The 143,312-nt window shown below is 45.6% G+C and overlaps 3 protein-coding genes across 12 annotated transcripts in view; 2 read left to right on the top strand and 1 right to left on the bottom strand.

Moving 5' to 3' along the window:
- LOC142053157 (aromatic-L-amino-acid decarboxylase-like) overlaps window positions 1–50,961 on the bottom strand; it is a 60,992-nt gene extending 10,031 nt beyond the window's left edge. For 2 of the 6 annotated variants that reach the window (XM_075084346.1, XM_075084350.1), the window contains exons 1-12: window positions 50,900–50,961; window positions 45,144–45,380; window positions 34,726–34,839; window positions 33,910–34,029; window positions 28,561–28,695; window positions 23,855–23,998; window positions 15,760–15,826; window positions 13,560–13,654; window positions 12,734–12,801; window positions 9,114–9,190; window positions 7,787–7,920; window positions 3,585–3,683 (exon numbers count right to left, since the gene is read on the bottom strand). In XM_075084346.1, the coding sequence (XP_074940447.1) occupies window positions 3,585–3,683; window positions 7,787–7,920; window positions 9,114–9,190; window positions 12,734–12,801; window positions 13,560–13,654; window positions 15,760–15,826; window positions 23,855–23,998; window positions 28,561–28,695; window positions 33,910–34,029; window positions 34,726–34,839; window positions 45,144–45,344 (1,254 nt within the window). In that variant the 5' untranslated portion in view covers window positions 45,345–45,380; window positions 50,900–50,961. Of the gene's footprint in view, window positions 1–3,584; window positions 3,684–5,382; window positions 5,403–7,786; window positions 7,921–9,113; window positions 9,191–12,733; window positions 12,802–13,559; window positions 13,655–15,759; window positions 15,827–23,854; window positions 23,999–28,560; window positions 28,696–33,909; window positions 34,030–34,725; window positions 34,840–45,143; window positions 45,381–50,899 lie in introns of those variants that run through there. The other 4 variants (XM_075084352.1, XM_075084348.1, XM_075084349.1 and 1 more) reach the window with 4 other exon arrangements.
- A 40,538-nt stretch (window positions 50,962–91,499) lies between these two features.
- LOC142053156 (aromatic-L-amino-acid decarboxylase-like) lies at window positions 91,500–127,486 on the top strand. Of its 2 annotated transcripts, none has more exons than XM_075084345.1 (12): window positions 91,500–91,614; window positions 92,311–92,430; window positions 94,974–95,108; window positions 99,074–99,217; window positions 102,224–102,290; window positions 103,802–103,896; window positions 104,655–104,722; window positions 108,266–108,342; window positions 112,055–112,074; window positions 113,774–113,872; window positions 120,649–120,750; window positions 124,094–127,486. In XM_075084345.1, the coding sequence occupies exons 1-12, from the start codon at window positions 91,576–91,578 to the stop codon at window positions 124,307–124,309; spliced, it is 1,182 nt and encodes a 393-aa protein (XP_074940446.1). In that variant the 5' UTR covers window positions 91,500–91,575; the 3' UTR covers window positions 124,310–127,486. The 2 variants fall into 2 exon arrangements, with proteins under 2 accessions (XP_074940446.1, XP_074940445.1); XM_075084344.1 differs by lacking the exon at window positions 112,055–112,074 and adding an exon at window positions 109,536–109,669.
- A 3,707-nt stretch (window positions 127,487–131,193) lies between these two features.
- Window positions 131,194–138,786, top strand: FIGNL1 (fidgetin like 1). 4 transcript variants are annotated; one of them, XM_075084341.1, is made up of 3 exons: window positions 131,194–131,268; window positions 132,626–132,921; window positions 133,749–138,786. In XM_075084341.1, the coding sequence occupies exon 3, from the start codon at window positions 133,757–133,759 to the stop codon at window positions 135,866–135,868; it is 2,112 nt and encodes a 703-aa protein (XP_074940442.1). In that variant the 5' UTR covers window positions 131,194–131,268; window positions 132,626–132,921; window positions 133,749–133,756; the 3' UTR covers window positions 135,869–138,786. The 4 variants fall into 4 exon arrangements, 3 of the variants coding, with proteins under 3 accessions (XP_074940442.1, XP_074940443.1, XP_074940444.1); XM_075084343.1 differs by having other exon boundaries at window positions 131,217–131,268; window positions 132,829–132,921; XR_012659101.1 differs by lacking the exon at window positions 131,194–131,268 and having other exon boundaries at window positions 131,306–132,921; window positions 133,749–138,105; window positions 138,272–138,784.
- The last annotated feature ends 4,526 nt before the right edge of the window (window positions 138,787–143,312 follow it).

Here is a 143,312-nt window from a genome sequence, read left to right as displayed (position 1 = left end):
GGTCTTCTCTGAAGCACCAGAGCACATTAATGGCTATAAGTAAATAAGCATAGCTGCCTAGCCTTGATCACTTCATACTTCTCCTATAGATTTCGCCTCTCTGCCTGCCTTAGCTCGCATCCCACTACCCTGTGAAGGAAAATGCCATCCAAAGAGTCTTCTCAACAGCCCTGGGACTGTGCCACTCCCCAGCTGAAATGCCGTCACTGGCATTGCTGTTCCACGCAGTTCCTGTTTCTTGGTCTCTGCTGTTAGTTTTTAATGGAATTCCTTACCCTGGGCAAAGAAAGGCGTATGCGGTGCACTGATTTCTTCTGGTTCTGTGAGGATTCATCTAAGTGCAAATACTCGCGGGGATCACATACAAAAACATGAACTGCTAAATTTCTCGAATTGTTTCTGAGCTCTTTGAGAGCAGGAGCTCTTTGAGAACCGACAAAAGAGTAATATATGGTCAAGCGGTTGGCAAATTGTCCTTTTACAAATGGGTCATTTGGGTTTTGCATGTATACTGTCTCCGAGAGTTTGGACTCAGTCCAGAAGATGGTTAATGTTGCTGGTTTGCCCTCTTTGTACATCTCCTCTGCGGCTTTAGGACTTACCTCCAAAATTTGTATTTTTCTCTCTTGAAAATCTCAAGGCACTTCACCTGGCTGTGCAAAAGAAGCCTAACGAGAAGTCTAGAAACACTGGATAAATCTTCTTACAATTTTCTATGACTTGGGAGCTGAAGTGTCTGGGTTTTTTTTCTAGTTGATGACAGCATCTGTACTGGGATTTGCATGAACTCAGGAAGGAATTGAAACCCTGCGTCCCCAATCTTGCAGTGAGGCCCAGCCCTGCACGCGAACAGGCGTGCCTTAGCTGCTATTGTATAGCGTGAACAGGAATGACATGCCCTACACACAGGTACGTCGGCGTATGAAAAGTACGTGGTGTACGACTGCACGCTACATCCCAAATGCAGGCATCCCCTTCGCCAGGTTCCAGCCCAAGGAGCTCTTTCAAACCTCTGCTCTTCTGCCTGGCTCTGTGTGCCTGGCCCTTTCCTTCCCTGGGGCAACTCCTTATAGCACACGAGAGGGTGGGGGGGCGCGGGGAGAGAGAGAGAGAGACCTTCTTCCCGCTTCCCCAGCTCCAGCCACTCTGCTCTCCACCTGAAGGCTCTGTGTGCCTGCCTCTGCCGCTGTTCCCAGGTCCCTTCTCGTTCTACCTGTGTCCACTCTACGACCCACTGTAATAAAGGCAGCTTCAGAAATATCTCTGGCAACTCCAGGGCTTCACCTAAAACACAGCTACCAGTCCCAAGTACACAAGGTACAGTGCCCGCTCTTCTCTTCAAGGGCTGCCTTTGCCAGCACTGGGAACATAAAAGCTGTTATCTGCAAGATGCTACAACACAGTTAAAAGGAAGCAACTGTTCACAGACTCACAGAATCACAGAATCATAGGTTGGAAGGGACCTCAGGGATCATCTAGTCCAACCTTTCTAGGAAGAGCAGAGTCTAATGAAGATGGCCCAGCACCCTGTCCAGACTTTTCAAGGCCAAGCCCTGGGACAAGCGATTAGCTAAAGTGAAGTTAACACGTGAAGTTAAGTTCCAAATTACTTTTTGTGCTGAAACCTCTCTGTAGGTCTGGAAATACAAACCAGTGTCAGGCTGGTTTGCTACTTCATTGCTACACTAGCAAAAGCAAAGTCATTGCAATAGATCTGGAACCAAGAATAATTCCTGAGAAGAGAGGAAAATGGGGAAGAGATGAAACACATTTGAAAATGCGGTTTTGCAGCTGCTGATACAAGCTGACCAACGTCTGCAAACTCGCAAGAGGTATCTTCAACTACTGCTAGAGGAGGGAGCAAACAAAATGCAGTTATTTCTTGAAATGTAAGTTCGACAGAGAAGTGCTGGAGATAGAATTGCCTTCTTTTCATAGCTGCTTTGGAACCCACTGAATTTCATCATCACTTGTCTCGTGTTGGCGGGGTGGGGTGGGGTGGGCCGGGGTGGGGGTGAGGAGAAACTAACTTAGTGGTTCCCATCTGACAGATGTATACAGTGACCCAAATTCTGCACTCAAAGTTGCAAACGTGAGGTTGTAACTTATTTTTCTCTGCACACCAGGCAACATTTTAGTCCTTAATGGAATATGAAACATGCACACTCAGTTCAAGAAGCCCTGCGAAATCTAGCTGTCTGCACCGCCTTTACGAACAAGGGAACGTATTAGAGTTGTACTTTGGAGTCGGTATCTTGAAGGAAAGAGTGATTTGCTTAGCCTTCCTGAACTGTGTGATCACAGAAAGCATAAAAAGGAAAGGTCTTCAGCTATGACTGTAGGAAGACGAGCGCTTTTTGGCTGGACGGTCAGGGAGATGCCTGGGAGTCAGGGAAAGCGGGAACTTGTTGAATGTAAATACTGACCCATGGAAATCAGCCTGATAAAAGGCCATGTAATTAATATGGGGTTTCCATCAGGAGGGCATGATTCAGGTTGCCGCAAGGATGACAGAGCATCAGGATCGCCACTCTTGTCAAAAGTTTACTTCTGAAAGCCTCAATAAGGATAAAAACACAATTCAGGTATCTGTATAGTGAGTTGAAACTTACAGAGCGATAAAAATGAGAAGCAAAGAGGGTACCCTCCATCCCAGAACCTTTTCACGTCGGAAGAGACTTATTCACGCAGCGGTTTTACAACAGTGGAAAAAGCCTTTCTTAGGAAGTGATCTGTTTAGCACCACAACAGGAAGGAATGTGTGCCTGCCGAGGGTTTGGTATACTAGCCCATGCTCCTAGCTAATGGATATTCTTGTAAATATTTAGAGCCAAGTCATGGATCTCCCCTCACTAGAAGTTTCCCTAAACTTCATAAAGATGAAAGGTGTGCTTGAGTTTGACTGTACTGCTGCAGAGGAGGTATGTATGTAATTCAGAGTGGTGCCAGGTGTGGTTTTTAGAGATAAAAACCCCTCTTCTTTTTACACCAAGAGTAAACTTAGTACTTATTCATAACAATGTCAACAAACTGTAAATTGTACATGTCCTTTTTTTGAAAAAAAAAAAAAAAAAAAGAAAAAAGGTGGATTTTAAACAGAAAACAAAGAAACCACAGAGGTAGACATGCCCAGTAGGTAACTGTATCATAAATGCAGCCCAGTGACCTTAATCATAATCTAAACATGCTATCAATGCATGCACATTAATAAAAAAAAAACCATTCATGAATAAGCATGTCTTTGCCCAATAAAACCTCCCACCAATAAACCAGTAAGCCCCCAATAAAAGGGCTCTGGCTTGGCTTAATTTCAGAGGGAACTATGGTCCCACACTGCAGAAATTCCAAACTCCTGGACTCGTCTTCCCTGAAGATTAACACAAAGCAGATGACAGTTTTGATCCTGCCGTGATCTGAAATTGTGATACGATGTGAGGCAAACAAGCAGCACCCCTACTGAGGCCAACTATCCAAAACGTGTTGTCTGTGCTGTCTGTTGTGTGCAGAATCACGGAGGGGTAGCAAGCTCATCGCCCCCCTTGCCCTCCCACCACAGGTTCCCCAAGAAAGCAAATTCCAGTCACCTTGCGGATGTGCTCCTGCAGTCCCGTGACCCCGTACATCCTCAGCACGAACCAGAGCTTCAGGGAGCGGAACCTCCTTCCCAGGGGGATTTGCCAGTGCTGCAGGCCAGGGAGAAGGCCCATGTTAGAAGTCACCGTTGCAGTGGTACTGCAGATATTGTACATTCTGCAATGATGTGGTTCAGTCTGCAATGAGTGTGTTCAACCCAGCCAGCGTGGGTTCATGAAAGGCAGGTCCTGCCTGACGAGCCTGATCTCCTTCTACGACCAGGTGACCTGCCTAGTGGATGAGGGAAAGGCTGTGGTTGTTGTCTATCTGGACTCCAGCAAAGCCTTTGTACTGTCTCCCACAGCATCCTCCTAGAAAAGCTGGTGGCTCCTGGCTTGGACAAGTGTGCTCTTTGCCTGGTAAAAAACTGGCTGGATGGGTGAGCCCAGAGCGTGGTGGTGAATGGAGCTAAATTTAGTTAGTGGCCAGTCACGAGCAGCGTTCTCCAGGGCTCAGTGCTGGGGCAAGTCTTGTTTGAACCCTTTACCAATGATCTGGATGAGGGGACTGAGTGTGCCCTCAGTAAGTCTGCAGATGACACCAAGCTGGGTGGGAGTGTTGATCTGCCTGAGGGTAGGAAGGCTCTGCAGAGGGTTCTGGACAGGCTGGATTGATGGACCAAGGCCAACAGTATGAGGTTTAACAAGGCCAAGTGCCGAGTCCTACGCTTGGGTGACAACAACCCCATGCAACTAGTCTTATGACTAGTGGCTGAGGGAACTGGGATTGTTTTATTCTGGAGAAGAGGAGGCTGAGGGGAGACCTTGTCGTTCTCTACAACTACCTGAAAGGAGGCTGTAGCGAGGCGGGGGCTGGTCTCTTTTCCCAAGTAGCAAGGGACAGGAAGAGAGGAAATGGCCTCAAGCTGTGTCAGGGGAGGTTTAGACTGGAGATTAGGAAAACTGTTTTACTGAAGGAGTGGTCAGGCACTGGAACAGGCTGCCCAGAGAGGTGGTGGAGTCACCATCCCAGGAGGTATTCAAGAAACGTGTAGATGTGGCACTTTGGGGCATGGCTTAGGATTCTTGGGCGTGTTGGGTTGACAGTTGGACTTGATGATCCTAGAGGTCTTTCCATCCTTAATGATTCTATCATTCTATGATCTTGAAGCATACACATTGCCCCATCCTACAGGCTGTTGCTAGAGGTGGGTCTAATGGTAACAGAAATGTCTACTTGCAGTTAATGCCCTGGTGTGATTGTTTAATACTCAACATTTTCAAATGAAAATTGGAAAAGGAGATCGGCGTCAGAATGGAAGGGTCACAAGGCAAATCAAATATTCTTTGTGCTTCCTGAATTCTCCCTGAAGGCTTTGGAACAATAAGTATCTTAGAAGCTGACGTACACTGGGTTGCTTACAGTTGTGGGGCTAGCATCTACAATGACAGGCCCGTCATCCATTTCAAAACTACAGTGTTTCTATTGGTTCCAGGTTAAAACACAAGTGCATTTCAGAAAATATGTTATTCACTCTGTGAAGGAAAAAGATCTTTAGGACGATCCTTTCTACTGCTTAAACCTTGAGTTATTACACATGCAAGACGATGTCTGCTTTTAAAGGACTTTTTTCAAAAAACCAGAGTTGAAAGTTTCAGCTTGAGGAATGTTAAAGATTTAGCAAGCTGCATCCTTCCTGGGAAGAAGCATAAGGTTTTGGGGTTTATGATAGCAAGAGAAAATAAAAGCCCTGGAAATACCAGTGTGTACAAGTTATGGTATTAATTACTACAGTGATGCTGTACTTACCCGGTAATCTGTTACGAGGCCTGGAAGTTAAAGAAAAAATGTTCACATTGCTTCATCACAACAGCCAAAGCCTACAATCACGCAAACGCTATTGGAAAAGCTCTGTCTTAGCTGTCCTTCCTGTTTGCTACAAACTTCAGCATCATCAGTGTCACAGGACCACTGAATACCTAGTAGGATACTTGGCAGCATGCTAAATGAAGGTGCTTGTAGTAAGCTTCATTCCTTGGCTAGTCCGAATATACCACTAACAAATTAAAGAGTTTTCAGGAGGAGAAACACAGTTTTCCTTTCTGCTATACTTCAGATCCTGTGGAGATGATGGACTAAATACTGTGTTCGTTGTCCTCTTGTAAGGAAAAGAAGGGGTTGATAACATGGCAGTCATTAATTTTGTTGAAACAGTGTGCAGAATCCCCAAGCTCACTTCATCCCTCATTCTCCGCTTCTAACAACCTTTTATACTCGGTCATATATTTGTTGCTAAACCTTCAGCATCTCTGACAAGTAACTTGAAAACTCGATTCAGAGTTGACCTCTTCCTGCTTGGAGAATCGTATTCTGCGGTTTTTTGTGGCTTTTCGTTTGATGTAGCGAAAGCCCCTGACTAAGCCAGACTGACCCAGCCACAAAGCAAGCAGTCCAGGGAGGCAAGCAGAGGGCGTTTTTAGTTACCTTTTAGGTGAGCAGGCAGAGGCAAGATGCACCTCCCTTTTCTTTGAACGAGGTAATTACACTGATTTCACAGTACAGGAAATTGCAACATCAGGCTGGATTGCTTGCAGTAAGCCAGTGACAGAAAATAAACTGACCTAAAGTCTAAAGCACTTCTTTAGGAAGAGGCGGAAGAGGCTCCTGCGTGGAGCGTGAGCTTCACAGGAAGGTGTGTACTTGACTGGCAAGGGAAAGTGCTGCCTAAGTGCTCCTGGAATTCGGATCCGCAAGGTAGAACCGTAGCTTCTGGATTGACCGCTTTACGTCACTTAGGTAATTCTCAGCCTTTGTATTTTCTGGGGGTGAAAAGGCTGTATTGCCTGTGTTACAAGCTCTGTTTCATTGTTCTCTCATCTATGCAGCCAAAAGATAAGAAAAGCCACGGTCCTTCCTCCCTGCAACATATAGCCCCTTGGCCCTTGGCTCTTTAAGCTGTTACTCGGTTATTCTCCAGATGAACCCCCCGCCACAACAACCAACAGTCATTAACCTGTTCCTGGGCTTCAGGAAACGAACGTGGCTGTCTCAGCTCGGTAACGAGGCAATTTGATATCATTCATACTCTTCTGCATTGTAGCAGCCATTGCTGTTTGAGAGCTGCAAGGCTGGTAGCAAAGACAGTAAAGCAACTAACTGGTGCTAGATAAATAATCCCACGCTCCTGTAAGGGGCTACGCCTAATGATCCACAACAACGCCTTTCACAAGCTGTGAAGCAGAATGCGATCAATGACGAGTCCTTGCTTACAAGCCTTAGCCTTACATCTGTATTTAACCAGGAGGAACTGCATTGTGGGAGCATATGTGGCGTTCACAGTAGAGTGTAAAGCTGCCTTCTTCTAACACTGCCCTTAGGATTTGACCTATATCCTGGGCTGCCAGGCAAGCTAGTGTAATCTTCCTGGTGTAATGATGCAAATCACATAAAATCATAATTAATGACAAAATAAAGACTTTCCCCTTGGGGCACACGTAATTGCCATATGGGTATTAAGAGCAATTGCTCAGATAGATACATTTTTCTGCTCGCTTAAATTCCTGAATGAGAGATGAGCAAATGCTACTTCATTTGCCTCGTAAACCATGAGGGGAATTCTCAGACCTGAGTCGTACTCAGAAAATAGAGCCCTCTGTTAGGCAAGGCCTGTTCCAGGAGTGCTGACATCCCATAAATCACACAGGGGTCAACAGGGACTGTGACAGCCTCACACCTTTGCAAATTTAACTATTTGTATTGAAGGCATAAATCTGGATTGGGATTAACAGTTTAACTGGAGGCATTTGCATTTGACAAGCATTGCCCAGCTCTTGGAAAACTGATATCAAATGGCAATAGAACACAAAAATTTAGCCTCGCTAGACTGCTAGTAACCAGCTGATCTCTTTGGAATCCTTATGTCCAGACCACATAACATACCATCACAGCTTCTGAAGGCAAGACTGCACAACCTACTCTTCAGCTGCAGAGATAAGGCTTTCAGGTCAGCTAGGTGGCCTCACTGAAAGCATCCAGTTTTAAGAAAGGTTTTATTTTCTTCTGGTGTTATTTAACTTGGGGGAAACTATCAGCACTGTCAGTTGTCGCAAGGATGTATTTTCACTTTAGTAAAGGTTGTGTTATTTCTCCTCAAGATACTTATTTTTCAGGTATGTTTCAGTAAAAGCTAGTGATGTCAATATATTTGCCATACCTTGTATTTTTCCTTTAAAAAGGCAAAAGAACAGTATATTTTTTTTCTTAGCAAGTCTAGCCTTTGGAGGGTGAACCTCAGCTCCAGAGTTACTGCATTTTCCTGTTTATTGCACTGTTCTCTATTTGCATCGCCTGGAAATGTAGAAAAGGAATACAATGCAAACTTTCTGACAGCAAAGGATGGAGGCACAGGATTCTATTTTTCCTAGGGCTTTTTAGTGAATGGTGGAATTCTGGGTGGTATTAATTTAAATGTCAGTGAGTTGATAGCCATAACAGAGAAAAGAGAACAGTACCCAGGAAATGCTTCTGAACAGAGAGCAGCACCAGCAGTTCCAGGAAAGACACAAGACAGAGTACATGGTAAGAACATCCACATGTGATTCACTGATGAGAAAGTTATGAGGGAACTTGCACCACATGTTGACACTGCACTGCTGTGACCTTCACAATTAATCTCTTATTAACCGAATGTGTAAAAACAGGCTTTGGGGTGGCAAATGGCACCGTGCAGGTGCTAGGTATGTGCAAGGAGCAGCACTAATCTATTAAGGAGCTTTGTACGGGGCCTAAGATATGTAAGTTCTTTGCGAGCATTTTGTGAAGGGCTTTCATGAGCATTTGGTATAAGACAGACAGACAGCCTGCACTTACCTCCTTCTCTACGATCAATGTAAGAACATGAGAGCACCAGAATAATGTCCCAGAGAGCTGTCATTCAAAACAGTGCACAGATATCACACACAGCTCACCCTCTTCTTTGTGGTTTCAGGGAATGTTTGCTTCTGACATGGGCCTTTGAAAATTTGAATCAGAGCTTGCATGCATAGCTAAGCACAAAGGTCACAACCTTTAGAAACCCTGAAAAACAATCAGGTCTTGAAACAATCCTGGCGAAAGATATGCTGGGGAAGGCAGTTGAGGGACTGAGATACACAGCACCCAGTAATACAATTATCTAACTACCAAAAGATCATTAAGGATTTTCTCAACACTTTGACAAAGAGCTAGTGGTAAATCTGGAGCTGGGGAAATCCCAGTACAAAAAGGTTGATACAATGCTTTACAAACGGCTTTCCGTCAACTGCTTTTTATGCTAACTAAAATCTCACTAGATATGTGTTTGCACTTTAATGAGCTTAACTCCCTGGGGCACTTTGAACATGGAAATAGGCTCCTAAACAACTCTAGGTAGGTTTACGAGTTTCAGTTCTAACCTTAACTCCTTCTTTCCATTAAATATCAGTGTGCAGGTAAAGTACGAACAACAACAACAACAATAACAACAGTAATAATAAAATAATCGCAATAAATTATACAATTACCAGACTCCTGATAATGATGCTGCAGGTAAAGCGGTTCTAATTTAAAGGCACCTGTTAAATCTGATCTTTTTTTCACCCTGCATAAAAACAGAAAGAAATCCAGTTGAGAAATTTAAGAATTAAGATTTAAGGGATTAGATTTCCACGAGAAGTGAAGACAAATTGCATGTGTTTAAACAGGCGTATTTCCTGAGCAGAGCCTGTGCCATTTTGGGTGCTTTTTCACAGCCGTATCAGTACTGTGCTTACAAGCAGGGGGGTGTAAGGCTCAGCGGGAACGGGCAGCGTGACTGCACGACTGCGTATTTAACAACAGACAAGAAACAGACACAGGGATCTTTTTATGGTGACAGACACTCACACCAGAAAGCGAGACTAGCTAAAGCAACGTTAATGTTTGCAGTCAACAGAAGTTGCCTTGAAATTACTGCAGTACAAAGCGGTGTGGGAAGAGCTGTGGCTTCCTAGACACTGAGCACAGCCGCGCTGAGGCTCGGTGGATGCTGGCCACTGCCTGTCCGTGCTGCGGTGGTGGCAGCGGCAGCCACGGGGAGGGCCAAGCTCCCCGGCCCAGACGCAGGCTTCCCACTTGTACCAGCCTGCCCTTGCCTGGATCCAGCGTGCAATTACGGACAGAGGTACTGCAGCACAATACAACAGTGAGAAGCATACTTTGCTGTTGCCAGAGTGGGTGGCGTAACTGGACGGAGCTTCAAAAGCCAATGTGTCCCTTTAGAAAGAGGCAGCTGCATTTTGCCAGTGGGTAATAATGAGATTTTGCTGGTTTTTGCTTCACTCGGTGGGTAAGATTGACTCACCTTTACAAATGACAGAGTTTATAGAGACAGAAATGGAAGAGACCAGAAATCGAAAAGGGAGAGACTGCTACCTAATTCTATTAGGCCTATAGATACTTCACACAGTAAGCAATAGTTACGTCAACATGGGGACACTCAAAATGACAAAAGTCCAAACATCTACGATTTTCTGTGCATCCATTTTCAAATGCTTTAAATATTTTAATGTAAACTCGAAAGTAGAAGTCTGACCTCCAATATTTTAGTGTGTATGTATAAATGCACAGGCCAGTACCTACTCCCAGTCTCACCCACATCTGGACTATGCTCATAAAACATCTTATTCAAACAAACAAGAAGCCTTCCCCTCACTTCAAAGGTCAGGAGAGTACCAAGGTTAACAAAGTACTTGCCTGCAGGTATGGAAAGTACATAGCTGAAGATAAGCAAGCTTATGCACGTGAAAAAGAGTGAAAGACATTTGGAATACTCTCAGTAAAAACAATAACTACTCTATCTGTGAGCTGAAAATACCTGGTGGACAGAAGGAAGGAGGTTTACTTAGGGTAGATATTGTGAACAAACCCTAAGTTGTTGTGCCATAGTCTATTTGATATATTTCATTATTTTGATACATTCATGCTTCGGTAGCTCAGTCCATATGCAGCCAACCCAAGCTGCAAGCAACATCATCAATTGTCTTGTGAGAGTTTCATTCCTTCTCTTAGAAGCTGTAGGAATGCCGTCCTCTTGCACTTCCTTGGTGATGTGAGTGCTTTTTTCAAAGATGGTGCCTGTTCCATCTGGGGACTTCACAGGCCTTAATCTGGCAGCCATGAAAAACTATCTAAAAGGATTACTCAAATAAATCCAAAGCCTGGACGTCAACGTATATGAACCAGCTGAGCTGCACCTTTATACCCCATGCCTAGATTTCACCCCACGTATTTAAACTTCTTTGCAGGAGGTGCTTGTGTGGCCTGGTGTCGGATAGAAGTGGTGGGGTTAACTTTCTTTGCAGATACCCCTGGTTGACTGAGGGCTCCTGAATATATATTTCAAAACTGTCATGGAGAAACTAGAATCTTTTTAAGGCTTCATGTCATGCTAGTAGACCAAGTAAGACCTAGCTCGAGTGGCACAGGTCCACGTATTAAGTCCTCGTAATACAAAATGCACAATAAAAGTCCTGGTGAATGAAGCAATGAAAACTTGTGAAAAGCGACTTCCTTGCATTGCACATCTGCAGCTTTTAACAGCCTCCCTCTATTCTGTCCATTTTAACTGACAGATACAATAACCAAAAGGGTGACTCTGTATTATAAACCAACTGGAAAATTTCACTTCTGTCTACAGATAGCCACTCCCCATAAGCACCTTCCTTTCAAAGACTAAAACAACCTTCCCAACCACAAGTTAATGCTTAAACCCTGAAAAGAGTCACAGAAAAGCAAAAATACCAAGACTTTGCAAGGTGATTAGTTTCACTCGCTCTGAAAGAAGACACTTCTTCCTATGTTGTCATGTTGCAGAGCACCAGTTCAACAAGTCAGGCAAAACCGAGTGGTAGTTTCAAGGCAGAGTCTCTAAAGGACACCAGCGTTTGAATACGGAAAATATACCCCTCTCGCAGTGGCTATATTAAATTCCTTTTTATGGGAAGCTGACTGCTCTCTTCTGTACGTCGAGAAGTCTGAGAACATTTTACAAAAGGTTTATACCGAAATTGCCTCCAAATCCCAAAAGGCATCGATGCTGTGCTACACATCGCACTGGGCTGTTAAGAGAAAAATTTCATTATGGCTTGGAATATTTGAAGCGCCTACATTGGGAAAACTCTTACAATTCAAAAGCGTCCTCTGTTCTCTGGATCATACCCATAGTTGTGCAAAAGACAACGTTGCAGAGAAGAGCTGAAGGTTAACCCAAGGCAGCTGAGTGATCGCTGTCTCACGTTTATTCTTCTTTTAATTAAGGTGACCTGTTTCGGGATGATGTTTTCGAGTCTTCTTTTTATCATTCTGTTTTTTGTCTGTTTCCATTTTTGCCAGTTTTGTTCTATCATAACTGAAACTAATGTTTTCCTTTACCTTGGTAAACGGTCTGCATTTACTGAAGAGCTGTTTTGCTAAGAAGTGTCATCAGCCGTGATGCTGGAAGACACTAGCTTCTGGAGATTCCAGTTTGGGACGCAACAGGACCATCTATTATGGGATGTTATTATGACCGCTGCTATTACTACTACGATACTTTGCTCTGCTTCGAAGTATGTCTACTGGTTTCTACTTTGGCATGTTTTTATATCAAAATGTCATCTCTGCTGTCATCTGGGGAAACTGAAAATCAGTACAAAATTGCACAAATAGTCCTTTTTGAAAGCAATCGCTTGTCATCAGCCAAATCCCAAGCATTTTTGGAAAGGCTTTTGAAAGAATCAAGGCTCAAACAAAAATACATTTGATGGAAAAGGAGAAAAAGCCCTGTTGAGCTTGCTGCTCACTGCATTAACTTCCTTCGATGAAGCTTTTTTCATTTATGTTTTCAACAGTCCCAAAACAGAGCAAGTATGAATCCGCAGACTTCTCAGGATTTCCCTCTCTCTGGAACATAACTCAGAGCTCAGGCCTATTTCTAAATTTTACTTCTAGAATCTTGGATCAAATGAAAGAGTGAATTTTGTAAATAATTTGCAAAGAGTTAAATCCATCCAGAACTCCTCATTTCAACAGAGAAACGTAAATAAGAGCCTACTGCTAGAAAGGCAGACTAATTTAACCTGTGATTTTTGCCTCTTGTAATGTTTTCTTTTATTGCAATACTTACCACATAGCAGAGCAGTCAAAATTCACTAGGAGCCATTTGTGAGGATTAAAGTTAAATGAGTCTGCAAACTGAGAATGGATAAAGAAAAAACAGAGTTATGAAGGAGAAAAGGGTCCGCGTGCTGATGACACAACTTTGTCAAATTGTCTGAGTGCACCTTGACTACGAATGAATTCCTGAACTGGGGCTTTATAGATAATGTTCGTGCTGGCGTCACCTTACTTAAATACTGCTGTAGTCCAGTCTTCACTTATCTGGGAGGTGGGATTCAGGTTAGGCGGGCAGCTGGGCTATTGGCGTTACCAACATTCTGAGCAATTGCTAGCAATTGTACTTTTTAGGTAGGCATGTTATGGAAAAGCAGATCTCTCAGGGTAAACAAAAAAACCATCTGCACACTCAGGGACATCCACTGCGGTTCCTATCCCAGTTTCAAAAACAATTCACTAAGCTTTCTACTTCCAAGCATATTAAACATACACACACAAAATTGATACATAGAGACAAATGCTATGTTTAGTTTAGCATCTGCACATCACGTTCATCCATAAAATTACAACTGACCAGGAAATTACTTTTTTTTTACTGCCAGGGTATTTTCTTTTTTACGTTTTTTTTCATCTAAGTCAGAAGGAAAACCAATGCAGAATAAGCATTTACAGCCTCTGTAATGTAATAGAGTACAGAGGGATTTGTAGTGTAAACTGCAGTGCAGCGGACTCAGAGGTTCTAGAAGCGCCATTAATGCTGGATGCATAAGAAACACACAGATTCGATGGCAGAGCAAGGTTTTAGCAGGCTGCTACAGAAGAAACACTTGATTCACCTCTACGCCGTTTAAAAGGTGCCTGAATTCAGGGCAGATGAATGCACTCCCAGCATAGGCTGCATCAATATGCATCCAGATATTTTCCTTATTACCTAAAAATAAAAAGTAATTGAAGGGGAAGAAAATTAAACAGCAGATTAAAAAGCCCTATTAATTTGCATGATGCCAAGTGCCTGAGAGGTTTTTCTTTGATGTTGTTGTTTTCCCAATTTAAAATTAAATTAAGGGATTAAATGTTGCTTCCATCTGGCTTTCCGTTAATGCGTAAAGATGTCTACACAACACACTCTTCTGCCTCCCCACTTCTACTGGAACAGAGTCCTTACATGGCTAGCTTTATCCTACCAATATTAAGCAGCATAAAATATGAACTTATTTTCATTTAAGAACCATTATAAAATACACTCTAAAAAGATGTATCTAGAGAGGTAGTTATCATTTCTATGGTCATAAAACTATCTACGTGAGCAAGAGGGGCTAGGGTTTCAGCTGTGCTCCCCACTGCTAACTCACAAATCACAAACACACCTTTCCTAACAGTATTTTTTACAGATTGATATATGTGCACGCGCACGCTCTTGAACTATGGGCGGCAAACTATTTATTTCAAGGACGGAGACTCTTATGCAAAGGCGAGCACTGAAAGGTTAAGAAAGTGCTGGGTTTGATTAGTCACTGGACGGTTTCTGCAGCAATATGTAGCGTATGAGCCTCTCGTGTAATCTCTGTAATTTCGTATTCACACCCTGCTATAGATCACCTGTATTAATGCACAGTGTTGGTAACAATTCTGGCCTGTGAGTTGATGACTGAAGCCCACATAACATCTTTACTCTGGTCACCAAATAACTCGGGTGGGTACTTCCACCTACAGAGGTATATCCGTTCAGATCGGCAACTGGGCACCAAGTTCACGCCGGAATTTGCATTCTTGTGAGCTACACTTTCTTTTTGCACAGATGTCTGGAAAAAGCTTATAAAATATTATTCATAGCAGCCATGACTTGGGCTTATTTGGAAGCATGTTCAGAGTTCAACTGATTAGGTATGCTTGGTTTGAGACACTGCCTTTATTCCGTGGGACTACTGCTCACGTGTGTCAAGAAGAAAATTCACCTGCACGCAGAAAAGCCAGCACGAGACTTATGATTTGAGTAGTGCGCAGTCCTTCTGCTGGTCTCTGCTGCACAAGCAGGAGATCATTGAGAGCAACTGGTGAAACACACGATTAGTTGCTACACCTACAAGTGCTGGTGTCACCAGTTTACTAGGTCAGGTCTGTCGGAATAACCTGAGCAGCAAAATAATCTCTCGCTGCTAAGCAGACTACTAGAAACGTTTTTAGAAAGGAGGATTGGGAGAATCTGAGTCTCTGGGGCTTGTGTGGGAGGACACCACACAACAGGACACAGGACACCTCACAGAGCAAGTCACCACCTTACAAACCCCAAATGTTTTAGGCTCCCCCGAACACGTTAACAGAACATCAAACCTAGCGGTTTTTCTATGAGGCTGCTTCCAATTCTTATAGCTATACATTTCCTGTTCTAAATGTACACCTGAAGAGATATGGTGTGCTTCTGCTGCTTTTTCATTAGCCAGCAAGTGTATGTGCTTTTGACCAAGGCTTGCTGCAGAGCAAAGCTTGACACAACACACTGTAACACAGAAATACTTATGAAGAGTCCATGGCTCGGTCACTGTATTAAACACCATGGCACTTGTCCTGTTTTCTTGCAAGAGGGAGAAATAGGGGAAGGGAGAGGGAGGATTAAGGAGAATACACAGTGATTATTGGTGTGTATTTCCCTGCTTTTTATAGTCATTAAAACCCAGACAGAAACACACCACTTGGTGCAGAGGACAATTTGAGTTCAGCTTTTCCCTGGTCTTCACCATTACCCCAGATACGATTGCAGGTGAAAGGGCTTGAAGAAAAATGTTAAAAATGAAGCACTTAGAATAATTTTTAACTGCCTGTGTTCCAAAGTACAACCCCCCACAAAAACCCTTGAGACAACGTCCTCTGTACTGTGTAATGATTTGAGAATGCGAGCTTGCTGCTTGACCTAATATTAGAAGGAAAACTGTAACTGAAGGGCTCATCTATAAGTAGCCTCATTGAATTTGGACACTGACGCTGCACAACGCCCTGGAAATGCCTCAGCAATTTTAGAAAGGAGCAGAAAAGACTTACAAATAGGACCCAGCTCTAAGAGTTTGTCAAAGGAGCAGCAAGGTGTGGTTCCAAGCGTTGCACAGAACTGCAGAGCCAAAAACACAAAGGCAAAAAAATTAGGTGTTACAGCAAAGAAAATTATCAAATGAAAAAACTGTCTGCAAAGGCAACAACAAACAGAGTAAATACATGATATAGGGCAAAATTAATTTATTTTAGCCAATGCAGTGGAACTTTTGAGATTCTAATTTTTTTTTCAAAGTTCCCATAATTGTCCATTGAGACAGATGCATAAAATCAAATGTTAATATAAAATTGACTGATAAGTAATGTAATATAGTCACAGTATTATAATAAAGCTATGATTTATATATTTTCTGTGTGTTCCACATGCTTATCATGTAGCCCAATACTACCTCACATCGCAATTATCATCAGAATGATTTCCAGTTTATGGTACGTAATCAAGCTCCGAACTTGAGTGACTTAAAGGTGCTGGAGGATAGAATGAATCATCAAATGTGGCTGCCTCTATTTTTCCTACAGCCACTTACTACAGGCCACCTGATGAAGAAGAGGAAGTTGAAGCCTTCTACAGACAGCTGGAAGTAGCCTCGCAATTGCAGGTCCTGGTCCTCATGGGGGACTTCAGTCACCCTGATATTTGCTGGAAGAGCAACATGGCAAGCCATGCACGATCCAGAAGGTTCCTGCAGAGCATTGAGGATAAATTTTTGATGCAAGTGGTGGAGGAGCCAATGAGGCGAGATGTGCTGCTCGACCTTATCCTAACAAACAAGGAAGGTCTGGTTGAGGATGTGAGAGTTGGGGGTAGCGTTGGCTGCAGTGGCCATGAGATGGTGGAGTTTAGGATACTGTGAGGTAGAAGCAGGGCAACAAGTTGGGTTACAACCTTGAACTTCAAGAGGGCCAACTTTAGCCTCTTCAGAGTCCTGCTTGGAGGAATCCCATGAGCAAGGGCTCTGGAAACCAGGGGGGCCCAAGACAGCTGGACAGTATTCAAGGACCACTTCCTCCGAGCTCAAGATCAGTGCATCCCTAGGAGGAAGAAGTCAGGCAGAGGAGCCAGGAGACCTGCATGGATGAGCCAAGAGCTTCTAGAGGAACTCAAATGGAAGAAGGAGGTTCACAGTATGTGGAAAAAGGGACTGGACACTTGGGAGGAATATAGGAATGTTGCCAGGGTATGCAGAGATGCAATGAGGAAGGCCACAGCCTACTTGGAAATAAATCTGACAAGGCATGTCAAAGAAAACAAGGCGGGTTTCTTTAAATACATCAGCAGTAAAAGGAGGACTGGGGATACAGTGGGCCCACTGCTGAACACGGAAGGGGCCCTGACAATGCAGGGTGCAGAGAAGGCAGAGTTACTGAATGCCTTCTTTGCTTCAGCCTTTACTGCGAAGGCTGGCCCTCAGGCATTCCAGCCCCCAGAGGTGAGAGAGGAAATCTGGAGAAAGGAGGAATTCCCCATGGCTGGGGAGGATTGGGTCAGAGATCACCTACGCAAACTGCATCCCCGCAAATCCATGGGCCCTGATGGGATACACCAGAGAGTGCTAAGGGAGCTGGCGGATGTTCTTGCCAAGCCACTCTCCATCATCTTTGAAAGGTCGTGGAGGACAGGAGAGGTGCCCGAGGATTGGAGGAAAGCAAACATCACTGCAATCTTCAGAAAGGGCAAGAAGGAAGACCTGGTAAACTATAGGCCAGTCAGCCTCACCTCCTTTCCTGGAAAGGAGATGGAGCAGTTCATCCTGGAGGTCATGTCCAGGCATGTAGAAGACAAGAAGGTTATCAGAAGTAGTCAACATGGATTCACCAAGGGAAGATCATGCTTGACCAACCTGATAGCCTTCTATGATGGCGTGACTGGCTGGGCTGACGAAGGGAGAGCAGTGGATGTTGTCTATCTTGACTTCAGTAAGGCGTTCGACACTGTCTCCCATAGCATCCTCCTAGGCAAGCTAAGGAAGTGTGGGTTGGGTGTGTGGACAGTGAGGTGGACAGAGAACTGGCAGAACAACAGAACTCAGAGGGCAGTGATCAACAGGGCAGATTCTGGATGGAGGCCTGTCACTAGTGGTGTTCCCCAGGGGTCTGTGCTGGGTCCAGTCCTGTTCAACATATTCATCAGTGATCTCAACGAAGGAATAGAGTGTAACCTCAGCAAGTTTGCTGATGATACCAAGCTGGGAGGAGGGGCTGATACGCCAGAAGGCTGTGCTGCCATCCAGCGAGACCTGGACAGGCTGGAGAGCTGGGCCGAGGGGAACCTCATGAAATTCAACAAGAGCAAGTGCAAGGTCCTGCACCTGGGGAGGAACAACCCCATGCACCGGTACAGGTTGGGGGCTGACCTACTGGAAAGCAGCTCCACTGAGAAGGACCTGGGAGTGCTGGTGGACAGTAGCTTGACCCTGAGCCAGCACTGAGCCCTTGTGGCCAAGAAGGCCAACAGTATCATGTGCTGCATTAAAAGGAGTATGGCCAGCAGATTGAGAGAGGTTATCCTCCCCCTCTGCTCTGCCCTAGTGAGAACACATTTGGAGTACTGTGTCTGGTTTTGGGCCCCCCAGTTTAAGAAGGACAGGGAACTGCTTGAGCAAGTCCAGCAGAGTGCTACCAAGATGATCAGGGGACTGGAGCATCTCCCTTATGAGGAAAGGCTGAAAGACCTGGGTTTGTTCAGCCTGTACAAGAGAAGACTGAGGGGGGATTTCATCAATGCCTACAAATATCCGAAGGGTCAGTGTCAAGAGGATGGGACCAGACTCTTTTCAGTGGTGCCTAACGACAGGACAAGGGGAAATGGGCGCAAGTTGGAACACAGGAAGTTCCACCTCAATATGAGGAAAAACCTCTTTCCTGTGAGGGTGCCAGAGCAGTGGAACAGGCTGCCCAGGGAGGCTGTGGAGTCTCCTTCCCTGGAGACATTCAAAACCCACCTGGATGTGTTCCTGTGCCCCCTGCTCTGGGTGTGCCTGCTCAAGCAGGGGGTTGGACAACATGATCTCCAGAGGTCCCTTCCAACCCCTACCCTTCTGCGATTCTGTGATTCTGTGATCTAAAACGCTGAAAATATTCAATCCCTATCAGTATACGTGTTCCCCGAACTTCACAGTTACAGCCATATTATGAACTATAATCATGTTTCACTGAAGCAATAAAAAATACTGGCTTTGGGAGAAGTTATAATTAAAATAAGAAAGGGACAGTTCAGAATTTTTTCCATACCAAGCTACTAATGACCAGAGTTTGAAACACATACAGTTCTGAAAATGAAAAGCACCATGAATAGATGGTTAATGAAATTTTCCTGCTAACACATTTTTCCCCTCAAAATAATCTAATCTTTAGCTATACTGGGCCTTCCCATACTCCTGAGATACATGTGAAGACAAAATAATTACAGTGCCTTGAGGTACATTTGTGACTTCTTTGGAAGTTTAATCATCTGTCGAGGGAGGGCACTTCAGAAAGATTGCTGTATGTTTTTTTTTTTTAAAAATAAGTTTGCTCCCTTTTTTTACTAAGTGGCCATGTATGTATGGAGTAAAAACGTTTACTGCACTGTTCCTACCTAAGATGTTCCCACAATCAGGAGTAAACTGCGTTTCATCTTTGGCTGAGCTACAGATCTACAAATTGTGTCACAAGAAATGGAGGATACCAGATGAAAATACTGAATTTCTCTGTATATAAAGGATAGGAGTTAGCAGTTTGGATTTGAAAATACCCAAATAAAGAGTGCGCTATAGAACTAGTTCCGCTTTTATACATATATTTTGTGACATTTTGGTGTGGGCTTCCTGACAAGATTAGAGTGAAATTATCTATGCTAGTCCAGAAATCTAAAGAATGATGGAGGTTTCACAAGAGAAAGTTACACCTTCTTGTTATTAGTGTTGTACTGCAGTTAAGGTGTTCTTCTAATCAGGAGGAGGAGTGTGTTGCTTCAAGAAGAGGTTACATGAGTTCAAGCATATGCTAGTTGTTGAAATAATGACTTGTTCTGTAAAGTGTACCTCAGTTTCTAAAATAGTTTTTTGTCCTCCCTGCAGGTGTCTAAGTCTCAAAGTTACTGGTTTTAACTGTCAGAAGCCACTTAAAGTGACAGCATCTGCTCTTGTCAGGACTCTCATTACCCCGCCTCAGTCCTACACAATGCATCTAACTCAATTTGTAACCTGTATAACACCGGCAAAATCGCATTTGTGCAAAGGGTGGGGGACAGGCTGACTCACAGAAATGGGACTGATGGCGCAGGATGGCCTGCAGGCCTTTTCCTTTCCCGGTTGTGCGCTTCAGATTGGACTCAGCCCTGGCTGCGAATACAAAGCAGCTAAAATGCTTGCATCAGTCACGTCACGTATGGCTTCCCTGAAGTCAAGAGCTACATCAGGGAACAGGCATGAATCTTTATGATGCCTGACAGCAATGACTCTCAATCTTTTCAACTGGAAGACCTCCTACAGCTTTTGAAAAAGATGCGGACACATTTTGCACAGTTTCACCCCAAAGCTTTTTGTTTGCAGTTAACTAAAGTGAGGCAGAACTTGCAGTGTTCTCTTATTATTTTTATTTTCTCCTGCTCAGTTGTTTGCCAGCTTGCAATCACGAGAATGCCTGTGGCTTGAAGAAAACTGCTACAGTTTACTTAACCACCATTCAGTATTTTATGAAACAGCAATATCTTTCACAAACTGTGGCTTCAGACACATCGCCCTAGACATCCGTACATGTCTCAAGAAGGCTTCTTCCAAATGGGAATCTGTGGTCAGGAGCTAAGCGTTACTTTCTACTGAAAAGATGGCTCCTCTGTCAGCCTAATTCTGATTTATTGTTTCCCAGGTGAGTCTGGATACAAACAGCCTGCTTCTTAATATCCTGCAGAACATCCTTCAGAAGAGCCATTTCAGCTAGAATCCAAGAGGCTTCGCGCTGGGCCTTTGTTCAGCTGCCAGGCGATCGTGTTAGAGCGGCTTTATGCTGGATGAGGTTGTTGAAGTGTATTGTGCTATATACATGCCAGCTCCAATGTATCAGTGTTGATTTATGAAAGGCAGCACAAAGCTCACAGGCCACTTGCACACGTTCAAGTGAACTAGGCTGGGATGCAGCAGGCCCTACGTCTGAATTTAGCAGTGCTGAACTAAGTGGTCTCCACATTTGAGCATCCTGGTCAACACTGATTCAACGTAGAGGCCTGTCTCGAGCTGGAAGCACAGGGCCCAACTGAGAAAGGCATTTACACGCACGCTTAACCACCGCTTAGTGTTTATAGTTCAGGAAATGGACATGACTTCAGCACATGCTTTAAAGCTGCCCCTTAACTGGTGGCCGGATGAAGGGGTGCATATCGCCCACACTTGGAAATTGTTCCTCTCTAAATCGTGGCAACTTTACTGCCAGAACACCTGAGACGGGCAAGTGCTTTGTTTGTGCAGTCTGCTTGCTTTGCTCTATGAATCTGTCTCTGTTTCAACTTCTGCAAAAGTATTTTGAAAGAGGCAAATTAACACATGTCTGCGCTCAGAAATAAGAAAAGGAAAGAGGCGTAGAGGTCTGGGCGCACTAGCTGGCAATAGCCTTCACTGAACAAAATGATATACACATTGCTAGTGCTAAAAGATATTGATGGTGGATAGGAATTCAAAGACTTGTTTTAAAGACAATGACCCTCCCAAAACAGGCAGACTGCGACATCCTACGTATGTGAAAAGCAAACCTATAATTACCAGATTGCTGTAATGAGAGAACCTGCTTCGCATCAGGTAACACGCCCCTGATTCTCCACTCCCCTCTACAATCAAAGCACTTCTGTCAAGTCCAGTAAAATGATTCCTCATTTATTCATTAAATCATGGCTATAAGGCACTGTATTTTGCTTGTATTTTTAGTCCCCTACAAAACTTTTTTTTTGCTGATAAGGGAGACTGCATCAGCTTGGATGCAACCAAGATCCCTTCATTAGGAACAATATCTCTGCTGTCACACGTCTCTTCAGGCAGAATTTCTTCCGTTAAACTTTTTGCTTTGATGTTGAATCACTCCCATTTGTGAAAGATCAGCGAATACAGGGAGACAAGGAATAAAGTGGCATAAGGTGTCTCCTTGGCACTGTGCTTATCTGTGTCACCACAGCAAAATACAATAGCACCAAATTACTCAAGAACAGAAGAAACAGACAGGCTTTTGAAACCTGCAAGCCAGAAAGGGAGCACTAAAATACAATGCATGGACTGCTGCTCCACGTGCCAGAGAATTAACACACCTTTTGAGTTAAGAGGCCAACCATAAGGAAATGAGATCTAATTTAATCTATGCTGACATGTTTTATGTATACAAATAAATAGAAGACCTGGCACAGGCCATACGAGCTCACACTGAGCCTGTACTGCCTTTGAAAGCCTGCTTTGCACACTAAGCGAACAGAGGAAGAAAAACAACCATATAGATCACCCTTTGTAAAGGTGTCACTGAATGCATAAACCAGAATTTTTTATTTCTTCTTGCCTCACATAGAAAAATTAATAAGGAATGACTATTTATGAACAGCACGTTGCATTTTCTGGTTAATGGACAAAAGATGAGGAAAAACCACATCAAATTTGTAATTAGCGCACGGAGATGTGATATAGTGCTGTAGTTGTAACTGTTTAAATTAACAGTAAGATAAACAATTAGAATCTTATCTAAGATATTATGAGCTGGTACCATATGACAGAGAAAAAAGCCATGCCTTACGACACATCTGCACTTCAACATGTGTGGCTCAGAGAAGCAAGTTCAGTTAGGCAGCCTTATAGATGCTTTGTTTCTCATCTTTATTGTTATATTGGAAAGCAGTTGACGGGGTGCGCTTGGTCATACCAAGGACTCACTAGTTCTAGGCAGGCTAGAAATTATCAGCATTCTGCACATATGAAGAGCACTTTCAGCCTAGTCCTCCTCATTCTACATAAAAACAGACCCTGAAGGCTAATAACAGGAAGAGTAAAAAGATTACATTTTCAGAAAAGCATGGTGAAATTTAAGCTTCTTTGTCCTATTTGGCATTTATCCATGACTATAAGCAAGCTTAATCTGCTAATTCTTCTGAAAACCGTTAATGGACATTTAAGTCATATTAGCCTTCTTCAAAATGTTACCACATGAAAGAAAGGAAAAAATCATCGTCAGACATGACTTTTCTGAAAAAATTCATGACATAATTTTGACACTCTTAAAAAATACCATTTCTGAAGTCCTTGGTTTCTAAAATAGGGGATTTTTCCTCCAAGTTTTCTTCAGTAGAGGCCAGTAAAAACATATTAAGCAAATACTCTTTTCGATTAGGCACTTATCACAGTAGAACCAAACTTTAGAACTGCATGCAATCTAATGCTGTTCTATGTCAAAGATTGGGGGATTATGAGCGTTAGCTACTGAGATGTAAACATTTGCTTTTGCTGGACTGCTGCGGAAGCAGGAATCTCTGGACAGGAAAATGGGCGGGTAACAAGAAATGATGACACCTTAGAACTTCCACAGCCAGATTAGCTCACCTGTTAGAGATAAGTCACATGCTCACAAATACCTGCCTGGCAATGTCTCACCTTCCTGCTATTTGGGGTATGTGATGGAGGTAGATTTCTTTGCTAAAGTAGTGCAGAGGAGAAACTATTTTTTCTTGAAAATACTCAAGTTTGAGATACCGTCCTTTAATTTATTGCCTTTAACTTGAACTTGTTTTATGTGCAAGTAAGTTAGAACCTCAAAAACCTCTGTCAAAGAGGCGGTTCAGGTGTTAGGCGATTATAACCTTGCAGGATTCCATGCAACTCCAAAATTCACTGCATTTATTCAACTGTCTAATATAACTTTAAGTCCTTTGAAAACATCAGGTTTTGCTGAGAATTGCAACCAGCTGCTCAAATGGGTTGCTCATACTGCACAGAAGGTGTGTGAAGAACACTCATGGAGCCTGTCCTCGTATTCTAGCTAGGCTGCCTATCGATCCCTCTCTTAGGGATGAGGTCACCTCTCATGACAGAAACAGCTTATCAGAAGCAACAAATCCACTGTTTAGTTAAAATCCAGTACTCACAAAGAATGGGATAAGACCGGAAGCCTTGTCTTCATCCAGAACTTTCTTTAGGGCTGAACCACAAACACTAAATGTATCATCTGAAGGAACACTTTTGATCGTCACACCACCAATTAATGCAGCCCTTTCCACTGATGAATGAGCCTACAAGGAAATGGGCAGGGTTTAAGACAGATATCTTTTACTGGAATGTAAGAACTTCATTTGAATTTGAAAACAAAAAGTCATTTCTTTCAAGTAAAGCAGACTTGAGGTCGTGGAATTGTTGCTGGTACAGAACAGATACGTACCTCTCCCGCTTTCATACAGATAGGCAGACAGGCTGTCATGGTATTAGCTGGGATAGAGTTAATTTTCTTCACTGCAGCTGGCATGGTGCTGTGCTTTGGACTTAGTATGAAAAGAATGTTGATAACACACCCATGTTTTAGTAGTTGTTGGTTGGTGCCTGTACTAGTCAAGGACTTTTCCAGCTTCTCATGCTCTGCCGGGTGCACAAGAAGCCAGGAGGGGAGGGGGCACAGCTGAGAGAGCGGATTCAAACTGGCCAAAGGGATATTCCATACCATGTAACATCATGCCCAGTATGTTACCTGGGAGGGGCTGGCCGGGGAAGGGAGGGAGCAATTGCGGCTCGGGGACCGGCAGCGTCTGTCGGCGGGTGGTGAGTGGTTCTATCGTTTATTTTTCTGGGGTTTTTTTCCCTGTTTCTCTTCCTTTTCCATTTTATTATATTATCATTATTATGGTAATCATTATAATTATTATTTTATTGTATTTATTAAACTGTGCTTATCTCAACCCACAAGTTCTTTTCCTATTCCGATTCTCTCCTCCGTCACACAGGGGTGGGGAGAGCAAGCGAGCGGCTGCGTGGTGGTTAGTTGCCAACTGAGGCTGAACCACAACACAGGCAGACAGACCCACATACATACACACACACACATACACAGAATACGCTAATAGAAACCCTGAAGTATTCTTGAAACCATTGCCATGGCATCATTCAGACAAGAATTCAATTAACCCCAGCGAGAGCTTTAATTAACATGCCCACAACTAGGTAGGATCCATGAAGAGCTTTGGGATTTGGCTCCAAATCAACCGAAAGACATGCAGATGATCAGCTTGCCTGATAATGAGTCAGTTGCTCACCGGCATATCTTTATGGCATACAGCTTTGCTGAACCCTAAAAACATACACATCACGGTATGCTATAGACTGAGGTATTTCCTTACATTACCATTTCTTTTTAGATTACCTACTGAACAAATGTGGTTCAATCGGCATTCATTTGGTAGGCAATTAAGGATCATTCCCAATATATTATTTCATTTATAACCCATTGTATTTGAATTCCCCTTAAATAATATTTTTAGAACATAAAGTACATCTCAGTAAATGAAAACAAAGATATCACTAAGAAATTGTTACAAAATTCTGAAGTAGAATCCTGTAATAACTCTATTAAGAGTAAAAGGTATGTTTAGACACAAAATAGTCTCCTTCTGAGTATGACTAAACAAAAAAAAAGTTCTTTTACCTTCCACCTTCTACAACTTCATTAATCGTCATTAATTTCAAAGAGAAAAATTTCTCACCTTTTTGTACCGTGACTATTCTCATTCATAGTCTCCATCCTACCCTTGTTGCTTCTTGCTAGTGCCTATGTCGTGGTTCAACCCCGGCCGGCAACTAAGCACCACACAGCTGCTCGCTCACGCCCCCCCGCAGCAGAATCGGGGAGAGAATCAGAAGAGTAAAGGTGAGAAAACTCATGGGTTGAGATAAAGACAGTTTAATAGGTAAAGGAAAAGCTGCGCATGCAAGCAAAGTAAAACAAAGAATTCATTCACTCCTTCCCATGGGCAGGCAGGTGCTCAGCCATCCCCAGGAAAGCAGGGCTCCCTCACGCGTAACGGTTATTTGGGAAGTCAAACGCCATCACTCTGAACATGCTCCACTTCCTTCTTCTTCCCCCAGCTCCACATGCTGAGCACGACATCACATGGTGTGGGATATCCCTTGGGTCAGTTGGGGTCAGCTGTCCCGGCTGTGTCCCCTCCCAGCTTCTTGTGCACCCCAGCCTGCCCGCTGGTGGGGTGGGGTGAGGAGCAGAAAGGGCCTTGACTCTGTGCAAGCCCTGCTCAGTGGTAACTAAAACACCACCCTGAACTATCAACACTGTTTTCAGCACAAATCCAAACACAGCCCCATACCTGTTACTGTGAAGAAAATGAACTCTATCCCAGCCAAAACCAGCGCGGCCTACAAAAGCAATTACTAATTTTATTCTAACCACATGAACCTATGGAGAAGATTAAGCCAAAGCATAGGTTGAACAAGACCAGGTGAAGCTAAAGTTCTGCCTTGCACCTTCACATATCCCTGGAATGATGCATTTTAATGGCAGATTGACTATTAACTTGTATTTCAGCTGCGCCTCTTCTTAAAGTGCCCTGGCAAACTAATTAGGCACCAGGTTGAGAAAACTTAGAAGACTAGACCTGAAATAGAACTAACTGCTTTTGAAGTGAAAAACCATGTGCGTGCCATCGCAATGCCGTGCTTCATTCAAGGGTACAGTGGAAGGAGGTACTGCGGAACTCATTTACACAAGAATTGTAAATAAGCAAACTGTAATAATACACTGAGGCTGTTAGCCTGACAGAGCCTCACGAGTCCTTCCTCAAGTCTCCAAAACTGTCGTAAGGCTCTCTGATAACTACAGCCACTCACAGTCTTAAGCTTAAAATGTTACAACAAATCTTTAGTGACTTGCTGCTCCATGGCATTCCTAGTCCTCAGCAAAGGACTCAGGAATCTCCCGCCATCCTTGAGGAGAGCAACGCAGCCAAATAAAGATGGGAAAAAAAAAAAGATTGGTGAAGAAAATGGCCTGAGAAAACTTGAGATTATCAAAAAACTGCCCTGACTTCTGTCCTGGTCCCAAACAGTCAGGTGTCTGCTATCAGGGGCAGCTGGATGCTCCTCTCAGCTCCCAGGTCTCACGTTCTCACTGAGGCAAGAGGAGCCTCAGCCAGGATAGCCCAGGCACTAAAACACTCAGGGATCCTCTTCCGGTGTCTCCAAACCCCCAAGTCGTTGCTGGGGAAAGCTTTGTTGCCAGTCCCGCTCTGTACTCATCAACACAAAGCAAAATGATTTCAGTGGGATAAAGATTTTCCCAAAATGCTGCACAGCTGAAATGGTCTCCCAAGAAGTGTGAGATCTGAGTTCAACTTTCTGCTCTGGGTCTCCTTACCGGCCAACTTTCCACCTCCCTCCTAATGCTTTCTTGCAGTGTTGTGCTCTGTCAGCGCATGGTTTTCTCTCCCGCAGAACGGCTTAGGCTTACTTTCTTTCGTGGATTATTGCCTATGAGTCACACGGGTCTGTTCTTAATGCAGAAGGACCGGTGAGCTCTGCAACAATCTGCTTTGAAAGGTCGGCAATATCCCAAGGCAAATCCTTCTGTAAACGTAAGATCCTCTGACCTTCAGCAGGCAGGAGAGCCTGTCAGCCCTCATTTCAGGTCAGCCATTTACGCGGGACAAAAATGAAAACAAGTAGAAGGTTTTGTGCATCACAGGGTCAGAGTCTGAGCTCTGGGACTGGCGGCCTGCACCACACAGACCTTTGGGTCACAGACGAAAAAAGGACTAATACCCTTTGTGCCTTCTGAACACAGTTATCTCTCCTCATATTTTCTTGTGCTGGAGGTCTTCTCACCCTACAGGTGCAGCCCCTCTTCCCCCCAGCAAAGAGCCAGTGTACTTGCAACTTGTTCTCTGGTGCTTTTTAACATGCACTTAGTAGTAAATCAAGGTAAGCCTGAAACTGGCCATGTTATTCTGCAGCATCAGATATTACTTTAAACTAAACATCAAGTACTAAGGAAGCTCCTTCCATCTCGCTGACATTTAGATAAGAAAATGTCACCGCTACTGAGAGAAGCAACATTGCTTGGCCCTTCAGTAGGCTTAGCGTGTCAGAAAGGTCAGAGCAGCAGAGCTCACACGACTCAAATCTGCTTTCATTAACAGTAGAAGCCTCTCATGGTCCTGGCCTGCTGAGAATGCAGCCTAACTCCGTCTCCTAAATACCACTCACAGCCAGAAATCAAGGATTAAGTTTTCTGTTTTCTTAGAAGATTTCTTAGCTGTATTGATACATGGAGATTTTAGGAGTTTTTTCTTTTACAAAAATAATAAATGTTTTCAGCTTCTTCAAGTACTGTGAGCAATTCGCTTCATATTCACGCACCAGGTTTGTCTGTGTGCATGCACCTGCACCCATGCCTGCGTACAGGGGAGGATGAACGTGTGTTTGTTTGCGCATGCATAGGTAGGAGGAAAAGAGTGTGCGCACACACGGACACTCAAGCCTGGAGGTAACAAAAGCTGGTCTAGGCTTAGGCAACACAACTGAAATTAACACCCGTCTCGAGTACCTTGGTGTACTTCAAGTGAGTTCTTTCCGTAAAACAGCAATACTGTGCAACACTGACCTCCGGATATTTTTCTGTGTATTATGGCAGCACAGGCGAGATGCCAGCCCGCTTACGATGTACAATAAGATTTCAACAAGCAAAACCAGGTAGTCACCAATCCAAAGAGTTTACACTGAATTCACCTGCCTGTTGAGATGGCTGAAACTGTTTAGGTAGAGACCCCACGTTTCCATGGTGTTGAGAGGTACCCACCTGATCGGAAGCATAGGCCACCAGCCTGCCCATGATGTCTGCTTCTGTTAGCTCAGGCTTTTCTGACTGCACCCGCCTGATAGATTTTGTTCTTGCAGCAAGCAGTGAAATCAGGGTGGCCTCGCTTGCACTTCCCTGTGGGACAAAGTGAAGGGAGGTTCAAAAGGGAGACAGTCCAGAAGAAGGAAAGCAGCCTTTTCTTCTGGATGAATCTGCAAAGCTGTTACCAGACGCTGCATATGGGAAACGGCGCAACCTCTTGCTTTTTAAGAATATGTGTGACAGCAAGGCAGGAATCTCTACTGGGCCTTGGTCTCCTCCTTCCGGATGCCTCTGCCTGCTCTCTTTAATCCCTGTGCTCGTTCAGCTTAGGCACCGGCCTTGTAATCAGTGCTAGAAAGCTGGACTCACAGACGTAAATGCATGTGAAAAGGCTCTCGAACCAGGCACCAACCACTTGCGAACCAGCAACAACGGCAGAGTAACTGTTGATTTCTGTTACTCTGGATTTCCGCCCATTTAGCTTCCATCAGAATCTGCCTGTCAACTCTCATTCCTGTCAAGCAACAGGCATAATCATGACGCTTATCTAATTTTTAGAGTTACCCTGGGCAAATCAGTTATTGTGGCTACAAGAGGAAGAACACTGAGAGAGCAAAAAGCTATGATTCAATACAGGTAACTGCATTACAAAGTATGAGTTATGTACGTTTTCTTCATCAGAAACACGCAGAGGAAAGGAACAGTCACACACTGTTTCTAAATTGCCCTTTGACTCACAAAACATGAGTTTAAACGGTGCCTTGGATACTCCGTGACAACAAAGAGGGGAATTTTTTGCATCAATTGATCTGTAAATATCACAAGAGAGTACAAGCTCCCACAAATTCTTTAGATGGTTTCCCTCTAGAGCAGGCAGATGAAGCATGCTCTAAACTGCTCCTGTAAACTAGAAATAACACTTTGTAAAGACATGTTCGTAAATTCCAATGGTTTTGGGGGTCCATACGCAAGACAGAGTTTTTAGGTACTTTCAAAGTTGAGCAATTGTCACGTGAATCTTCCTCTGCCGAAGCACTTATCGCTGCAAGGAGTACAGCTGCTTGTATTCGTAAGTATGTCTCGGAAATATCCCCAGTGTCAACAAGCTAATTTTGGAGTGCTGCTTCTTATCCTGCGCCAAAAGTCTGTCCTCCCTCTGTGGAAGACCTGTGCATACTTACTAATTACAAGAAGTGTTGAAGTGTTTGGGAAGTCTTCTTTCTGCCCTGGAGGTGGGCCTGATCCTACAGGCTTCATACACATGAATGATCCCCGTGAACTCAGACTTTCTCCTAATACTGAAGTTAGCTGAGCTATTTATGAGAGACAAAGCTGCCTTCTACACATGTCAACATCTCAACAGCGAGGGAATCCAGCAGCCTCATGAATGGAATAAGCAGGGAAAAGGACAGTCCCTAAACATTTACTAAAGGTATTGCCATGGCAAATGTAGTTTATCTGCCTCCCCGGTGGTGTGGGGTTTGAGGAACGTAGACCCCAGGGTCTGCATCAGAGCACAGGGACGAGCTGGAGACAGTTTTGTGCATTTCTTATAGCTGCTGCTGCATGCAGCGTTATGGCAACTGAGGGACATATTACGGACACAGAATGGTGTAGGAAAACAAATATCCCTCTTGGGTCAAGTAAAGCGGAACTTCCATGTGGAGGCTAGGGCCAAAGGAAATTCTGTCCGCTAATTACAGAGAACATAACTTGGCCATCTCCCCATTTACTCTTATTCTGCATATGGTCTGTAGCCAGATACTCAGAATGCTCATCGGAGTATCTGAACACGGAGAAATCATGCCTGTCTGTAGTTCCCAAAAGTCACGATGCAAGAGGGTGTGCACACAGTTATCTTCAACTTACACACAAAGAACTTTCCAGATCTGATTCATCTTACTTTATCGGTCTACAAAGTTAAATATATGAGACAAAATAGTTGTTTAGGTCCCCTAGTATTCAGTGGGGAGAGGGAAGCATATCCAGAAAGCAGTAATTCCATCTACTGTAGGCAAATATTCTGGACTGAGATAAATGGTTCCTCCAAAGGTACCTTCCTGGAGGTTCAGCTTTATCCGTTGATGAATCTCATACAGTGTAAGCAGTATATCATCTTCTAAAGAACCCTGCGTAATCAGAAGACCCGCATAATGGGCATATACTGTCAGACAGTGTTGCCTGAAATACCCTTTCCTGCCATTCACCAGATGAGGGTGCTTTTCATTTGTGCAAACCACTGCAGCTTATTGTGATGTTCGTGCAGTGTTTCAGGGAAGTTGTGTGTCCTCACAACGAAGCTGGGCAACAAAAAGCCTGTGTGCAAGGCCTAATTCCATCTCGCATCGGGCAAGCCACTGAAAACAACCTTCCTAAGCCTGGGTTCTTCAAAGCAAAGTTAGCTCTAGCACCCTTGCATTTGGTGGGAAAAAATACTAAATACTACTTCCATTAAAATATATATTTAATGGGATACGTGAAAATCTTTCAAATATATGGGATGAAAATGGCGCTTTTTTTTTTTTTTCCTATGATAAGGCCCTGTAAAACTGTTAGCGTCTATCCAGGACATGTAACAAATATGCATATTGAAAAAATGCACACAAATATATCTGAAAGAAAATGGTTGTAGGAAATGTCAAAGGTTAAGGCATTAATTTGAGATCTGGAAATTTAAGCCCCCACTATTCTGGAGACTGCCTGGCTGGGTGGGCAAACAAATGACTTAGGCTCAGGAATAGCCTCAGCCTTCTGAGGAGTGCCACAGACGTCCTGGCATCCCGGCTGTTCATCCAGGCTGGTGCGTGGTCGGTGTATGCAACAGTTCTTGTACGGATTTCCTTACACAGAAACAGGGATCAACAGCTGAATCTTCCCTCCTGATGTACAGCCGGGCCATAGCCTAAAGGCACCTGAATCCAGCTACCTGGAAATGCTTTTCGATGTCTCACGGTAGACATAGGCTTTTTCACATTGACTCAGTTTCCGTAAGTCACCTTTTTTATACAGAAGCTTACAATATTTGCAGAACCTGGTTTATAATACTCTTCTGTTTACTTCACACCAAAGTATTGTGCTAAATATTTTTGAGGAAAAAAAAAACCCCTTGGTTCTTGAACTCTTTGGCTAATTGACACGAAAGCTAGATCAGCAGTGTTCCTTGCCAGGCAAAATATAGGCTGAGGCTCATTTTGTTTCACCCTTAAAATACTTCTTCTTTCCAGAGCAAGAAACTCTTTAAAATTCAAAGCAGGTACACTTTTCAGCAGTGTATCCAGAATGAACAGCAGGATACAAGCCACAGGAAGAAAGTTGCTTTCTCACTTATTTTTAAAAGCTGGGTTTTTTTCTCCTCTTGAACGCTGTATTTTACATTAAGTGAAGGATGATGATACCTTTCCTTTTGCTGCAAGCAAACAAAGGTTGCCATGGCAAGCAGGCTCAAGAGGCGGAAGAAATATCAGCAAGTGCTGATGTTCATGTCCACCAGAGCTCTCAACTGAAATTTTCTTTCATCTTTTGCCATTTCCAAGTGTCATCCTGCACACAACAACAAAGTGCTTCATATTGACATAGACTTTCAAATGTAATTAAGAGCCAATTTTCGCAGGCTCAGTTTTACCCAATACCACAATAATTACTTGGTATTTACCAAGAGAATGACTAGCACTTTCACATGCTCATGTTGTCTTTGCTTCGCACTCTCTTATTTGTATCATTTTTGTTTCAAAAGCAAGACAAGAAGATCTGCAGAATTAATTACTTCATCGTAAGCAGGAACACAGAGCCCACTTTCAATTCTTGAAACTCACTGGTTTCTGATTAAAATTATGGGCAATCCAGTATTGTCAGGCTGGAAGGGCAATATTTCCTGATGATAACCACCAGGCATAATTTCTTGCTTTCCCTGGTACAAATAAATGCTGTTGAGATGCACGACAAAAGCTTGATTTCTTTAGCATAACCCCCTTCCTACTAATTGTAATGAGCAAGATCCGAACAGAGCAAGCAGATGAGTAGTTATTCTGGAAATACACTGGTGGAGGTGCAGCTCCACCTAGGAGAATCAAAGCAGTTGGGTTAAATTCATACTTGCCTGGGAAGATGCTAGAAGGTTCACAGGCATATGCCATAGGCATTTGCATCTGAGATCAAAGAAAGAAGCCCCCACTTCTAGCACATAATTCAGATGTATTTCAGAAGCCTACCTTAGGATAAAATAGATTGTAGCCTGGCCTCCAATGACCAGACTCCAGAGATTATCAAAAGAGAACAGAACAATTATTTAAAATTCAGTCTTTTTCATAGTAGAGATCTGTTTTAGTTAGATTAATAGATGTGACCAGAGTCTGCATTTACAGAAAGTCCATGCGCTAGTGGAGCCATGGCTGACAAACAATACAGCTTTATTATGCATGCAAGTTTGCCCATTGATGATATATTCATTATTGTACAGATACTCTGTCCAGACACTGTAGGCTTTCATTAAGCAGTCACCGTCCAAGTCTGGGTGTTTTGTTCTGTTTGGATACTGCAGTATAGTCTGACAGTTATACTATCTACCGATAGAACCGTTCAGGTTCACATTTTATTTTCAGGCTCTTCATTTTATTTTAATATTACAGTACTTCATTTTTTTACATAAGGAAAGTTTCTTAAAATAATTTCAACTTCTTTGACAAATACTGATAGGATTTCTACTACCTTCTGTTATTTCTACTTATAGAAGATGCTCTCCTGTGTTCTTATCCATTGCTTTTCTCCTCCGAGAAAAGGAATACTGTTTTGGAAACGGACTGAAGCAAACAAGAGAACAGGTCTGAGAGGGACTTCCTGGAAGCCTTTGTAACCACTTGCCATGATGCTGTGCTCAAATCCTCAGATACATTTCTATTTGAGAAGATTTTTCCTATTTTCAGCCATGAAACTGCTGCACACTGTCAGTAAGCATGAGCTCACTTCACTTGATCAACAAATTAAAGTTTCCACCCTACATGATTTTTCAACATTACGATTTGGATTTTAAGCCCAAATTGTGCTGTTACGTCGAACTACTAACAATTCCTCACCGGCAAGAGTGTTTCAGAATCCAGCTGCTCTGACAACAAAACCATTACTTTCATGAACGATCCTACCCACCTGTGGACATTCTCAGAGAGCATCAGCCTTTCTGAAAGTCTGAAAGGAACACATGTGGCAGAAAAAAAGATACCTTTCCTTTATTAGTGTTTTGGGATGATATGAAGGTTTGACAAAATCATAAAGTCCACAAACTCATCCCATATTCTTTTTTGTGTCCTCTCTTACCTGAATGACTCCTCCGCCCTGGCCATCCTTCCCAGCTAAAAAGTCTTCAGGCAAATGAATCATCTTCCCTAGCCAATCCAGCATGACAGTCTCCAGCTCCGTGCAAGCTGGACTTGCAGCCTGTGTTGAAAGAGAACAGAGGGAATAACCTCACTAGACCATGAAGAGAAATAGGATCTACCAGAGCAAGAAAACTCTTTCTCTCTCTCCCTTTCTTTCTCTGTCCTTGGACTATAGAGGAGGAGACTAGCTGATTAACTTCACCAGCTAAATTTGGGACCTGAAGACCATTTTGTGCGTGCGGTTTCTAACAGTTACCGAAAAAATGTCAAACCGGGCCTCTCATAGAACCAGGACTCTCAAATGTTAAAGCTAGGATTTGCATCTTGCATTTTTTTTTTCAACATCAAGTACAAATCTGTCTGAGAAGAGGACATCTCAGATGAATGTGGGGCTTTTTTAAACAAAATTTCCCATTCATGCAGATGATAAGAGAAAAAACAACACTGGGTGATAGGCAGCAGTCATACTACTCAATGAATTACCAGTAAGTTTGCACTGCTACCGCTAATTCCAAAGGCTGGTGATTTTTCAAGGGCAAAACTACTGAAAGGAAGTAGCCTTTGCTTCCTGGAGTCATTCAGGGTGTCTATGTGAAAACACTTAATTAGGCAAGGGAATTTACCTATAAAAATAGTCCTGTGACTTCGCTGCTATTAATCAATAATTTCACTGAAGAGTGCTACTGCTGTGCTTACAATCTTGGCAAGGTGAAGCACCGTTACCACCTAGCAGTACATACCCCAGTCAACTTACCCAAGAGAAGCCCACACATCCAATTCCACCACACAGCATGTCTGCAAGAAGGGCCGGAAAGGAAGAGGCTGCAGGGAAGTAGGCAAAGAAGTACGGACTGTGCCAGTGAGTCACCTGTATTAAGGGAAAAACAGTCATTTTTAACTAATGCAGGAAGCAGAAACAAGTTGCCACAAAATCAGAAAAGATTAGAGGCTGGGACCAGTCAACAGTTCTCAACTACCTGGCTGTAACACAGGATCCCTTGTTTTTCTCATTTTTAAATCTATATTTTTTCTGACATTCTAAATGAATTAGTTCTGGCCCCTACCTCCCAGTAGTTCCAAAATCAGGGTTCTCCATTTGTTTGCCTAGAAGACAAGGGTTTCATGGGCAGTGGCAGCCTGAGTTTCTGTGCAGGGCACTGTTCTGGAGTCTCTGCTTTTGGAGGGTCTCCAGTATTTCGTTCTCTCATCGCTGTCATGCGACTGACTTAGCAAGAGTGTCTTCAGTGCAGCAGAGGTCCACAGAACTCTCTTGCCCACACTCTGGAGTTTTTTGCTAATATTCAAGCACTGAATCTGGCCAAATAGCTCTCCCACAAATGAAACAATCCATTCCAGTATCCAATATCTTCTGTAGAAAATCAGACTATCACCTCCCTATTATAAGCTGTAATTTATGTACAATTCCACATTGTATGTACCAATATGAGAGAACAACACAATAACTGCACAAATTGTAGTCAGTTGTCTTGCAGCAGCAATATTTAGAGTTATTTTATGCAATATCTAAGCAATCTTAGGATCTGTGAGATACTTGATCGTGCTCCACAACTCCAGTCCAATAAAATTTGAAAACAGGAAATGCACTGCCACACTGCAATGTTCAGTGGAAATAACGTGACATATGTTTGGCAAAACCAGCTTTCACATTCAAAATAAAGGCAAATTTTAGAAAAAACGTGCTTCTTAGATGGACTATAAGCAAGAATTCAGCAGAATGTGTGTATGAACTTTCCTTGGCTGGAAATCTAGAGGCTGCTGAGTTATGGAAGCCTAGCCTTTTCTTGTGCCCTGTTGGTTTGTTGTTTTTTAAAAAAAACAGGAGTTCTTCTGTTACAGCTGGAGGATGGTAAGAGCATACATTCTCTCTTGCCTGAGCTCAGTGTTTCCTTACTGTTTTGTTCCATATTCCCACCTCTAATGAACTATACCTTTCACACTCCCCTCTCTCCCACCCTGTGATAAGGTGTCTCGTCCTGGAGCTAACTCAGGCATCACCATACTGCACTGTTCCGCATGCTGCAAATATCCCTGTTATTTCCTCTTCTAACCTTCTTCATGCCAACAACCAGCTCTTTTTTAAGGGACATGTTCCATGCTAAGGGGGAAACTGTCTTATCTCTTGTAGGTACAATGAATCAAATATCACATTCTCTGCTGCAGTATATCATTTATAATATTTCAGATGCTTCAGATGCCCCTATCTCTTTCATATGAAAACAGCTCCCATCCACTACAATTTTCCACTGTCTAAAGTAACCCTGTACCTGGCATGCTCAAGATTTCACTTTTACTGCTCACTAAGTCCAAACCTGCTCAAATCAGGTCTCCAAAGATGAGCCACTCTGAACAGTTTTAGCTGTGTCTCTTATATCTGGTCAGGATCTTTCTTTGCTGTAAAAAAGTTTGAGAGCACTTGTGGCAGACACCTTCCTACACAGATCAGGAAAAAATGGGATTGGACTGGTTCTTCACAGGAAAACAATAAACAGATTAAAAAATACCGAATGAACAGCAGTCTCTGACAGGGCCCACATGCACAGGCTTTCACTGACATCTACAAATGAGCCAGGGCTGCCACTGTTCATCTCCCCAGCTCTAATCCTCTGTGATCTCTAAGACTTGTGACATTCATCTTGGGTTAATCAAGTTAAACTGCCTCCTTGCTGGGAGCCATTTGTCTGATGAAACACAGCAGATTCCAGTTGCACCACTCACACAAATCCAAAAAGCCAAAAGCCCTAGGGCAAGTGCAGCTGTGGTTCTTCCTCCTGCCCCCCCTTCCCCCTTTGCTTGAAGCAGCTGCCAAATTAATTTCTTTTGCCATGTTGGAACAGACACACTTAGTCAAATATTGCAAAGAGTGTGACATAATTGATGCTGTTTTTTTCAGCCCTCTGCTGATAAGCAGTGATACACAAGTGTCTTGGGTTCAGTAATTACCACTCTAATGCTTCTCAGAGCCATTTTATTTCCCAGATGTCTTCTAAGGATGCCTTTCTTTCTATGGCTTGCTTAGTCTAAGCAAGAGTCTTCCTTTACCACACACTAAGGACAGGAACTTCAGCTGAAAGTTCACAGATTAATGGATCCAGCGTGAGGAAAAGTAGCATCCTGAGTACCGCCATTTGCAGTTACAACTGAACTTGATCATTTCCGGCTCTAAAAAAGGAGATCTATTTCAAAAGAACAAAGGAAGTCTGAGAGAGAAAGGTGACTCCCACTGATATTTTTATACGCAGATTATGACAACGGGACGTTCTTCAACAACCATAGGCTGCTAGGGAGGGATGGACTCCACCTGTCGGGAAGGGGCAAGGGAATCTTTGGCAGCAGGCTGGCAAACTTGGTGAGGAGGGCTTTAAACTGAGGAACTCAGGGGGAGGGGGACAAACTGGCAAATGCTAATGCCATCACACACAATAGGGGAATAAGACAGGACAACCTGAGCAGTGATAAAGGTGCCGTGGCGGCCTCATGCAATGGCAACTGTGAGACCAACCTCCTCAAGGGCTTGCATGCCTGTAGTGGGTCCTCGTACACCCACGCAAGGAAACCTGCATGCTCAAGCACCTTTCTGAAATGCCTGTACACCAATGCACGCAGCACGGGGAATAAACAGGAGGAACTAGAGGTCTGTGTGCAGTTGCAGGGCCATGATCTCATAGCAATCACAGAGATATGGTGGGATAGCTCGCATGACTGGAATGTGGTCATGGATGGGTACAGGCTTTCCAGGAAAGACAGACCAGCAAGGTGAGGTGGGGGAGCTGCCCTTTATGTGAGGGAGCAACTGGAATGCATCGAGCTCTGCCTTCGAGTGGAAGGAGAAGAAGTTGAGAGCTTGTGGGTAAAAATTAAGGGACAGCCAAATATGGGTGACACTGTTGTGGGCATTTGCTACAGGCCACCTGATGAAGAAGAGGAAGTTGAAGCCTTCTACAGACAGCTGGAAGTAGCCTCGCAATTGCAGGTCCTGGTCCTCATGGGGGACTTCAGTCACCCTGATATTTGCTGGAAGAGCAACATGGCAAGCCATGCACGATCCAGAAGGTTCCTGCAGAGCATTGAGGATAAATTTTTGATGCAAGTGGTGGAGGAGCCAACGAGGCGAGATGTGCTGCTCGACCTTATCCTAACAAACAAGGAAGGTCTGGTTGAGGATGTGAGAGTTGGGGGTAGCGTTGGCTGCAGTGGCCATGAGATGGTCGAGTTTAGGATACTGTGAGGTAGAAGCAGGGCAACAAGTTGGGTTACAACCTTGAACTTCAAGAGGGCCAACTTTAGCCTCTTCAGAGTCCTGCTTGGAGGAATTCCATGAGCAAGGGCTCTGGAAACCAGGGGGGCCCAAGACAGCTGGACAGTATTCAAGGACCACTTCCTCCGAGCTCAAGATCAGTGCATCCCTAGGAGGAAGAAGTCAGGCAGAGGAGCCAGGAGACCTGCATGGATGAGCCAAGAGCTTCTAGAGGAACTCAAATGGAAGAAGGAGGTTCACAGTATGTGGAAAAAGGGACTGGACACTTGGGAGGAATATAGGAATGTTGCCAGGGTATGCAGAGATGCAATGAGGAAGGCCACAGCCTACTTGGAAATAAATCTGACAAGGCATGTCAAAGAAAACAAGGCGGGTTTCTTTAAATACATCAGCAGTAAAAGGAGGACTGGGGATACAGTGGGCCCACTGCTGAACACGGAAGGGGCCCTGACAATGCAGGGTGCAGAGAAGGCAGAGTTACTGAATGCCTTCTTTGCTTCAGCCTTTACTGCGAAGGCTGGCCCTCAGGCATTCCAGCCCCCAGAGGTGAGAGAGGAAATCTGGAGAAAGGAGGAATTCCCCATGGCTGGGGAGGATTGGGTCAGAGATCACCTACGCAAACTGCATCCCCGCAAATCCATGGGCCCTGATGGGATACACCAGAGAGTGCTAAGGGAGCTGGCGGATGTTCTTGCCAAGCCACTCTCCATCATCTTTGAAAGGTCGTGGAGGACAGGAGAGGTGCCCGAGGATTGGAGGAAAGCAAACATCACTGCAATCTTCAGAAAGGGCAAGAAGGAAGACCTGGTAAACTATAGGCCAGTCAGCCTCACCTCCTTTCCTGGAAAGGAGATGGAGCAGTTCATCCTGGAGGTCATGTCCAGGCATGTAGAAGACAAGAAGGTTATCAGAAGTAGTCAACATGGATTCACCAAGGGAAGATCATGCTTGACCAACCTGATAGCCTTCTATGATGGCGTGACTGGCTGGGCTGACGAAGGGAGAGCAGTGGATGTTGTCTATCTTGACTTCAGTAAGGCGTTCGACACTGTCTCCCATAGCATCCTCCTAGGCAAGCTAAGGAAGTGTGGGTTGGGTGTGTGGACAGTGAGGTGGACAGAGAACTGGCAGAACAACAGAACTCAGAGGGCAGTGATCAACAGGGCAGATTCTGGATGGAGGCCTGTCACTAGTGGTGTTCCCCAGGGGTCTGTGCTGGGTCCAGTCCTGTTCAACATATTCATCAGTGATCTCAACGAAGGAATAGAGCGTAACCTCAGCAAGTTTGCTGATGATACCAAGCTGGGAGGAGGGGCTGATACGCCAGAAGGCTGTGCTGCCATCCAGCGAGACCTGGACAGGCTGGAGAGCTGGGCCGAGGGGAACCTCATGAAATTCAACAAGAGCAAGTGCAAGGTCCTGCACCTGGGGAGGAACAACCCCATGCACCGGTACAGGTTGGGGGCTGACCTACTGGAAAGCAGCTCCACTGAGAAGGACCTGGGAGTGCTGGTGGACAGTAGCTTGACCCTGAGCCAGCACTGAGCCCTTGTGGCCAAGAAGGCCAACAGTATCATGTGCTGCATTAAAAGGAGTGTGGCCAGCAGATTGAGAGAGGTTATCCTCCCCCTCTGCTCTGCCCTAGTGAGAACACGTTTGGAGTACTGTGTCTGGTTTTGGGCCCCCCAGTTTAAGAAGGACAGGGAACTGCTTGAGCAAGTCCAGCAGAGAGCTACCAAGATGATCAGGGGACTGGAGCATCTCCTTTATGAGGAAAGGCTGAAAGACCTGGGTTTGTTCAGCCTGTACAAGAGAAGACTGAGGGGGGATTTCATCAATGCCTACAAATATCCGAAGGGTCAGTGTCAAGAGGATGGGACCAGACTCTTTTCAGTGGTGCCTAACGACAGGACAAGGGGAAATGGGCACAAGTTGGAACACAGGAAGTTCCACCTCAATATGAGGAAAAACCTCTTTCCTGTGAGGGTGCCAGAGCAGTGGAACAGGCTGCCCAGGGAGGCTGTGGAGTCTCCTTCCCTGGAGACATTCAAAACCCACCTGGATGTGTTCCTGTGCCCCCTGCTCTGGGTGTGCCTGCTCAAGCAGGGGGGTTGGACAACATGATCTCCAGAGGTCCCTTCCAACCCCTACCCTTCTGCGATTCTGTGATTCTGTGATCCCTTCCAACGTGGCTTCCTACTGTGGACATCAGAGTTCAGCAGTTGTTCCCTCAATCCCAGTGTTCGTGTTAGGAGCTCAGGACCATTATGGTCATTATCGTTTAGAGGACTGCCCTCCAAAGGTCTACACCCAATTTCACAAGAAGGCTCCCTAAAGAAGGTTTACCCCTCATGAATGCTTGTTCTTCCAGAGGGTAGAGACAGCAATGAATATTGCATCAAGGCTTTACACAATTAATTGAGCCTTGCACCTCTGAAGGAACTCTATTTTCACGTCTTCAGTCATTCAATAAGCATAAATATTTGAACACAATGAACACAGCACAGATATCAATATGAAGGAAACGAGAATCCCTTATGGGCCACTGATAGCTTATGGGCCATGCAAGGTTTTATGACCTCTGTCACGTTACATATTCCCTCTGAAGAAGGCCAGTTCCTCATTTATAAAACGGAGATTAGGCATTCCCTGGTGAAACACCTGAAAAGCACTATAGCTGCAAAACACTGGATGTACTTATAAATGTTAGTGTTGTCAGGAAAAAGACAGGAAGAAGATTAGGGAAAATATAATGGGGGTAGACTGTTCCTACAGCAAATTTCAAAAGTCCCTAAAACCACTTTTGAATAGTTTTAAAGGTCTCCAAGCCAAATGTCAGCAAGTCTTCCTATGCTAAGTTCTTCCTATACTCCCTGCCTCCGTGTCATTGCACAGCACCATCATTGTCACGCTTCAGTTTCTGAGAGCACAGCTAACAGAGGCAGCAGTGTGTGCAGCACTATGCACAGAAGAGGTCCAGAAACCCTGCTAAGGTTAGTGTACGTGGGCTCTGGAGTGGTGGTGATGCTCCACAGGGCACAGTCCCCAGCAGCAACTGGAACAGCTACCCCTGGCTCATCACAGGTCTCAGCCCAGACTGAGCTCCCGAGGGAGTCTGCAGTTCTGCAAGCCTCGGACTGCAGGGACAACAGGGCCTCTTGCCAAGGCTGGGACAGTGGAAGATGGTCTTTTAGCCTGCAGGAGGTATGCACTGGTGGAGGCTCTGCGTCACCATGTAAAGGAGCAGCGTGAGGAGGTCAGCTGATGGTGCAGTATCAGAGATGACAAAAAGGAGACTGAGCGGATCTTCTGTGAGACGTAACACAAGGTATCTCAGATAGAAGAGCCTGAACCCCCAAAATGTACCGAAGGAGGGGCAGTCAGAGTCTCTGCCTGTTGGGTTGAGAAATGGAGTCCCACGATGGTGAAGGGCAGAAGCTTACAACCACTGGCACTAGGAGGGAGGCTCCTGCTCCACCTGCAGATCTGCAACTACAGAACAGGTTCAGTGCCATGGCTGCAGATGGGCTGGGAGCCCTGCTGGGTCTAGTGAAGCACCCAAGCAATGTCGGTGTTGACCCTGTTGTTGACAACAGGGATTTGGGTTTTAAGACCAGTGGGACCCTCTTTGAGGATCAGCTCCTAGGAAGAGACAGGATCCACCTGAACAATTCGGGAAAAATATCTTTGCAGACAGGCTGACTAACCTGGTAAGGAGAGCTTTAAATTAGGAACGACGAGGGAAGGAGATGAAAACCCACAGTCAAGGGAGGAAGGTGGACTGAGTTGGCAAGCAAAGGGTGAAGAGTGAACAAGAGAGATCTTGGAAAACAAGATAGGGCTAAAGCAGACCCACCCAAGTGTATGTGCATAAATAAGGAAGTGCTGAGAGGACAGCATTGTAGGGGAAGTTCTCATCTCTTTTCTGGTTAATCAGCACAAGTGGGTGTCCATCTGAAGCACTTGTGTGCTATGGCATGACGCATGGGGAACAAGCAGGAGGAACTGGAAGGCTGGGTGCAGTTACAGGGCGGTGATCTCATTGCGATCACAGAGATGTGGTGGGATAGCTCGCATGTCTGAAGTGCTGCAGTAGATGAGGACAGGCTCTTTAGAAAGGACTGACAAGGCAACCAAGGCAGGGGAGTGGTCCTCTAAGCAAGGGAGCAGCAGGAATGCATGGGGCTCTGCCTAGGGATAGACAATGAGCCAGTCAAGAGCTTCTGGATCCAAACTGGTGGAGATTTCAAGATGGGCAACATTCGGGTGGGTGTCTGCTACAGACCACCTGATCAGGAAGAAGTACGTGAGTACAGCATTCAGACAGCTGGAGGGAAGCTCATGTTCGCACGTCTTAGTCCTCACGGGGGACTCCAACCAAGCTAATGTCTGCTGGACAGAAAACACAGCAGGGCACAACTAGTCCAGGAGGTTTCTCGAGTGCCTTGATGATCATTTCCTAACACAGGTCATGGAGGAACTGATGAGGAGAGACACTGTGGGACCAAATACCAACAAGAAAGAACTGGTCAGATATGTGAAAGTCAGGGGCAGCCTTGGCTGCAGTGACCATGAGATGGTGGAGTTCAGGATCACGAGAGCAGGAAGAAAGGCACAAAGCCAGATCGTAACCCTGGGCTTCGGGAGAAAAGATTTTGGCCTGTTATGGGACCTGCTTGGAAGAATCCAATGGGAGACAGACATGGAGAGAAGAGTGGTCCAGGAGAGCTGTTTGATTTTCGAGGATAACCTCTTCCAATTTAAAAAATGGTCCACCTCACATGCAGGAAGTCAAGCAAGAGAGTCAGGAGGCCTTCATAGCTGAACATGCAGTTTAATATCTTCATAAGCGATCTGGGTGATGGGATCAAGTGTACCCTGATGAAGTTTGCTGATGATACCAAACTGAGTAGATAATTTATCAGGGAGAGCCACCCTGCAGGAAGACCAGATATGCTGGAAGAGTAGGCTAACAGGAACCTTATCAGATTCAACATGGACAAGTGTATGGTCTTGCACCTGGGATAACATCATCCTGGAGTGCAGCTGGGACCTACCTGTCTGGGGAGCAGCTCTGTGGAAAGGGACCTGGGCGTCCTGGTGGACAATAAGCTCAATATGAGCCAACAGTGTGCTGCTGCAGCAAAGAAAGCCAACAGGATGCTGGGTTGCAGTGACAACAGCATCACAAGCAAATATAAATAAGTCATTATCCCACTATACTCAGCGCTTGTCAGGCCACACCTGGAGTACTGTGGACAGTTCTGGGTTCTCCAGTACAAGAAAGACATGGACATACTGGAGTGATTCCAGCAAAGGGCCATGGAGATGATTAATAGATTGGAGCCTCTGTCATGTGATAAAAGGCCGAGAGAGCTGGGATTGTTCAGCCTGCAGAAAGCTTGGTGGGTATCCTGTTAATGTGTATAAACACCGCATGGGAGGGTGTAAGAAGATGAAGCCAGATTCTTCTCAATGGTATCCACTGACAAGTCCAAACTGAAATACAGAAAATTCCACTTCAACATAAGAAAAAAAGCTTTTTTCCCATGAGGGTGGTGAAACTTTGGAACAGGGCAACAGAGGGAAGATGACATGTTGATGACTTAATTGGAACTGAATGCCTCACTACTTATTCTCAAATGATTCATCTCTTGTTTTTTAATTTGATATTATTTTATTGAATTTTCTCAAGGGTTCAAAGCAAAGTGTTTTCTCTTCTACTTCACAGACAAAAGAAGTTGGTTTTTATTTTCCCCCAACAAAAAAGGAAAGGCAATCATACCTATGAGCAGCAACAAAAGCATTTGCATGTGCTGGACATAATTCTCTTATCTATCCTGCACTGATTTAATTCTGTTGGATTTAAGGCTTCATCCACAAATCTTTAAGAAGAGCGGGGAGATTTCCGTTGACTTCAGTGGAGCTTTTGCCTGTGAAAGGACAGCAGGGTTGGCTCCAAGGGAAACCAGATAAGGCCATATTGAATAGCAAATATTTACACTGGTCTATGAAAAGGAATTGGTATTGTAGTACTCTGAGTGAACACATCTGCAGGGAAGTGGTTCCACGTCCAGTCATACCACAATCATATCACCTAGCTACAGCCAGAGAAGCAGCCCAAAGTGGTTATTGCAGAGATCCAAAGGAGAGATTCCTCATTAACATTTACTAATAATCCAGTCCTCTTCAAGCTACTTACAGGCCTTAGGAGACAAGTGTATAATGAAAATACAAACGGTATGCCATGAGCGGGAAACCAAGAAAGATTCAGAACTGGACAAATGCCAGACACTTTGTTTTGCATTGCTTGTCCAACAGTGATCCAGCCAAGGGCTAATACTTAGGTAGTGGGCCTCTGCCTTAAAGGGTACTAGAAAAAGCTGACATTTAGGAGAGTAAGTCAACAGAACAAGTAGTGGGGAGAATCCTTTCTCGTCAACTCTGCAACACAAGAAGTCTCCTAAGAGAATTTTAACACTTACAGACGAGCTTGAAGGAGCCCCTTAGGCACAGCAGAGTAATAAAACTACCATTTTAAGAAACATTTACCTTGCTTTGCAAGTAGCGAAAATATCACACGACATGGAAAGTTACAAAGCTTTGCCTTAACCGATCCAAGGGAGGAAAGGGGATTCTTTCCAAAAGCAAGCCTTGCGTGAAGGTAAAGGATGATTTGATTATTTCTAGCAAGAGCAGAAAACATTAGTTGTGTAAACCGTTAGATCATATTTAACCATGGATGTAAATCAGACGCCTGCCTTCTACAAGCTGTCCAGCGTGGGTACTTATGTTCGTAAGGTCTAGCTGCACAGCCTTCAATCCACACTTTCCTTAAAGTCTTTGAAAACCTAAATGCGGTATTGACCATCACGCTACAGACCCATTTTTCTTACCCCTGGCATAATGATCTTCTCAATGTCTTTGAAGACATCCTCAAAGCTCTCAGGATCCTGGGGTGCACAGTCCGGAATGAGGGGCCTTAGGTATCCTGGTTCCACATCTGGGAAGACCTGTCTTTTATCTATCTTCTCCAGGTAATCTGCAATATAGTCCACCATCTCCTTCCCTCTCTTGCGGAACTCTGCAGCATCCATGGGTATCAGAGTTTACGACTTATGATCAGAAAAACCCTGGGGGGGGAAGAAAAGAAAAAGAAAAGAAAAGAAAAGTCGCTTTTGAAAGCAAACATGACTGTTTTAAACTCAGATGATTTATAGGATGACTCACCTGGCCTTTTTGAAAAGACCATACGCTCTTTTATTTCTGCGTATTAGGCCAATGCCCCTACAGCGTTGCGTTCTGCTCCAATCCAGTATTAGCTGGACATTGTACAGAAGCAAATCACACTGTCAAACCTCTGAAGCCTAGGTCATGATGTAGATCAGATTAATACAGATAGGCTGTATCTTTATCAGAGAAGAGCACTAAAGGCACATCAGTGAAGATTCACAAATCACAGACGTAATCCCTACTGCTGCTGGCTGACGCACGGGTGTGGCACCATTACATAGCACGTAATCAACTCCCTCCTGCCTTATAAAGAAGAGGGCTAAGGAAATAGCACGCTGTCTGTGTCTGTTATAATCTATAATAACAAGCTATAAGAATCACGGTTATCACAGTGATCTGCTGTGCTGCCCTGTCATTTTTTCTACTTCTTGCGTCCTGTCTTGCCTCAGGATTTAGCTTCTTCACTCCTTCACTGTAAATGCACATGCTGCGCCATTTACAAAACCTTACTTCTTACTGAGGTTTCAGTTAGAATTCACTTAGACTTGATCGGTCCTGTATTTTGCAGGAGGATGATGTGAGGAAGCTCTGTCTGGGGCTGTCCCTGTTTCCAAGATGTTGGTCTGGAGCTCTAGGTGTGCTTTGAGCTAGGCAGGGACCGTGCGAGCACACCCAAGGCGATGTACAGCTCAGCTGAGATGAGCGGGAGCTTGCCTGCAAAGTGCTGTGCAAACATGAGTTCCTGTCACTAGGGTGCCTGCTCCTGCCATCCTGGCCCACCCAACTTTTCCACTGTCCGTGGCTGTGCATTTGGAGTGCTCAGTGGATATAAGCTTGAGACCACAGTACCCAAAAAACCTCCAAGAGCCTTTATATGCTCAGATTGAGTAAGCAATGCTGTTCCTTGGGATCTAGCAAGAAAACTGGCAAGTGAAACAAGGATACTCACTGCTGATGTAAAGAATTACTACCCTTAGCTCACGTACCTTCACACCTTCACTTTGTAAGGCAATAATTACGTTAAGCACAATGTGAATATTAGGTCATTAAGAGACAGTTTCTTAGATACCAGCTATTTGGGCTCAGGATTTATAACGGAGGGTGGCATTTTGAGAAAAGAGAGACCCGTCTGGGATTTATGATATTTGAATTAGTACTGTCATGGTACAAAAGAAAGACGTCATTGATAAACACCATCCTGGAGACATCTCTGCTATTACAAATAGAGGATCTGGGATTTGCGTGGAGCAGCTGCTGCTGCTATTTAAGAAAGCAGGGTGCTGCTGTAGGTCATGAACCACTTGGGAAAGCAAGGATCTGCACAGTACGGGCTTCTGGCCCCTCCAGAGAATAGCTGCTCCTGTTGCTACGTTGTCAGCGTTCTCTTTCGCTCTTTAACCATCATGTAAGTGTTTATTTGGCTCTGTCTATGCCTTTCTGAAGGGGGAATTAGGACCTTCCTCAGATCTTGCTACTAAGTTGCCGGAAACACATTACCAGGAGTCGTTACCGTCCCCAGGGGATTCTGGCAGGCAGCTTCGTGTGCCGTCTCCCCTTTGAAAGACCGTGTTTAAGCAAGCCGGTTTGTTTCTGCTCCTTTGCAATCCGGACGATTCCATTTCTTCAGCACCCCCCAAATCTTATGTGCATTCTCATTTAACACATCTTTGATCGCCGTTCAAAATTTTAATGCACTTGCTAAATAAGTCAGCATGAACTGCAGCCATTGATACATATCTCTGTGGCAGCAATCTAATTACAGCCCATGGCTCAGTTCTTTGGTTTAGATATTTTTGCCAGAGCAAAGCTCGATATGGCACAGTTTCACTTCTTTTTCACAGTATCTCTAACTTAACCCTTAACTTAGGCTATCATTATTTCTTTTATGCAACTTCATTCATCAGTCCATTGCTATCGAACGCTCTAAAGAATTCGCACGTGGTAATCTGTTATTTGATTCTCCGGTTTGAGACAAAAGCTGTGAAAATAAGAATTTAACCTATGACTGCCAAATCAGTGGGAGTTGCCTGAGACCGAACTGACTCACCACTTGAGGGTTTGGTGTTTCTAGCACCGCTGCTGCTCACCACTGAGTTACAGTTATTCCTACAGACTCTTGCACACGGCGTAGATGTTCAGCTGAACAACTCGTTCAGCGGCTGTGGGGCCAATGAACTGCCAGGACAATGTCAGAACAGGTAAGGCTATCACTACGCTACTCTCTAGCTTTACTTTGTCTCAGTCAAATATAGGGCATCATTTAACACAGAAGCTTCCGTGAATCACTTGGTCTTTTCCCAAAACGTAAACCAAATGGCATAAATCAAATAGCATTGTGTGCAAGCTCACACCAGCTCACAAACACACAGACAAAAATAAATCTACTTTATTATAATAATAATACTAATACTTTATTATAGACTTCCGTCATAAATCACTGCTGCAACAGCATTCTCAGAATTCAGGATAAAGAATTAAATTACAGGGAAACCCACTGTTTTGCATGGGAGAGGTCGTTGAACCAGGAAGCTTAAGCATGAAGAATAGGAGGATGAACCGTCCATCCCAAATCTGCTATAGTTGCTGCAGGGTTATAAATAGATATAAACTAGTGTCTAGTTAACCTCTAATGAACCTTCAATTCTGTTTGACCCCATGAAATACATCGATCTGCTTCAATCTGAAGCACAGTATTTCATTCTTCTTTCCCCCAAAGGCAAGACCGAGAAATTAAAATCTCTCTGAACACCTAACTATTTTTATGCATCTGCTTTCCTAGAAGTCGTTGCCTGAAAATCCCTTACCTACTGCTACACACACACCTCACCCAGAACTGGGAAGGCATACTCCTTGCAGGAACACAGTGGTCATTTAAATTTTCCTTTTCACCTCCTATTCCATATCTCTTCTTCTGTGAGTGACAAGACCCACTTTCACTCTCACCCCTATTTTTATTCTCCTCATCAACTGTTCATTATAGATTTCGCTTCATCTGCTGGAAACTGTTACTTGCTGTGGAAGCCACACCCCGTAGACTGAATGTCTGACACTTGTAGCGCTGACCAGTTAGTACTATAAAATTGCAAATTACTTCACCTCTCTACCGGTACAGAATATTTCTCTCTTCCACCTCTCACGCGCCTATGCAACACGTGACAACGCAACCACAAAATGCAGAGAGAGAGACTCTATCCCTCCATGCCGGTATGTTTCAAAAATACAGAATGTGATTTGCTAAGCAGCAAAATGCCGCAGGCGACTCAGCCCTGAGGGTCTAAAATGAAAACACTGTTTGAGAGCACCCATATTTTCTGAAGGGCTGCGTGTAACAATCTGTGTGTACTCAAAATACCCACCTAAGCTGAAGGGACTTCAATGGCAAAATAACTCAGGGTAAGTTTCTGAAACTAAATGGACACTTCAGAGAAACTGAGCCTCCCTCTGAAGTATCTAATAGCGCTCTTTTTTCTTGAAGGCCCATAAAGAGTGACAAAGGCTCCGTGCCCTCGAGGATCCCACCGCTCCCAGGATGAATTTCAGCATATTCAACACCTGGCAGCCGAAACGCCAAGCGAGGCCAGCACAGCTTCTCAGGAGGCACCCTGCCTAATTATCAACCTCCACCACTTTGTAGGCACAGTCTGTATTCAGGTTCAGCGGCAGCCCCACCCTGACTGATAAAATACAATTCTACCAAACGTATATTATGTCTGAGTACTTTTGTTCCCAGCAAGAATCAATGGATATTGTCACCACTGCATACTTCTTCAGATCAAGTCCTGCTTTACTGGAGAAGATTGGGTTTTATCCTTAAATTTAGATAAAACCAAGAGGAATCACAATAAACTTTAAATGATAGCAGTCTAGCTTTCTTTTTTACTCATCTATAAACCCTTTGCTCTTCAGTTTTGCTGGAGCTGGTCACAGGACAGTACACTACCCAGCCTAAAGCTGACGCACCCTTTGCTGCTTTGTTGAGACTACTCCTTCTACCTCAGTGCGCTGAAATGAAAACATGGCAACATTTGATTTTAGGGAAGTTACCGAAAACTGTTGTTAGTCTTTAGAGTATATATTCAGGGTAACATTCACCTGCAAACCGTTTTCTACTTTGTTTGGAAGTGAACCATATGAATGAGCAGTTTACGCACAATTAAATATGAAATACGTTTATAGGTGTAATTTCATGTAGATAACACGCAGCTTGTTCATTATTTCTGTTTAAAAGGGCTGCCTCTAATTTTGGAATCTGTGTTTTGCATTAAATAAGTATAAAAGTAAATAATGTCAGAATACTACCAGGAAATATGTTATGAGGAAGAAAAAGAGGAAAAAGAGAACAAATGAGGAGAGCGGTCTATTCGACATCTTATAATTTTATCAGTGCCTGTTCTCCAGTTCATCAAAGTAAAATACAGAACAGCCAACATAATAAAGTCCTTTAGCAGCCCCTAGTATTAAACACAGAAAGGAGGAATGCATGGATGCATTAACAGCACCTGAAACTGATAGCTGCATTGGCTCAAATAAAGTAATAACAGTATTTCTTTCTAATAAAGGAGGCAAGTGCACTTTCTATTCTGCCAACCGATTGTTGCAGAATGTAATGTAATTTAAAGGCTTGTGGTGCTACAGTGGCACCACTGAAGCCACGGGGACTCTCTGCCATTGAGCCCAACAAGCTGAAGGTTTTTGCAGCTGTTGCTACCATTTAGCCAAACTTCTACTGTTGGCAACAGGAGTGTTGCCTGAATAAGGACTCCAGGATGAATTTTATTTCATCATGAGTAAAAAGGAACTGGATCCACTCTGTATTTCTACCTTTGCACAAGCCAGGAATTATGTATATATGTTACAGGCCCTTCACTTCATTTTAAAATGTCATTTTTCCATGGAGAAGTTGCTGGTTTTATTCATTGCTGTCACTGGCACAGGTCCGCAGCTTAGTAACGTTCCCTTCTTAAGCCTTATTATAGGGATGGGAGAGGGTCATTTCTGAGGAAAACCTCACCCTAAAAGGTCACACATTGAATTTATCTTGAAAATTTTCTCCCTCAGAATATTTGGCAGAGAATTTCTCAAGTTGTTTCTCGGTTGTTCAGAACTACTGTACTTGGAAAGTCAAGATATAAACTTTTGGATTATAGGAGTCTGCATAAATGTACATAAACAACTACAGCTCCATTCTATAGTATGTAAAAACAAGCAAACACAGCATGAGAGGTGCACTCTGCATTGTGCAAACTTCGGTTAAAAAGAAGTGCTTTTTGAGTGCCCTGGATTACCCCTACAAGAGCACAGGCTGGCTGTTTATTAGCTGAGCTCCCACCCTAGAGTAACCAATTGTTGCATTAATCCATTCAAGCACCTGCTTGAATTCAATAACCACAAAGCTTTAAGGACAAAGAATGCTACTCACAGTGAGTTGGTAAGGTTTTTCCTTCTCCTCTGTCTCTCTCACCGTCTTTCTTTGCTCCTCTGTGACAGCTATAAAGCGCAGAGGATGCAGCTGCCAGCATATATAGGCAGAGGATCCGCGTCCCTCAGCCTATCACAGCCGAGCGCTCTGCACTGAACGTGCAGCAGCAGCATCTCCCCCTCCTCCCACGCCTCCTCCAAAATACACTTGGCAAAAGAAGCTACCCGAAAGGCAGACTGACCGGACTGAGAAACGGCCATTGCCCGCGTTACCTGTGAAGGGGTGGTGTGCGTTTCCCTCCATGAACTCCATTAGCAAGTGTGACAGTGAGGGTCTGATCGCACGCCCCGGCTCTGTGTTACACACCCCGGGACATTTCTGCTGTGGCTCTTGCTGCAAAAGCAAGTGCTTTGAACCCTTCTGTGAAACATGATTTTCATGAAAGAAGCACAGATACGGCTGAAATACCTCTCAGGTGACTGCAAGCTCTGAGGAGGTGCACACGTGGGATTAACATCCCCAGATGTGCTGCTTTAACTTCTTCCCATTTCTCTCTTTCATCATACGTATGCTTAAAAGCAATAGCAAATGCTCAAGATTCGTTTCCCTATTCTAAAATAAAAGTTTAATGGGGAGTTCTCTTTCCTAGATGAATCCAGGTAACCACCTGCCATTTTTACTGTGTTCAAGTTTGTTTTAAAAACTACTATCAGCATTTGATAGTCCCGAAGAGCTTATAGCCAGGTAGTGTGGCGGCAGACCTGGGACAGGCACTGCTCCCAGACCGGTCTCTGCTGCGCTGCAGTATTACAGCCAACCTTTTTGTGATGGAGGAAAAAGTTCTGGCTGTCATATGTTTTAAAACTCTCATGGCTGTGTTTGCTGTTACAATGATATAAGACAATTACAACTCTGCTATAATTCTGAAAGAGACTATTCAAAGCAAAAATGGGACCTAAAATGCACAGAGAGGCTGGCAGGTTTCATTGTGCTTGTTGTGCCAGATGTTACTCTCTGATCTGACTTGCATTTTCCGTTCTTGGCTTGTGTCTGCTGTAATGAGCAGTCTATGATCTTGAAAGCATCAAGAAATTGCACGGTCAGGTGCAGCTGGCTCTCAGTTGTTTTCTACCACAGATCAACTTGGGGGTGTGAAGGCTTACGGCCTGGACAAATTGGGACCCCATAAGAAAAGAAGAGCTTTGGAGATCCCTCCCATTTTTTTCTTTCTCCCTGAATTCAGCTGAAAAGGCTGAAAATTAAATATATGTTGTAAGGGTATAAGAGGTACAGAAACTGAAGATGTCTCCATCAAACATAAAGATAACTCACACCTCACTTCAATGTTTCATCCAAATTGCTTGCAAAAGGTAAATAACTTTCAGAGAAAACTGAAACTAAAATGAGGTTCAGAGTATTAAAATGCTGGTTTAATCAATCAGAGTGTGGATATACCAACCTAAAGTCATCTGATGTGTTTTTACCTTTCTGCTGTACCTGTTAACTTAAGACAAAAGTTGCTGTGACCAGGCAATATTTGCATTTTCTGTTAAAATCATATTTATTTTATTTCTCAGGAGGAAGAAGGAAATAACGGGTGAGAGATACAATGGGCAAGAGGGAAAAAAGGAACTGCATGCCCTTCGAGAAAGCATACCCCATGTCTCTCTATAATCCTAACAGTTCTTGTGGCTCCTACTACTTCTCATAAGCCTCCTCATCAACTGCTGGCAACAGACAAATCTGTGCTTAACAGAATGTTTCTGGGGTCAACAACAGCAAGATCATTAAGTTTTCTGTAACAGGTGCTGGCTAAGTCAGACCTGCTGACGGGATTGAGAGCAGCCCTGCAGAGAAGGACTGGGGGTACTGGTGGATGAGAAGCTGGGCATGAGCCAACAATGTGCACTTGCAGCCCAGAAAGTACCCTGGGCTGCATCAAAAGCAGCGTGGCCAGCAGGTCAAGGGAGGTGATTCTGGCCCTCTACTCCGCTCTGGTGGGACCTCACCTGGAGTGCTGCGTCCAGCTCTGGGGTCTGCAGCACAAGAAAGGCATGGACCCGTTGGAGCGGGACCAGAGGAGGGCCACAAAAATGTTCCAAGAGCTGGAGCACCTCTTCTATGAGGACAGGCTAAGAGCATTGGGGTTGTCCATCCTGGAGAAGGCTGCAAGGAGGCCTTATTGTGCCCTTTCAGTACTTAAAGGGGGACTATAGGAAGGATGGGGGCAACCTCTTTAGCAAGGCCTGTTGTGACAGGACAAGGGGTAATGGTTTTAAACTAGAGGAGGGTAGATTTAGGCTGGATATAAGGAAGAAAATTTTTTACAATGAGGGGGGTGAAATGCTGGAACAGGTTGCCCAGAGAGGTTGTGGAGGCCCCATCCCTCGAGACATTCAAGGTCAGGCTGGACCGGGCTCTGAGCAACCTGATCTAGCTGAAGATGGCCCTGCTCACTGCAGGGGGGTTGGACGAGATGACCTCTAAAGGTCCCTTCCAACCCACACCATTCTATGCTTCTATGCTTCTGCTGTGGCCCTGCAGATTTGTTCCAGAGCTTTCAGCGTGCTGAACAACTTCTCTTAGTGCTGAAACGCAACAAATAGAGATCAACCCTTTCCTGCCAAACAGTTTCAAAAGTCAGGATACCCGTGTGTGAGAAACAACAGATGCGCTTACACGGTTTCAAGTCCAGGCCTTGCTGGTGAGCAACCAACAGATCATATTATTCACAGCTAACACGAGACAGGCTTCAACATGTTTTTGCACATGCAGGTACGTCACCCTAATGATGGTACATAACGGTGCTGTGCCCACACAGCAATGGCACCAATTTATTGCCATTGCTGAACTCTTTGATTTGCAAACAAGGTGGGAGGGTTAACGTGTTTGAACAGGAGGCTCCAGCGTGGCACCGGGAACGACACAGGCAATGTGTTATCAGTCACTTGGCAGTGCCATTGCCAGTGTCCGTGCTCGGACATGGACCAGAGCACAGGGAGTTAAACAGTTCGCACCCACTTTCCAATAGTCTTTACCTCTTCCATCATTATGTAGTGCACATTAGGGATGAAAAGGCAGTTTTCCCAAGCCTTCAGTCCAGCTATGATTAGACGGCTTTACTCCCAACTTTACGCTTCCCTCACCTGAATGGCATAATGCACATCTCATGTTAACCTCCCAGTGTGGCGAGAGCTAGTAAATTGGGTCGGGATGTTTTTGTGCTGTAGATCACTGAGCCCAACATTATTTGAACCAACCTGTTCTGAGCTATAACGTGAAGGGCTTTCAGCGGACTCCGATATCATCAATATCTTAGATATTGAGAAAATGACATGAAACAAGGAATTAGGAATCATAGTAACACAATGTTTGTGCCTGTTTTCGTCATTTGGTGTGAAAGGAAGGGTCACTGTTGCCAAAGCATAAGAAAAACCACTGGTGCGCTGCTTAGTGTTTGGTTTAGTCCTTATCCGTAGTCTGAGGATGCAATTTGGAGGCTGCAGGCCTTTTTTCCTGCTTCCCTTGCTGTTGCTGCCTCAGAAGAAAAACCCAGTAGTAGAACCCTCTCTTTGTCTGTCTTTTTTTCTCCCAACATAGTCTTCCATGAATGTAATAGCACCAGTAATGGAAAAGAAAATTATCTACAGAGAGGAAAAGGAAAGAGAAAAACTCCAAGAATCACTCAGATGTGCTGGAATGAAAAGTCCTTATAAATTCCACAAACAGGGCCCAAATCTGCATGAGCCATAAAGATGAGACAAGACAGAAGAGGATATTTTATCACAAATGTGCAACTAACAATTTTCTGGATAAAACAGAGGGCACATCTCCTTTGTAAGAGAGTAAGAGTTAAATAAAGCCTTCAGACACAAGTAGCTGGATTGCTTGCATCGTACAAGGATAAAATCCAAGTCTCCTGCAGAACACAAGTAGCCTTTGCAACAGATTAGCCAGGAGATTAATCTCAGACAGAGCTGACAAACTGGGAAAGTCTCTGTCTTGTCTTTCATGAGTATTTTAGGTGTGACTTCCCTGCTCAGTTCCGTACTGCTGTCTGTGTGCACCTGTGAAGGTAAACCACTGAAGGATGAAAAGGAACTGGTAGCAAAGCGAACCCTGACACAGGCTCAAACACACAGCTTCAGAGGAGCTAACGTACCACTTGCTGGCTGGAGGCAGCCTAAGCACTTCTTTCTTATGGCAGCAAGCCCACAGAAAGGAGAGAGGTTGCCATGAACTGGAAAAGTGTCAATAGGAAAACTGACAGGCTGTGAAGTCACAGAGACAGTGAGAGCAGGTTGCAACCGCAGTCGGCAGGCTCTTCGCATACAGAGATAGGAATAGCTTCTGCTGTGAGCTGAGAAGATGTGCTTACCCAGGGGTGTAGGCACTGCTGGGGCACTCATCCAGCTCACAGAAAGAATTTCTCAAGCATTGTCCACTGTGCCCCTCGCGGAAGCTGTGGCTCAGCGATTAAATGCTGTCAGGGCTTAAATGTGCTATTAAGACCTCTTGTCAGAAAAGCAAATGATAGCAGTTAGCTTATGAACGGAATAGTCCACTGTGCGGGTGAAAGGATGGGCTCAGGTGAGGCATGAGGAACAAGTTGGCCTGAGATACGGAGGGAACATAATGCAGTGCTTATCCTTATGTGATTTGTTTTGATCACTGTTTACAAAGCTATCAAAGATCATACATCGCTTGTTCCAGAAGACATTTTGTCACCGGCTGTGATTAATGCACTGTCATGAGGACCGTGCACTACCATGCGCTGCTTGCAATAAGCTTGGAAGAACATTTGCCACCAATATGGGCCTCGACTCGTTCTTGGTGGGGTGAGAACACCACTGGATCTTCTCATAAAGAGCATGTTGGTGCTCAGTTGTCTGTGATTACAGCAAGTGCTATGGCAAGGGATCATACTGGTGTTTCTTGCCCTTCCTCCTTGGCAGCTCTGTTGCAAAGGTGTCTTTGACTCCCCTTCAGTCCTGTGCTAACATGGGCAACTCTCTAGAAAAGACCAATGCCAGTCTTCTGGAGAATTTATGCTTGATGTAACATACCAGTTACCAAGTACATGGACCTCCTCCACGAAAGAGAAATTACTTTGCACATATCACAGACCCAGCGCCCTGGAGAACTGAGTGGGAACTGAATCTTCCACATCCACAGGCCTCACTGGTCACAGACACGCATTCACAGCTGAAGCCATAAGTAAGGTAGTGTTTGCTGCCTTCTGCTGTGGGCTACTGCCTCCGTCTCGGAGGTGGCAGTGATATATGCGCTCGACTCATCTGCTTGACAGCAATGTCTGACTTTGGCTTAGGAAGATGCATTTACAGTACGATGAGAAGCTTTCCACTGGAGCCATGTGACTGTCATGCCCTGCTCCTGTCTCCTGGTAATATGGGTAGCGTAACCAACGCCATTTCCAAAGGCAAACGGCCCTAATATGGAAGCGTGCTGGTCACGCACTGCCCCCGTCTCTCTTCCCCTTTACAGCACTGTGGTTGTCACCAAGATGTGATAACCCCTGTTACAGAACAGCCAGACCCACTGTCAGCATTGTGACAAGACCATTTGCCCATGGAGCGCTGCTGCCAGGCTGTGGTGACACCCGCTATGGAAGAGGGAAGTGTAGCAGCGCATGAGATATTGCCTGTAAAATCAAGCAGCTGCAAGTCCTGCTGCTGGACAGCAAAAGCCGTGAGCCCCCAGTGGTCTGGGATGCGTCCACCGCTGCTTTCTTCCTCCGAAGACTGAGTGAGTGACTCATGTTATTTTGGGCAAAGTCTGAGCCCAGAGTATGATCGCTGTATCATGCACTGATGCACTCAGTAAGTACTGAGAGTACTTACTCATCTGGAATACAGTTCTTGATTTTGTAAGATTAATAACACTGGCTTCCCTATACCATTCTGTGATTTTTAATGCCTAACTCCTTCTACCTGCTATGAAATTCCGCCCAAATTTCTGTGTCCTCTAAAACAGCTGCTCCTAAAGAGGTATTATGTCAAAAAAAGTTGATCACAAAGCGCACAATGTATTTTTAAGAAATATATATTCAAAAGGATAGGGAATCTGCCCTTGAAAAATGAGAAGAATGTTTCCCAAAGGAACATCTCAAAATAAAGAAAAAGTTGAAGCAACAGAGACTGAGAGTTTTTCTTCTTTCCATAGCCGTCTTCCTTTTTTCCATTGTCTTTTTTCTTCCTTCTTTTATCTTTTTCTGTTTCTCTCTTCCTTTTTTTTTTTTTAAAAAAAATTCCTTTTTCCTTCTTTAAACCTTGGAAGGAGAGGTGAGGAAGTCACAGTAGTAGCAAACAGGTACTTCAGCACTCAATCTAAAAGTCACTTAAGGACTATAGTACGGAGTTAAGTAGTGACTGGGCTGAACAGAACAACATTCATCTCAGTAACAAATTGCTGTAATGGTCAAAAAAGTGTTTTAAAAAGGAAGATTAAATGAGCAAACAATAGGTTTGTAGTTCAGATTCTTGGATAGCGCTAGAAAGGAAATCACCCACAGCCAGGAGCATACTCCTTAGGAGGTACAGTAGAAATATGCATCAATAACCTTGACAAGGAGCAGGTACAGGTAGGCGTAAGAACAACCCAGGGCATGGATTCACACAATTATTCTGTGCCACGGGCATCTGAGATCAGCCTTATAACTAGCTAAGCTGCTGATGCAGCTACAGAGAATCCTTACACTTGCGTACAATCACAAGAATGTATTCTATTTTTTGGGTGTGCCTTATTCTTCATTAGCACAAAGCACATTTGTTAGGCTCTGGGGTTTATTTGGTGAGTTTAAACTTTGCATCGTAACAAACGTTCTTTTCAGTGGCCTGGCACAATAAGGCACCTCTCCCAGCACTTGTGGCAGGCACCAGAACCGTGCTACTTACTCAGGAATCAACACCTGTGTACCTGGTCTCCAGGTATCTAAGGACAATGGCACAGCACAGGCCCATTTAAAAGCTGGCAAGGCAGGCACATGAGGGGACGAGTCGTTCCTGTCCCTGTCAGCAGTGCCAAAAAAAATTCTGGCACGTGCCAGGCAACATAAAACAGGAGAGAGAGCATGAGGCACCTGTCATGTTAGCAGCCAGCAAATAATGAACTTCTGAGAGCCTGGAAAGATCCTGGAGCAGGAGCTTTAGCATATATAAGCATGTGTTTATGTACCCACCTGTAAAGGCTGTCCAGTCGTATGTCGTTATCCTCAACAAACATGACAAGGATGGTATCACTAAATAATTAAAGAAAGTCTAGGACATGATGAAAAGAATCCTTCTAGGGACAGATGCCAACACTAAATATAAATTTCCTTGGAGGAAAAAGAACACTCAAGAAACCAAAGATGATGCTGGAAGAAAAATGATCAAAATGCTAAAAAAAAAAAAACTGAAAGAGAGGAAAAACATGGGAGTACGTGTAACGTGTGCACCCAGTTAGAGCTGGCTGTTCTCTTCTTTCTGCTGGCTCAGGCCACATGGGCAGTGGGGAAACACTCAGGACGGCGCCAGGGCCCTGCTGCTCGCTGCTGACTGCCCAGGGATGCCTGGACTTGCACTCTAGTTGGGGTGTGAAATGTTTTCTGTTTGAGTATGCTCATTCAATATCGATGAAATCGATAGCCCGGCTCAAGTGCGTCTACACCAACGCATGCAGCATGGGCAACAAGCAGGAGGAGCTGGAAGCCATTGTGCAGCGGGACAGCTATGACTTAGTCTCCATCACAGAAACAGGGTGGGATGACCCTCATGACTGGAGAGTTGCAATGGATGGCTACAAGCTCTTCAGAAGGGATAGGCAAGGACGGAGAGGTGGTGGGGTGGCTCTGTGTGTTAGGGAGTGTTGCCATTGTATGGAGCTCAACCAGCAGTGTGCCCAGGTGGCCAAGGCGGCCAACAGCATCCTCGCTTGTATCAGGAAAAGTGTGGCCAGCAGGGTCAGGGAGGTGATAGTGCCCCTGTACTCGGCACTGGTGAGGCCGCCCTGCCCTGTGAATACTGTGTTCAGTTTTGGGCCCCTCAGTACAAGAAGGACATCAAGGTGCTGGAGCGTGTCCAGAGGAGAGCAACAAAGCTGGTGAAGGGTCTGGAGAGCAGGTCTGATAAGGACCGGTTGAGGGAACTGGGATTGTTTAGTCTGGGGAAGAGGAGGCTGAGGGGAGACCTTATCGTTCTCTACAACTACCTGAAAAGAGGTTGTAGCGAGGTGTGGGTTGGTCTCTTCTCCCAGGTAAAAAGTTATAGGATGAGAGGAAATGGCCTCGAGTTGTTTCAGGGGAGGTTTAGACTGAAGATTAGGAAAAATGTCTTTACTGAAAGAGTGGTCATGCATTGGAACAGGATGCCAAGAGAAGTGGTGGTTGTCAAAAAACATGTAAATGTGGCACTTCGGGACATGGTTTAGGAGGCATAAGTTCTCAATGTCTCAGTGTAGTAGTATTTTAAGCTCAACTGTATTGGATAACCTCCAATCCCTAAATTATTCTAATTTAGAATAGTTAGAATAACTTAGTCCCTATGTTATTCTATGTTTGTCTAAGTGATAGGGAGACAACTGCTGCTGTTGTCGCTGTTACTTGTCACAGAGAACAAGTTCTGTGCGTTACTTCTATACCCAAGTGGCTTACAGGCAACGTTAACAAAGACTTTTCATCATACATTTGACAACTCTAAAGAATACTTGCTAATGGAAATGTCCCTGTTAATTTCATCAGTAATTAGAAGAAGTCTTTTCAGATGTTTGCAAAGCTTTAGGATTTAGATTTTTTTAATGTAATCAGCATCAAAAATAATCTACTTACTGGCACGATTTGAAAATGCTTTATTTTCTGATGATGGCACAGTTTAAGTACAGATGCCTTTGGATTGCTTTGGCTGTCCCGGAGAAGAAATAGTCTAGGAGAGAACATTGTTCAGTACACACTGAATGCCACAATCCATTTTTTTCATAAGTAATCACACCTACTAAGTCACTTTATGCTATTGCCTAACTCATCTTCAGTTGCATTAACAGGTGGTTCCGTAACGGGCAATTTGCTTGCAGTTTTTATACCATGGCTATGGAACACAACTAGATGAAGAAAGAAGTAGTGAAAGATACATGACGGGAGTTCTTCCCCTATGGATGGAGGTGTGAGGCTTTTCTTGAGGGCCTCCCTACCTGAGCTTGCCATTACTGATAAATACTCACCTGAAGAAAATGCTCTCATTTAACTCCAAAGCAAATCTGGATTTCTGTAGATGGAAAAGAAATACATGAGAATCTATTCCCACTCTCCAGTATCTTGCATCAGTTTACAGAAACCCAGTGTTAGTAAAATTATGTTGACGGCAAATGGCTGCAACTGCACAGAAACAGCTCAATACTTTCTTAAAATGACTTACCAGTTAACTAGCACACTCGTTATCAAGATGGGGAAAACACACACTGATTTTTTTCCCCTGAAACAGTCACAGTATTTTTCCCTCAGCATCACTGGAAAAGAATGTACTCAGTATCCTCTTGAGAAACAACTGCTCTTATTGTTTCATCCAAAGGCTGTGCAAATCTGTGTAGTCTTCGGACCTGTACACTGGGTATCAAGCACAAAAGCCTGTTAATAACTAAAACTCCATCCCAGGTGCTGGAATACAGGATGGCGTCACAAGCACTTACTGGAAGATGGAACCATTCCTTGATGGCTGTTCGAATTGCCAAGTCAAGGTTTTCTAGGTACGTAGCTTTCACATTGGCTTGGTCTGCCAAGTAGATCAATTGCAGGACGACGTAACCTTCCAAGATGTCAATCTTCTGAAATGGCTTTAATGTAGCCTTCCCAACCTGTTGTAACCATCCCTTAGCTTTCTCCAGTAGTTCTGTTTTGATATTCCTGTGCATGGGTCAATACATAAGTCCAGGTACTTTTCAGAACTACCACATTCAATCGTAATGAGGGGGCTGCCATTAATAGTCATGGATGCTATACAAATCTTTCATCAGCTGTATATAAAATGTTTGGCACTTCTCCCCTTGCATATTGAGGCTAGTTAGATTGCAGAAGACCTCCAATATTCCAATGTTTTTCTGCATTCCCTCCCATGATCTGCTTAACAGTACCAAGTTGTCTGCGAAATCCATAGTTGTTATACTCTTTGAACAGTTAGAAACCTCTTCCTTCCTCTCCCAACATGAACAGCAGGGAGTCGGCAGGTAAGTTAAATAATACTGGGGACATTGGATCACTCTGCTTTACACCTATTAGAATCCCAGTGGGTCCCCACTGTTCATTCTTCAGGACAATACAAGTACTGATGTTATGATACAAGTTTGTAATCAGGGCCATAATGTGATTGTCCATGCCCTTCTGTTTAAGAGCTGAAATGATACAAGAATGGCTCACAGCATCAAAGGCTTTTGCTAAATCAGTGAAGGCTACCCCCAGGGGCTGGTGTTCCTTTTTGCATTACGAATCAAAAGCTGTAATAATTTCAGATTTTCAGCACATCCTGATGACTTTATAGATCCCCTTTGTCAGGGATTACTGGGACATGCCTTAGTCAACCTTGCGGTTAAGATCTTTGAGAACAACCTTAAAATGGTTGATCTTTTATTAATTGGCCACCAATTATTTATTGATGTCATTCTGGCACTCTGGTAAGCAGATTTTGATATTAACACAGTCGACATTCTCTCACTATGCCTACTATAGTTCCAGATACCAACTGTGCATTGAAAATTTCCATTAATTGAGCATAGTGAGGAGCGACCTTAATGAAATCTCTCAAACAAAGCCTATCCAGTCCTGGTACTGCATTCTTACTCATCTCCTTGACATTTTTAGAGATATCTTTCACCATGATCACGGCTTTGAATGCTGAGTTGTCCATGTGGCCAAGTGTCCTGAAAGTACCTAGGCCCTTGAATGTTCCTGGAGATTCCCATCCTGACTTGAACATCTTGTGTACCTCATCCTACACTTTTCTGAAAAGGAATTTTCACTTGTTTCAAAAAACAGGGAAAGAAAAAAACAGCCTAAGAGTTTAATTTCGAAATGTTTTGGCTTCAGAAGACTGTCCAAAGTTATCCTTCAATGGCAAAGAAAACATGTCTCTTTTTTCCCCCCTTCCAAAAGATTCGCAGGCACAAAAATAGATGGCTTTTCTTTCTAGGCCGTAGGGGAGGGAGAGGATTCAAAGGCGGAGAATAAAATCTGTATTGCTCAAGTTGCCCACTTGCCCTGTTACTACACTCCAGTCGTTTCAGGGCCAGTTGGGATCCAAATATAGGATCTTCACTTCTAGATAGCTAACAGTCAGCTCTTGGCCCGACGTAGTTGAAGAGATTTACGTCTTAGTTTTGCCAGACCTAAGCTGGCTTCTGCAGAGACGGCCAGATGTCTCTGTACCGTACATCGCAAAGTGCCTGGCATATCCAAGATTTTTCAGTCATGTGGATCATGTAAGCCTAAGATAATGGAGAGCCAACCATGGAAACTGTACTCAAGCGAAAAGTGAACTTTACGTTGACTTGCTACACAACGCTGCACTGACACTCCTTAGCGTAAAATTTTCCATTTTTAAAATGCAAAAGCAAACGGATCTTTCCCAACATCCTACATGAATGAGGTAAAGTTCATTACTTACTACTGGAGTGGAGAAGTGTGGAAGCATGGCTTTTCTCTGCTGGGGAATTCTGTAATTCTGATACAGTAGCATTCCGTACTGCCAACAGAAACACAAGGCATTAGTACTCAAAGATATACCCTAGGGAAAAAAATACTGCAGTGGCTCCACTCACACTGGAGCAAGGTGCCACCAGTGTGTTATTTTCATGATCAGAAGCTGTCCCAAAGCAATGTACATTAAGTAATAGTGATTGGCAGGTGACAACCAGGCAGTAAATGTCACGACAAGTTTTATTTGAAAGACAGCACTTTTACAAGCCTGAGCAAAATACACAGGTAATTTCTGCCACTCTCAGCTATCACCACGTTTGCCTTGCAGAATACAAGCTTTCGCCTGAGGTCAGAACACACATATTCACCCCCCCCACACATCTTTTTACCGTCTCGTAATATGAACTTCAAGAAAATTCTGCATAAGAAGTTCTGTACAAGATAATATAGAGATGGGTTTTCATAACAATATAAAATATGAACCTTTTCATTCACTAGCTCTTTCAATAAATATCTACAGGAAATAACACGTTTGGTTCGTTTCTCATCCCTGCAAAAATAAGGTGATTGAATTCCACTCGTGCTCCCAGTTGAACATGATAAATTTTCAATTTTCACAGCACTAGTAGCTAGGAGGGTAGGAAAACACCTACTCAGTGCCCGCCCTAGAGGCACAGTGCTGAAGTATAGCAACACTGCTTACCGAATGTTCTAACTGAAATGCTATACATAATTTTGTCAATGGGGTAATAAATGACTATGGAAAGCTAAATCAGTAAGTCGATAAAAAGGGGGGTCACAGCCACAGCTGTGGGGCGCAGCCTTAATTTTCCCTGACTATACACCTTCAATCATCTTTCAGTATTCCTTAAAAATAACCCCCTTTTTTCTCCCCGCGTGTTAACTGCCTATGGGTGAACATTACATGCCAGTGTAGAGAAATTACTGCCATATGGTACCGCTGCTGCCACAGGTCGCGCTGCAAAGAAAGATTCCTCTGAACCCTCACAGCAAGATGCATGTCTACATGTCTGGTAAGGACAGCTAATGCTGTACACTGCAAAGGTTTTTCCGTGCCATTCAGGAGCATCAGTGCCTCGACCAGTGTAACTAATTTCTTCAGAACAAGTGGTATCTTCAAGGCATGATTCACTACAGTTATCTGATCCTCTGTTTGAGCACTTTCCCCACAACGCAAAATTCTGCGTAAAGAGGGAAAGTAAAGGACAGCTGAGAAGCAGCACTGGAATTGCCTGGGGACTAAAACTCTTACCATAATTGTTAGTGTGTATTAAACACGAGTCCAGTCAAGTCAAGTCAAGTATCTGGAGGGCACGTTATGGCAGCCAGCAGAGGCATCAGCTCCACAGAAATCAAATAGGCATCTTGTAACTCGGACTGCTTCTTGCATCCTGGCCCCTCCTAAGCTAGGGCACCTGCTTTTGAAACAACTTACAGCAGGAACTTCTGTACTGCAACACAGAATCTCCTACAGGCAACAAATGAGATAGTATTTGGGGAGCATTCCAAGAGATGGGCTCGGCTTTGGAAGGTGACCACTTACTGTGGATGGAGAACAGGCACTGGGTCTTCATACCCGCAGGCCTAGGACTCTGATTTGCTTTCCCTACGCTTGCAGGGTTTTGCAAGATGGACAGTCTGCATGGGGAGAGGAGCAGGTAATGCAGCAAGTATTTGCCATGTTCTCTGCTTCGAAGAGCAAAAAATAGTCAGCTTTCTCCTCACTTCCTTCTGTGCCGATTTTGTTTCAAAACCACTGTGAAGCCTCCTAGCATATTATCAAGAAATCACCTTGTTTGCTCCCAGATATGAATAACTTTCAGCCAGAGACAGGCTTGCTTATTTTTGTTCCTTTTTAAAAATAGAACCTTCAGAAAACTGCAAAAAAATGGCAAAGGCTCTAGACAGCACTCTGTTCTAGTTAAGATAACCACTTGCCATTATCAAAACATTTTCTTTAGCTTCATGATAACTTGCAAATACCTTGTGAGGCAGTTTTCTGGCTCATCCACATATCATAAATTTGGCTCCAGAACTGAAAATACACTTGATTCATATGTGAAAGTGACTGAGTTCAGTTCTGTGCCTAAAAGCTTGGGAGAGACAGGTCTACCTGGCATTTTGATCAGCTGTAGCGACTGCAGGAAGTTTACCTTCAACAAATTACAGACATCATTGAAATGATGAAAAATGCTGGTGCATTTTTTAAAAGGAAAGGTGTATTTAATAGAAATGCTTTAAGGAAGATTGCCTTTTATGGATGAGCAACAAACGAAAGACAAAGAACCCATCCTCTTTCCCTCACTGTCTCATGCTGTTAATGCCTGTGAATTATGCTTCTCCAGAACTGTACCTAACTGAGCTATATATATAATATACATGTAAATATTGTAAATGTATAAATATTAAATAAATAATATATAAATATTATAACTAATATAAAAATATTATGAGCCAAAGAAAAAGAAACCTATGATGGCTTTAGTTAGCAGGCTACTTTGCAACAGAAAACAGAAGGCTCACTGGAAACTTTGCACAAATACCAACGTGCAAAATAGAAACTTCAGATAAGCTGTGGAAAGAGGGTGGGATTTCCAGAAAATAGGGAAGGACTTGTTACACCCTCCTTGTCAAATTTTGCAGGATCACCACAGCTTCTCTGGAGAAACAGTCGATGCGGAGGGGGAAAGCTAAGAGCTTTCCTTTTGGTTCTGCTTCTCCTAAATAAACTGCTTGCCTAATTTCCTTTGCAATTAGAGAAATATTCAACTCAGAAACCCATCCTTTCCACATCTTACTCTGCTGCGTACATTTGCCACTGAGCCTCTGGCCACTTCCATAATTCTAAGTCATGAATATGATAATTATACCCCTACCTTCCTTTGGCTCAACCCCTAGGCTGCACTGATTGTAAGCGAGGTCAAGTCGCCGGGGCAGTGAGAGAGGGAGGTCGCTGCCATCCAGCAGCTCTGAGCAGAGCCTCTCCAAAAGGCGCGCAGGGACAGAGGGACAAGTCCCTGCGCTGTTTCACGCCACACCAACACGGGAAGTTACACAGCCCGCCTTTCTCAATGTTTTCTGAGGTCATCCTTGGAGCTTTTTCTGAAGAAGAGCAGAATAAATGTTTTGTCCTAGGTGGGCTGGCAGGGTCTTGCTTTCTGAGCTCTCCCATGGCCACTGCCTCCGGACACCACGTCACTCAGAGCCCTTCCCCAGCGTTCAGGCGCCCAGCATCTGCAGCCTGTGCTGTGCCCTGTGAAGCCCACCAGCTCCTCGAGTGTCCGAGCTGCCGCAGGGGCACGGGCTAAGCAGGAGGGAAGCAGGCAGCGCCCCAGCCCTGTCTCTTAGCCATCAGACAGCCACCTCAGGGGCATTCTTCTGCCTTCAGTCTGAACCAGGCACCTCGAGACACCCCATTTGCTCACGAGGGACGTAGGGAGCCCCACAGCACACCTTGGCACGTTTGCTAGCCTGTAGGGAGAAAGGAAATACCCAGAAGAAACAGACGCACAGGAGGTTCGGTGGCAGTGGAAAGGGGGAAGTAAATTTACACAAGACAAAACGATATTTGGGGGCCAGTAAAATACGAAAAATAATTTCCTCAGAAAATGGCACTTTGCTCGTTCTTGGCTTCTTTAAACTAAGCCTGCCTCTGCATCAGGAAAACACTGGGAGGAATGAAGGTAGACGTAAAAAACACTGGCTTTTGCAGTTAGCTTTCTAGAAAGATTAACTGCAGTTATACGAAAACCAAAAGACAGGAATAGTGCAAATGCCAGGGACAAAAAGTGGGCCTGGAAACAGCTCCTGCAAAGATGCATATTTCAGAGATGGGATTCCTATTTTTTTTCAGGTAGCCTCATATTAGTTTCAATTTTAACTATGCATCAGGAAAAAATAAAATAGGGATTTTGGAGAGACTTATGGAAGTCTTGGAAAACCACATGACAAATTCCTGGACCCCACAGCGTACCTTAGCCTGCTTCAGGCACAAAAATTAAGTGCAGGACCCAAGGGTGCACCCCTCTCCATTCACTAGGCAGGACAGCTGCGGTACATGGCATCACCCCAGATGCCAACAGGAGACTTCCCCAGCGGCCACCCCTAGCAAGAACCCAGTAGCAGCATGTTTAGACCCATCAGACAGAACATGCGAGAGATGTTATCGCCGTTTCTTCTCTCTTTCCTCAGACAACTGGACTTTACAGTGAATGCTCCCTTTGAAAATGGGAATTGCGGCAGCATATGGCTTTGCTGCCGCTCTGTGCCGTTGCCTTTCCAGGGATTTGCTGAGCGGCGCTGCCGTCTTGGGGACCGAATCTGTAGTCTGGTCACCTTCTGGTTCAACAAAAGGCATGGCTGAAGCAAGCTGCCTGACTCAAAGAGCGTACGCTTCCTGTTGTTGGCAGAAAGCGAGACTTCGTGCTGTTCCCCCTTGCTTCCTTTAAAAACAGTGCCAGGAATTGGTGTAAATTGCCCACAAAGCAGGGAAGTGAGAAACTGTAGGACTTGGGAAGATAGAGCAGCATCAGCCACCTATACCTAAACAAATACTATATCTATAGCTAAATACTCTTTTCTAGTGTTATCCATAATATCTACTATTCCTACACTAGATACACTACATCTATTATTACTTATATCTAAATACTATAAATATTACCTCTATATCTGAAGGCCATATCTAAATCAAAAGTAGTTTTTTTAATGAAATCAATCAACGATCACGGATGGCAGCAGCGATTTTCACTTGAAATGTGCTCAAGGGGCTGAAGTCTTCAGCAGCTCCAGAGAATTCTTCCTCCAGAGAAATCGGTCGAGTGGCTGCTTCAGCCATGAGAACTGCCTGCAATGCCGACCGCAGGCGGGCATGCCTTACGCCGCCCGGACAACTCCGTCGAACATCACCAGAGGGATCACCTGGAGAGGTAACTGATTGCCCAGCGCACAGGTGTTCTGCCTTTTGGGACTTCTGTCAGGTGGGTCAGGAGAAGGTCCCTGCGCCGCTGGGGTAAGAGTCGTGCCAGATTTCTGACCCTGTTACGACAGCACTAATGATTTTTACTGGCGAGGCGACACGAAGAGAGCAACAAATGCCATTTGCTATCAACCAAAACTCAAATTAATTGAGACGGTTGAATTAACTGGGCTCGGCTCCTGTTACCTACCTGTTACGTATCTACATTTCAATGCGTTTTCAGGACCTTCAGCCTGGGAGACTGCTCATACCTGCTCGTCTCCTCTGCTATTAAAATGCCTAAGAACGAGGAGCAGTTGCAACACAAACGCACTGTACCAGGAGTTTCACCTCTTTTCCCAACCCCAGTGGAATGTTACAGCCCGAGACACAAGGTAAAACTAATCTTTCGAGATCGTCTCTTTGTTAAATAGGGAGTTCGAGAGATGTCAGGCTGGTTTGCACAGCTCCCTCAAAAAACCCCCTCTTCTTACAAATCAAAGTCCACCCAACGAATCAAGAGTAATCCTTGATAGAATGCCAGTAAGGAGTCATTAACACTGGGTGGCTTTAAGTGTCAAAACAAGGAGCCCTAACTGTGACTACCCTCGGGCTTTCCTTAAGAAATGGGGTGGGCTTCTTTGGGAAGAGATCTCCATCTTGTGGCAGGCTGTAAGAAAGATCACGTCAACACTAGAGAGGCGTTCCTTTCCCTTGAAACGGTGGCTGTTGCTAGAAATGGAGTGCAGTTGTTGTGGGTAAGTTTTTCTCCATACCTTTCTCAACCTTATATAGGATAGACCGAGCAAGGCATCTCGTAGTCCTGCTACGTCTCTCCTAAATGCATGTCTAGCAAACGCCTTTGAGCTCATCTGGCTCACGTATCCCATCGCACAATTTTTCGTGCTGGCAGTGCTGTGGGAAAGGCATCCCCAGCCTGCGGATGATGAGAGGCAGCAGTACCATTGCCACCTGCATCTGCAGGCAGATGTGCCCAGGGTATAAGCACTCACCTACAGGCAACGGCTATGGCCCTCTACAGCGCTATAAACAAGGCCATCCTCCTTTTCCACTGCTGCAAGGGCGGTACGACTCCCAAAAGATACACATTTTCATAGGGATTTTGTCGTTCAGGTAAAAGGTAGCCTTCCCTGGTGTGAATTACCTCTGCTCTGGGGTCACCAGGGGAGGGCGTTGTACTGTTGTAACTATCTGGGGAGTCGTACTAACAAAACTCTTTTCAAAAGCATGGGAGAAATTGTTTTCATGAAGAAACTACCGTGGAGCAGTCTCCAGCACGCTCACGGTTGTCCCTTCCCAGGCATTTACAGACAGAGAGTTAGTACACATTTCTAGCAGATGAGAGCAGCATCTTCTGAAAAGTTCAGCCCGTATTCTCTTGCGTGCGTTTGGCGCAAAATTTCTGGGTTTGGAACGACTTCTGATCTCACAATGCTTTTAATTATCATTTTTTTTCAGTCAGCTGTAAGGCTCACTGTCACAGGACAGTAAGGCACCACATTAAGCAGGGCAGAACCTTTTAAATTTACCATTGAAATCATTGAAAAAAAACATAAGAGATGTTCAGAAAAGGACGCACTAATCACAGAACCTGGAACAAATTACCTCTTACCTCTTCCTTCGTCACCGCAAGCGTATCTTTTACCTCTCCCTTCTCTCCAGTGGTAGCTATACCAGCCCAGAGTTTCTGTCACCTTGCTGAAAGCAGTTTTTCTTTTCTCTAATTTTATGCCTTCCCTTCTAAATGTATGCTTTTATCTAGCATTAAGCCACCAACAGCTATTGAAAAATTTATCACCAATGCCGAAATAACTTCCAAGTATCCATGTTTATTTGCTTCTTTACATGTAATTGGTTTCCCCACAACATGTTTCAATTTTCTCTGTTGATTCTTTTTGAATTTCCTCCCTTTTTTCTAGGGGTAGCTGGCACCAGAATAGCTTGCAGAGACCAGCTTCCAGAGGTCACACCCTCTCTGGAAAAAAAAATCTAGAATTTAAGAAAAATCGTGAGTCTCTATAAGTCTACTTACATGGCTTATGTTCTTCACTATAGCACATCTACATCCATTCTGTAACGCAAACAGTTGGCACGCACGAAATACAATATATCAAGAGCATTCGAGCGCCCTATGTCAATACCTCACACCTCTTTCTGTTTCTTTTCTTTTCATATTTGGAAAAAAAAAATCCATAGGCAAAAATAATAATGAGGGCCAAAGTCCTCCTTCTCCAGAATATTGAATTAAGTATATGACGAGCACAAGCTGCTTTGTGACAACTCCGGTAAGGAATTTCCATGGTTCAGCCGAGCTGCAAGGTTAAGCAGTCGCTGGCTGTAACTGGCACAAAGTGAAATGATTTCTCTGGGAAAGGAGAAAACACACTTGTAGGGCTTAATCACCATTGAGTAACCTTTCTAACTGGTGACGCCTGTTAATCAAAATGACCCTGAGCAACAGGTTTAGGTGGAGGGATTGGCCCCAACTGGCAGAGACGTCCTTTCCTCTGGGTGTAGGTAAAAACTTGTCAAAAGACAGTAAAAATAATCATAGCAGCTATTCTGTGTTTAAAAGCAGACGCCTAGGCAACTCCATCTCTCATTACATTTTAGCTCACAGTACAGAACTCATAACCTGTAAGAATTGGGTATGAATTTTCACAAGCCACGGCCTGGAATTTTGTGCTCTACTTCTAAAAAAAAAAAAAAAGGAAGGAAGGAAGGAGTGTTATTTTTTTCCTGACTGCAACTACACAACCATTCTAGATGGTCTTTCAAAGCGATGCATTAGCAGACACATCTTTTAGCTTCACGGTTGCAAACCCACATCCAAAGTGCTGTCACAGGCAAACAGCAAGGCCATATCGAAGAAGATTTCCCATGGGTCTTTCCTGCAGCAGCGTCAGTGATGGAAGAAGGAGGCTCCGCTCCATAGCTTTGCTGTTGAAACCCAGCGGGGAAAGACAGGAAAACACAGCGACTTCACACCAGCTTTGCTGAAAGTGACTACAAACTGAAAAGAAAAAACCAGTGTCATGTGCCAATGAAACGTGCTCTTGTCTTCCGACCTGGCACCCACGTTCAGTCCTTCTCCTCTGCTCCAGTTTCAGCCCTTACCACTGGTGAGCACTGACCTATTTGGGGTACCACAACGCAGGAGAGACGTGAACCCACGGAAGCGATCAGGAGTCTAACCAACAGGACGTTACTAAAAAGAGTGGAAGAGTGATGTGCCTTTAGTCTAGGTAGCATTGTGATGCCAAGTGACAACAGATCTCAACTGTCTGAAGTCCCTGCCACCAAGGGGATGATTAACCCTTCCCCATGTTGGTGCGCGTTAAGGACAGGATAAGGCACAAAACCTTTGCATTATGGCAACGGCCATGAGGCATCGGGGAAGAATTTTGCCCGTCTTCAATCTTGCCAAAGAAGACCCCAGGCTAGAAAGCCATTTTACTACTGGCTAACACGGAGTATTTACCAGACTGCGATTGCACAGCAGCATAGGCTGCATACAGGAGCGCGAGCACGTCATCACTGGTACGGGTAGCAATATCCAATAGTAAAAACAGTCCAAGTCCAAAAAGAGACCAAGCTTTTTGTAAGTACTGGATGTTTTAAAGAACAAACTAGGCAAAACATGGACCAGGAATTGCAAAAATTAGTTCGCCCTACACAAAGTGAGACTTTGAGGATTCCTGGGAGTCCTTTCCAGACCCGTAACTCTGTGACAACGCAGTTTTGGCTTCGCGTGTCTGGGCCAAGATGACACACAGTTTCTGACCTGCTGGGACAAAACCAAGTACTAGAGATCTCTTAATGCTGCAACCGTTATAGCTACAGCACCGTACGTGGCTGCTTTTCTGCAGGTAAGACAAAGAATGGTAATAAAATATTAAAAAGTAAGGCTAAGAAATGTAGTCTTGGGAAATTTTATGCCTCTCCACTAAGCGCTGCAGTTGTGTGAGCTGTTCTGCCGGAGGCATCTGTGCTGGGTGTGAAGGTTTTGGCGGAGTCGGGGAGGGTGCCGCAGGGGTGGCCTCTGTGGGAAGAGGCTGGGGTAACCGGTGAGTGATCTCCCCGTCTTTGTCACGACCCCCAAGCTCTCCCATCCCATTTTCTCCACCCGTCGCACTCAGGAGCAGGAGAGAGAGAGGGGCTGGGGGCAGCTGGCTGTTAGCCAAGGTTAACCTGACAGACTGTCTCTTCAGGGAAGAAAACTACTCAGGAGCCTCCTTTCAAAACTCTCCCCAGCCCCAGCTTTCATTTAAATTCCCAAGGATTGCCCACTCATGAGTTTGGAGGCAAGTGCAAGCACTGTTTCTATGCCTACAGTTCAAAGTGTCTTCCGCCTCTTAGTAAATGTAAGCGCTCACCAAGACCAATTTCTCACCGCCATCGCAACTGCAATTTTGATAGGAAAAGTGGGGTTTTGTTTGTTTGTTTGGTGGGTTTTTTCCCAATGACTTGTTGCCGTGGGAGTAGTTCCACAATTTCTATTAGAAAACCAAAAATTGCCTTATTTCAACTCGGCACCTTGACCGATGCTCTTGGAGGCCAGCCTGGTTTTCACCACCCACTTGCCATTAGCAGATGATGACCATTGCTCCTTCGTCAGCTTTTTACTTCCTGGTGTTGGCACGGTTTTCCATAAATGAGAATTCACCTGGGAATTTCATGCTGCTCTGAGACAATTTTGCTAACTCAATTCCAAGGCGCACTGAGAAAATGAAGAGTCTAGATTGCCTTGATTATTAATAAAGACCTCGCCCACCCAGGACTGCAATTATTTGCCTTTATTTAAGAGAAACTAAGAGATTGCGCATCAAGTGTTACCAAACCACAAAACCAGAGGAGAGTCCTGCATGTCGTCTTACGAAGTTCAGCCAGCCAAAAAGAAGCACATCAGTTTCCGCCAACACTAAACAGATCCATTAAAGTGGATTTATCTGCACCATTTCCCTTAAAATACAATCATGCCCTGCTTCTGTGCAATTTTCCCCATTTTCTGAAATTACGTTACCAGCGACCTAGTCTCTTGTTAGGTGGCACTGCTACGGCGGGTGATGAAATACGCGCTGGGCTGATACTGGAAGTCCTGCTGACTTGCAAGTCCTGCAGCAAAGCCTGAACCGTGCCAGACGGCGGAAGAGGCAGTCACATTACCTGCATCCGTACTGAAAAGGGAAAGAATAAACTTCACCTAACGTTCCCTTGCACTATTTCTATGTGTTTTCTAAAACAAAAGCACGCTCACGTAACTCGAGAGAGTGCCAAGTAATGAGTAACATAAAAAGTAGCAGGAAGAATACTCCTGCCTGGGGCCGCGGTTCTACCTTTTACCTTGTTCACAAGTTCCACTTTGCAGAGGACAAACATATCGGCCCAGCATTGCCGAAATCCCAGTCCTCGGCATTTCAGGACGCATTGTATTCTCTGTTGCCTCGTGTGTTCTCCCTGGTCCTGTCAGCAGAGACATTCCCATTTCAACAGGACTATTCAGGCACGTGGATGAGCACAGTATGCTCACAGGGTGTACCAGAACAATTCCCAGCAGAAATAAGGCAGCTAGTTTATCATACCTAAGGGTTCTATTACCCTTGAGCAACCCTTAGGTTTCACTAAACAATTAAAAGTCTCTGGGGGTTTTAGTCACTTGCCTGAGGGAAGATTTTCAACAGTATGTTTTCATTACGGTTGGAGAGATGCTTGGGGAGCAAAAACCTCACGTTGTACATGTCTGTAGCTCTCTGACACTAAACTTGTAAGAGCAGATTTAATCACGCAATCTTTACCCCAGTGACACAAAGGTCAATCAGTTTGGACCACATTCCACATTTATTCTTACAAAAATAATCAAATTATTCTACTTTTACTCTTTCAAAAATTAAGATAAATTTGCATACCTGAATTTTTATTTCTCTGAAAAAGTTTCTAACACATACCACACTTTACTGAAGACACAAGCGAAGAATAGGACTGACACTTTTTGTTGAAATCAGGAAGAGCTCTGTGAAATGCCAAGTCTTCCAAAGTATTCTGAACTCAAACTTCACTGCAGCCTCAGGGCTCCTGCAGTTTCTAAAGGGCTTTAAAAAATGCCAGCTAAACAATGTTTATACATTTTTCAGGAAATCTAAGGACGGCTAGCTTCTAAGCTCTGCATTTTCCCCAGTAGGAGAAAAAATGCTTTAGAAAAACTGAAGATAAAACAGGGACACCACTGCAGCCAGCCCTGCCACACTAACAAAATTACTCCATTGGAAAGCTTTTAATTTGTTTTCTGTTCAGGGGCAGCTCTGTCTAGCCGCTGGGCAAGGGCATGTTATGTTGGTAGGAACACAAAGTACAAGCTAGCTAGGAATTCTATCAATGTTACAGGTAGATGTTTTAAGGAGCAGGGGGAGACACTTGACCCTGGGACTTGTGACTTCTTCCTGGCCCAGTGTGTGCACTCTCAGACTCAGGCTACTCCCATCATAAAGCAGTTTATGACCTGCTGTGCCAGCTGGACACTCACAAGTCTATGGGGCTGGATGGGATCCACCAAAGAGTACTGAAGGGGTTGGTGGAGGAGCTCGCCAAGGCACTCTCCATCATTTGTCAGCAGTCCTGGTTAACAGGGGCGGTCCCAGATGACTGGAGGCTTGCCGATGTGACACATATCTACAAGAAGGGTTGGAAGGAGCATCTGTGGAACTACAGGCCACTCAGCCTGACCTCGGTACCAGGGAAGCTAACTGAGAGGATTATCTTGAGTGTGCTCACCAGGCATGTGCAGGACAAGCAGGCCCAGCCAGCATGGATTCATGAAAGGCAGGTCCTGCATGGCCAACCTGATCTTCTTCAATGACAAGGTGGCCCTCCTACTGGATGAGAGAAAGGCTGTGGATTTTGTCTACCTGGACTATAGCAAAGCCTTTGACAGTATCCCACAGCAGCCTCATGGAGAAGCTGGTGGCTCGTGGCTTGGAGAGGTGTACTCTTTGCTGAAGAAAAACACTGGCTGGGTGGCTGAGCCCAGAGAGTTGTGGTGAACCTTACCATCCATTTCAAGGCTTCTAAGATCATCAAACCCAACACTACCATGACTCCCAAAACATGCCCTGAAGTACAACGACTAAACATTTTTTTATATACCCCAAGGGATGGCGACTTCACCACTTCTCTTGGCATCCTGTTCCAATGCATGACCACTCTTTCAGTAAAGACATTTTTCCTAATCTTCAGCCTAAACCTCCCCTGAAACAACTCGAGGCCATTTCCTCTCATCCTATAACTTTTTACCTGGGAGAAGAGACCAACCCACACCTCGCTACAACCTCTTTTCAGGTAGTTGTAGAGAACGATAAGGTCTCCCCTCAGCCTCCTCTTCCCCAGACTAAACAATCCCAGTTCCCTCAACCGGTCCTTATCAGACCTGCTCTCCAGACCCTTCACCAGCTTTGTTGCTCTCCTCTGGACACGCTCCAGCACCTCGATGTCCTTCTTGTACTGAGGGGCCCAAAACTGAACACAGTATTCACAGGGCAGGGCGGCCTCACCAGTGCCGAGTACAGGGGCACTATCACCTCCCTGACCCTGCTGGCCACACTTTTCCTGATACAAGCGAGGATGCTGTTGGCCGCCTTGGCCACCTGGGCACACTGCTGGTTGAGCTCCATACAATGGCAACACTCCCTAACACACAGAGCCACCCCACCACCTCTCCGTCCTTGCCTATCCCTTCTGAAGAGCTTGTAGCCATCCATTGCAACTCTCCAGTCATGAGGGTCATCCCACCCTGTTTCTGTGATGGAGACTAAGTCATAGCTGTCCCGCTGCACAATGGCTTCCAGCTCCTCCTGCTTGTTGCCCATGCTGCATGCGTTGGTGTAGACGCACTTGAGCCGGGCTATCGATTTCATCGATATTGAATGAGCATACTCAAACAGAAAACATTTCACACCCCAACTAGAGTGCAAGTCCAGGCATCCCTGGGCAGTCAGCAGCGAGCAGCAGGGCCCTGGCGCCATCCTGAGTGTTTCCCCACTGCCCATGTGGCCTGAGCCAGCAGAAAGAAGAGAACAGCCAGCTCTAACTGGGTGCACACGTTACACGTACTCCCATGTTTTTCCTCTCTTTCAGTTTTTTTTTTTTTAGCATTTTGATCATTTTTCTTCCAGCATCATCTTTGGTTTCTTGAGTGTTCTTTTTCCTCCAAGGAAATTTATATTTAGTGTTGGCATCTGTCCCTAGAAGGATTCTTTTCATCATGTCCTAGACTTTCTTTAATTATTTAGTGATACCATCCTTGTCATGTTTGTTGAGGATAACGACATACGACTGGACAGCCTTTACAGGTGGGTACATAAACACATGCTTATATATGCTAAAGCTCCTGCTCCAGGATCTTTCCAGGCTCTCAGAAGTTCATTATTTGCTGGCTGCTAACATGACAGGTGCCTCATGCTCTCTCTCCTGTTTTATGTTGCCTGGCACGTGCCAGAATTTTTTTTGGCACTGCTGACAGGGACAGGAACGACTCGTCCCCTCATGTGCCTGCCTTGCCAGCTTTTAAATGGGCCTGTGCTGTGCCATTGTCCTTAGATACCTGGAGACCAGGTACACAGGTGTTGATTCCTGAGTAAGTAGCACGGTTCTGGTGCCTGCCACAAGTGCTGGGAGAGGTGCCTTATTGTGCCAGGCCACTGAAAAGAACGTTTGTTACGATGCAAAGTTTAAACTCACCAAATAAACCCCAGAGCCTAACAAATGTGCTTTGTGCTAATGAAGAATAAGGCACACCCAAAAAATAGAATACATTCTTGTGATTGTACGCAAGTGTAAGGATTCTCTGTAGCTGCATCAGCAGCTTAGCTAGTTATAAGGCTGATCTCAGATGCCCGTGGCACAGAATAATTGTGTGAATCCATGCCCTGGGTTGTTCTTACGCCTACCTGTACCTGCTCCTTGTCAAGGTTATTGATGCATATTTCTACTGTACCTCCTAAGGAGTATGCTCCTGGCTGTGGGTGATTTCCTTTCTAGCGCTATCCAAGAATCTGAACTACAAACCTATTGTTTGCTCATTTAATCTTCCTTTTTAAAACACTTTTTTGACCATTACAGCAATTTGTTACTGAGATGAATGTTGTTCTGTTCAGCCCAGTCACTACTTAACTCCGTACTATAGTCCTTAAGTGACTTTTAGATTGAGTGCTGAAGTACCTGTTTGCTACTACTGTGACTTCCTCACCTCTCCTTCCAAGGTTTAAAGAAGGAAAAAGGAATTTTTTTTAAAAAAAAAAAAAGGAAGAGAGAAACAGAAAAAGATAAAAGAAGGAAGAAAAAAGACAATGGAAAAAAGGAAGACGGCTATGGAAAGAAGAAAAACTCTCAGTCTCTGTTGCTTCAACTTTTTCTTTATTTTGAGATGTTCCTTTGGGAAACATTCTTCTCATTTTTCAAGGGCAGATTCCCTATCCTTTTGAATATATATTTCTTAAAAATACATTGTGCGCTTTGTGATCAACTTTTTTTGACATAATACCTCTTTAGGAGCAGCTGTTTTAGAGGACACAGAAATTTGGGCGGAATTTCATAGCAGGTAGAAGGAGTTAGGCATTAAAAATCACAGAATGGTATAGGGAAGCCAGTGTTATTAATCTTACAAAATCAAGAACTGTATTCCAGATGAGTAAGTACTCTCAGTACTTACTGAGTGCATCAGTGCATGATACAGCGATCATACTCTGGGCTCAGACTTTGCCCAAAATAACATGAGTCACTCACTCAGTCTTCGGAGGAAGAAAGCAGCGGTGGACGCATCCCAGACCACTGGGGGCTCACGGCTTTTGCTGTCCAGCAGCAGGACTTGCAGCTGCTTGATTTTACAGGCAATATCTCATGCGCTGCTACACTTCCCTCTTCCATAGCGGGTGTCACCACAGCCTGGCAGCAGCGCTCCATGGGCAAATGGTCTTGTCACAATGCTGACAGTGGGTCTGGCTGTTCTGTAACAGGGGTTATCACATCTTGGTGACAACCACAGTGCTGTAAAGGGGAAGAGAGACGGGGGCAGTGCGTGACCAGCACGCTTCCATATTAGGGCCGTTTGCCTTTGGAAATGGCGTTGGTTACGCTACCCATATTACCAGGAGACAGGAGCAGGGCATGACAGTCACATGGCTCCAGTGGAAAGCTTCTCATCGTACTGTAAATGCATCTTCCTAAGCCAAAGTCAGACATTGCTGTCAAGCAGATGAGTCGAGCGCATATATCACTGCCACCTCCGAGACGGAGGCAGTAGCCCACAGCAGAAGGCAGCAAACACTACCTTACTTATGGCTTCAGCTGTGAATGCGTGTCTGTGACCAGTGAGGCCTGTGGATGTGGAAGATTCAGTTCCCACTCAGTTCTCCAGGGCGCTGGGTCTGTGATATGTGCAAAGTAATTTCTCTTTCGTGGAGGAGGTCCATGTACTTGGTAACTGGTATGTTACATCAAGCATAAATTCTCCAGAAGACTGGCATTGGTCTTTTCTAGAGAGTTGCCCATGTTAGCACAGGACTGAAGGGGAGTCAAAGACACCTTTGCAACAGAGCTGCCAAGGAGGAAGGGCAAGAAACACCAGTATGATCCCTTGCCATAGCACTTGCTGTAATCACAGACAACTGAGCACCAACATGCTCTTTATGAGAAGATCCAGTGGTGTTCTCACCCCACCAAGAACGAGTCGAGGCCCATATTGGTGGCAAATGTTCTTCCAAGCTTATTGCAAGCAGCGCATGGTAGTGCACGGTCCTCATGACAGTGCATTAATCACAGCCAGTGACAAAATGTCTTCTGGAACAAGCGATGTATGATCTTTGATAGCTTTGTAAACAGTGATCAAAACAAATCACATAAGGATAAGCACTGCATTATGTTCCCTCCATATCTCAGGCCAACTTGTTCCTCATGCCTCACCTGAGCCCGTCCTTTCACCCGCACAGTGGACTATTCCGTTCATAAGCTAACTGCTATCATTTGCTTTTCTGACAAGAGGTCTTAATAGCACATTTAAGCCCTGACAGCATTTAATCGCTGAGCCACAGCTTCCGCGAGGGGCACAGTGGACAATGCTTGAGAAATTCTTTCTGTGAGCTGGATGAGTGCCCCAGCAGTGCCTACACCCCTGGGTAAGCACATCTTCTCAGCTCACAGCAGAAGCTATTCCTATCTCTGTATGCGAAGAGCCTGCCGACTGCGGTTGCAACCTGCTCTCACTGTCTCTGTGACTTCACAGCCTGTCAGTTTTCCTATTGACACTTTTCCAGTTCATGGCAACCTCTCTCCTTTCTGTGGGCTTGCTGCCATAAGAAAGAAGTGCTTAGGCTGCCTCCAGCCAGCAAGTGGTACGTTAGCTCCTCTGAAGCTGTGTGTTTGAGCCTGTGTCAGGGTTCGCTTTGCTACCAGTTCCTTTTCATCCTTCAGTGGTTTACCTTCACAGGTGCACACAGACAGCAGTACGGAACTGAGCAGGGAAGTCACACCTAAAATACTCATGAAAGACAAGACAGAGACTTTCCCAGTTTGTCAGCTCTGTCTGAGATTAATCTCCTGGCTAATCTGTTGCAAAGGCTACTTGTGTTCTGCAGGAGACTTGGATTTTATCCTTGTACGATGCAAGCAATCCAGCTACTTGTGTCTGAAGGCTTTATTTAACTCTTACTCTCTTACAAAGGAGATGTGCCCTCTGTTTTATCCAGAAAATTGTTAGTTGCACATTTGTGATAAAATATCCTCTTCTGTCTTGTCTCATCTTTATGGCTCATGCAGATTTGGGCCCTGTTTGTGGAATTTATAAGGACTTTTCATTCCAGCACATCTGAGTGATTCTTGGAGTTTTTCTCTTTCCTTTTCCTCTCTGTAGATAATTTTCTTTTCCATTACTGGTGCTATTACATTCATGGAAGACTATGTTGGGAGAAAAAAAGACAGACAAAGAGAGGGTTCTACTACTGGGTTTTTCTTCTGAGGCAGCAACAGCAAGGGAAGCAGGAAAAAAGGCCTGCAGCCTCCAAATTGCATCCTCAGACTACGGATAAGGACTAAACCAAACACTAAGCAGCGCACCAGTGGTTTTTCTTATGCTTTGGCAACAGTGACCCTTCCTTTCACACCAAATGACGAAAACAGGCACAAACATTGTGTTACTATGATTCCTAATTCCTTGTTTCATGTCATTTTCTCAATATCTAAGATATTGATGATATCGGAGTCCGCTGAAAGCCCTTCACGTTATAGCTCAGAACAGGTTGGTTCAAATAATGTTGGGCTCAGTGATCTACAGCACAAAAACATCCCGACCCAATTTACTAGCTCTCGCCACACTGGGAGGTTAACATGAGATGTGCATTATGCCATTCAGGTGAGGGAAGCGTAAAGTTGGGAGTAAAGCCGTCTAATCATAGCTGGACTGAAGGCTTGGGAAAACTGCCTTTTCATCCCTAATGTGCACTACATAATGATGGAAGAGGTAAAGACTATTGGAAAGTGGGTGCGAACTGTTTAACTCCCTGTGCTCTGGTCCATGTCCGAGCACGGACACTGGCAATGGCACTGCCAAGTGACTGATAACACATTGCCTGCGTCGTTCCCAGTGCCGCGCTGGAGCCTCCTGTTCAAACACGTTAACCCTCCCACCTTGTTTGCAAATCAAAGAGTTCAGCAATGGCAATAAATTGGTACCATTGCTGTGTGGGCACAGCACCGTTATGTACCATCATTAGGGTGACGTACCTGCATGTGCAAAAACATGTTGAAGCCTGTCTCGTGTTAGCTGTGAATAATATGATCTGTTGGTTGCTCACCAGCAAGGCCTGGACTTGAAACCGTGTAAGCGCATCTGTTGTTTCTCACACACGGGTATCCTGACTTTTGAAACTGTTTGGCAGGAAAGGGTTGATCTCTATTTGTTGCGTTTCAGCACTAAGAGAAGTTGTTCAGCACGCTGAAAGCTCTGGAACAAATCTGCAGGGCCACAGCAGAAGCATAGAAGCATAGAATGGTGTGGGTTGGAAGGGACCTTTAGAGGTCATCTCGTCCAACCCCCCTGCAGTGAGCAGGGCCATCTTCAACTAGATCAGGTTGCTCAGAGCCCGGTCCAGCCTGACCTTGAATGTCTCGAGGGATGGGGCCTCCACAACCTCTCTGGGCAACCTGTTCCAGCATTTCACCCCCCTCATTGTAAAAAATTTTCTTCCTTATATCCAGCCTAAATCTACCCTCCTCTAGTTTAAAACCATTACCCCTTGTCCTGTCACAACAGGCCTTGCTAAAGAGGTTGCCCCCATCCTTCCTATAGTCCCCCTTTAAGTACTGAAAGGGCACAATAAGGCCTCCTTGCAGCCTTCTCCAGGATGGACAACCCCAATGCTCTTAGCCTGTCCTCATAGAAGAGGTGCTCCAGCTCTTGGAACATTTTTGTGGCCCTCCTCTGGTCCCGCTCCAACGGGTCCATGCCTTTCTTGTGCTGCAGACCCCAGAGCTGGACGCAGCACTCCAGGTGAGGTCCCACCAGAGCGGAGTAGAGGGCCAGAATCACCTCCCTTGACCTGCTGGCCACGCTGCTTTTGATGCAGCCCAGGGTACTTTCTGGGCTGCAAGTGCACATTGTTGGCTCATGCCCAGCTTCTCATCCACCAGTACCCCCAGTCCTTCTCTGCAGGGCTGCTCTCAATCCCGTCAGCAGGTCTGACTTAGCCAGCACCTGTTACAGAAAACTTAATGATCTTGCTGTTGTTGACCCCAGAAACATTCTGTTAAGCACAGATTTGTCTGTTGCCAGCAGTTGATGAGGAGGCTTATGAGAAGTAGTAGGAGCCACAAGAACTGTTAGGATTATAGAGAGACATGGGGTATGCTTTCTCGAAGGGCATGCAGTTCCTTTTTTCCCTCTTGCCCATTGTATCTCTCACCCGTTATTTCCTTCTTCCTCCTGAGAAATAAAATAAATATGATTTTAACAGAAAATGCAAATATTGCCTGGTCACAGCAACTTTTGTCTTAAGTTAACAGGTACAGCAGAAAGGTAAAAACACATCAGATGACTTTAGGTTGGTATATCCACACTCTGATTGATTAAACCAGCATTTTAATACTCTGAACCTCATTTTAGTTTCAGTTTTCTCTGAAAGTTATTTACCTTTTGCAAGCAATTTGGATGAAACATTGAAGTGAGGTGTGAGTTATCTTTATGTTTGATGGAGACATCTTCAGTTTCTGTACCTCTTATACCCTTACAACATATATTTAATTTTCAGCCTTTCAGCTGAATTCAGGGAGAAAGAAAAAAATGGGAGGGATCTCCAAAGCTCTTCTTTTCTTATGGGGTCCCAATTTGTCCAGGCCGTAAGCCTTCACACCCCCAAGTTGATCTGTGGTAGAAAACAACTGAGAGCCAGCTGCACCTTACCCTGGGACTCTGGAAGGGACCTCTGGAGATCATCTTGTCCAACCCCCCTGCTTGAGCAGGCACACCCAGAGCAGGGGGCACAGGAACACGTCCAGGCGGGTTTTGAACGTCTCCAGGGAAGGAGAGTCCACAACCTCCCTGGGCAGCCTGTGCCCCTGCTCTGGCACCCTCACAGGAAAGAGGTTTTTTTCTCATGTTTAGGTGGGACCTCCTGTGTTCCAACTCGTGCCCATTGCCCATTGTCCTGTCATTGGGCAGTATTGAGAAGACTCTAGACCCATAGTTCTGACACTCTCCATTTAGATATTTGTAGGTATTGATGAAATCCCCCCTCAGTCTTCTCTTGTACAGGCTGAACAAACCCAGGTCTTTCAGCCTTTCCTCATAAGGGAGATGCTCCAGTCCCCTGATCATCTTGGTAGCTCTCTGCTGGACTTGCTCAAGCAGTTCCCTGTCCTTCTTAAACTGGGGGGCCCAAAACCAGACACAGTACTCCAAATGTGTTCTCACTAGGGCAGAGCAGAGGGGGAGGATAACCTCTCTCAATCTGCTGGCCACACTCCTTTTAATGCAGCACATGATACTGTTGGTCTTCTTGGCCACAAGGGCTCAGTGCTGGCTCAGGGTCAACCTACTGTCCACCAGCACTCCCAGGTCCTTCTCAGTGGAGCTGCTTTCCAGTAGTTCAGCCCCCAGCCTGTACCAGTGCATGGGGTTGTTCCTCCCCAGGTGCAGGATCTTGCACTTGCTCTTGTTGAATTTCATGAGGTTCCCCTCGGCCCAGCTCTCCAGCCTGTCCAGGTCTCGCTGGATGGCAGCACAGCCTTCTGGTGTATCAGCCCCTCCTCCCAGCTTGGTACCATCAGCAACGTTTCTGAAGTTACACTCCATCCCGTCATCCAGGTCATTCCTCATACAGCAGGCTTCCCAGTCCTTTTATCATCTTTGTGGCCCTCCTCTGGACACTTTCCAGCCTGTCCACAATTTTTTGTATAGCAGGGACCAAAACTGAGCACGGTATTCCAGGTGTGGCCTGACAAGTACTGAGTATAGTGGGATAATGACTTATATTTGCTTGTGATGCTGTTGTCACTGCAACCCAGCATCCTGTTGGCTTTCTTTGCTGCAGCAGCACACTGTTGGCTCATATTGAGCTTATTGTCCACCAGGACGCCCAGGTCCCTTTCCACAGAGCTGCTCCCCAGACAGGTAGGTCCCAGCTGCACTCCAGGATGATGTTATCCCAGGTGCAAGACCATACACTTGTTCATGTTGAATCTGATAAGGTTCCTGTTAGCCTACTCTTCCAGCATATCTGGTCTTCCTGCAGGGTGGCTCTCCCTGATAAATTATCTACTCAGTTTGGTATCATCAGCAAACTTCATCAGGGTACACCTGATCCCATCATCCAGATCGCTTATGAAGATATTAAACTGCATGTTCAGCTATGAAGGCCTCCTGACTCTCTTGCTTGACTTCCTGCATGTGAGGTGGACCATTTTTTAAATTGGAAGAGGTTATCCTCGAAAATCAAACAGCTCTCCTGGACCACTCTTCTCTCCATGTCTGTCTCCCATTGGATTCTTCCAAGCAGGTCCCATAACAGGCCAAAATCTTTTCTCCCGAAGCCCAGGGTTACGATCTGGCTTTGTGCCTTTCTTCCTGCTCTCGTGATCCTGAACTCCACCATCTCATGGTCACTGCAGCCAAGGCTGCCCCTGACTTTCACATATCTGACCAGTTCTTTCTTGTTGGTATTTGGTCCCACAGTGTCTCTCCTCATCAGTTCCTCCATCATCTGTGTTAGGAAATGATCATCAAGGCACTCGAGAAACCTTCTGGACTGGTTGTGCCCTGCTGTGTTTTCTGTCCAGCAGACATTAGCTTGGTTGGAGTCCCCCGTGAGGACTAAGACGTGCGAACATGAGCTTCCCTCCAGCTGTCTGAATGCTGTACTCACGTACTTCTTCCCGAAGAAGGAAGACTTGTTGACATTTGGCTTGGAGACCTTTAAAACTATTCAAAAGTGGTTTTAGGAAATTTTGAAATTAGCTGTAGGTACAGTCTACCCCCATTATATTTTCCCTAATATCTTCTTCCCGTCTTTTTCCTGACAAGACTAACATTTATAAGTACATCTAGTGTTTTTCAGCTATAGTGCTTTTCAGGTGTTTCACCAGGGAATGCCTAATCTCCATTTTATAAATGAGGAACTGGCCTTCCTCAGAGAGAATATGCAATGTGACAGAGGTCATAAAACCTTGTATGGCCCATAAGCTATCAGTGGCTGATAAGGGATTCTTGTTTCCTTCATGTTGTTTCCTTCATTGCATAAGATAACTCTAAATATTGCTGCTGCAAGACAACTGACTACAATTTGTGCAGTTATTGTGTTGTTCTCTCATATTGGTACATACAATGTGGAATTGTACATAAATTACAGCTTATAATAGGGAGGTGATAGTCTGATTTTCTACAGAAGATATCGGATACTGGAATGGATTGTTTCATTTGTGGGAGAGCTATTTGGCCAGATTCAGTGCTTGAATATTAGCAAAAAACTCCAGAGTGTGGGCAAGAGAGTTCTGTGGACCTCTGCTGCACTGAAGACACTCTTGCTAAGTCACTTGCATGACAGAGATGAGAGAACGAAATACTGGAGACCCTCCAAAAGCAGAGGCTCCAGAGCAGTGCCCTGCACAGAAACTCAGGCTGCCACTGCCCATGAAACCCTTGTCTTCTAGGCAAACAAATGGAGAACCCTGATTTTGGAACTACCGGGAGGTAGGGGCCAGAACTAATTCATTTAGAATGTCAGAAAAAATATAGATTTAAAAATGAGAAAAACAAGGTAGGATTTTCTGAAAAATGGGATCCTGTGTTACAGCCAGGTAGTTGAGAACTGTTGACTGTTCCCAGCCTCTAATCTTTTCTGATTTTGTGGCAACTTGTTTCTGCTTCCTGCATTAGTTAAAAATGACTATTGTTCCCTTAATACAGTGTTGTGGTTTAGCGGCAGCTCAGCCCCACACAGTCGCTCGCTCACTCCCCACCGGTAGATGGGGGAGAGAATCAGAAGGGTAACGCTCATGGGTTGGGATAAGAACAGTTTAATAATTAAAATTAAAAGAAACAACAGTAGAAATGCAATGTAAAGGAGAACAAAGAGAGGCGCAAAGCCCCGGGGGAGGGGGAAGGGAGGGGAGAGGGGGAATGAACCGCCGAAACAAACTGCACGTGCCGCCTCCGCGCTGCCACTGCCCCGCCTCAATATACTGGTCATGGTGTCACATGGTATGGAATGAACCTGCCATTGGCCAGTCGGGGTCAGCCGCCCCACCATGGCCCTGCCCCTCCCAGCCCCCCCGCCACGCCACACAGCAGAGCGCGGGAAGCTGGAAAGGTAGCCGACCCCCACAGTGAGGAGAATTAACTCCTTCTCAGCCAAAACCAGCACATTCTCCACCCCTTATTCCATACCATTTACACCATGCCCAGGTCCCATATGATGCAATACAACCGTACCAACCACCACCCCTCCCCTTCCCATCCTTTAACATAATACACAGACATCATTCCCTTAGTTCATGGACCTTCCCTGTAAAATGTCCATTAAAATTTCCATTGAGTTCACCCAGTCCATGACTCTGGGCTCCATCTGTTGTATCAGTCTTTCCGGGTGGGAGAGACGGTGTGTGGCGGTGGGTTGCTGCATACCGAGTCAGTCATCGTTCCATCACTGCTGCACGGCTTGTTTCATAGTTGATCTTCCATGGGTTGGGAGGCTCGTACTCCGATATCATTGATACAACACAGAGGTGACACACAGTATTATATAGCAGTTCACATTGTGCCATTCAGTTCATTGACTGTTTTCACCCAAAATCAAATCCCCTTGAGGCACACATCGGATTTCTCCATCCTCCCGCATCACCCACCAAGTGCACCCAGGTCCTCGAGCAAAAGCAATCCCACGAATGGGTTTGCCTTTGCCGGAGGCAGGAAGGACCCAGACTGTTTTGCCCAGCATACTTTTTGTGTGCACTACAGGGACTCTGTCCCCTTCCACAGTATGTAGGATTTCTGACTGGGCAGGGCCAGCTCTGTTGGCAGATCCCCTCGTGTTGACTAACCATGTGGCTTTTGCTAAATGTGTATCCCAGTGCTTGAATGTCCCACCCCCCATTGCTCTCAGTGTAGTTTTTAACAGTCCATTGTACCGTTCAATTTTCCCAGAGGCTGGTGCGTGATAGGGGATGTGATACACCCACTCAATGCCGTGCTCTTTGGCCCAGGTGTCTATGAGGCTATTTCGGAAATGAGTCCCGTTGTCTGACTCAATTCTCTCTGGGGTGCCATGTCGCCACAGGACTTGTTTCTCAAGACCCAGGACAGTGTTCCGGGCAGTGGCGTGGGGGACAGGATATGTTTCCAGCCAGCCAGTCGTTGTTTCTACCATTGTAAGCACATGGCGCTTGCCTTGGCGGGTCTGTGGGAGTGTGATATAGTCAATTTGCCAGGCCTCCCCATATTTGTATTTCAGCCATCGTCCCCCATACCACAGAGGCTTTACCCGCTTCGCTTGCTTCGATTGCAGCGCATGTGTCACATTCGTGGATAACCTGTGCAATAATATCCATGGTCAAGTCCACCCCTCGATCACGAGCCCACCTGTATGTTGCATCTCTCCCTTGATGGCCTGAGGTGTCATGGGCCCACCGAGCTAGAAATAGTTCACCCTTATGCTGCCAGTCCAGATCCACCTCAGCCACTTCAATCTTGGCAGCCTGATCTACCTGCTGGTTGTTTCGATGTTCTTCAGTGGCCCGACTCTTGGGGACGTGAGCATCCACATGCCGTACCTTTACAACCAGTTTCTCTACCCGGTCAGCAATATCTTGCCACAATGTGGCAGCCCAGATGGGTTTGCCTCTGCGCTGCCAGTTGCTTTGCTTCCACTGCTGCAGCCAGCCCCACAAGGCATTTGCCACCATCCAGGAGTCAGTATGGAGATAGAGCACTGGCCACTTTTCCCGTTCAGCGATGTCTAAGGCCAGCTGGATGGCCTTTACCTCTGCAAACTGGCTCGATTCACCTTCTCCTTCAGCAGTTTCTGCTACTTGTCGTGTAGGACTCCATACAGCAGCCTTCCAATTCCGGTGCTTTCCCACAAGGCGACAGGACCCATCAGTGAACAGGGCATATTGCTTCTCATCTTCTGGCAGTTTGTTATACAGTGGGGCTTCTTCAGCACGTGTCACCTCCTCCTCTGGTGATAATCCAAAATCTTTGCCTTCTGGCCAGTCCATAATCACTTCCAAGATTCCTGGGCGACTGGGGTTTCCTACTTGAGCCCGCTGGGTGATCAGTGCAACCCATTTACTCCACGTAGCATCAGTTGCATGGTGTGTAGAGGGGATGTTTCCTTTGAACATCCAGCCCAGCACTGGCAGTCGGGGTGCCAGGAGCAACTGTGCTTCAGTACCAACCACTTCTGAAGCAGCTCGGACCCCTTCATATGCTGCCAATATCTCTTTTTCAGTTGGAGTATAGTGGGCTTCGGACCCTCTGTATCCCCGACTCCAGAACCCTAGGGGTCGACCGCGGGTGTCCCCACGTGCTTTCTGCCAGAGGCTCCAGGTAGGGCCATTCTCCCCGGCTGCAGTGTAGAGCACATTTTTTACATCTTGTCCTGCCCGGACTGGCCCAAGAGCTACTGCATGGACTATTTCTCGTTTAATCTGTTCAAAGGCTTGTCGTTGCTCAAGGCCCCATTTGAAATCATTCTTTTTCCGGGTCACTTGATAGAGAGGGCTTACGATCAGACTGTAATTTGGAATATGCATTCTCCAAAAACCCACAACGCCCAAGAAAGCTTGTGTTTCCTTTTTGCTAGTTGGTGGAGACATGGCTGCTATTTTGTTGATCACATCCATTGGAATCTGACGACGACCATCTTGCCATTTGATTCCTAAGAACTGGATTTCTCGTGCAGGTCCCTTCACCTTACTTTGTTTTATGGCAAAACCAGCTTTCAGAAGGATTTGGACTATTTTCTCTCCTTTCTCGAAAACTTCTTCTGCTGTGTTGCCCCACACAATGATGTCATCAATGCATTGAAGGTGTTCCGGAGCTTCTCCCTGTTCCAGTACAGTCTGGATCAGTCCATGGCAAATGGTAGGGCTGTGTTTCCACCCCTGGGGCAGTCGATTCCAGGTGTACTGGACGCCCCTCCATGTGAAAGCAAACTGTGGCCTGCACTCTGCTGCCAGAGGCATTGAGAAGAATGCATTAGCAATATCAATTGTGGCACACCACTTGGCCGCCTTTGACTCCAGTTCGTATGGAAGTTCTAGCATGTCTGGCACAGCAGCACTCAACGGTGGAGTGACTTCATTCAGGCCACGATAGTCTACTGTTAGTCTCCACTCTCCATTAGACTTCCGGACTGGCCATATGGGACTGTTAAAGGGTGAGTGGGTCTTACTGATGACTCCTCGGCTCCTCAGTTGGTGAATGAGTTTATGGATGGGGATCAGAGAGTCTCTGTTGGTGCGATATTGCCGCCGGTGCGCTGTTGTGGTGGCGATTGGCACCTGTTGTTCTTCGACCTTCAGCAACCCCACCACAGAAGGGTCCTTTGAGAGACCGGGCAAGGTAGACAGCTGTTCAGTTTCCTCCGTCTCCAAGGCAGCTACACCAAAAGCCCACTTGTAACCTTTTGGGTCCTTGAAATACCCTCTCCTGAGGTAGTCTATGCCAAGGATGCACGGAGCCTCTGGGCCAGTCACAATGGGGTGCTTCTGCCACTCATTGCCAGTTAGGCTCACTTCGGCCTCCAATACAGTTAGCTCTTGGGATCCCCCTGTCACTCCAGCAATGCTGATGGGCTCTGCCCCTATATAGTTTGATGGCATTAAGGTGCACTGTGCGCCGGTGTCCACTAAAGCTTTATACTCCTGTGGGTCGGACGTGCCAGGCCATCGGATCCACACAGTCCAGTAAGCCCGGTTATCCCTTTCCTCCACCCAGCTGGAGGCAGGGCCCCTCTAGTCCTGATCATGGCAGTCACAACTCACTTCCTGTAAATGTGAATCAGGAGTCCCTCTATTACACTTAGAAATAAAATCTGCGCTTCTACTCCTCTGTCTGGGGACTTGCTCGCTGGAAACTGGAGCAGCAGCTTTCCTGGAAGAGCCTCCCTGAGTGACTGTTCTTCCTTGCAGTTCATGTACTCGTGCCTGTAGGGTCGAAGTAGGCTTGCCATCCCACCTCATCATGTCCTCTCCGTGGTCACGCAGGTAGAACCATAGGGTGGCCCGTGGTGTGTATCCCCTTCTTTGAGTCAAAGGATGCTTATTCCTAACAGCTGAGACACTGCTCTGTCGAGGTGGGGAGTAGGACAGATCTTCTTTGAGTTGCTGGACCTCTTGGGATAGTTTCTCCACAGCAGAGACAAGCGAGGAAGAGATATTTGTGTCGTAATCCCGGAGTCTATCTATCACCTCTGCCACCGTTGGTGTCTTGTCATCTTTCCAGGACATCACTGCCAATGAGTTTGCATGCGAAGATGGTGCGCTCCGTACAAACTTCCGCCACATGGGTCGTGTGCACTCGGCTTCATCTGGATCTTTGGATGACTGTTGATCGTCCAGGTCACCATAAATCACCTCAAACACAGCTAATTCCCTTAGATACTGGATGCCTTTCTCCATAGTTGTCCATTTTCCTGGGCGATATGTAACATCTTCTTTAAAGGGATACCTTTCCTTCACTCCAGACAGGAGTCGCCTCCAGAGGCTGAGGGCTTGTGGTTTTTTCCCAATTGCTTTGTCAACGCCCCCTTCCCCAGAAAGGGATCCCAATTGTTTGGCTTCTTTTCCCTCTAGTTCCAGGCTACTGGCCCCATTATCCCAGCATCGGAGCAGCCAGGTGACAATGTGCTCACCTGAACACGGCTATAATCTTTTCGCATATCTCGCAGCTCACTTAAGGACAGGGATCAGGTGGTCTCTATTTCATTTATTACTTCTCCCTCCTCTCCCCGCGATGGCCCTGGTTCTTCATCATCCCGTTCTAAACGAGTTGATGTCCGCTTCCAATATTTCGTCTTGTGTATGGGGGCAACTGATACTGGTACGGGTTTATTTTCTGAGCTAGCTCCGGTACTTGTTGTGGGGGTTTGAGTGGCTGCAGTGCCTGTTGTCAGGGCTGGATTGTCTACAGTGCCAGTCACTTTGCATTTCAATCCAGAGACATTCTCTTCCCCCTGGGGGCACTGAATACTGTTGAGCAGGGCTCGGTATGCATGGGCCAGACCCCAGCACGTTGCAGTTATCTGTGTCTCTCTGGAGTTCCCAGCGTAACAACATACTTTCTCCAAATATTCTACTAGTTTTTTAGGATTCTGCACTTGTTCGGGGGTGACACTCCAAAACACTGGGGGTGCCCACTGCCCTAGGTATTTGCCCATGCTATCCCACATGCCCTGCCACTCGTAACTATCAAGCCTCGGGGCAGATTTCTGGGTGATATTCTTAAGCTGCTTAGTCAAAACCAAAACAACATGCCCAAAAACTAACAATAAGTGCACCTTAACCGCCCAAGGATGTTCAAGATACAAAAACGTTGTTGTAACAAAGGCACAGACATCATAGAACAAAGTTGCAAAGGTATTATTCTGTATTTCCTCCATATAAAATCTCTCAGAGGAGGAGCTATAATTGCTAATTGCCTCAACAAGGTGGTGTCCGAAGTACAGTAACGGTTTCAGCAAAAACCCCAAATACCAGATAAAGCTGAAAACGAGTGTTTGTATAACAAATCTTGTAGGCAAAACATTACTAATCACAGCAGAACACAGCAGACTCAACAAACCAACACCGATTTTTAACACCAACTGCAAAAAGGACAACATGGCGCTGGGACCAGCAGCTGTTGTTATCTCCAGCCCTTGAGCCCCACGTTGGGCGCCAAAAAGACTGTTGTGGTTTAGCGGCAGCTCAGCCCCACACAGTCGCTCGCTCACTCCCCCACCGGTAGATGGGGAAGAGAATCAGAAGGGTAACGCTCATGGGTTGGGATAAGAACAGTTTAATAATTAAAATTAAAAGAAACAACAACAGAAATGCAATGTAAAGGAGAACAACGAGAGGCGCAAAGCCCTGGGGGAGGGGGAAGGGAGGGGAGAGGGGGAACGAACCGCCGGAACAAACTGCACGCAGCCGCTCGCCGCTCGCCGCCCGCCGACCCGACGCCGCGCCGCCTCCGCGCTGCCACTGCCCCCCCTCAATATACTGGTCATGGTGTCACATGGTATGGAATGAACCTGCCATTGGCCAGTCGGGGTCAGCCGCCCCCACCATGGCCCTGCCCCTCCCAGCCCCCCCGCCACGCCACGCGGCAGAGCGCGGGAAGCTGGAAAGGTAGCCAACCCCCACAGTGCGGAGAATTAACCCCTTCTCAGCCAAAACCAGCACATACAGGTGACTCACTGGCACAGTCCGTACTTCTTTGCCTACTTCCCTGCAGCCTCTTCCTTTCCGGCCCTTCTTGCAGACATGCTGTGTGGTGGAATTGGATGTGTGGGCTTCTCTTGGGTAAGTTGACTGGGGTATGTACTGCTAGGTGGTAACGGTGCTTCACCTTGCCAAGATTGTAAGCACAGCAGTAGCACTCTTCAGTGAAATTATTGATTAATAGCAGCGAAGTCACAGGACTATTTTTATAGGTAAATTCCCTTGCCTAATTAAGTGTTTTCACATAGACACCCTGAATGACTCCAGGAAGCAAAGGCTACTTCCTTTCAGTAGTTTTGCCCTTGAAAAATCACCAGCCTTTGGAATTAGCGGTAGCAGTGCAAACTTACTGGTAATTCATTGAGTAGTATGACTGCTGCCTATCACCCAGTGTTGTTTTTTCTCTTATCATCTGCATGAATGGGAAATTTTGTTTAAAAAAGCCCCACATTCATCTGAGATGTCCTCTTCTCAGACAGATTTGTACTTGATGTTGAAAAAAAAAATGCAAGATGCAAATCCTAGCTTTAACATTTGAGAGTCCTGGTTCTATGAGAGGCCGGGTTTGACATTTTTTCGGTAACTGTTAGAAACCGCACGCACAAAATGGTCTTCAGGTCCCAAATTTAGCTGGTGAAGTTAATCAGCTAGTCTCCTCCTCTATAGTCCAAGGACAGAGAAAGAAAGGGAGAGAGAGAAAGAGTTTTCTTGCTCTGGTAGATCCTATTTCTCTTCATGGTCTAGTGAGGTTATTCCCTCTGTTCTCTTTCAACACAGGCTGCAAGTCCAGCTTGCACGGAGCTGGAGACTGTCATGCTGGATTGGCTAGGGAAGATGATTCATTTGCCTGAAGACTTTTTAGCTGGGAAGGATGGCCAGGGCGGAGGAGTCATTCAGGTAAGAGAGGACACAAAAAAGAATATGGGATGAGTTTGTGGACTTTATGATTTTGTCAAACCTTCATATCATCCCAAAACACTAATAAAGGAAAGGTATCTTTTTTTCTGCCACATGTGTTCCTTTCAGACTTTCAGAAAGGCTGATGCTCTCTGAGAATGTCCACAGGTGGGTAGGATCGTTCATGAAAGTAATGGTTTTGTTGTCAGAGCAGCTGGATTCTGAAACACTCTTGCCGGTGAGGAATTGTTAGTAGTTCGACGTAACAGCACAATTTGGGCTTAAAATCCAAATCGTAATGTTGAAAAATCATGTAGGGTGGAAACTTTAATTTGTTGATCAAGTGAAGTGAGCTCATGCTTACTGACAGTGTGCAGCAGTTTCATGGCTGAAAATAGGAAAAATCTTCTCAAATAGAAATGTATCTGAGGATTTGAGCACAGCATCATGGCAAGTGGTTACAAAGGCTTCCAGGAAGTCCCTCTCAGACCTGTTCTCTTGTTTGCTTCAGTCCGTTTCCAAAACAGTATTCCTTTTCTCGGAGGAGAAAAGCAATGGATAAGAACACAGGAGAGCATCTTCTATAAGTAGAAATAACAGAAGGTAGTAGAAATCCTATCAGTATTTGTCAAAGAAGTTGAAATTATTTTAAGAAACTTTCCTTATGTAAAAAAATGAAGTACTGTAATATTAAAATAAAATGAAGAGCCTGAAAATAAAATGTGAACCTGAACGGTTCTATCGGTAGATAGTATAACTGTCAGACTATACTGCAGTATCCAAACAGAACAAAACACCCAGACTTGGACGGTGACTGCTTAATGAAAGCCTACAGTGTCTGGACAGAGTATCTGTACAATAATGAATATATCATCAATGGGCAAACTTGCATGCATAATAAAGCTGTATTGTTTGTCAGCCATGGCTCCACTAGCGCATGGACTCTCTGCAAATGCAGCCTGTGTCTACCATGAGACATCCAAAAGCATTTCCAGGTAGCTGGATTCAGGTGCCTTTAGGCTATGGCCCGGCTGTACATCAGGAGGCAAGATTCAGCTGTTGATCCCCATTTCTGTGTAAGGAAATCCGTACAAGAACTGTTGCATACACCGACCACGCACCAGCCTGGATGAACAGCCGGGATGCCAGGACGTCTTGTGGCACCACCGGGGAGGCAGATAAACTACATTTGCCATGGCAATACCTTTAGTAAATGTTTAGGGACTGTCCTTTTCCCTGCTTATTCCATTCATGAGGCTGCTGGATTCCCTCGCTGTTGAGATGTTGACATGTGTAGAAGGCAGCTTTGTCTCTCATAAATAGCTCAGCTAACTTCAGTATTAGGAGAAAGTCTGAGTTCACGGGGATCATTCATGTGTATGAAGCCTGTAGGATCAGGCCCACCTCCAGGGCAGAAAGAAGACTTCCCAAACACTTCAACACTTCTTGTAATTAGTAAGTATGCACAGGTCTTCCACAGAGGGAGGACAGACTTTTGGCGCAGGATAAGAAGCAGCACTCCAAAATTAGCTTGTTGACACTGGGGATATTTCCGAGACATACTTACGAATACAAGCAGCTGTACTCCTTGCAGCGATAAGTGCTTCGGCAGAGGAAGATTCACGTGACAATTGCTCAACTTTGAAAGTACCTAAAAACTCTGTCTTGCGTATGGACCCCCAAAACCATTGGAATTTACGAACATGTCTTTACAAAGTGTTACTTCTAGTTTACAGGAGCAGTTTAGAGCATGCTTCATCTGCCTGCTCTAGAGGGAAACCATCTAAAGAATTTGTGGGAGCTTGTACTCTCTTGTGATATTTACAGATCAATTGATGCAAAAAATTCCCCTCTTTGTTGTCACGGAGTATCCAAGGCACCGTTTAAACTCATGTTTTGTGAGTCAAAGGGCAATTTAGAAACAGTGTGTGACTGTTCCTTTCCTCTGCGTGTTTCTGATGAAGAAAACGTACATAACTCATACTTTGTAATGCAGTTACCTGTATTGAATCATAGCTTTTTGCTCTCTCAGTGTTCTTCCTCTTGTAGCCACAATAACTGATTTGCCCAGGGTAACTCTGAAAATTAAATAAGCATCATGATTATGCCTGTTGCTTGACAGGAATGAGAGTTGACAGGCAGATTCTGATGGAAGCTAAATGGGTGGAAATCCAGAGTAACAGAAATCAACAGTTACTCTGCCGTTGTTGCTGGTTCGCAAGTGGTTGGTGCCTGGTTCGAGAGCCTTTTCACATGCATTTACGTCTGTGAGTCCAGCTTTCTAGCACTGATTACAAGGCCGGTGCCTAAGCTGAACGAGCACAGGGATTAAAGAGAGCAGGCAGAGGCATCCGGAAGGAGGAGACCAAGGCCCAGTAGAGATTCCTGCCTTGCTGTCACACATATTCTTAAAAAGCAAGAGGTTGCGCCGTTTCCCATATGCAGCATCTGGTAACAGCTTTGCAGATTCATCCAGAAGAAAAGGCTGCTTTCCTTCTTCTGGACTGTCTCCCTTTTGAACCTCCCTTCACTTTGTCCCACAGGGAAGTGCAAGCGAGGCCACCCTGATTTCACTGCTTGCTGCAAGAACAAAATCTATCAGGCGGGTGCAGTCAGAAAAGCCTGAGCTAACAGAAGCAGACATCATGGGCAGGCTGGTGGCCTATGCTTCCGATCAGGTGGGTACCTCTCAACACCGTGGAAACGTGGGGTCTCTACCTAAACAGTTTCAGCCATCTCAACAGGCAGGTGAATTCAGTGTAAACTCTTTGGATTGGTGACTATCTGGTTTTGCTTGTTGAAATCTTATTGTACATCGTAAGCGGGCTGGCATCTCGCCTGTGCTGCCATAATACACAGAAAAATATCCGGAGGTCAGTGTTGCACAGTATTGCTGTTTTACGGAAAGAACTCACTTGAAGTACACCAAGGTACTCGAGACGGGTGTTAATTTCAGTTGTGTTGCCTAAGCCTAGACCAGCTTTTGTTACCTCCAGGCTTGAGTGTCCGTGTGTGCGCACACTCTTTTCCTCCTACCTATGCATGCGCAAACAAACACACGTTCATCCTCCCCTGTACGCAGGCATGGGTGCAGGTGCATGCACACAGACAAACCTGGTGCGTGAATATGAAGCGAATTGCTCACAGTACTTGAAGAAGCTGAAAACATTTATTATTTTTGTAAAAGAAAAAACTCCTAAAATCTCCATGTATCAATACAGCTAAGAAATCTTCTAAGAAAACAGAAAACTTAATCCTTGATTTCTGGCTGTGAGTGGTATTTAGGAGACGGAGTTAGGCTGCATTCTCAGCAGGCCAGGACCATGAGAGGCTTCTACTGTTAATGAAAGCAGATTTGAGTCGTGTGAGCTCTGCTGCTCTGACCTTTCTGACACGCTAAGCCTACTGAAGGGCCAAGCAATGTTGCTTCTCTCAGTAGCGGTGACATTTTCTTATCTAAATGTCAGCGAGATGGAAGGAGCTTCCTTAGTACTTGATGTTTAGTTTAAAGTAATATCTGATGCTGCAGAATAACATGGCCAGTTTCAGGCTTACCTTGATTTACTACTAAGTGCATGTTAAAAAGCACCAGAGAACAAGTTGCAAGTACACTGGCTCTTTGCTGGGGGGAAGAGGGGCTGCACCTGTAGGGTGAGAAGACCTCCAGCACAAGAAAATATGAGGAGAGATAACTGTGTTCAGAAGGCACAAAGGGTATTAGTCCTTTTTTCGTCTGTGACCCAAAGGTCTGTGTGGTGCAGGCCGCCAGTCCCAGAGCTCAGACTCTGACCCTGTGATGCACAAAACCTTCTACTTGTTTTCATTTTTGTCCCGCGTAAATGGCTGACCTGAAATGAGGGCTGACAGGCTCTCCTGCCTGCTGAAGGTCAGAGGATCTTACGTTTACAGAAGGATTTGCCTTGGGATATTGCCGACCTTTCAAAGCAGATTGTTGCAGAGCTCACCGGTCCTTCTGCATTAAGAACAGACCCGTGTGACTCATAGGCAATAATCCACGAAAGAAAGTAAGCCTAAGCCGTTCTGCGGGAGAGAAAACCATGCGCTGACAGAGCACAACACTGCAAGAAAGCATTAGGAGGGAGGTGGAAAGTTGGCCGGTAAGGAGACCCAGAGCAGAAAGTTGAACTCAGATCTCACACTTCTTGGGAGACCATTTCAGCTGTGCAGCATTTTGGGAAAATCTTTATCCCACTGAAATCATTTTGCTTTGTGTTGATGAGTACAGAGCGGGACTGGCAACAAAGCTTTCCCCAGCAACGACTTGGGGGTTTGGAGACACCGGAAGAGGATCCCTGAGTGTTTTAGTGCCTGGGCTATCCTGGCTGAGGCTCCTCTTGCCTCAGTGAGAACGTGAGACCTGGGAGCTGAGAGGAGCATCCAGCTGCCCCTGATAGCAGACACCTGACTGTTTGGGACCAGGACAGAAGTCAGGGCAGTTTTTTGATAATCTCAAGTTTTCTCAGGCCATTTTCTTCACCAATCTTTTTTTTTTTTCCCATCTTTATTTGGCTGCGTTGCTCTCCTCAAGGATGGCGGGAGATTCCTGAGTCCTTTGCTGAGGACTAGGAATGCCATGGAGCAGCAAGTCACTAAAGATTTGTTGTAACATTTTAAGCTTAAGACTGTGAGTGGCTGTAGTTATCAGAGAGCCTTACGACAGTTTTGGAGACTTGAGGAAGGACTCGTGAGGCTCTGTCAGGCTAACAGCCTCAGTGTATTATTACAGTTTGCTTATTTACAATTCTTGTGTAAATGAGTTCCGCAATACCTCCTTCCACTGTACCCTTGAATGAAGCACGGCATTGCGATGGCACGCACATGGTTTTTCACTTCAAAAGCAGTTAGTTCTATTTCAGGTCTAGTCTTCTAAGTTTTCTCAACCTGGTGCCTAATTAGTTTGCCAGGGCACTTTAAGAAGAGGCGCAGCTGAAATACAAGTTAATAGTCAATCTGCCATTAAAATGCATCATTCCAGGGATATGTGAAGGTGCAAGGCAGAACTTTAGCTTCACCTGGTCTTGTTCAACCTATGCTTTGGCTTAATCTTCTCCATAGGTTCATGTGGTTAGAATAAAATTAGTAATTGCTTTTGTAGGCCGCGCTGGTTTTGGCTGGGATAGAGTTCATTTTCTTCACAGTAACAGGTATGGGGCTGTGTTTGGATTTGTGCTGAAAACAGTGTTGATAGTTCAGGGTGGTGTTTTAGTTACCACTGAGCAGGGCTTGCACAGAGTCAAGGCCCTTTCTGCTCCTCACCCCACCCCACCAGCGGGCAGGCTGGGGTGCACAAGAAGCTGGGAGGGGACACAGCCGGGACAGCTGACCCCAACTGACCCAAGGGATATCCCACACCAGATGACCTCATGCTCAGCATGTGGAGCTGGGGGAAGAAGAAGGAAGTGGAGCACGTTCAGAGTGATGGCGTTTGACTTCCCAAATAACCGTTACGCGTGAGGGAGCCCTGCTTTCCTGGGGATGGCTGAGCACCTGCCTGCCCATGGGAAGGAGTGAATGAATTCTTTGTTTTACTTTGCTTGCATGCGCAGCTTTTCCTTTACCTATTAAACTGTCTTTATCTCAACCCATGAGTTTTCTCACCTTTACTCTTCTGATTCTCTCCCCGATTCTGCTGCGGGGGGGCGTGAGCGAGCGGCTGTGTGGTGCTTAGTTGCCAGCCGGGGTTGAACCACGACATAGGCACTAGCAAGAAGCAACAAGGGTAGGATGGAGACTATGAATGAGAATAGTCACGGTACAAAAAGGTGAGAAATTTTTCTCTTTGAAATTAATGACGATTAATGAAGTTGTAGAAGGTGGAAGGTAAAAGAACTTTTTTTGTTGTTTAGTCATACTCAGAAGGAGAGTATTTTGTGTCTAAACATACCTTTTACTCTTAATAGAGTTATTACAGGATTCTACTTCAGAATTTTGTAACAATTTCTTAGTGATATCTTTGTTTTCATTTACTGAGATGTACTTTATGTTCTAAAAATATTATTTAAGGGGAATTCAAATACAATGGGTTATAAATGAAATAATATATTGGGAATGATCCTTAATTGCCTACCAAATGAATGCCGATTGAACCACATTTGTTCAGTAGGTAATCTAAAAAGAAATGGTAATGTAAGGAAATACCTCAGTCTATAGCATACCGTGATGTGTATGTTTTTAGGGTTCAGCAAAGCTGTATGCCATAAAGATATGCCGGTGAGCAACTGACTCATTATCAGGCAAGCTGATCATCTGCATGTCTTTCGGTTGATTTGGAGCCAAATCCCAAAGCTCTTCATGGATCCTACCTAGTTGTGGGCATGTTAATTAAAGCTCTCGCTGGGGTTAATTGAATTCTTGTCTGAATGACGCCATGGCAATGGTTTCAAGAATACTTCAGGGTTTCTATTAGAGTATTCTGTGTACACGTGTGTGTGTATGTATGTGTGTCCTTCTGCCTATCTGTATGAAAGCGGGAGAGGTACGTATCTGTTGTGTACCAGCAACAATCCCACAACCTCAAGTCTTGCTTTACTTGAAAGAAATGACTTTTTGTTTTCAAATTCAAAGGAAGTTCTTACATTCCAGTAAAAGATATCTGTCTTAAACCCTGCCCATTTCTTTGTAGGTTCATTCATCAGTGGAAAGGGCTGCATTAATTGGTGGTGTGACGATCAAAAGTGTTCCTTCAGATGATACATTTAGTGTTTGTGGTTCAGCCCTAAAGAAAGTTCTGGATGAAGACAAAGCTTCCAGTCTTATCCCATTCTTTGTGAGTACTGGATTTTAACTAAACAGTGGATTTGTTGCTTCTGATAAGCTGTTTCTGTCATGAGAGGTGACCTCATCCCTAAGAGAGGGATCGATAGGCAGCCTAGCTAGAATACGAGGACAGGCTCCATGAGTGTTCTTCACACACCTTCTGTGCAGTATGAGCAACCCATTTGAGCAGCTGGTTGCAATTCTCAGCAAAACCTGATGTTTTCAAAGGACTTAAAGTTATATTAGACAGTTGAATAAATGCAGTGAATTTTGGAGTTGCATGGAATCCTGCAAGGTTATAATTGCCTAACACCTGAACCGCCTCTTTGACAGAGGTTTTTCAGGTTCTAACTTACTTGCATATAGAACAAGTTCAAGTTAAAGGCAATAAATTAAAGGACGGTATCTCAAACTTGAGTATTTTCAAGAAAAAATAGTTTCTCCTCTGCACTACTTTAGCAAAGAAATCTACCTCCATCACATACCCCAAATAGCAGGAAGGTGAGACATTGCCAGGCAGGTATTTGTGAGCATGTGACTTATCTCTAACAGGTGAGCTAATCTGGCTGTGGAAGTTCTAAGGTATCATCATTTCTTGTTAACCGACCATTTTCCTGTCCAGAGATTCCTGCTTCCGCAGCAGTCCAGCAAAAGCACATCATCAACAACATCTTTGGCTCATTTCCAGCCATTATGCCTTTACAAAACTTGATACAGACCGTGACTTGTATAGATCTCTAAAGGGGTATGATATGCTACCAATAATATGTTTTTACTGGCCTCCACTCACGAAAAATTTGATGGAAAGAACCCTATTTTAGAAACCAAGGACTTCAGAAATGGGATTTTGTAAGAGAGTCATAATATGTTGCTATTTTTCAGTAAAGTCACGCCTGACAATGACTTTTTCCTTTCTTTCATGTGGTAACATTTTGAAGAGGGCTAATATGACTTAAATGTCTATTAACTCTATCACGTGGAGCAGCAGTCCATGCATTGTATTTTAGTGCTCCCTTTCTGGCTTGCAGGTTTCAAAAGCCTGTCTGTTTCTTCTGTTCTTGAGTAATTTGGTGCTATTGTATTTTGTTCTGGTGACACAGATAAGCACAGTGCCAGGGAGACACCTTATGCCACTTTATTCCTTGTCTCCCTGTATTCGCTGATCCTTCACAAATGGGAGTGATTCAACATCAAAGCAAAAAGTTTAACGGAAGAAATTCGGCCTGAAGAGACGTGTGACAGCAGAGATACTGTTCCTAATGAAGGGATCTTGGTTGCATCCAAGCTGATGCAGTCTCCCTTATCAGCAAAAAAAAAGTTTTGTAGGGGACTAAAAATACAAGCAAAATACAGTGCCTTATAGCCATGATTTAATGAATAAATGAGGAGTCATTTTACCGGACTTGACAGAAGTGCTTTGATTGTAGAGGGGAGTGGAGAATCAGGGGCGTGTTACCTGATGCGAAGCAGGTTCTCTCATTACAGCAATCTGGTAATTATAGGTTTGCTTTTCACATACGTAGGATGTCGCAGTCTGCCTGTTTTGGGAGGGGCATTGTCTTTAAAACAAGTCTTTGAATTCCTATCCACCATCAATATCTTTTAGCACTAGCAATGTGTATATCATTTTGTTCAGTGAAGGCTATTGCCAGCTAGTGCGCCCAGACCTCTACGCCTCTTTCCTTTTCTTATTTCTGAGCGCAGACGTGTTAATTTGCCTCTTTCAAAATACTTTTGCAGAAGTTGAAACAGAGACAGATTCATAGAGCAAAGCAAGCAGACTGCACAAACAAAGCACTTGCCCGTCTCAGGTGTTCTGGCAGTAAAGTTGCCACGATTTAGAGAGGAACAATTTCCAAGTGTGGGCGATATGCACCCCTTCATCCGGCCACCAGTTAAGGGGCAGCTTTAAAGCATGTGCTGAAGTCATGTCCATTTCCTGAACTATAAACACTAAGCGGTGGTTAAGCGTGCGTGTAAATGCCTTTCTCAGTTGGGCCCTGTGCTTCCAGCTCGAGACAGGCCTCTACGTTGAATCAGTGTTGACCAGGATGCTCAAATGTGGAGACCACTTAGTTCAGCACTGCTAAATTCAGACGTAGGGCCTGCTGCATCCCAGCCTAGTTCACTTGAACGTGTGCAAGTGGCCTGTGAGCTTTGTGCTGCCTTTCATAAATCAACACTGATACATTGGAGCTGGCATGTATATAGCACAATACACTTCAACAACCTCATCCAGCATAAAGCCGCTCTAACACGATCGCCTGGCAGCTGAACAAAGGCCCAGCGCGAAGCCTCTTGGATTCTAGCTGAAATGGCTCTTCTGAAGGATGTTCTGCAGGATATTAAGAAGCAGGCTGTTTGTATCCAGACTCACTTGGGAAACAATAAATCAGAATTAGGCTGACAGAGGAGCCATCTTTTCAGTAGAAATTAACGCTTAGCTCCTGACCGCAGATTTCCATTAGGAAGAAGCCTTCTTGAGACATGTACGGATGTCTAGGGTGATGTACAAGTCCCTCTTACCGAGCTGTGGCCCTTTAATCCAGGCAGCCACGTTTGATGACCCATTCTGTCAACAGGAACTCCAGCACCTTTAAGTTGCTCAAGTTCAGAGCCTGCTTACGTACCATAAACTGGAAATCATTCTGATGATAACTGCGATGTGAGGTTAGTATGGGGCCATATGATAAGCATGTGGAACACACAGACAATATATAAAACTTAGCTTTAATAAAATACTGTGACTATATTATATTACTTATCAGTCAATTTTATATTAACATTTGATTAGCATTTGATTGCATCTGTCTCAAGGGACACTTATGGGAGCTTTGAAAAAAGTAGATTCTCAAAAGTTCCACTGCAGGAAAGGCATTGCCTAAAATCAATTCATTTTGCCTTATATCATCTACTTGCTCTGATTGCTGTGGCCTTTGCAGACAGTTCTTCCATTTGATAATTTTCTTTGCTGTAACACCTAATTTTTTTGCCTTTGTGTTTTTTGGCTCTGCAGTTCTGTGCAACACTTGGAACCACACCTTGCTGCTCCTTTGACAAACTCTTTGAGCTGGGTCCTATATGTAAGTCTTTTCTGCTCCTTTCTAAAATTGCAGAAAACAGTTTAAATCGTGCTGAGGCATTTCCAGGGCATTGGGCAGCAACTGGAAGCAGCCTCATAGAAAAACCGCTAGGTTTGATGTTCTGTTAACGTGTTCGGGGGAGCCTAAAACATTTGGGGTTTGTAAGGTGGTGACTTGCTCTGTGAGGTGTCCTGTGTCCTGTTGTGTGGAGTCCTTCCACACAAGCCCCAGAGACTCAGATTCTCCCAATCCTCCTTTCTAAAAATGTTTCTAGTAGTCTGCTTAGCAGCGGCAGATTATTTTGCTGCTCAGGTTATTCCGACAGACCTGACCTAGTAAACTGGTGACACCAGCACTTGTAGGTGTAGCAACTAATCGTGTGTTTCACCAGTTGCTCTCAATGATCTCCTGCTTGTGCAGCAGAGACCAGCAGAAGGACTGCGCACTACTCAAATCATAAGTCTCATGCTGGCTTTTCTGCGTGCAGGTGAATTTTCTTCTTGACACACGTGAGCAGTAGTCCCACGGAATAAAGGCAGTGTCTCAAACCAAGCATACCTAATCAGTTGAACTCTGAACATGCTTCCAAATAAGCCCAAGTCATGGCTGCTATGAATAATATTTTATTAGCTTTTTCCAGACATCTGTGCAAAAAGAAAGTGTAGCTCACAAGAATGCAAATTCCGGCGTGAACTTGGTGCCCAGTTGCCGATCTGAACGGATATACCTCTGTAGGTGGAAGTACCCACCCGAGTTATTTGGTGACCAGAGTAAAGATGTTATGTGGGCTTCAGTCATCAACTCACAGGCCAGAATTGTTACCAACACTGTGCATTAATACAGGTGATCTATAGCAGGGTGTGAATACGAAATTACAGAGATTACACGAGAGGCTCATACGCTACATATTGCTGCAGAAACCGTCCAGTGACTAGTCAAACCCAGCACTTTCTTAACCTTTCAGTGCTCGCCTTTGCATAAGAGTCTCCGTCCTTGAAATAAATAGTTTGCCGCCCATAGTTCAAGAGCGTGTGCGTGCACATATATCAATCTGTAAAAAATACTGTTAGGAAAGGTGTGTTTGTGATTTGTGAGTTAGCAGTGGGGAGCACAGCTGAAACCCTAGCCCCTCTTGCTCACGTAGATAGTTTTATGACCATAGAAATGATAACTACCTCTCTAGATACACCTTTTTAGAGTGTATTTTATAATGGTTCTTAAATGAAAATAAGTTCATATTTTATGCTGCTTAATATTGGTAGGATAAAGCTAGCCATGTAAGGACTCTGTTCCAGCAGAAGTGGGGAGGCAGAAGAGTGTGTTGTGTAGACATCTTTACGCATTAACGGAAAGCCAGATGGAAGCAACATTTAATCCCTTAATTTAATTTTAAATTGGGAAAACAACAACATCAAAGAAAAACCTCTCAGGCACTTGGCATCATGCAAATTAATAGGGCTTTTTAATCTGCTGTTTAATTTTCTTCCCCTTCAATTACTTTTTATTTTTAGGTAATAAGGAAAATATCTGGATGCATATTGATGCAGCCTATGCTGGGAGTGCATTCATCTGCCCTGAATTCAGGCACCTTTTAAACGGCGTAGAGGTGAATCAAGTGTTTCTTCTGTAGCAGCCTGCTAAAACCTTGCTCTGCCATCGAATCTGTGTGTTTCTTATGCATCCAGCATTAATGGCGCTTCTAGAACCTCTGAGTCCGCTGCACTGCAGTTTACACTACAAATCCCTCTGTACTCTATTACATTACAGAGGCTGTAAATGCTTATTCTGCATTGGTTTTCCTTCTGACTTAGATGAAAAAAAACGTAAAAAAGAAAATACCCTGGCAGTAAAAAAAAAGTAATTTCCTGGTCAGTTGTAATTTTATGGATGAACGTGATGTGCAGATGCTAAACTAAACATAGCATTTGTCTCTATGTATCAATTTTGTGTGTGTATGTTTAATATGCTTGGAAGTAGAAAGCTTAGTGAATTGTTTTTGAAACTGGGATAGGAACCGCAGTGGATGTCCCTGAGTGTGCAGATGGTTTTTTTGTTTACCCTGAGAGATCTGCTTTTCCATAACATGCCTACCTAAAAAGTACAATTGCTAGCAATTGCTCAGAATGTTGGTAACGCCAATAGCCCAGCTGCCCGCCTAACCTGAATCCCACCTCCCAGATAAGTGAAGACTGGACTACAGCAGTAGTTAAGTAAGGTGACGCCAGCACGAACATTATCTATAAAGCCCCAGTTCAGGAATTCATTCGTAGTCAAGGTGCACTCAGACAATTTGACAAAGTTGTGTCATCAGCACGCGGACCCTTTTCTCCTTCATAACTCTGTTTTTTCTTTATCCATTCTCAGTTTGCAGACTCATTTAACTTTAATCCTCACAAATGGCTCCTAGTGAATTTTGACTGCTCTGCTATGTGGTAAGTATTGCAATAAAAGAAAACATTACAAGAGGCAAAAATCACAGGTTAAATTAGTCTGCCTTTCTAGCAGTAGGCTCTTATTTACGTTTCTCTGTTGAAATGAGGAGTTCTGGATGGATTTAACTCTTTGCAAATTATTTACAAAATTCACTCTTTCATTTGATCCAAGATTCTAGAAGTAAAATTTAGAAATAGGCCTGAGCTCTGAGTTATGTTCCAGAGAGAGGGAAATCCTGAGAAGTCTGCGGATTCATACTTGCTCTGTTTTGGGACTGTTGAAAACATAAATGAAAAAAGCTTCATCGAAGGAAGTTAATGCAGTGAGCAGCAAGCTCAACAGGGCTTTTTCTCCTTTTCCATCAAATGTATTTTTGTTTGAGCCTTGATTCTTTCAAAAGCCTTTCCAAAAATGCTTGGGATTTGGCTGATGACAAGCGATTGCTTTCAAAAAGGACTATTTGTGCAATTTTGTACTGATTTTCAGTTTCCCCAGATGACAGCAGAGATGACATTTTGATATAAAAACATGCCAAAGTAGAAACCAGTAGACATACTTCGAAGCAGAGCAAAGTATCGTAGTAGTAATAGCAGCGGTCATAATAACATCCCATAATAGATGGTCCTGTTGCGTCCCAAACTGGAATCTCCAGAAGCTAGTGTCTTCCAGCATCACGGCTGATGACACTTCTTAGCAAAACAGCTCTTCAGTAAATGCAGACCGTTTACCAAGGTAAAGGAAAACATTAGTTTCAGTTATGATAGAACAAAACTGGCAAAAATGGAAACAGACAAAAAACAGAATGATAAAAAGAAGACTCGAAAACATCATCCCGAAACAGGTCACCTTAATTAAAAGAAGAATAAACGTGAGACAGCGATCACTCAGCTGCCTTGGGTTAACCTTCAGCTCTTCTCTGCAACGTTGTCTTTTGCACAACTATGGGTATGATCCAGAGAACAGAGGACGCTTTTGAATTGTAAGAGTTTTCCCAATGTAGGCGCTTCAAATATTCCAAGCCATAATGAAATTTTTCTCTTAACAGCCCAGTGCGATGTGTAGCACAGCATCGATGCCTTTTGGGATTTGGAGGCAATTTCGGTATAAACCTTTTGTAAAATGTTCTCAGACTTCTCGACGTACAGAAGAGAGCAGTCAGCTTCCCATAAAAAGGAATTTAATATAGCCACTGCGAGAGGGGTATATTTTCCGTATTCAAACGCTGGTGTCCTTTAGAGACTCTGCCTTGAAACTACCACTCGGTTTTGCCTGACTTGTTGAACTGGTGCTCTGCAACATGACAACATAGGAAGAAGTGTCTTCTTTCAGAGCGAGTGAAACTAATCACCTTGCAAAGTCTTGGTATTTTTGCTTTTCTGTGACTCTTTTCAGGGTTTAAGCATTAACTTGTGGTTGGGAAGGTTGTTTTAGTCTTTGAAAGGAAGGTGCTTATGGGGAGTGGCTATCTGTAGACAGAAGTGAAATTTTCCAGTTGGTTTATAATACAGAGTCACCCTTTTGGTTATTGTATCTGTCAGTTAAAATGGACAGAATAGAGGGAGGCTGTTAAAAGCTGCAGATGTGCAATGCAAGGAAGTCGCTTTTCACAAGTTTTCATTGCTTCATTCACCAGGACTTTTATTGTGCATTTTGTATTACGAGGACTTAATACGTGGACCTGTGCCACTCGAGCTAGGTCTTACTTGGTCTACTAGCATGACATGAAGCCTTAAAAAGATTCTAGTTTCTCCATGACAGTTTTGAAATATATATTCAGGAGCCCTCAGTCAACCAGGGGTATCTGCAAAGAAAGTTAACCCCACCACTTCTATCCGATACCAGGCCACACAAGCACCTCCTGCAAAGAAGTTTAAATACGTGGGGTGAAATCTAGGCATGGGGTATAAAGGTGCAGCTCAGCTGGTTCATATACGTTGACGTCCAGGCTTTGGATTTATTTGAGTAATCCTTTTAGATAGTTTTTCATGGCTGCCAGATTAAGGCCTGTGAAGTCCCCAGATGGAACAGGCACCATCTTTGAAAAAAGCACTCACATCACCAAGGAAGTGCAAGAGGACGGCATTCCTACAGCTTCTAAGAGAAGGAATGAAACTCTCACAAGACAATTGATGATGTTGCTTGCAGCTTGGGTTGGCTGCATATGGACTGAGCTACCGAAGCATGAATGTATCAAAATAATGAAATATATCAAATAGACTATGGCACAACAACTTAGGGTTTGTTCACAATATCTACCCTAAGTAAACCTCCTTCCTTCTGTCCACCAGGTATTTTCAGCTCACAGATAGAGTAGTTATTGTTTTTACTGAGAGTATTCCAAATGTCTTTCACTCTTTTTCACGTGCATAAGCTTGCTTATCTTCAGCTATGTACTTGCCATACCTGCAGGCAAGTACTTTGTTAACCTTGGTACTCTCCTGACCTTTGAAGTGAGGGGAAGGCTTCTTGTTTGTTTGAATAAGATGTTTTATGAGCATAGTCCAGATGTGGGTGAGACTGGGAGTAGGTACTGGCCTGTGCATTTATACATACACACTAAAATATTGGAGGTCAGACTTCTACTTTCGAGTTTACATTAAAATATTTAAAGCATTTGAAAATGGATGCACAGAAAATCGTAGATGTTTGGACTTTTGTCATTTTGAGTGTCCCCATGTTGACGTAACTATTGCTTACTGTGTGAAGTATCTATAGGCCTAATAGAATTAGGTAGCAGTCTCTCCCTTTTCGATTTCTGGTCTCTTCCATTTCTGTCTCTATAAACTCTGTCATTTGTAAAGGTGAGTCAATCTTACCCACCGAGTGAAGCAAAAACCAGCAAAATCTCATTATTACCCACTGGCAAAATGCAGCTGCCTCTTTCTAAAGGGACACATTGGCTTTTGAAGCTCTGTCCAGTTACGCCACCCACTCTGGCAACAGCAAAGTATGCTTCTCACTGTTGTATTGTGCTGCAGTACCTCTGTCCGTAATTGCACGCTGGATCCAGGCAAGGGCAGGCTGGTACAAGTGGGAAGCCTGCGTCTGGGCCGGGGAGCTTGGCCCTCCCCGTGGCTGCCGCTGCCACCACCGCAGCACGGACAGGCAGTGGCCAGCATCCACCGAGCCTCAGCGCGGCTGTGCTCAGTGTCTAGGAAGCCACAGCTCTTCCCACACCGCTTTGTACTGCAGTAATTTCAAGGCAACTTCTGTTGACTGCAAACATTAACGTTGCTTTAGCTAGTCTCGCTTTCTGGTGTGAGTGTCTGTCACCATAAAAAGATCCCTGTGTCTGTTTCTTGTCTGTTGTTAAATACGCAGTCGTGCAGTCACGCTGCCCGTTCCCGCTGAGCCTTACACCCCCCTGCTTGTAAGCACAGTACTGATACGGCTGTGAAAAAGCACCCAAAATGGCACAGGCTCTGCTCAGGAAATACGCCTGTTTAAACACATGCAATTTGTCTTCACTTCTCGTGGAAATCTAATCCCTTAAATCTTAATTCTTAAATTTCTCAACTGGATTTCCTTCTGTTTTTATGCAGGGTGAAAAAAAGATCAGATTTAACAGGTGCCTTTAAATTAGAACCTCTTTACCTGCAGCATCATTATCAGGAGTCTGGTAATTGTATAATTTATTGCGATTATTTTATTATTACTGTTGTTATTGTTGTTGTTGTTGTTCGTACTTTACCTGCACACTGATATTTAATGGAAAGAAGGAGTTAAGGTTAGAACTGAAACTCGTAAACCTACCTAGAGTTGTTTAGGAGCCTATTTCCATGTTCAAAGTGCCCCAGGGAGTTAAGCTCATTAAAGTGCAAACACATATCTAGTGAGATTTTAGTTAGCATAAAAAGCAGTTGACGGAAAGCCGTTTGTAAAGCATTGTATCAACCTTTTTGTACTGGGATTTCCCCAGCTCCAGATTTACCACTAGCTCTTTGTCAAAGTGTTGAGAAAATCCTTAATGATCTTTTGGTAGTTAGATAATTGTATTACTGGGTGCTGTGTATCTCAGTCCCTCAACTGCCTTCCCCAGCATATCTTTCGCCAGGATTGTTTCAAGACCTGATTGTTTTTCAGGGTTTCTAAAGGTTGTGACCTTTGTGCTTAGCTATGCATGCAAGCTCTGATTCAAATTTTCAAAGGCCCATGTCAGAAGCAAACATTCCCTGAAACCACAAAGAAGAGGGTGAGCTGTGTGTGATATCTGTGCACTGTTTTGAATGACAGCTCTCTGGGACATTATTCTGGTGCTCTCATGTTCTTACATTGATCGTAGAGAAGGAGGTAAGTGCAGGCTGTCTGTCTGTCTTATACCAAATGCTCATGAAAGCCCTTCACAAAATGCTCGCAAAGAACTTACATATCTTAGGCCCCGTACAAAGCTCCTTAATAGATTAGTGCTGCTCCTTGCACATACCTAGCACCTGCACGGTGCCATTTGCCACCCCAAAGCCTGTTTTTACACATTCGGTTAATAAGAGATTAATTGTGAAGGTCACAGCAGTGCAGTGTCAACATGTGGTGCAAGTTCCCTCATAACTTTCTCATCAGTGAATCACATGTGGATGTTCTTACCATGTACTCTGTCTTGTGTCTTTCCTGGAACTGCTGGTGCTGCTCTCTGTTCAGAAGCATTTCCTGGGTACTGTTCTCTTTTCTCTGTTATGGCTATCAACTCACTGACATTTAAATTAATACCACCCAGAATTCCACCATTCACTAAAAAGCCCTAGGAAAAATAGAATCCTGTGCCTCCATCCTTTGCTGTCAGAAAGTTTGCATTGTATTCCTTTTCTACATTTCCAGGCGATGCAAATAGAGAACAGTGCAATAAACAGGAAAATGCAGTAACTCTGGAGCTGAGGTTCACCCTCCAAAGGCTAGACTTGCTAAGAAAAAAAATATACTGTTCTTTTGCCTTTTTAAAGGAAAAATACAAGGTATGGCAAATATATTGACATCACTAGCTTTTACTGAAACATACCTGAAAAATAAGTATCTTGAGGAGAAATAACACAACCTTTACTAAAGTGAAAATACATCCTTGCGACAACTGACAGTGCTGATAGTTTCCCCCAAGTTAAATAACACCAGAAGAAAATAAAACCTTTCTTAAAACTGGATGCTTTCAGTGAGGCCACCTAGCTGACCTGAAAGCCTTATCTCCGCAGCTGGAGAGTAGGTTGTGCAGTCTTGCCTTCAGAAGCTGTGATGGTATGTTATGTGGTCTGGACATAAGGATTCCAAAGAGATCAGCTGGTTACTAGCAGTCTAGCGAGGCTAAATTTTTGTGTTCTATTGCCATTTGATATCAGTTTTCCAAGAGCTGGGCAATGCTTGTCAAATGCAAATGCCTCCAGTTAAACTGTTAATCCCAATCCAGACTTATGCCTTCAATACAAATAGTTAAATTTGCAAAGGTGTGAGGCTGTCACAGTCCCTGTTGACCCCTGTGTGATTTATGGGATGTCAGCACTCCTGGAACAGGCCTTGCCTAACAGAGGGCTCTATTTTCTGAGTACGACTCAGGTCTGAGAATTCCCCTCATGGTTTACGAGGCAAATGAAGTAGCATTTGCTCATCTCTCATTCAGGAATTTAAGCGAGCAGAAAAATGTATCTATCTGAGCAATTGCTCTTAATACCCATATGGCAATTACGTGTGCCCCAAGGGGAAAGTCTTTATTTTGTCATTAATTATGATTTTATGTGATTTGCATCATTACACCAGGAAGATTACACTAGCTTGCCTGGCAGCCCAGGATATAGGTCAAATCCTAAGGGCAGTGTTAGAAGAAGGCAGCTTTACACTCTACTGTGAACGCCACATATGCTCCCACAATGCAGTTCCTCCTGGTTAAATACAGATGTAAGGCTAAGGCTTGTAAGCAAGGACTCGTCATTGATCGCATTCTGCTTCACAGCTTGTGAAAGGCGTTGTTGTGGATCATTAGGCGTAGCCCCTTACAGGAGCGTGGGATTATTTATCTAGCACCAGTTAGTTGCTTTACTGTCTTTGCTACCAGCCTTGCAGCTCTCAAACAGCAATGGCTGCTACAATGCAGAAGAGTATGAATGATATCAAATTGCCTCGTTACCGAGCTGAGACAGCCACGTTCGTTTCCTGAAGCCCAGGAACAGGTTAATGACTGTTGGTTGTTGTGGCGGGGGGTTCATCTGGAGAATAACCGAGTAACAGCTTAAAGAGCCAAGGGCCAAGGGGCTATATGTTGCAGGGAGGAAGGACCGTGGCTTTTCTTATCTTTTGGCTGCATAGATGAGAGAACAATGAAACAGAGCTTGTAACACAGGCAATACAGCCTTTTCACCCCCAGAAAATACAAAGGCTGAGAATTACCTAAGTGACGTAAAGCGGTCAAGTCCAGAAGCTACGGTTCTACCTTGCGGATCCGAATTCCAGGAGCACTTAGGCAGCACTTTCCCTTGCCAGTCAAGTACACACCTTCCTGCGAAGCTCACGCTCCACGCAGGAGCCTCTTCCGCCTCTTCCTAAAGAAGTGCTTTAGACTTTAGGTCAGTTTATTTTCTGTCACTGGCTTACTGCAAGCAATCCAGCCTGATGTTGCAATTTCCTGTACTGTGAAATCAGTGTAATTACCTCATTCAAAGAAAAGGGAGGTGCATCTTGCCTCTGCCTGCTCACCTAAAAGGTAACTAAAAACGCCCTCTGCTTGCCTCCCTGGACTGCTTGCTTTGTGGCTGGGTCAGTCTGGCTTAGTCAGGGGCTTTCGCTACATCAAACGAAAAGCCACAAAAAACCGCAGAATACGATTCTCCAAGCAGGAAGAGGTCAACTCTGAATCGAGTTTTCAAGTTACTTGTCAGACATACTGAAGGTTTAGCAACAAATATATGACCGAGTATAAAAGGTTGTTAGAAGCGGAGAATGAGGGATGAAGTGAGCTTGGGGATTCTGCACACTGTTTCAACAAAATTAATGACTGCCATGTTATCAACCCCTTCTTTTCCTTACAAGAGGACAACGAACACAGTATTTAGTCCATCATCTCCACAGGATCTGAAGTATAGCAGAAAGGAAAACTGTGTTTCTCCTCCTGAAAACTCTTTAATTTGTTAGTGGTATATTCGGACTAGCCAAGGAATGAAGCTTACTACAAGCACCTTCATTTAGCATGCTGCCAAGTATCCTACTAGGTATTCAGTGGTCCTGTGACACTGATGATGCTGAAGTTTGTAGCAAACAGGAAGGACAGCTAAGACAGAGCTTTTCCAATAGCGTTTGCGTGATTGTAGGCTTTGGCTGTTGCGATGAAGCAATGTGAACATTTTTTCTTTAACTTCCAGGCCTCGTAACAGATTACCGGGTAAGTACAGCATCACTGTAGTAATTAATACCATAACTTGTACACACTGGTATTTCCAGGGCTTTTATTTTCTCTTGCTATCATAAACCCCAAAACCTTATGCTTCTTCCCAGGAAGGATGCAGCTTGCTAAATCTTTAACATTCCTCAAGCTGAAACTTTCAACTCTGGTTTTTTGAAAAAAGTCCTTTAAAAGCAGACATCGTCTTGCATGTGTAATAACTCAAGGTTTAAGCAGTAGAAAGGATCGTCCTAAAGATCTTTTTCCTTCACAGAGTGAATAACATATTTTCTGAAATGCACTTGTGTTTTAACCTGGAACCAATAGAAACACTGTAGTTTTGAAATGGATGACGGGCCTGTCATTGTAGATGCTAGCCCCACAACTGTAAGCAACCCAGTGTACGTCAGCTTCTAAGATACTTATTGTTCCAAAGCCTTCAGGGAGAATTCAGGAAGCACAAAGAATATTTGATTTGCCTTGTGACCCTTCCATTCTGACGCCGATCTCCTTTTCCAATTTTCATTTGAAAATGTTGAGTATTAAACAATCACACCAGGGCATTAACTGCAAGTAGACATTTCTGTTACCATTAGACCCACCTCTAGCAACAGCCTGTAGGATGGGGCAATGTGTATGCTTCAAGATCATAGAATGATAGAATCATTAAGGATGGAAAGACCTCTAGGATCATCAAGTCCAACTGTCAACCCAACACGCCCAAGAATCCTAAGCCATGCCCCAAAGTGCCACATCTACACGTTTCTTGAATACCTCCTGGGATGGTGACTCCACCACCTCTCTGGGCAGCCTGTTCCAGTGCCTGACCACTCCTTCAGTAAAACAGTTTTCCTAATCTCCAGTCTAAACCTCCCCTGACACAGCTTGAGGCCATTTCCTCTCTTCCTGTCCCTTGCTACTTGGGAAAAGAGACCAGCCCCCGCCTCGCTACAGCCTCCTTTCAGGTAGTTGTAGAGAACGACAAGGTCTCCCCTCAGCCTCCTCTTCTCCAGAATAAAACAATCCCAGTTCCCTCAGCCACTAGTCATAAGACTAGTTGCATGGGGTTGTTGTCACCCAAGCGTAGGACTCGGCACTTGGCCTTGTTAAACCTCATACTGTTGGCCTTGGTCCATCAATCCAGCCTGTCCAGAACCCTCTGCAGAGCCTTCCTACCCTCAGGCAGATCAACACTCCCACCCAGCTTGGTGTCATCTGCAGACGTACTGAGGGCACACTCAGTCCCCTCATCCAGATCATTGGTAAAGGGTTCAAACAAGACTTGCCCCAGCACTGAGCCCTGGAGAACGCTGCTCGTGACTGGCCACTAACTAAATTTAGCTCCATTCACCACCACGCTCTGGGCTCACCCATCCAGCCAGTTTTTTACCAGGCAAAGAGCACACTTGTCCAAGCCAGGAGCCACCAGCTTTTCTACGAGGATGCTGTGGGAGACAGTACAAAGGCTTTGCTGGAGTCCAGATAGACAACAACCACAGCCTTTCCCTCATCCACTAGGCAGGTCACCTGGTCGTAGAAGGAGATCAGGCTCGTCAGGCAGGACCTGCCTTTCATGAACCCACGCTGGCTGGGTTGAACACACTCATTGCAGACTGAACCACATCATTGCAGAATGTACAATATCTGCAGTACCACTGCAACGGTGACTTCTAACATGGGCCTTCTCCCTGGCCTGCAGCACTGGCAAATCCCCCTGGGAAGGAGGTTCCGCTCCCTGAAGCTCTGGTTCGTGCTGAGGATGTACGGGGTCACGGGACTGCAGGAGCACATCCGCAAGGTGACTGGAATTTGCTTTCTTGGGGAACCTGTGGTGGGAGGGCAAGGGGGGCGATGAGCTTGCTACCCCTCCGTGATTCTGCACACAACAGACAGCACAGACAACACGTTTTGGATAGTTGGCCTCAGTAGGGGTGCTGCTTGTTTGCCTCACATCGTATCACAATTTCAGATCACGGCAGGATCAAAACTGTCATCTGCTTTGTGTTAATCTTCAGGGAAGACGAGTCCAGGAGTTTGGAATTTCTGCAGTGTGGGACCATAGTTCCCTCTGAAATTAAGCCAAGCCAGAGCCCTTTTACTGGGGGCTTACTGGTTTATTGGTGGGAGGTTTTATTGGGCAAAGACATGCTTATTCATGAATGGTTTTTTTTTATTAATGTGCATGCATTGATAGCATGTTTAGATTATGATTAAGGTCACTGGGCTGCATTTATGATACAGTTACCTACTGGGCATGTCTACCTCTGTGGTTTCTTTGTTTTCTGTTTAAAATCCACCTTTTTTCTTTTTTTTTTTTTTTTTTTTCAAAAAAAGGACATGTACAATTTACAGTTTGTTGACATTGTTATGAATAAGTACTAAGTCTACCCTTGGTGTAAAAAGAAGAGGGGTTTTTATCTCTAAAAACCACACCTGGCACCACTCTGAATTACATACATACCTCCTCTGCAGCAGTACAGTCAAACTCAAGCACACCTTTCATCTTTATGAAGTTTAGGGAAACTTCTAGTGAGGGGAGATCCATGACTTGGCTCTAAATATTTACAAGAATATCCATTAGCTAGGAGCATGGGCTAGTATACCAAACCCTCGGCAGGCACACATTCCTTCCTGTTGTGGTGCTAAACAGATCACTTCCTAAGAAAGGCTTTTTCCACTGTTGTAAAACCGCCGCGTGAATAAGTCTCTTCCGACGTGAAAAGGTTCTGGGATGGAGGGTACCCTCTTTGCTTCTCATTTTTATCGCTCTGTAAGTTTCAACTCACTATACAGATACCTGAATTGTGTTTTTATCCTTATTGAGGCTTTCAGAAGTAAACTTTTGACAAGAGTGGCGATCCTGATGCTCTGTCATCCTTGCGGCAACCTGAATCATGCCCTCCTGATGGAAACCCCATATTAATTACATGGCCTTTTATCAGGCTGATTTCCATGGGTCAGTATTTACATTCAACAAGTTCCCGCTTTCCCTGACTCCCAGGCATCTCCCTGACCGTCCAGCCAAAAAGCGCTCGTCTTCCTACAGTCATAGCTGAAGACCTTTCCTTTTTATGCTTTCTGTGATCACACAGTTCAGGAAGGCTAAGCAAATCACTCTTTCCTTCAAGATACCGACTCCAAAGTACAACTCTAATATGTTCCCTTGTTCGTAAAGGCGGTGCAGACAGCTAGATTTCGCAGGGCTTCTTGAACTGAGTGTGCATGTTTCATATTCCATTAAGGACTAAAATGTTGCCTGGTGTGCAGAGAAAAATAAGTTACAACCTCACGTTTGCAACTTTGAGTGCAGAATTTGGGTCACTGTATACATCTGTCAGATGGGAACCACTAAGTTAGTTTCTCCTCACCCCCACCCCGGCCCACCCCACCCCACCCCGCCAACACGAGACAAGTGATGATGAAATTCAGTGGGTTCCAAAGCAGCTATGAAAAGAAGGCAATTCTATCTCCAGCACTTCTCTGTCGAACTTACATTTCAAGAAATAACTGCATTTTGTTTGCTCCCTCCTCTAGCAGTAGTTGAAGATACCTCTTGCGAGTTTGCAGACGTTGGTCAGCTTGTATCAGCAGCTGCAAAACCGCATTTTCAAATGTGTTTCATCTCTTCCCCATTTTCCTCTCTTCTCAGGAATTATTCTTGGTTCCAGATCTATTGCAATGACTTTGCTTTTGCTAGTGTAGCAATGAAGTAGCAAACCAGCCTGACACTGGTTTGTATTTCCAGACCTACAGAGAGGTTTCAGCACAAAAAGTAATTTGGAACTTAACTTCACGTGTTAACTTCACTTTAGCTAATCGCTTGTCCCAGGGCTTGGCCTTGAAAAGTCTGGACAGGGTGCTGGGCCATCTTCATTAGACTCTGCTCTTCCTAGAAAGGTTGGACTAGATGATCCCTGAGGTCCCTTCCAACCTATGATTCTGTGATTCTGTGAGTCTGTGAACAGTTGCTTCCTTTTAACTGTGTTGTAGCATCTTGCAGATAACAGCTTTTATGTTCCCAGTGCTGGCAAAGGCAGCCCTTGAAGAGAAGAGCGGGCACTGTACCTTGTGTACTTGGGACTGGTAGCTGTGTTTTAGGTGAAGCCCTGGAGTTGCCAGAGTTATTTCTGAAGCTGCCTTTATTACAGTGGGTCGTAGAGTGGACACAGGTAGAACGAGAAGGGACCTGGGAACAGCGGCAGAGGCAGGCACACAGAGCCTTCAGGTGGAGAGCAGAGTGGCTGGAGCTGGGGAAGCGGGAAGAAGGTCTCTCTCTCTCTCTCCCCGTGCCCCCCCACCCTCTCGTGTGCTATAAGGAGTTGCCCCAGGGAAGGAAAGGGCCAGGCACACAGAGCCAGGCAGAAGAGCAGAGGTTTGAAAGAGCTCCTTGGGCTGGAACCTGGCGAAGGGGATGCCTGCATTTGGGATGTAGCGTGCAGTCGTACACCACGTACTTTTCATACGCCGACGTACCTGTGTGTAGGGCATGTCATTCCTGTTCACGCTATACAATAGCAGCTAAGGCACGCCTGTTCGCGTGCAGGGCTGGGCCTCACTGCAAGATTGGGGACGCAGGGTTTCAATTCCTTCCTGAGTTCATGCAAATCCCAGTACAGATGCTGTCATCAACTAGAAAAAAAACCCAGACACTTCAGCTCCCAAGTCATAGAAAATTGTAAGAAGATTTATCCAGTGTTTCTAGACTTCTCGTTAGGCTTCTTTTGCACAGCCAGGTGAAGTGCCTTGAGATTTTCAAGAGAGAAAAATACAAATTTTGGAGGTAAGTCCTAAAGCCGCAGAGGAGATGTACAAAGAGGGCAAACCAGCAACATTAACCATCTTCTGGACTGAGTCCAAACTCTCGGAGACAGTATACATGCAAAACCCAAATGACCCATTTGTAAAAGGACAATTTGCCAACCGCTTGACCATATATTACTCTTTTGTCGGTTCTCAAAGAGCTCCTGCTCTCAAAGAGCTCAGAAACAATTCGAGAAATTTAGCAGTTCATGTTTTTGTATGTGATCCCCGCGAGTATTTGCACTTAGATGAATCCTCACAGAACCAGAAGAAATCAGTGCACCGCATATGCCTTTCTTTGCCCAGGGTAAGGAATTCCATTAAAAACTAACAGCAGAGACCAAGAAACAGGAACTGTGTGGAACAGCAATGCCAGTGACGGCATTTCAGCTGGGGAGTGGCACAGTCCCAGGGCTGTTGAGAAGACTCTTTGGATGGCATTTTCCTTCACAGGGTAGTGGGATGCGAGCTAAGGCAGGCAGAGAGGCGAAATCTATAGGAGAAGTATGAAGTGATCAAGGCTAGGCAGCTATGCTTATTTACTTATAGCCATTAATGTGCTCTGGTGCTTCAGAGAAGACCCCTTCAATCAAAACCTGTTTTAGTTCTTGCAAGCTTCGCCCAAAAATCAAATTTCAGTTAAAACACCTGAATGCGGGAGCATTTATCTTTCTTATTTATATTTATTTATACCTATATTCACACATATGCATACACAAACACAAATTTTTTTAAACAGGGACCACATCTTAAGGCCTCACAAGTTTACTGCTCCCATTAGTGATGATGTCAGACATTTCCCTTAATCCTGAATAGCCAAATGAATCAGATCCCTTCCTTTTTTCCCTTCTCACTGCAGAAGAGAAATGGTTACTTACCTGAGGTCGATAGTGATGCACAAAAATCCCTTACAAGCTGCTTTTCTTCAGCCTGCTAAATTTCACTGTGCAGAGAAGGACTGGCATTCCGTTCACACGCACCAAGACTTCCCCAGCCACTGACGCAGTCCATGTGGTTCCACTTTGGGAAGCCACGCGATGAAGGGATTGTCCCAACGGCGTTGCTAGAAACAGTACGTGGGATGGTTTGTGTGTGTCCCCTTTTTCTGTTAAATTATATAACAGCGTTAAAGAAAATAATTTTCAAAGGTTAAATAATAGCTGAACATCAACCTAAAGTTAATGACGCTAGGGACACAGCGTGGCACGAATGTCAAAATCAAAAGCATTTGGAGGGTCAGGCTTGGTACGTACACGGTCAGCAGAAACCCGAGAACAGCCTGTCAGTTTTTACCTCCCCTCCTTTCCTATCCCTAGTTTCAGTGCCTGTGCTTCTCCAAACAGGATTTGATTTTCACAGTCTACCTGCCCGTCTTGACAAGGTGAAGCACTAAGGCCGCACGTGTCCCCCCGTGAGTCACTGCCGTGCCCACATCCAGAGCGCGGGCACAGCTCTTGGGCGCCCTGAGAGGCAGGTGTGATACCTAAAAGCCCGTCGGTCTTACAGAGCTTGGACTTCCAGGCTTAGTAATGTTGAACTTCATTGGGTTGAATTACGTTTGGTCGCAGCCGTCTTTGTAAAACCACTTCAGGATGACAGCTCGTGGTTCCAGGGCGCAGGGCCTGGGCTAACTGTGTGAGCAAAGCTCTGACAGGTGAAACGTCAGTGAAGCCTCCACCTCCTCTCCTTGCCAGTTCTCTATAATCTAAAACACTTGGTGCCCCCCGGTGGCTTCACAAACTATTGCTACTTGTTAGGACTTGCTCAATAGTCTCTCTTTCCCCTTGCTTTTCTTTCTTTCAAATTCCTGAAAACTTCTCTGGTGCAAAAAGCGGACATACATACCTGCTCCAAAAGGTAGAGCGTGGCCCCGCAGTTGTCTTGTTCAAACTTCCCGCAGTAAGCCAAATCTTAAATTTTGGTTTTATTCAGTTCTCACCCAGGTAAATTTTGATTAAATTCACTTGGTGATTACATTCAGCTGAACAGCTGTGAAATTCTCATCTCATTGAACATGGTGGGGTTTATGGCTTTGATTTCCAAGACCTGGTATACGCAGCGAGAAATTTTGCAGAGCTGTGTAAAAGACGTCAGCTCGCTTGAGGCTGTACAACCTGAGGATAGGGGGAGACACTAAAAGCTCATTCCAACACGTTCCCATGCACTTATGTCTACAGGTATCTGTACGTACACATACGCTTCTTCTGGTCAATTTTGACAGCTGTAAGCTCCTGCCCTCTATACGAGCAGAACATCTGAATGCCTTGGAAAGGATTGGGCGTTTTATTGATCTGACTCCCGACTCAAAGAGCTTTCAGTCCCATTTTAGCGGGAGATGAGAAATGGAGGTAACAGGCAGCAGAGAGGAGGTGGGAGCAACGGTAAGGCTGGCTGGTTGCCGAGGGTGCCAGTATGCCCAATATGACGGTTTTCAATCCATGTTTTGATTCAGTGCAAACAAACGATGGTTTTCTATTTTAAGAGATACACAAACATCACAAAGCTATGATTAAGATTGCAAAATGCGTTTCCTTTTCTTCTTTTCTGCAATTTCTGTTTTGCCTCGTTCTTGCCCTTTTGGCAAAAGTCCCTGTGAGATGAAACCTTCCACGTCTAACCCTGGCCCAAAGTGAGGTGCCTCAGTTTTGTTTGATATCTGCCCCTCAACTTGAAAAAAAGCAAGGGGCAAAGGAAGGAAAAGACATGGAGTTAGTTGTTTATTTTTACAAAATGACTCGCAATCATAAACACATAAAATAGAAGGAACTTTTAAGCGTCATTTTAGATGTTGCTGATAAGTTTTGGTGCAGCGGCTGTCGCACGAAGGCAAACTGCAGTTCTAATAGCTGGTTGCTGCTGCCTTACTCCTTTTTTTTTAGGTACGTGAGCCCAAAAGTGATGACAGCCGGTGAGGGGGGGCTGGACAAGGTACTGCGGGACCCGATGAGGACACAGGTTCTTTTCTTCCAAGGGCTTTTGAATTCATTTTCTCCTTGGGAATATGAGTACGCAAGCGTCACTGACCGACGTGAAGACCTCCCAGCTGGTTGTTAATACGCCTGCCGGTGTTTTCCCCACTTGTTTGACTTTGGAAGCGCACAGGTTTCCTATGCCTCAAAAGAATTGCTCCGGCTTGGTGTCCAGTGTCACTTTTTTTTCCCCAGTAGCTTCTAAACGGCTTGGCTGAGATGTGCTCTCCATTTGCTTGATTATACTGCCATCGCCTTTCTTTTCAGCTGACCCTGAGCACCCGGGTCAGGAGAGGGAGCAAGTTCTCCCCTTTTTCACAGCGAGTCTCATGCTAAGTGAACTATTCCAAAAGCGTATCTTTCCAGCTTGTTTTGCATGGGAACTGTCACCATTTTCTCTGTGTGTGTCTGTGCATCTCCCCCTTTCCCCACCATCACTTTGGGACCCTTTAGCCATTCCCAGCCAAAACTGACAGTGGCAGAAAACCAAAAGAAGTGCTGCTACAACTATTTACTCTTAACAGGTTATCAGGACAGTTAACCGCGCCAAAAGGTTTCATTAAGAAACAGGCTAGCACCGCCTAAGACAGGCTGAGCTACGAATACAGTAACGGCCGGGTACGGTCTCTGGAAGCCAGAAACGAGATGTAATGTAAGTTCACATAAGCAGATGGCGATATGTGAATGTTACCACATCTCAGAAGAGGGAACAGAGAAAAGCATGTAGGGGTGCAAACAGTTTAGCTCATCTTTTCTCCTGACGAATCAAATTTATACAGTGTAGGGACTGTCTTTCTCTCCTCAGCACGTCAGGCTGTCGCATCAGTTTGAACACTTAGTCCTTCAGGATGAAACGTTTGAGATCTGCGCTGAGGTTGTCTTGGGACTAGTCTGCTTTCGGCTGAAGGTAAGGCAGCTAAGACCTCCTGTTTCTCCTGTCATGTTTTATAGCAATACAATAACACGCAATTGAATGTAGTCTTTGTAGCTAATACACTTTATTTTTTTTTCAGGAAGGTAAAGGGAGTTCCTGTAGATCAAAGCAGATTAAAGAAAGAAGCTTAGGACAATTTTGTTAAAAAATTAATCAAATGCTGAAGAGAAATTCAAGCATATTAGGGTATGGGAAGACATAGTCAAGGCAAACAAATGGCTACACAGTCATACAAAATGACTGTTGTGTTCTGTGCTTGATGGCCTTTGATGAAGATGATGGTTTTAATCCATTTCCCTAGACGTTGGTGCATGACATGTGAGTGTATGTGTGTGTATTAGACATTTCTTTCCAAGTCACTTTTATACGTGTGTGCACTTAATATACCTCTGCGTGTGTGTGTGTGCGCGCGCGCACGTGTATGTGAAATGACTATAATGGATGAAGATGAGAGCAGTAAACACCCTTTTGTTGTTTTCTTTAAAGACTACCTTTGCCTTCATAAAATCCAACAGTCCAACTGGGCAAATTAGAGCAAGATATGACTAAGAAGAGGTTGCATAGGAGGCCAGCTTCCCAACCGCCCTTGGCCCTGGTCTGCTCTTTTTTTGCTGAACTTGACCCTTTTGCCCCTCTTGGCCTTTCAGTCCCCAAAATCGCTGTAAGCGCCGAGCTCCCTGACACAGAGGCCTTGCCTGACGGGAACTAGAAAACTCACGCTGCGCTCAGAGCGTAAGAGCTGCAGTAGCTGGGAGGGTTCAACTTGTTTAATCAGACATTAAAGGCGGGAGATCGGTGTCTTCTTTCAGGTAAAGAACTCATTTAATAGGGGAGCTTGCAACGGCAGCCTCTGTAAAGGGCTGGCTTGTGACCCTGAATCTGAACACCGAGCAATAGTAATAATAACCACAGCACTGGTGTCTTCCAGTCCACAGGACACCTAAATGAGATTGTAGGCTTTCTGAAGCCTCACAAGCACATCTTGTCTCCTTCTGGGTAGGCGTGGTACTGCTACTTTTCACAAACTCTTTTTGCAGCCAGTTGGTTGCCCCAGTTACCTGCGTTTGATGCAACTGGCTGAGGGAGCTAACGAATCTTTAACAACAAGGTGATGGGGAATTCACCTGGAAGAGCAAAAGGGTTTTGTCTGAATTTATGTTGTTTAAAATAAAATAATAAAAAAAAGACATCTGTCGCTAGGGGATCAGACAGATACAGAATATGGATGGAGATGTTCCAGTAAGTGGAAACGTGACTCTAATTGCTTTCCTAACAACAACTTCTGAAAGCTGTTGAGGAATAGGTTCTGTGGCTTTTATTGCTCGATAACAAGATGCTGGTTGTAGTCTGCTCTCTCATATGGAACAAGCAAACACCAGTTTTGCAGAGACAGCTGTTAGTCGGGGCTCTACTTCTACTGTAAAGGAACAGTCCCGGTGAAATAGAGCGTAGCAACACAGGAGCTGTCACTTTTGATCAGACCAGTGGTTCACCTACATCTGTTCTCCTGCCCGCGATGATGCAGAGGAAGAAATTAGATGTACAGGGAAAGACAGTTTTACAGTAGCATGGAATTATTGGACACCCAGCTGAGAAACTTTTGGGCAAGCTGTTGGATAAAGGCGTGATTCTGCTGAAAACCAATGTTGAAACGGCAGCGTTTGCATCGCTTGCCTTCCCTGCCCAAGAAAAGAAAGCAAAGCTTTTAAATGAAGCTTCTAAATGAAGAGAGAGCGTTTTATAGGCACTTCTGCAGCTTTATTTGCTTTCTACGTCACTCTTTCAAAAGTCCTCCTGTGACTTCTGTAACTGGTATTGAAGTGCCTCTTCGGATACTTGCAACTTCTCTGCAGTTACAGTAGGACGAAGGGACAGGGGACTTGAACTGCAATGCTGCACAGCTGTAGAAGTATGAAATAGTTCTCCTTCCTTTGTTCTGGAGAAATACGGTTTTATTTTTGTGCTTAGCTGCAACTTTTAATTTTTGGCCTGTCACGTTGTTGAGCAGATGGAGTAATAATCGATGACTTTCAGGTTGCAACTATTTCATCAAACGTGTCCTGCCAAAGGGTTAGTTTTTGGCCTCCTTGTCATGTCTGCAATTCAATACCGGTCAAGCTAGTCATTTCTCCAAGGAGGTGAGAACATGGTCTTACTGAAGCCGACAGACTCAATCAGAGCTGGCCGCTGCCTCCTCTAAGCTCTGGGAGAGCATTAGGCACTCCTAACTTCAATTTGACGTGACACCCGCGTGTCACAGCAGCCCCTCGGGGCAACTGTGAGAGCAGAACAGAAGAAAGATACAGAAATCTTTCTCCTCCCCCCCGTCACTCCTGCCAAGGCATTAACTTACCATCGTATAACTGCTTGTGTTGCCTAAGAGTTAGTTAGCTATGCATTTCATATTAAAGGCAAGGATCCTCATTTTAATGATGGATCACCTCTGATAAGAAAGCAGGGCACCGTCGTCACCAGTGACTGGCCCAAGTTGCCCGAGTATCTCCTACAAGGCTAAGGCTAAGCCATGAATTTCAGGCACTCATGCAAATTCCCTGGCAACTTGGCCTCAGTCAAACTAGGTTTTGCCTTGGGTTCAGCTCTAACCCCACTAGGATCCAAAACCAGGAGAATAATACAATTCTCCTCAGTGCCAACGGGAAACTGTCTCTCCGTCATGCCTTGGTTTCATATGGAAAAGGCAAAGCAGGCAAGTCACACCTGGGCAGATTTGAGAGAACGTGTGTGCTGATCTGGATGTCATCAAGAAGGCCGATGCCACTACAGTAACAAAACCGCTGCCGAATGGACGGGTTTGTCCATTTGTGGCTCTTTTACCGCAGCCAGCGTTCAGTAAGGGAACACTGCGGTAAAAGCGCAGAAGCTCCTAGCATCTCTTGCAATTCTGGGTTACCAGCAGCGTAGCAGAAGAGTAAAGGCTGTGCGATAGCTAAGGTAGTTCCCCAAAGAATAAAATTATAGCGCTCAAGATCAGCACGGGGCTGAATGCTTTTACTTGAAGCTACATCGCTCACGACCTTAGGGCACAAAAAAGTAGTCAGCTCTCACAAACGCCCAGTGTGAACACAGTTCTAAACCCCAGCCTCTAAAACCCAGGTAATCCATGAATCCCGTTGTGGCTGAAAAACTGTCTCTTGTGCCGTCATTTTTGTAATCCTTTGACGGCGAAGGACCGAGAGGGGAGAAAGCGGCTGCGTGTTACTGGTGGCACTTGGGCTCGGCTGCTCGGTGGGATTCACATGTTCCAAACTGGCTTTTGAAATCCATCACCATATCTGTTGATTTACAACGATTTCAGGGCTCAAATGAACTGAACAAGGCTCTTCTTAAAAGCATAAATGAGGCCAAGAAGATCCATCTGGTCCCGTGCCACCTGCGAGAGAAGTTTGTGCTACGTTTTGCTATTTGTGCCCGCACAGTGGAATCCACCCACATCAGGTTTGCCTGGCAGCACATCTCACAGCTGGCAACCGAACTTCTGAAAACATGGCAGCAAAACTACCACCAGCAGTAACCGCAGTGAAGCAGCAGTGGGGAGGAGGTAATTAAATGGCTTTCTCTGTGTTGCCAAGTTTTATTTCAGGGGCAGGCGGGAAAGTGAAGTTATGAAGGAAAAGAGTGCAAAACCTGTTGTTATATAGCCCATCTGCAGCAGCAAAACCCTTGCCGGCAAGTTGTGTTGTAACCTTAGTCATTCCTTCTCTGTATCGTAGCTTCCTCTTGCCATGGCACGCAGCCGTGGCGGCTCGAGCCGTCGTTTCTTACCAGTCTGTAATCAAGAGCACGTACCGAACCAGGCAACGGAAGTGGAAGGGTTAGTGCTCCCTCCGTCGCCCCCATTAACCTCTAGCGCACCCACTCCTTTCTTCACAGATGAAACACTGAGGTGTTACAACCAAGCAATTTAGCATTACTGTGCCTTCAGAAAGAGTCCAAGCTGGGGGAAGTTCAGTAACCTGGTCATGACACTGTCCACGTCCTGTCTAAACAGGCACGCACAAGTGGTGGCGTCATGGTGTGGGGCACTATCGTGTCATGACACGCTTGCTGCAGTAATTTTGTAAATGAGTTTGGGACTTCAAGGCTTCCTTCACTACACAGCCACACCGGGGGGAGGGAGCACTGAGTGAACGCAAACCCTCCCTACGGCCGGCTCTCTACTTTCTTCCAAAGGGTTTGCTTTTCAAACAGCCATTTTGTCAAACCTCGGCAAATAGGTTGCGCTGGCTCTCGGTTTTCACTCTGATCATTCATAATGAGGCCTCTTAAAAGCTCCTTCCCAAGAGTTTTGTCAAAAGCCCTGTGCTACCTGGCGTTCTATATTTTCAACCATGTTACTCTAAGCAGCGATTACTTGAAAAGAATCTGTAAGCTACGTTCTGTGAAATAGAGTTGTGATTTCTTTTTATGGTTGCCGTTCTGCTTACTGCGTTGTGTAATAAATCTTTGACAAATGCGCTAAGAAATGGGATGGCAAAAACGTTACTCTCTGCTTCTCAAATTAGCTAGCAAACAAGCTGGCAAATTACAATGCAAATAGAAGTTAAGAGCACCAGCCCCCAAAATAGGCTGCGGTGCCCCCCTCGGCGGTTCTCTTCCATTAACAGTGACGCACGGAACATGGAAGTATTGGAAAACAATTGGCCTTCAGAGAAAGTCAAATGACGTGTCCTTGACACAAACCGTTGATGTGTCACCTTGTCCAAGGCAGGTAAAGAGCTGAAATGAAAGTCCGAAACAATACCCGACTTTAGTAAGTACTTCTGCCGTTCTGAAAGCAGAAATCCCAGACAGTTATTTCTATGTAAATTTCTATGTTAGTTCATGACTTGGGAAACTGTGTTCATCCCCAGCAAATAGGGTCCACACCAATACGGTTTTGCAGCTTTTATGTTATGGAAACAGTAGAATCTAGGAGCCAGAGAGGAATTCCACCTTCTTGGTGAGACAGAGCAGTATTTTCCATGTGAAATATATAACCAGGTCTGTCCAGGAAAAAAAAAAAAGATCAGGTGCTGATCAAAGCTATCATAGAGTAAATCCAGGATAATTCCCCTGAAATGAAATGGAGTTGCGTTGGGCTTATCTGACTATAACTGAAATGAAAAATCTAACTAAGAAGTACTGGAAAAGAAAAGCGTACGGTCAGGCAACACTAGGCTGACATCAGAGGATTTTGGGGAACGCCTCCCCATGGAAACCAGAGCAGAGGTGGATGGTGCACGCCAGCGTGAGCCTCGAACTGCTGTAGCACGGGGACGCGGGCAGGATGCACGTCCAACCCAGGGGAGGTGAAACATTCCCAAGAGCCCAGAATCAGACAGGGGTCCCTCTGGACACTTGTGGGAAGGTGCTGCCAAAACTAACAGCCAGGTAAACGTTTTTCAGCACGTGGGTGTCACTTTTAGAAGAGGCCGTCATCCAGACACCAAAACTCCTTTTGGCAAAGAATTTAGGATAAGGGTTAATTTAAAGTATTAGAAATACAGCAGCAAAAGTTACTTCATTCTTGTTTGCAAAGAAGAGACCTAAGTAAATCTTCCAACGAACGGCAGCGACAAGACCCCTGGAACGACACTTCCCTAAGGCCAGCCCAAAACAGAAATCTGAAATTCACAGTTCTGGTTTTCCTGACATTCTGGGAGGATTTGAATATGTAGTTGGTGAAGGCCACCTTACTATTCGGTCTCTCATACCTTCCTAATTCCTACGTAGAGTATTAATGTTAGGTCATCTGAAAAGGAATCTGGGCTTTGTAATCAACTCAAGAACAAAATACTTGAAAAGAACATTTCTGAAAGAAGAACGTGACTGCTGTTTCTGTTCTGTAGCTTTGCAACCTATCTGTAAGTGAGAAATACTGTATTTATGAATAGTTACTACGTGACCCTGGATTTACTGTGCCTTGTGTGCAAAAGCTAATGGAGTCTGTGCCAACTGACGCTGTCTGATGCTAAAAGTAATTACACAATCTCAGAACTGTGCGTTAGGAGAACATCCGTATCTCAAGGGAGACAGTGCGGCCGCTAGAGAAGGAGGGAGGAAAGTAACTTTTCGGTAACCATATATATTTCTTTTTAATCTAGTTGAGTGCTAGTACAATACCTACATTCTTAATGATGATGGCAGATGATAAATATATTTTATTACTGAGGGGGGGAATATTGAAAGGGTATGTATTTGTGAAAGCCTTGCTAATATATTATGCTCGACTGCATTATAATTATGAAATTTCTAATTTTCTCTTGCCTTTATATGTAAGATTCTGCTCACGGTTGTTGGTTTTGTTGTTGCTGTTGCTGTTGCTGTTGTTGTTGTTGTTGTTGTTGTCTCCTGTAACGTTACCATGTTTGAGGAGCGGTACTCGCACTGCAGGTGCCTTACAACAGCAGCCTAAACCTTGAGGCATGCGTGAACTTGAAGCGCTCAAATACAGGAGCAAATGAGAAATGAAACTTGAGAACCCTGAAGCCCAGGGTGGTGGGGGCAGATTAAATAATGATGATAACAGTAATAATATCTATGTAGCATTTGTAGAGGCTCTATGACCTAAATGGAAAAACAATCAGTCGTTCAGTGCGCTTGTATTATAATTTGTGTGCTGTCAAATTGCTTTAAAATCTGTTTCCAAAGGCCATTAAAGAGACACGTAGGTCTTAACTGGCAGCAGTAATAAATGGAAACAAAACTATGACTAGTGTCTGTCTTGCTGTTAACCAAGCTTCTCCCATTTTAGTCATGCCAGGTGTGCTGTGAGGGGTCCCACCTCCACGCTCAGGTCACGTCAGTGCCCTGCTTTGCACCATCGGCGACTCCTTCTCAACGTGTTCTTCAGACAAATACTTTGCAAACGCGAGCTGCTGTGGGAAGTTTCGTCCATGGCAACATGAGTCTGAATAACGCCGGTCCATAAGCGGGGTCGTTGCTGACCCTTCCATAAGGTTCTGTACGGTCCTGCAGCCGCATCTGCCCCTGGAGCCCGCTGCCCAGCTTGGGCTTTGGTTTGCAGCTCAGGCGCGATCAGGGAGGGGGAGGCAGCGGCCCGTTTTGTTAGCCCTGCCTCCTCGCTGCAGCCTGTGCTCCTGTGGGGAGCTTGCAGCTGCAGGCTCCTCCGCTCCCTGCCCCTGTGCAGCCCAAGGGAAGTCAGGCAGGCCCGCCTTGGGGGAAGTTTGATGGCAGCAGTGTTACACTCTATAAATGCTAGCCCAGTTTGGTCTCAGATGACAGCTTGCACAGTAGTGGAGATGGTTTACTATGCTGTCTGCACTAATGGTCTAACAAGCTTGATGTATAACAAAAACCTGGCGGTAACTGTAAGAAATGTTTCTCGTGGGAAATTAAATGTTCACCCACACAGAAGTGACGATGGTAATACCGAGGTGTAGCTGCAGCACACTGTGATAATGTGTATCTAGGTCAGTGCGCTAACTGGAACGTGGGCCCAGCTAGGGACTCCCTGACCAGATTTGGCTTGTCAAGTAAGTTCACCTGGGCCGCTGCCTTTTGCCCTGTAAGGAACGACGCTCTTCATCTCGTCCCTCTGCCACAGAGTCCCGCGGCTGCTGCTGAGGCCTTCAGCAGAGCTCTTCGCCATGAAGAGCCTGTTCAGCAGCTGTTGCCCTTGAGGATGTTAGGCAGCGTCAGCTTCTGATCCTGCCACAGTGGCCGCGGTAGCCTTGCAGCCTGTGTCACAGTGGGAGAGATGGCAAAGGCAGCCGTGAGGGACAGGCACTGGGTGCACAAAGGGCACGGGTGCCCATCGATACCACCCGAACCTCCGCCAAGGGTGGCAGCTGCACGGCGCGACCCTGGTGCCGGCGGCCGTTGGGCAGCGCAGGCAAAGGAGCCGTACCTGGCCTGCGCAGCCTCCGTTTTGCCTGTCCCGGTGCATCACCTCAGCTCCGGTGCTCCCTGGGCGAGCCAGGGCTCACATCTGGGCTCATTTCCCATGGAGCTCGATCACCGCGAGGGCGGTGGCTGAGGGGAGCCCGGGACTGTGCTTGCCCAGCCTGCTCCGAAGGGAAGGAAGGACACCCAGAGCGCCTTCTAACCAAGAGGAGAGAAAGGAATGGCAGGGTAGGCTGGGGAGAGGTGGCTGCCCTGCCATTTTGGGCAACCATCGGCTTCCGCACAGGAGGAGCCGCAGCACTTCTGCTCTCGCAGTCGCCGGACGCACATAAGTGCCAGGGCCTGCCTCCTGTGCCTGGCAGGAAGGGTTTGTCTCCGCGGTGCCGTCTTCTGCTGCTATCAAAAGGGGCCCGCATGGGCAAGAAGCTTCTGAATTCTCTAGCCTCTTCCTTCCTGGCTGCTGTCATCCTCAGCTGAAGAACCAAACCTTCGCCACAGGTGCTGTCCCAAAGTGTGCGCAGGCATATCTGGCTCTGGGAACACCCTGGGCCAGCAGCGGTAACCAAAAAGTCAGCACACGTACTGTCGGCACATGGCCTCTGAACTTGACTCGTCCTCCCTCCTTCTACCCCTCTCTCGCTGTGGCAACTCTGGCTTCCTTTGCCTTGGGGCCACCAAAAGCTCTACATCTTCCTCCTCTGCTCTCCCATACTTGATGCAACGCTTCCCAGTGCTACAAGCTGAACAACACCTCTTAGGCCTTTTTCCTTGACCCTTTTCTAAAGCTAAAACCATACGGTCACTTGGCACTAAATAGCAATCCTTCCGCCACTCCGGGGGATCTCACAATGCAAAGAACAAACCAACGTACGGTACTTCATCCCCTTTCCCCACGTGCCAGCAAAACAACATTAGTTGCAATACAGTATTATACTGCAGAGTTCCATTCTTAGGCCATTTCTCTTGATCTTCCAAAACATACACCTGCCACCAATGACTACAACATTCAATTAACTGTTTCCTTGTAAGAGAGCCAATCCCCACAACCCCATCCCTCTGGTGTTTCAATAAACATCCCAAAGGTGTTTTTTTAAAAATTCCTCCGAGGACTGCCCAGATCCCATATTATAACAGAGTAGCACCCTTGATTGATCGATCAACACACAACACAAAACACACACGCTCACCCCCCCGTATGGCTGATACCACGTGCAAACAACCCCTTACGGCTGGCACTTCATGCAAACAAGCCTTCCCTTACCCTTACGGCTGGCACTCCGGGCGTCCCTGTAACTGCGTGCAAACAAGCCTTCCCTTACCCGTGTTCTCCTTTTGTATCCCTTTAGAGCCCAGTCCGGCGGGAGATTACTCTCCCGACTTATGGGTGTGTCCTCAGTAATACCTTAAGAAATCCCAGGGGTATTGCCCTGAACCCACGGAACCAGGGGATCGGAGGATCTCCCCGAAAAACCTTCGGTGGCACCGGAGTCCTCTCGATCCTGTGGATCCGTCGAGCTTTGGACAAAGTGTCCCACCTGGGTCGCCAAATTGTCACCAAAAACCCAGAATAAAACTCCTTAACACTGGGCATTGAAGAGCAGGCATGCTTTATTCGGCGCCGGGTGCCTGGGGGATCTTTCCGCCTCGCATGCGCGCCTACCGTAATTCCTTTTTGACGTTTATATGTGACAGTTAACCACCACGCCTACCTAATCCATAATCATTGGCCTGACCGAGCAACCTCTGCTTCCCGTGGCCTGTATTTTCTTCGCTTAAGTTGAAAGCTACGGTGTGATTTTAACTCACTGCAGACGCTCAAGAGGAGTCGGGGGGTGCTCCTTTCGTCCCGCAATGGAGTCGGCGGCCGCAACGTCCCCCTGCCGCAATTGCCTTTCCCCCAGTTACTGGGGCTCTCGCTGCTGTTGTTGCTTCATGGTCGTGGCACCCCTCGATCTTCCTTGCGGGAGGGTGTTTCTTTCTGTTACCGGTCCTTGAGGTTTCTCAGCTCGTGAACCTTGAACTCCTCTCACAGCTTGGCTCATGGAGTCGTTTGTATTTCTCAGGATGTGCGTTTGGGTAAATAACGGCTCAAGCTGCAAGTTTAACCCTTCAGTCAGTTACACCAGACGGACACGACGCACAGGGCCAAGGCGGGGGCCATCGAGTGGGGGGACGGGACGACGCGAGGGGCCCGGGGACGGACGGACGGGCGGGCACGAGGACACGGACGCTGCGGCTCCGCTGGGGGGGGGTGGGGGGGGGTGGGGTGGGGGGGCGGGGCCCGGGGAACTCGGCAGGACGCGGCGTTGCCCGCGAGCGGCGGGCGGGGCGGGGCGGAACGAGGCCGTCCCGCCTCCAAAGGCACGGATCCCGCGCCTATTGGAGGGCAGGCGCCTGAGGCGCAGCCAATAGGGAGCAGGAAGGCTCGCCTGCCCCGGTAAGCCTGAGCGGGTGACGGTGGCTCAGCGAGCCCTCCCGCCTCCCGCTCGGCCCGCCCTTTCGAGTTGCGATTGGTTGCGTCTCCTAGAGCCCTGTTATCCGATTGGTGGGCGGGAGCGGGCGGTGCCTGCGGCAGAACGGGCGCGGGATCCGAGGCGGCTGCTGGATCCGAGGCGGCTGCGGCCGGTGGGTGCGGTGGGCGCGGTGGGCGGTCGCCGGTCGCCGGCGAGGGGCGCGCGCTGGGCGGAGGCGGTTGGCGACCGTCGCGCGCCTCTGGCCCCCCGCTGCGCCTCCGCGGCTGGTCCCGCACGGGCGGCCCGGCCCGGCCCGGCCCGGCCTGTCCTGTCCCGGCCCGGCCTCTTCCGCGGGCGAGGGCCGCGGGGGAAGCCTCGGGACTCTGGTCGCGGCTTCCCCGCCCCGGCGCGGCGGGGTGGGGCGGCCTGCTGGAGGCCGTGCCGGTGAGGGCTCCGGGGCTGCGGGGCCCAGCGCCGGCGGAGCCGCGCCGGCGTGTGCGGGCTCAGCAGCCGCCGGGGTCCGCGCCTCGCCTCGCCTGGGCGGCCGGCGTGCTGCCCGCCGCGCTGCCGTGCCCGCGGCCAGCGGGCTTTCCCGGGCTCGGGTGGGTCCGGGCGCGATGGCACCCGCGGGTGGGTCGGGGCGTCACGTACCGCCCCCCCGGCTGGGGCCGGGCGCCGCGCGCGGGAGTTCGTCGCCGGCCGCGCTGTGATCAGTCCCCGGGGTGGGGGGCGCGTGTGGGGGTGCGGTGCCCACGGGCGCGCCCCGAACGGGCTGGGCTGATGGGGGAGGGCTGGCCGTCCGAGCGCGCCTTTGGCCGGCTCTTGCCGGGAAGCAGCGCAGCGATGAGGGCACCTGACGGGGCCCCGGCTGGGGAGAGAACGTGCGTTAGAAGGTGCTTAAGGAGAAAAAAATCGAACTGGCCTTTTACACTGGCTGCCGCTTGTTAGGACCTTCCCTCAGGGCCGTGAGGATGGTCACTAAATCCTTAGGCGGCGGTGGCGATCTTGAGATTTTATGTTCTGAGTGACGTAAATCTGTGGCTATTCCATGGGAGCAAATGCCTGCTGCTAAGCTTCTTCTGAACTTAGCTTTTGTGTTTCAGGTGATGTCTTCGATTCAACAGTTACGGAAAGGTTGTGCACACGGGGACAGTTATTTCGTGCGTTGTTTAGTCGCTGCCCAGAGAAAAGAAACAGAAGGCTGCAGCCCCCCAGCTCCCGCCCAGCCGCGGGTGGGTTGTGGTGGGCGTGGCTTGTGGTGGGCATCCCGTAGGTGCAAGTTAGGCTCCTCACGGTGCAAAAGTTGGCCGTGATTTTTCAGAAGAAATCTTAATTTTGTATTGGTTTTTTAAATGGGCTTCCCCTGTAAAGGCCCTGGATTTGTGGGTAAAAGATGTTTTGACTTTTTTTCTAAACAGCTCTACAAAGTTGGGCCAAAGTCCAAGAAAATGCAAACTGAAATGATTTATCTCCCTATTGTTTCTATGTGCGTAACCCCTGCTGCCATAATGGGATTGCGCTGATGCAAGACTTCTTGGAAGGAACTAGAGAGGGACCGCCTTGCCCTGCCCCATCTTCCTTCAGCTCTGTCTTGTGTGTTACACCTACATATATACACACAGTCTATGTGTAATATATGTACGCATACATTAACTGGCTTGCGCCTGCATCTCTTCTGAAATTGTGAATTCTTGACATAACCAGCAATGTCTCTGTGTGTGATACGTTGCAGAGAAAGACTTCTTTGAAACTGGAATAGAACGGAATATTTCAGTTGGAAGGGATCTACACTGTCATCTAGTCCAACTGAAAATACATCGTAAACGTGAGTGTATCTTTTCAAGTCTGGCACAATGCTCCTTCCTAGCCAAATGCCATCTTTCCTACTTCTTAAACTAAAAAATCCCTGAAGGAATTTAAATTCTGCTTTCTAAGCCTGAGAAACAGGCATGGCTTTAAACACAGGAGAGCTTTGTTTCTCTGAAATATAAAATGGGGAGATTTTAGTACATTCTGAATGGAATAAATAGTCTTGAACGCTTGCTATGACTCTAAATATTTCCTTAATCTGAAAGCTTGCTACCTTCAGGCTTATTCATTCCACTCTTAGCTCCCCTTGCAGGCATTGGATGTAGTTTTATTTATTAGCTTCCTTGTTTCATTTTTGTTACCATCACTGTAATGAATGTCCTCATTCTGACAGTGACGTATAGCCTGTCCGCCCCTGCGCTGTGCCATGTTCTGTCAAGTAAGAGCGAAAGCGCTGGTGACTTCGTTTAGCGAGGCCAGTTTTTGTTTGGCCGTCTGGTGCCATTCTCTACAGTCTACCTACCTCCCCAGGAGACCCCTGGTCAGAAGCAAACTCTCTTTTTCCTTACTTTATTTTTTTTCCTCTCCTCCTTTTCTTTCTTTGAACAAGGAAGAAAAGAGAACTGCGGTCAAAATGGCTTTACACCACAAAGCTGGTTGTTTTTTGGAAACGGTAAAGTGTCCAGACTGGTGGAGTAGCTTGCAAGAGCCACTGTGCTATTTCTCCCAGTTAAAATAATGTCTGTTTTTGCCTGGGTGCGTATTTAGAAATGGGGGGAAGCAGCCAAAGGAAATAGCTGTGAAATGTGTTTCGTAACAGCAGGTGCTTTCCATGTGTTTCAGAGTCAGTGATGGAGACCCCCGGCCGCAGTGCGCTGCACCTGAGTGACTGGCAGAAGAGCTACTTTGCTGTTACCTCTGGCGCCTGCACGCCCGGGCAGAAGGCAGATGAATACCGTGCCCAAATCCTGCGCGTACAGTACGCGTGGGCAAACTCCGAGATCTCTCAAGCCTGTGCCACCAACCTGTTTAGAAAGTATGCAGAGAAATACTCTGCAATTATTGACTCTGACAACATAGAGACTGGCTTGAATAACTACGCTGAAAACATTTTGACTTTGGCAAAGTGCCAGCAAAACGACAGTGACAAGTGGCAATCTGCCCTGACAACAGATAATGTATTTGGGTTAAAGCGTGTGCAAGAGCGGATGCAGGCTGGCAAAAATTTCCGAAGCTCTGGGGTGGCACCGGCAGATGCCTGTGCCCCAGCTGATAAAGGGCTTGGTGCCTCCGCCGCTCCAGGTCTTCCTCAGCTCGGCGTCCCCAGTGGCGCCGGAGAGACTGAACTCTGTGCTGGCCCAGCAAAACGCGCAGGTCGGGGACCCGATCTCCTTGGGCAGCCCTCACCGGCAGAGTCTCCTCAAAGCGGCATGCCTGCTGCGACCGAAACTTCGGCTGCCCGTCCTGCCGCCTCAGCCTCCTTCAAGGAACAGCTTCCTACAGGTTTCCAGGCAACTCCGCTGTTTGGAAGTAAAGAAGCGGCACGAGGCGGTTCTCTGAAACCGTCGAGCAGCTGTCGTGATGGACGACATCTGTCTCTTCCTGGTCAGTCAGCTACACCTGCCTGGTCCGCAAGTTCTGGAAAAAGAAGAGCGTTTTATGGCCTGGCTGATGAAGGCAGCGCGGTGGCTCCCAGCCTTGCCCCGTGCCAGGCTTCTGTTGGTACCGAAACCAGCAGTCTTTCAGGGAGCAGAAACAGAGATGAGGAGAGCAGCGTTCCTGGTTTTAGAACTGCAAAAGAACAGCTGTGGGTGGATCAGCAGAAGAAATCTCAGCACCTGCCCCAGCGTGCCCCAGTCGCCTCGTACGGAGGCGTAAAGAAGTCCCTGGGCGCAGGCAGATCTCGGGGTCCGTTTGGCAAGTTTGTTCCTCCGGTTCCAAAACAGGACGGGAATGAGAACGGAGAAGCGCAGTGTAAACCCCATGCGAGAGGGCCGGTGGATCCGCCGCCGCTTGTAGATGAGCGGCTGAAAAACATAGAGCCAAAAATGGTTGAACTCATCATGCATGAGATCATGGACCACGGGCCTCCTGTCAGCTGGGACGACATTGCCGGGGTTGAGTTTGCTAAAGCTACCATCAAAGAAATAGTGGTCTGGCCCATGCTGAGGCCAGACATCTTCACCGGGTTACGTGGTCCTCCGAAAGGAATTCTTCTCTTTGGCCCCCCTGGGACTGGCAAGACTCTTATAGGCAAGTGCATCGCGTGCCAGTCGGGAGCGACTTTTTTTAGCATCAGTGCCTCCTCTCTGACTTCCAAGTGGGTAGGCGAGGGGGAAAAGATGGTCCGTGCGCTGTTCGCTGTGGCACGATGTCAGCAGCCAGCAGTGATTTTCATCGATGAAATCGACTCGCTGCTGTCCCAGCGTGGAGATGGGGAGCACGAGTCGTCGAGACGGATAAAAACGGAATTTCTGGTCCAGTTAGATGGGGCAGCAACCTCCTCTGAAGATCATATTCTAGTGGTCGGAGCAACGAATCGGCCCCAGGAGATCGACGAAGCTGCCCGGAGGAGACTAGTGAAGAGACTGTACATCCCTCTTCCAGAAGCCTCGGCCAGGAAGCAGATTGTTACCCGCCTAATGTCAAAGGAGCACTGCTCTCTAAGTGAAGGGGAGCTGGACGTCATAGTTAAGAAATCGAATGGATTTTCTGGGGCAGACATGGCACAGCTCTGCCGAGAAGCCTCTCTGGGCCCTATCCGCAGCCTCCAGGCGACAGACATTGCAACCATCGCACCAGAGCAAGTGCGGCCTATTGCTTTTCTGGACTTTGAGAGTGCCTTCAGAACGGTGCGGCCCAGCGTCTCCTCGAAGGACCTGGAGCTGTACGAAACCTGGAACCAGACGTTTGGCTGCGGTGGGTCGTCGCACCCTACCTGTTTCTCGGGAATGTCTCCTTAGCGCCGCCACGTACTGCAGCTGGGATAATCTGGGGTGTCTGCACTTCTCTTTCTTTGTTTTTGTCTTTGAAACACATCTTCCTGTGTTATGCAGGCAGATGTCCAGGCCCTGCCCTGAGGTTTAGCTCACTGAAAAGACGGTGAGAAACCGCTGGTCATGCTATGAGAAACTGCTGAACACAAGTAGTGGAGCGAGAAGCTGACAGAAATGACCGATGGCTGCAGTGAAAGTGGGCAGACTTTGCTGACGTTTAAGGGGAAGATGGTCAAACCTCACGTACAGCTGAAGGGAGTATTGGGGGCACCTTGCGAGGCCCCCGTGGTGTGTCAGTAATGCCGTGCTAGGCTGAGGGGAGCCGGGTAACGTCAGCAGAAACGCCAGTTTTGGGTAGGGATGTGGCAAAACTGGGGCTGATGGGGAAAAGCAGTTGGGGGCGTGTCGTTTGGGAAGAGACAGGCGCAGAGGAAGGAAGGAGTCAAGGCGGGTGTGAGAAGATTAGGAGGGTGGGTAAAAGGGGAGGGTCTCATGGAAGCAGCGCTCTTGTCTGCCAGTCCTGTGCCACACCACTGCAGTCTACCCCAGCTTCTCATTAAACCCTTCCTCTGATCATTTTCTGCTTGGCCTTGCTTTCTGTGCTGTGTGTGTGGATGTGTGTTATGGGGAGCCAGCCGTGGGCAGGCCAACGCGTTTAGAGCCAGGTGCCGTGGTGATCCCGCTGTGCGGGCAAACCTCACCAGCACCGCTCGCTAGCAAGCTTCAAGCTGGACAAGCTGGCAAGTAGGAGGAAAAGCAGCACCTGGAAAGAGGCAAGCTATGAGCCAGGGGCAGGGTAAGGGGGCTCAGGGTCTGGGTATGGCTTTTAGATGAACTTAAACCCCGTGGTAATGTTTGAAGGCTTCAGGAGCGGGGTGGTCTTGTGAAGCTGGAGAGTGCAGGGGCCTGCGTGTCTCGCCAGTGAGCCGCAGTCCTGTTTGCGGGAGGTGAGGGACAAGATGGGGCTGTGTCGTTCTATTTATGTGCGTGCGTTTGCTGGGTAGGTGCGTGCTGCCGAAAGCGCTGCTTGCTCTCTGTTCTCATCTGTGTGTGTGTGCGTGTGCGCCCGCCTGTTTGTGTGCATCTGCCGTTTTGGACTAGGGACGCAGCCTCGCTCCTGCCTGGACCCGCAATGAAAACCAGCGGCAGGGGCACCCGGCAATGGAGTCATAGAATCATTAAGGTTGGAAAAGACTTCTAAGATCATCAAGTCCAACTGCCAACCCAACACCCCCAGGCCTCCTAAACCAAGTCCTGAAGTGCCACGTCTACACATTTTTTGAACACCTCCAGGGATGGTGATTCCACCACCTCTCTGGGCAGCCTGTTCCAATGCCTGACCACCCTTTCAGTAAAGATGTTTCTCCTAATCTCCAGTCTAAACCTCCCTGATGCAACTTGAGGCCATTTTGTCTCATCCTGTCCCTTTTTGCTTGGGAGAAAAGACCAACACCCACCTCACTACAAACTCTCCTTAGCCCTGAGGCTGCAGTGAAGTTTGAGTTCAGAATACTTTGGAAGACTTGGCATTTCACAGAGCTCTTCCTGATTTCAACAAAAAGTGTCAGTCCTATTCTTCGCTTGTGTCTTCAGTAAAGTGTGGTATGTGTTAGAAACTTTTTCAGAGAAATAAAAATTCAGGTATGCAAATTTATCTTAATTTTTGAAAGAGTAAAAGTAGAATAATTTGATTATTTTTGTAAGAATAAATGTGGAATGTGGTCCAAACTGATTGACCTTTGTGTCACTGGGGTAAAGATTACGTGATTAAATCTGCTCTTACAAGTTTAGTGTCAGAGAGCTACAGACATGTACAACGTGAGGTTTTTGCTCCCCAAGCATCTCTCCAACCGTAATGAAAACATACTGTTGAAAATCTTCCCTCAGGCAAGTGACTAAAACCCCCAGAGACTTTTAATTGTTTAGTGAAACCTAAGGGTTGCTCAAGGGTAATAGAACCCTTAGGTATGATAAACTAGCTGCCTTATTTCTGCTGGGAATTGTTCTGGTACACCCTGTGAGCATACTGTGCTCATCCACGTGCCTGAATAGTCCTGTTGAAATGGGAATGTCTCTGCTGACAGGACCAGGGAGAACACACGAGGCAACAGAGAATACAATGCGTCCTGAAATGCCGAGGACTGGGATTTCGGCAATGCTGGGCCGATATGTTTGTCCTCTGCAAAGTGGAACTTGTGAACAAGGTAAAAGGTAGAACCGCGGCCCCAGGCAGGAGTATTCTTCCTGCTACTTTTTATGTTACTCATTACTTGGCACTCTCTCGAGTTACGTGAGCGTGCTTTTGTTTTAGAAAACACATAGAAATAGTGCAAGGGAACGTTAGGTGAAGTTTATTCTTTCCCTTTTCAGTACGGATGCAGGTAATGTGACTGCCTCTTCCGCCGTCTGGCACGGTTCAGGCTTTGCTGCAGGACTTGCAAGTCAGCAGGACTTCCAGTATCAGCCCAGCGCGTATTTCATCACCCGCCGTAGCAGTGCCACCTAACAAGAGACTAGGTCGCTGGTAACGTAATTTCAGAAAATGGGGAAAATTGCACAGAAGCAGGGCATGATTGTATTTTAAGGGAAATGGTGCAGATAAATCCACTTTAATGGATCTGTTTAGTGTTGGCGGAAACTGATGTGCTTCTTTTTGGCTGGCTGAACTTCGTAAGACGACATGCAGGACTCTCCTCTGGTTTTGTGGTTTGGTAACACTTGATGCGCAATCTCTTAGTTTCTCTTAAATAAAGGCAAATAATTGCAGTCCTGGGTGGGCGAGGTCTTTATTAATAATCAAGGCAATCTAGACTCTTCATTTTCTCAGTGCGCCTTGGAATTGAGTTAGCAAAATTGTCTCAGAGCAGCATGAAATTCCCAGGTGAATTCTCATTTATGGAAAACCGTGCCAACACCAGGAAGTAAAAAGCTGACGAAGGAGCAATGGTCATCATCTGCTAATGGCAAGTGGGTGGTGAAAACCAGGCTGGCCTCCAAGAGCATCGGTCAAGGTGCCGAGTTGAAATAAGGCAATTTTTGGTTTTCTAATAGAAATTGTGGAACTACTCCCACGGCAACAAGTCATTGGGAAAAAACCCACCAAACAAACAAACAAAACCCCACTTTTCCTATCAAAATTGCAGTTGCGATGGCGGTGAGAAATTGGTCTTGGTGAGCGCTTACATTTACTAAGAGGCGGAAGACACTTTGAACTGTAGGCATAGAAACAGTGCTTGCACTTGCCTCCAAACTCATGAGTGGGCAATCCTTGGGAATTTAAATGAAAGCTGGGGCTGGGGAGAGTTTTGAAAGGAGGCTCCTGAGTAGTTTTCTTCCCTGAAGAGACAGTCTGTCAGGTTAACCTTGGCTAACAGCCAGCTGCCCCCAGCCCCTCTCTCTCTCCTGCTCCTGAGTGCGACGGGTGGAGAAAATGGGATGGGAGAGCTTGGGGGTCGTGACAAAGACGGGGAGATCACTCACCGGTTACCCCAGCCTCTTCCCACAGAGGCCACCCCTGCGGCACCCTCCCCGACTCCGCCAAAACCTTCACACCCAGCACAGATGCCTCCGGCAGAACAGCTCACACAACTGCAGCGCTTAGTGGAGAGGCATAAAATTTCCCAAGACTACATTTCTTAGCCTTACTTTTTAATATTTTATTACCATTCTTTGTCTTACCTGCAGAAAAGCAGCCACGTACGGTGCTGTAGCTATAACGGTTGCAGCATTAAGAGATCTCTAGTACTTGGTTTTGTCCCAGCAGGTCAGAAACTGTGTGTCATCTTGGCCCAGACACGCGAAGCCAAAACTGCGTTGTCACAGAGTTACGGGTCTGGAAAGGACTCCCAGGAATCCTCAAAGTCTCACTTTGTGTAGGGCGAACTAATTTTTGCAATTCCTGGTCCATGTTTTGCCTAGTTTGTTCTTTAAAACATCCAGTACTTACAAAAAGCTTGGTCTCTTTTTGGACTTGGACTGTTTTTACTATTGGATATTGCTACCCGTACCAGTGATGACGTGCTCGCGCTCCTGTATGCAGCCTATGCTGCTGTGCAATCGCAGTCTGGTAAATACTCCGTGTTAGCCAGTAGTAAAATGGCTTTCTAGCCTGGGGTCTTCTTTGGCAAGATTGAAGACGGGCAAAATTCTTCCCCGATGCCTCATGGCCGTTGCCATAATGCAAAGGTTTTGTGCCTTATCCTGTCCTTAACGCGCACCAACATGGGGAAGGGTTAATCATCCCCTTGGTGGCAGGGACTTCAGACAGTTGAGATCTGTTGTCACTTGGCATCACAATGCTACCTAGACTAAAGGCACATCACTCTTCCACTCTTTTTAGTAACGTCCTGTTGGTTAGACTCCTGATCGCTTCCGTGGGTTCACGTCTCTCCTGCGTTGTGGTACCCCAAATAGGTCAGTGCTCACCAGTGGTAAGGGCTGAAACTGGAGCAGAGGAGAAGGACTGAACGTGGGTGCCAGGTCGGAAGACAAGAGCACGTTTCATTGGCACATGACACTGGTTTTTTCTTTTCAGTTTGTAGTCACTTTCAGCAAAGCTGGTGTGAAGTCGCTGTGTTTTCCTGTCTTTCCCCGCTGGGTTTCAACAGCAAAGCTATGGAGCGGAGCCTCCTTCTTCCATCACTGACGCTGCTGCAGGAAAGACCCATGGGAAATCTTCTTCGATATGGCCTTGCTGTTTGCCTGTGACAGCACTTTGGATGTGGGTTTGCAACCGTGAAGCTAAAAGATGTGTCTGCTAATGCATCGCTTTGAAAGACCATCTAGAATGGTTGTGTAGTTGCAGTCAGGAAAAAAATAACACTCCTTCCTTCCTTCCTTTTTTTTTTTTTTTAGAAGTAGAGCACAAAATTCCAGGCCGTGGCTTGTGAAAATTCATACCCAATTCTTACAGGTTATGAGTTCTGTACTGTGAGCTAAAATGTAATGAGAGATGGAGTTGCCTAGGCGTCTGCTTTTAAACACAGAATAGCTGCTATGATTATTTTTACTGTCTTTTGACAAGTTTTTACCTACACCCAGAGGAAAGGACGTCTCTGCCAGTTGGGGCCAATCCCTCCACCTAAACCTGTTGCTCAGGGTCATTTTAATTAACAGGCGTCACCAGTTAGAAAGGTTACTCAATGGTGATTAAGCCCTACAAGTGTGTTTTCTCCTTTCCCAGAGAAATCATTTCACTTTGTGCCAGTTACAGCCAGCGACTGCTTAACCTTGCAGCTCGGCTGAACCATGGAAATTCCTTACCGGAGTTGTCACAAAGCAGCTTGTGCTCGTCATATACTTAATTCAATATTCTGGAGAAGGAGGACTTTGGCCCTCATTATTATTTTTGCCTATGGATTTTTTTTTTCCAAATATGAAAAGAAAAGAAACAGAAAGAGGTGTGAGGTATTGACATAGGGCGCTCGAATGCTCTTGATATATTGTATTTCGTGCGTGCCAACTGTTTGCGTTACAGAATGGATGTAGATGTGCTATAGTGAAGAACATAAGCCATGTAAGTAGACTTATAGAGACTCACGATTTTTCTTAAATTCTAGATTTTTTTTTCCAGAGAGGGTGTGACCTCTGGAAGCTGGTCTCTGCAAGCTATTCTGGTGCCAGCTACCCCTAGAAAAAAGGGAGGAAATTCAAAAAGAATCAACAGAGAAAATTGAAACATGTTGTGGGGAAACCAATTACATGTAAAGAAGCAAATAAACATGGATACTTGGAAGTTATTTCGGCATTGGTGATAAATTTTTCAATAGCTGTTGGTGGCTTAATGCTAGATAAAAGCATACATTTAGAAGGGAAGGCATAAAATTAGAGAAAAGAAAAACTGCTTTCAGCAAGGTGACAGAAACTCTGGGCTGGTATAGCTACCACTGGAGAGAAGGGAGAGGTAAAAGATACGCTTGCGGTGACGAAGGAAGAGGTAAGAGGTAATTTGTTCCAGGTTCTGTGATTAGTGCGTCCTTTTCTGAACATCTCTTATGTTTTTTTTCAATGATTTCAATGGTAAATTTAAAAGGTTCTGCCCTGCTTAATGTGGTGCCTTACTGTCCTGTGACAGTGAGCCTTACAGCTGACTGAAAAAAAATGATAATTAAAAGCATTGTGAGATCAGAAGTCGTTCCAAACCCAGAAATTTTGCGCCAAACGCACGCAAGAGAATACGGGCTGAACTTTTCAGAAGATGCTGCTCTCATCTGCTAGAAATGTGTACTAACTCTCTGTCTGTAAATGCCTGGGAAGGGACAACCGTGAGCGTGCTGGAGACTGCTCCACGGTAGTTTCTTCATGAAAACAATTTCTCCCATGCTTTTGAAAAGAGTTTTGTTAGTACGACTCCCCAGATAGTTACAACAGTACAACGCCCTCCCCTGGTGACCCCAGAGCAGAGGTAATTCACACCAGGGAAGGCTACCTTTTACCTGAACGACAAAATCCCTATGAAAATGTGTATCTTTTGGGAGTCGTACCGCCCTTGCAGCAGTGGAAAAGGAGGATGGCCTTGTTTATAGCGCTGTAGAGGGCCATAGCCGTTGCCTGTAGGTGAGTGCTTATACCCTGGGCACATCTGCCTGCAGATGCAGGTGGCAATGGTACTGCTGCCTCTCATCATCCGCAGGCTGGGGATGCCTTTCCCACAGCACTGCCAGCACGAAAAATTGTGCGATGAGATACGTGAGCCAGATGAGCTCAAAGGCGTTTGCTAGACATGCATTTAGGAGAGACGTAGCAGGACTACGAGATGCCTTGCTCGGTCTATCCTATATAAGGTTGAGAAAGGTATGGAGAAAAACTTACCCACAACAACTGCACTCCATTTCTAGCAACAGCCACCGTTTCAAGGGAAAGGAACGCCTCTCTAGTGTTGACGTGATCTTTCTTACAGCCTGCCACAAGATGGAGATCTCTTCCCAAAGAAGCCCACCCCATTTCTTAAGGAAAGCCCGAGGGTAGTCACAGTTAGGGCTCCTTGTTTTGACACTTAAAGCCACCCAGTGTTAATGACTCCTTACTGGCATTCTATCAAGGATTACTCTTGATTCGTTGGGTGGACTTTGATTTGTAAGAAGAGGGGGTTTTTTGAGGGAGCTGTGCAAACCAGCCTGACATCTCTCGAACTCCCTATTTAACAAAGAGACGATCTCGAAAGATTAGTTTTACCTTGTGTCTCGGGCTGTAACATTCCACTGGGGTTGGGAAAAGAGGTGAAACTCCTGGTACAGTGCGTTTGTGTTGCAACTGCTCCTCGTTCTTAGGCATTTTAATAGCAGAGGAGACGAGCAGGTATGAGCAGTCTCCCAGGCTGAAGGTCCTGAAAACGCATTGAAATGTAGATACGTAACAGGTAGGTAACAGGAGCCGAGCCCAGTTAATTCAACCGTCTCAATTAATTTGAGTT

Source organism: Phalacrocorax aristotelis, chromosome 2 (assembly GCF_949628215.1).
Source record: "Phalacrocorax aristotelis chromosome 2, bGulAri2.1, whole genome shotgun sequence".
Classification (NCBI taxonomy): Eukaryota; Metazoa; Chordata; class Aves; order Suliformes; family Phalacrocoracidae; genus Phalacrocorax; species Phalacrocorax aristotelis.
This window is presented reverse-complemented; position numbering and strand designations above follow the sequence as displayed.

Bases quoted from the DNA above. Each gene is read 5' to 3' on its own strand.
- LOC142053156 (XM_075084344.1), top strand. From the start codon at position 91,576: ATGCTGTGTGGTGGAATTGGATGTGTGGGCTTCTCTTGG. The intron at 99,218-102,223 runs GTGAGTACTGGA...TTGGCTCTGCAG, and splicing joins CCAGTCTTATCCCATTCTTT to TTCTGTGCAACACTTGGAAC. The intron at 103,897-104,654 runs GTGAATCAAGTG...ATCCATTCTCAG, and splicing joins ACCTTTTAAACGGCGTAGAG to TTTGCAGACTCATTTAACTT.
- FIGNL1 (XM_075084341.1), top strand. From the start codon at position 133,757: ATGGAGACCCCCGGCCGCAGTGCGCTGCACCTGAGTGACTGGCAGAAG.